The sequence below is a fragment of the Mercenaria mercenaria genome, chromosome 6 (assembly GCF_021730395.1).
Source record: "Mercenaria mercenaria strain notata chromosome 6, MADL_Memer_1, whole genome shotgun sequence".
In the NCBI taxonomy this organism is placed as follows: Eukaryota; Metazoa; Mollusca; class Bivalvia; order Venerida; family Veneridae; genus Mercenaria; species Mercenaria mercenaria.
The window spans coordinates 46,733,651-46,855,546 of record NC_069366.1 but is presented as its reverse complement, the minus strand read 5'-3'; the positions used below and the strand labels follow the sequence as shown (position 1 = coordinate 46,855,546).

Genomic DNA, 121,896 nt, shown 5'->3' with positions numbered 1-121,896 from the left:
GTTAACCTGGACAAACCGATATTCCCATATGAAGTACATTGTATACAGCTGCCTTGCAGTTATTTCTAAATAACAACGTACTTTAACGTACGCTCTGGTTTCAGATTTTTATTCGCTTTTCATAGCTACATGTATTATGCTTAGTGTATATGACTACACCTGATACAAAACTATATATCTCTGAAACGGTACGATAGTTTTCAATAAATCTTGGAGTCATTCGTGTATCATGTGTAAAACACGAGTTTCTTGTACAGAAGCGTCCGATTGTCATTATTTTTAGAATGGCCCTCGTAGCTGTCGCAACATAATTTTCAACTAGTTGCCTGGAGCTTAGTTTTTCCCCTCTTTTATTATAAAAAAGTACACACTTAAACTGTTAAATATGTTCAATCTCACCTTTGACTGCTAAAAAGTAGCAATATCTATACTATAAGTATTTGTTTAAAAATATCAATCCAAAACTGTGAAAACATGGTGTTTACATCAACAAAAAAGAAAAAATATTATAAGGTAGACAGTAGAACGTTAAGGCAGTATGTAAAAAAAATGAGAATTAATATGACTATTTGTTACTTAAAATCTTCCAACTGCAGTCTAATACTCAAAATGTCTAGCTGATCTACCTGTTCCTCTTTCTATGGCAAAGCATATTTTGGCAAAAACAATAACCTACAAAACTACGAAAATGATCGACACAACCTACATAATATTATACACAACATACATAATATTATACCTCTGAAACTACCGCTGCCGCTGGTATGTACCTATATGTATACAGATGCAAAAAGTGTGTAGTAAATCAATCAACCTTGTATACGCTCCTGCCTTGGAAAAGACGGTTTGGTTTACACAACAAATTTAATAATAAAGGTAGAATTGACCTAATGTTTTTTAAAATCAAGTGTTTAATTTTTGGATTTTCCAAAGCGAATGTTCACTAGACAGATGTGGACGTAAGAAAATGCAGGGATCTACACAGGAGACTGTCGAGGAAAATACACACTATGAACACGGTAATAACTGTTTAGATACTATAAATAGATAATAACTGTTTATATACTATAAATAGATATTTATGTCTGCGTTCTTCTTTCATTTTATTTTTTTCAGTATCGAAAATGTTTCATTAAAAATCAGATGAAGGAAGCTATAGATTATGGAATGTCAAACGTTGCTAAATTATATAATGTATGTTATTGTATGTTTGTTATTGTTATTCAATGTAAAATTTGTTATTGTTACTGTAGATCTATATGCAGTTATTCTTATTCTTTAATATGATAAAAGTCAGTATTGTTATTCTAATAATTATTTCGTTATTGTTGTTGTATCTTTGATATTGTTATTCAATGTCATGTCATTCATATTCTAAGTCTTGCCATTAATAATAATTGTTATAGATGTCGTTATTCTTATTGTATGTTCGATATTCTTATGGTACTCTTTCTCGTTTAAATTGTTGTACTTATAAAATAGACTGGCTCGGTTTATAGGTTGTTCAGGGCTACGAATATGTTATATGTATTTTATTTTGTCATTATTTTTTTAGCATGGATCCCCTTCAGTTTGGAACCGTCCATGTTTACAAACACGTTTGTTTATTTTATGAGGAGTAAAAGTCATTATTGTTATTCTATATTTCGTTATTGTTATTGTATCTTTGATATTGTTAATCAATGTCGTGTCATTCATATTCTAAGTCTTACCATTGTTATTTTATATGTCGTTATTCTTATTGTATGTTCGATATTCTTGTGGTAAAATTCATTATTGTTATTCTATATTTCGTTATTGTTATTGTATCTTTGATATTGTTATTCAGTGTCCGTTCCTTCTTGAATGACACCATGTAAAATTGTATAGTGTAGTTTTACTATTTCTTGATATCATCTTTTTGTGTTTTTTTGTTAACACCCCCCCCCCCCGCTCGCCACACATTACCCGCCCGAATTTAGTGGAAGCGTTAAAGAATCTTTTTATACCTAATATAGCCAGCTGCTGTATTTATTATTGTTATGTTTTCGGTCAGTTGCAACACTGCCACCATTTAAAATGATAAGTATTCTGTTTTAGAAAAAGCAAGATCGAGGGGACGATATATGACACTATTCGTTGTCAAATGCTTGCTGGGTATTCTACTACTTATACTTGGCGGTGTAGCCGTAAAAAATACCCAGGGACAGAAGAACACATTTGGTCCTCCGTACTTCCTCGGAGCCTTTCTCGTTGGATGCGCAGTACGTTTTGATATTATCTTTACACTTCAAAAATTAGAATAAAACAAGAGCTGTTTGTAAAACACGCATGCCTTTATGACGGCATATCCCATTTTCAGTCCAGAGATCATCATGACTTTGACCTTTGATCTATACTGATTCCTAGCACAGTATGAAGTTTGTAGACTTTAGGCCAAAGCGATCTATAGATAGTGAGTGAAAACTGTTTCAGTCTTGATGTTACTGTGACATTACCCTTTGACCTCCTGGTCCCTAAATGAGTAGAGTTCATCTGCTGACCAAAACAGTCATCATAATATGGAGTTTGAGGATTGTGGGTCAATTTTAAGCGTTCTTGAGTTTTTCATTCTCGAGGTCTCTACGACCTTAACCTACTGACCTTCATCATGATAGGGGTCATCCACTGACCACAGGCATTCTTCATATGAATGTTGACGACTGTAGGCCAAAGCATTATTTACTTTTTGAGCTGAAACCGTTTTCAGTCTCGTGATCACTGTGACCTTACTCTTTGACCTGCCTGCCGATCCCCAAAACATTGAACAATATCTACTGACATCAGACAATCATCATGTAAAGTCTGACCTTTGTGAGATCAATCATTCGGTCGTAATTGAGCGGACTGAGTCACTGCGACTTTGACCTTTGATTTAATGACCTCAAAACAATAGAGTTCATCTGCTGACCAAAGGCAGTCTTTCTATGAAGTTTGACCGTCGTCAGATAGGTATATATTGAACGGAAATCAAATGGTGTACCTGCACCCAGTCAGACCGACTTTTGTGTATGTGATATTAAATAAATGTTATCAAGAAAATGAAGATGTATTCTACGCAAAGTTAATAATGAGTTGATCTAGAATTACAAAAACTTAATCAAAACTTAATCAAAACTTAATCAAAATTACATATTTAATATAACAATGACTTAAGAAAATAATTGTATTCTACTAAAATTGTCATTAACAAACCTGTTTAAATGATCAAACTTGATTTTGCGTAAACTTTGAGCTCTTAGTATTTCAGATCGACTATTCTAATGCTTCAACAAACATTAAAGTGATAGAAACAGCTTAAATATCATAAATCACAATTGATTTTGTAGGAATATAACTACTCCCTTTCGCATGATACTTCAATTGCGTTACCATTGCAACACTTTTGAGAACGACAAAGTACAGGAGCGTTTAATCAATGAATCATGCCTAGAATATGCAGAACCATATTGTTTTTTTTTCCTTTATATATATAACTACTGCTTACTATAAATCACAAATGTAAATCACCATTAAAATCTCAAATATTTTAACTTTTATCTACTAATTAGCCATGTATATAAATGACAGTTTTATTACTATTTTGTTCTTACTTTTTTTCTATATAAGTGTTTACCAATTAAACCACCATCAATAATTTATCACAATTTATTGTAACATTTATCAACTAATTATCTATCTATATGCCAGTTTCATAGGTCTTTTAATAGATTTTTCTTAATATTCACCTTTACTTGTTATTTCTGCAGCAATTATATAAATGTGCATGTATCACTTTTTTATGCAATATCGAAATATGCTATGATAACACATTATTTTTCCAACTGTCAGATGATCCTAGCAAGCCCGATGGACATATTCATGTTCCGAAATTCCAAATCCAGCGACCCGGCAACACTACAAAAATTATCAAAATATGTAAGTAATTGTATTCTTATGAATTATATGAGCTTTTCCATGAGAAAACCTGTATTAGTAACATGATATAATTACTTCATAATAAATAGTTTAAAATACATGTACTTGAAAATCATTGTTTTTCTTATGTTCATGCAGAAATTAGGAACTGGTGTATTGTAATTGAAGTATCTAAAGCAATTCAAATTCCACCGCATTTTACAAATAAATGTTATGTGTGTTGCCATGGCAACCGAAGTTCCAAAGCACCCATGCATCATGAAAATAGAGGTGTATATTTAAAAAGCTCGTGATGAAACCGAAAATACATGGTTAAGTATTTTTTTAGAAAAATCTTTTTTTTTCAAGATATTCAAATGTATGATGTTTGGATATTATTAACAATGCAAGTCTTTAGAAAGTGAAGATGAATTCTTCAAATTTGCAGACTGAAAAGGTGAGAGAATGTTTTTCGTAAATATTTTGTTACCTCAGTTTTGATATTTGTCACTAATGCAGGTTTTGTTTTGGAATATTGATTAAGTTCACTTGAGCACGAAAAGCTTTTTGTATCGTTGGCTCGTCCGTCTACCGAACTAGGACACAGTGTTCATGTGATCCAAATGTAATTCAAGGTTTTGGGAAATTACCATATTCAGATATATTTAAAGTTCTTAACCGTTAGTTAATCAAAACATTGTGTGTTTTGCAATTTAACATTCCTTTACAAATTGCTATAATATTAGCTAGATGCCTATCAGCTCTTAGTGCAAGTCAGATTACACCAATATTTCAAATACCATATACATATTGCATGTATCAGTCAAGTCATGTCGCATACAAGGCCCAGGTCTTAGCCTAACGGCCTTGGTTGCACGTTGAGGGCATAATGTCATGTCTATTCTTATCTTCGCACAAGTTTTGACATGAATGGATCCATCTATTTCAATTTAGCAAAACTGTTTGCCTCATTGAGACGGCCTGTCACACTTGTGGAAATTCAGTGACAAAGGCCATGTTTGATCTTTTGCTAACTGTATCTTTGACATGCACGAATCAGCCTTTTTAGATTGGCAGAAGTGAAATTCAGGTCTTTATCTGAAAGTTGAAACTCGTACATGTGGATATATGTGTCATGTCAAATCACGGTTAGCCAAGCCCCTTCCATAGAGATTTGTTGAACAGGGCCTCACATGCACTGGTTATAACCCATTTAATCAGTATATCCGCCAGTTTCTTGATGTATGTAATTTGTTGAGATACAATTTCAATTTGTAAATATACGAGATGTTTTAAAACAATCAATACTGTTGTAAACCCGCTGTCTCAACAGGGAGAGCGTCGATCTACGGATCGCGGGGTCGTGAGTTCGATCCTCGGGCGGGCCGTATGTTCTACGTGACGATTTGATAAAAGACATAATTGTGTCTGAAATCATTCGTCCTCCACCTCTGATGCATGTGTTACTTGCGGAGATCAGGTACACTAGTTAGGTTAACTGCCCGCCGTTACATAACTGAAATACTGTTGAAAAACGGCGTTAAACCCAAAACAAACAAACACAACTATTGTCAGAAATTGAAACAAAATGATCAAAAGCCAAGACAGGAAATAGGAAACAGTTTCATATAGCTTTAAAGATAACTGATAAGGGCTGTCAACCAAAACGATGTAGTAGAAGATCACACATATCGCATATACCATGGAGTTACACGTGTTGTATAGGAATTCTTCCGAAATTGAGTAGGAACTAACCCAGTTTGTGTAACAATTTTATTGTTTTCAAAGCGGTGCCCTGCTATGTTGGTCCTTCGTGTATGTTTGTGCCTGTTATATATTTTTAATTTATCTTTTGTTTGTTTATATTTACACACAACCTGGCTGTGTGTATAGTGATGTGCAGTTGGCTGTGTTATTTAAAAGTTTTCCATTCAAATTTTACTTAGCAGTCCTGACATTTCATAAACTTTTTTTCTCTCTTAAAAACCATTTCCGGTGTAAATAGATATACTAGGATTCATCTTTGCCTGATAAATGCAGACTTATAATTTTGTGTATTTTCAGCATTGCATCGAAATTTTACTTACAAATATTTTAATTATTGGCGGATTTGTTGGCATCTTCTTCGTAGCCATATTTGGTATTCCAGAGTGTGATCCTTCAGATTTCCGTAGCCGCTGTAACTATACAGATAACCTGTCAACAAATCGCAACCTAGCAATAGCCATCCTGATATCTCTTCTTGTGAGTGAAATAATAGCAATTGGAAGTATCGTGATGCACTGTCATACTTGTAAAGGCCGTGGTCCGTACAATATGCTGAAAGCTAGGAAGCGGAGATTTACCCCTTATCGGAATATATATATAGACAGAGGTGCTGGCATTGTTGTCATGACAACGGCTCCTGTTGAACCGAGACCTGTTGCTGGTGGTTTTGGTGCTAATCATAACTATGATAGTTATAACGCAGACACACAAATTATGATTGATGGTAATGTTATAGGTAAAAATAGTGCTGATTTTGCTGGAGCCGTCAGACACCCACCACAGAATACTACTGTTAATCACCCTCCAATGGGGTATTCTCAATATCCGAGTGCGGCCAACCAAAACAGGCAGTATAGTCATGAATGTCAAGGCAATGTTTCAGTTGAATCTGTACATCATTTACAAGAACAGAACAGATTACTAAGGGAGCAGATTGTGCTACAACAACAACAACTTCGGTTAATGCAACAGCAGCAGCAACAGCAACAAAGTGAATCGTCGTCATCACTCCCACCGCCTCCAAGTTATGAGTCCTGCATGCAAGATCCAGTGCAGGTAACGTTGAATTATTTAAATGAACCGGCATACTGTACTTGCTCATTTCTCGTTCGTGTTAAGAAACTATATATTTCATGAATGGTATTTCATTCGATGAACGTGGAGTATAACTTTTGACATTAACTTTTGTTTGTTTCATCTTCACTATAAATAACATTTTAAAAATGTTTTAAGTGTACTAAAAGGTTTTGGAGATCTTATGTCAGATTGAACATCAAAATGTTATATCGCTGTTAAATAGGAAATTTAATTTGAAATGGTGTACTGGACAAATTTGTTTCCCATAGTAGTAACTTTGTCAAGTATTTTTGCCATACATTGCATGTAAATCAATACAGCACATCACAAAACAACGCAATGCAATGCAATACAGCACTAAGTCAAAATAAGTAATACTACGTGCAAACTTTTTTTCAGCTGAAGTTTCTTCAACAGCAGAATGAAGAATTACAAAATAGATATCACAGTCAGCAAAAACAACTAACGGAAAAGATACCGTTTTCTAAAGACAGACACATCGCACCTTCAGCTCCGCCTATATGATACATCAGACATTCAGCTCCGCCTATATGATACATCAGACATTCAGCTCCGCCTATATGATACATCAGGCATTCAGCGCCGACTTTATGGATCTGAGTATACTGACATTTACTAGGTTTTTGACTTCAATATAGCTGTCATATTTAAATTATTGAAACTAGAACAAAGACTAGAACCAAAACCAACTAAATGTCGGGTTTTGATTCAGTGAGAAGGAAACAGAGGTAATAATATCAGCGCAAATACAACGGCTTGAAAACAGACCTTATTTCAGATCCTTCTTAGAATCTGGATAGTGACAATGTGAAGTGGCGAAACAGAAAGTCTTTACATAGAAAATGAACATTAGTTCATGTTAATTTCTCAAGATACACTACAGAGTGAAATAGAAAACATTAAACACCTAAAACGTGTATAAATATCTAGTATGTTGACAATTATCTTACTGAACAGTCTCAATACTAAAGCATAATATCACTATATGAGCCGCTCCATGAGAAAACCAACTTAGTGCGTTTGCGACCAGCATGGATCCAGACCAGCCTGCGCATCCACACAGTCTGGTCAGGATCCATGCTGTTCGCTTTCAAAGCCTATTGCAATTAGGGAAACTGCGAAAGTTTATATGAATGTACCTGGGGTTTTATTTGAGTTTGAACTCCCGCCCTACGTATCCGATCCCCTAGATCTACTAAGTTTCTTTTTTTTACTATTTAAAATTTCTTTTATTTGTGTTGCTTGATGATCCTCACATCACATTCCCCTTTTCACTCTAACCCCAACACAATGCAATACATGTATATAGAGGACATTTCATGAATGTCACATTGAATTTATTAAACAAATTGAATAAAATGATAAAGCCGAGCATTTTATCAATTTTATTCAACTCGTTTCAGATTTTATAGTTCTATAACAATATTTTAATGTTTCTTTACTGTAGTTCAAATACTTTTTGAGATAGGTGGACACAAATTTTAAGACCCTTTATGCATATTTTGGCTGAGCAAAATCCCTCAAAAATCAGGTGCACACTAATATTCATAGAAGGGTCGTATTCTATTTGAGATACAGGCCACACAAACTTTTATTTTTATGCCCTTAAGTTATATTTTTGACTAAATCAAGGGCCATAACTCTGGTCTGGCTGAGTGAAATTTCGCATGCTAAATAACAATCCTATTAGGTTTGATGACTCTAGATCAAATACTTCATGGGAAATGCACGGCGCAAGCTCGGGGGCTGATAGACGTACGCACATAGACGCCCTCACAAAAATGGGGTACACAAAACGATCAACAGAAGGGTAACATATCTACTCAACTAATACCGTGTTCACACTAGCAGTTAGGTTTTATTTTTATCAGGCACTAATTGGCTATAATTGGTATCTGACATTTAAAACTTATAAAAATATAATCTAGTTTGTGTCCACACTATGCAAAGAAATGTGGTTTAAATATATACATGCAATGTTGGAAGTTAACAAATATTTTGCAATAAGCAAAAAAGGTTACAAAGAAGGAGGCTAACAGAAACAAGGAGTCATCAATGTTTAAACTTCTGTGTTCATCTAAGAATTTCTTTTCATTCCATCTATAGTCCATTTTGAGCATCAGCATGACTCCTATCGTAATTTAATGTTTTTGTTTCATCGACACTCCAATTACTTTTGCCAGCCATAGCATCAATTGTTTGTTTCAAAAGAGAAACACATGGTATTCTTCTGCCAAAAGGTAAGATCTGTGGGATTGTAAAACCAGTTATAACTCACATTTGCGTTCACACTTGTAAAATAATGTAGTATTACTTTTCAATATAGTATTAAAACCACCTCCCGAGGTAGTTTTAATGCTACATTACAGAAATCACTTGACCTTTACATAATTCACGGTTTACACCACATATAGTGTGGACGCAGAGTTTAAAAAATAAACCCAAGTTAATATAGGATTAAAAACGTAGTCTGAACACGGTATTACAGTCAGAGGTGGGTGAGTGGGATGGGGACCAGTCTACATACGCTCCTGCGTTATATTTGCGATATACACAGTTAGCAAAAATTACGTTTTACACGCAAATTAATTATTTATGCAGGTAGATCTGATAAACATTTTAAATCAAGGAGGTAGACCCGAAAAGCTTTTTAATTATAAATCAAGTGTTTTGTTTTGAAAACTGATAGCTTTTATACACTTGGTGTAAAGAAGAAAATGCAGGGATCTACACAGCAGATTACACAACACGGTAATCACTTTTGAGATACTATAAATAGATTATAATTTATGTCTGCGTTCTACTTTTCACTTTTTTGTTTGTTTATCAAATGCGTTTACTTCTACTTTATGGGATATAGTAGTCGCAACTTGACCGCGATGGTTGACCTTGGGCTGATTATTCATATCGATTATTTTATTAGTATGAATAAGGGGTGCATAGGGCTAGAACTTGGTGTAAGACCACACCAAATTTAAGCTTACCCTATATATGTTTCATCCCCATCCCCAACTTAGTTTTGATGTTCATATATTTCAATGTATGTAAATATCTATAGTTAGTACATGATGCACCTTTTTCAGATATCCTAATCACTGTTATAAATAGATCCACTTACGGAGTATTTCTATATACCTTGCAATATAGGGTCCCCATGTCCCCAGGTCCCCAGATCTGATCATCTAAGTTTACTTTTAATTTCTATTTATTTAGTATCTATAGTTAGTATATAATTTACTTTTTGATATATTAGGTACCTTTTAATTCACTCTATTACAAATACTTCTAGAACAAATTTTCTGTATACCTTGCAAATCTGGGTCCCCAGGTCCCCAGAAGCATGCTATTTATAACTCTCTCTCTTTCTGACAGTTTTTCCTGTATTGCATGTAAATGGGGTCCCCATGTCCCCAGGTCCCCAGCAGCAGAAAACTATGAAGAACTGCAAGACTTTCAATTTTTCTTTAGTTCTCTGTGAAATAGCATGCAATATATTCCTGATTTTTACAGTTTAGAATTTGTCAGATATATATATTCAATAAAGTGTATTAAATTTCATTGAAAGCATAATATAACTTCAATAATAAACTATACTGACTGCATATTAATGTCCTGTCATTATTTTATCAACAATTATTTAATTAGAATCTTTGAAAGTTTTGTCTACATAATTATGCAATAATACAAATATAATGCACCAATATATTCTCCGCAAGTATTGACCTAGCACTCATAAATATTCTGTATGTTTCGGTAAGTTAATTTTCGGTGCCTGAATCTATTAAATAGAGATATATCTATCGAAAAACAATGCAAGATATACATTTGTTAATTATGCCGAGTCCTAAATGTAAATTACTTATTTTTTGAAGCTGTACAAAAATTTATCAAACTGACAAAACGTTTTAACACAGAATGATTGTTCTTATCTCAATACAACACAATTTAATTGTTCCGAGTACTTATAACAACAAACCCTGTAGCTCTCAATTAATACTAGGTGGAATTTAGTAACTTCGGCGGATGGTGACCGGTAGGGCGAATAGGATCTCAGTACCTTGCTTCAGTATACCAGTAATTTTACTTAATAAATTTTACTTTTTACAGTTTACATTCTCAAATATGTACCTTTCAAACTAAGATTAAATGACAAATAACATTCAAATTATTAACTGCATATACATGTAAATAATTCTGTGTCGCCATTCTTGTATTTTTCTGTAATTTTCACTACTTGGAAGGGTTTAATGTAATGTTGTTAGAACTTGTTGCCCAACCCATTTGCTTTTGTATTGTTGTAATTCTTTGTATCTACTAGCATGTATAAAATATGGTTAAATCAAATAAATCAATGTAAATGAATAAAAATCATCACCCAGTCGCATGTGCATAGGCAAAAACGTTCATCTACCTGTCTCTGGGTTGTTAGTTCGAGACCTTTATCTGACAGTGTACTCAAACCTCATCTTATATGTTCTGAATAATTGTATACTTCTTTTATCTCTAGAATACAGTCTCGGTATTTAATATGACAATAAAGGGATTTAATGTAAGTATGCAATCATTATAATATATATATAGTCTATTAGAGTTTGATTCGTCTAGAAACCATCATATTTCCTTTCTCCAGTACAACTGTGACAAAACACGGAAAAAATAGAAACGGCGGTGAGTGTTTAACAGGCCAAAATGTGTTATATAAATGTCCAAAAAAAATGGCAGAACAGAGGACAGAGCAGAACAGAACGTATCTTTTTTAAGCTTTCAAGTTCCTGGTTTGTACATATAAAATTGCCAACGGATAACAATTTCAAAGCAGCAAATAACTGAAAATTTTTCTATGATCAAATGATAAAACTATGGTATGATAAGATTGTGTAATACATATATGTAAAATGTTTATAACATTCATTACAACACGACTCCTTATATAAATCACTGGTCAATATTTTTTTATATTAAAGTTTGACCGTCACAATATAAAACAAACTGTATGCATCAGATTAGTTCGACTGCTAACATGTTGATAGTGGCAACAGTTTAATTGCCATTGTTTTCAAAATACGGGTAATAATTTTCGAGTGATTGATCAGGGTAATGCTTCAAAAACGGGGGAAATTAAACTACATAGGATATATTTCCCACTCCCGTCTCAATAGATCACCTGCCTGCTTAGATCAATAGGGAAAACACGAGTTGCAGGGACATAAATTCAATCCTCAGGCGCGACGTATGTTCTCCGTGATGAAAAAAAAACAACATTGTGTCTCATTCATCCTCCACCTCTAATTCATGTGGGGAAGTTGACAGTTTAATACTTCCGGAGAACAGGTTTGTACTGGTACATAATCTAAAAACACTGGTTAGATTAACTGTCCGCCGTTACAAATCTGAAATACTGTTAAAAACAGTGTTAAAATCCAAAACAACAACAAGAATGTCTCAACGGGACAGCATTAGTATAAACATTCTGTATTGAAAATTGCATATCTTGGTTAGGCATCTGGCTTTCCAGTTCTTTTTCGAAAACACGGGTCGCTCAAGTTTTTCTCATAAATATTGTCAATCTTTTACACAAAAAACATTATCGTTTGTTTTTCTTGAAGATATTGTCAGACCTATTTCACAAAACGGAACCGTTCTGTTTTCTAGTAAATGTATATATATTCTTTTTTGTTTTAGTGATAATAAAGTTTTTTGTTTTTTGTTTTTTTTAAACTAATTAATCAATGAGTGATATGATATGAATATCATTTAGAAGCTACAGTATGGTCCAATTATTATTAGTTAAAGTTTATTAAAATAAGACAAGATGAGTCTCATTTTTACTCTTGCGTTATTTTCTTATAGAACTGATACTAGACCAGTCACTACAGACTGATCAATAATAAACATATTTTTTGTCAAATTCAATTTCACAGAGACAAAAGCCAGTCTATTTTAGATATTTTCGCAGAGAACTGATTGTAATATTATCAGACAATGATATTGGACATTGGATCTAGACTGGCTCAGTTCACTACATTCAATCATAAAAATGTAAAAGGATATATCATAGCCTTGGAGCTAGTCTATACTGATACTTGCATGCCCAAACGCATTTTTTTATAATTATAAATTATTGACATAAAACAGTTGTTGTTCTTTTATTGAGTATGTATTCTAGATTTATTTGTAACAAAAGTAACCTTGAACATACATTTTTGTATGTTTAGAGTGCATGGATGTTAGCATGCATTTTCTCTACCTGAACACTCAATCAAACCTGCAAAGCCTGCAACATTTTCATTTTTGTTGTGTTGAGGGACCTTTGGAGTTTCCACTTGTAATAAGCAAAGCTGTTGTTTATTTTTATTAGTTCCGTCAATAGTGGAAGTTGTTTCCTGTTAGGAAATATCTTTTTACCACAGCTTTAGAAAAATATAACTTATATCTTCCATAAAATTTCTATAAATCATCAAAATAAATTAATGATCAAAAGATCAACTTACGAAAAAATCATTTTGCCTACACTATCATGATTATAGATATTTTTAACTGAAAAATACAAAACATCTCTAAATTATCTTCTTTCTGCATGTGACCTAGGTTGATTCAGTATACATTTTCCATTACTATTGATGAATAATGATTATTGATTACAGTCTTACAGATCTGATACAAATATTGTACATATTTAGACATAATTTCGTATTACAACTATAACACTAAAATTTGTATATCTCAAACTCTATTCGGCTTGCTACTGATTTGATATTTTGCACACTAACCCCGCCTAGACTTTTCACTGCATTTTTTTTTAAAGATTTTTTTTCACTTCTGAAAAATAAGCATGCGTTAGTGCGTAGGCCCAGCTATGCGCCTTTTTGTAACCGTTATTTATAAAAGAGAGAAAAAATGACATTATTCTTACAAAAAAGTGCTGTTTTGTTTCTTATTCCTGGTATCATACCACAATTAAGATCCAGACCCTGTTGCCTGTTTACAGGTTCTTTGAAATAACATAAATTTTTAATTCAGAATGTACAAGACTATCAATGATAAAGTTCTTGCATCTTCTACCTATTTCTTATAAATGCGAGAATAAAAATGAACAGTATCAAAAGATAGCATTTGACGTTACGCTCATTGTTGGCGTACATTAGCGTAACTGACGTTATCGTCGTTTTTTAACCACTTTGACGTTACAGGGATTACTTGGGGTGTTTGGGCTACAGTTTTCATAAATCATATCGTTCCGATATTTAAAAGAAATATTTTGATATAGATGTCGAATGATACTTATTCAATCAAATTATTTATCAGACAGTGAATTATATTGCAATGTTCGGATACAATTTTAATGGGTATACGTTATTTAGTTTTCAATCATAACGTCGACGTTACATTAATTTCACGGTTGTGACATTTCGGCTAGATTTTGCAATTTTCATGTGATAAATTTGATTTATATTCAACGTTAGACTTATGCATATCAATTTGCAGACAATTGTATGTACTTTCAGACTGTAGTCGCAGATTTGTAAACAAATACATATTTCTGTACATATTTCGGCACGTAACAACTTCGTAATTTTATTTTTTGCATTTTTTGACACGTGTGACATCGCGGCTAGATTAAAGTATACATATATAATACGCCATTATCCAAGTTAAAACAGGACAACAACTTACTAATTCAAAAGTAGAATTTATGTACTTTTTGTCAAAATAAATATTATAGAAAGCATACGATAGTTAAAGAAACTACAGAAGTTTTAATAAATCCGGTCGAGGAAAGACATAAAATTTACGTTTTCAGTTGGAACTGTCTTTCGCTTCCTATTTGTTACAGAAAGTATTGAAAAGCAAATAATTGAAATGACGTCAAATATAGTTGACGTCACGTCACCGAGTCTTAATATTTGACGGAAAAAAATATTTTTATGAATTAACTAAGCCGTTATGTAATGCGCATTGGTAAATTTTGTTACATCTTACATGACGTTTTTGTGTTCTTTTCTATTATACTATGGCGAATTAAATTTTTACTAATTATTTAACGCAGATGCGATCACATTTACTAACAGGGCGATTGTTTTGCCTTTCTTGTGATATAAGCATATAAACAATCGTATTTCTAAAACGAATTCCATGAAACATTGAAGTGTAAGAAACTTACAAATTCCCGATGTTCGCCAACAACGTACGCAACGTCATTTACATTTGTAATGTCATATTGATTATTGATTGGTCTAAGTTTTGATCGGTGTTTTAGATTTTGCTTTAACACACTCATTAAAACTGCAGCCCTGAACAAAAGCTAAAATTTTGATGAAAATGAAAAAAAAAAAAAAAAGAAAAACAACCAAACTTCCTTAGAAGAAAATGGCAGTGTACAAGTAGTAATTTGGCAGCGCCGTAGCCACACTGAGGCAAACCGAGGCAGCTGCCTCGGTTAAAATTTGAGGAGCCAAAAAAAAAGTAAAAAGTATAGGCCTATCACACTGATGAAAAATTCAGTTACAAAACTTCAAAAAAGTATATTAATATGAATAGAATATATCAGAATATCATTTGCCCCATTAATTCCTTGAGGCAAGGTGAGGTAGAAATCCTAGAAGATATATTGATAGCCATGCCAGGCCCTTGCCCCATCCCCAGTTTGCTTTTAAGTGACCTATACTCATCAAAGTTAAATCCAATTGTTTATTATCATTATCAAATTTAAAACCCAATACGCACCAGTGGCCACTATTTCATACCGATATTTCACAATTTTCCAGGGGAAGAGTCCCCTGACCCCACTAAAATGAGGGTACTCCTATACCTTAAACTTAAGACTATAAAATGCACAAGAAGCCACCACTTTATATCTGTATTTCATTTTTTTTTAAGTGAGAGAGCCCACTAACCCCTCTAACACGACAGGGTTTCCCATTCAGTACCTAAACATTATTTTTCTCATATTTGAATATGAATACGTATAATGTTGTTTAGAAAAGTGTGCTGCAAACTTTTGGTCGAGCAAATTTGAACTGATTTTCTCTGAACAGTTCTAAACATTTTGATAAATGTTTAAAGTGTATTATATGAATCATCTGTAAACATTTCCGTTTGAACTAGACAGTAGAAAATCACGAAAATATTTTGTTGCTGTTTTTTTCTAGATTTAGCACCGAATAGCATTTTCTGTTGTATAACCTAACCAGTGTTCATGGATTTGTTATAGTACTAATCTATTCTCCGCAAGTAACTGCTTACTTCTCCACATGAATCACAGGGTGAAGGGCGAATGATTTCAGACACAATGTTATTAAGAAAATCGTCAAGGAGAAACTTTCGTCTGTGTATCGAACTCACGACCCTGCGCGCTATCCCCATTGAGCCAAGCGGGTGGGCCTTAATATGACAAGAATCTTAGTTCAGACTGTGAAATATAAACATTTATTTCAAACTTAGTGAAATTGCCATGATTATTCTCAGTCAATTAGTAAAGTAAAAAAAAAAAAAGCATTGAATTAATTAAACAATACCGTAATTGCTTTGACGTAAAGCGAATCCTTGCATATAATTTTCGATCACATTGATTTACTGTTTCATTCGAATAATCAGGAACAGCGGTTTTCGCGAATTGCCTAATCCACCTATAAAATATACATCTATAATCAGGAACAGCGGTTTTCGCGAATTGCATAATCCACATATAAAATATACATCTATAATCAGGAACAGCGGTTTTCACGAATCGCATAATCCACATTTAAAATATACATCTATAATCAGGAACAGCGGTTTTCACGAATTGCATAATCCACCTACAAAATATACATTTATAATCAGGAACAGCGGATTCGCGAATTGCATAATCCATCTATAATATTTACATCTATAATCAGGAACAGCGGTTTTCGCGAATTGCATAATCCACCTATAAAATATACATTTATAATCAGGAACAGCGGTTTTCGCGAACTGCATAATCCATCTACAAAATATACATCTATATTCAGGAAGAGCGGTTTTCGCGAATTGCATAATCCACCTATAAAATATACATCTATAATCAGGAACATCAGTTTTCGCGAATTGCATAATCCACATATGAACTCAGGAACAGCGGTTTTCGCGAATTGCAAAATCCACATATGAAATCAGGAACAGCAGTTTTCGCGAATTGCATAATCCACATATGAAATCAGGAACAGCGGTTTTCGCGAATTGCATAATCCACATATAAAATCAGGAACAGCGGTTTTCGTGAATTGCATAATCCACATATTAAATATACATCTATAATCAGGAACCTCCGTTTTTGCGAATTGCATAATCCACATGTAAAATATACATCATCATAAAGTCTCCAACGGTGATAGTAGAATCCTTTAGGATTTTTAAAACATATTCAATAATGTCATTTTTGTGGCTAAAAGTGTACATTTGGGCTTTTTTAAAAGTCAAGCAAAATCGCAATTTGCAAAGATAGATATTTTACAAAATATTCATATTATGCTAACTAAGATAATCTGACCAACTCAGTTGCAGATAACATCAAAACTGAAAATTTAAATTCTTGGAACCAGATGGACATCAAAATGTGTTTAGACGATAAATTAAAAAAAATATTTTAATAAAGTTGAAAAGATTCTAATACCACCCTCGGATGTCTTTGGAATGATGCATCTTAGCAATGATATTGTTTTTTGTTTAAAGAGAAATAAGGTAAAAGTCTTGTTACGGAAAATGTGGTTCCAACAGTAGGTCATGATATAACAGTTATCGCAATACAAATACAATAATCCTCTCTAAGTCGATTGTTGATAAACAATTGAAAATTATAAATTGACTATTACCATAAATTGGTAGCACATTGGCAACACAGCACAATGGAAGAACAATTATACAGAAATATTGACTATTACAACAATTTGGAAAGAAAACCTTATGTCGGAGCAATTGTTTTAGTGGTGACTTTTATGGTCTTAGGAATTGTTGGAAACGTGCATGTTCTTTACGTATACAGTTTTCGAATGAAACCTACGAGTCACAGAATTTTTATCATAGTTTTGGCCATGCTTGATTTGTTGTCATGCGCCGTGAGCATGCCTTTTATAACGGTGGATATGTTCCAACGGCTAACATTTACAGCTGCAACAGCCTGTAAGATATTGAGATTCTTTCTGTATTTCTTTGCAGGATCGTCAGGATTACTTCTCCTACCAATTGCAATAGACAGGTAAGAAAATTCGTTATTTATGATGATAGAAATAGCTTTGAAACTCTAAGATTTATCAGTATAGTCATAAATATTACTTTCCGATAAGTCGTTTCAGTAATAGGAGACTGCATGAGGTCTGTATAAAGCAAACGATTAAACTTTGAAAAATAATTTAATACTGGTACTAGTACCATTCTCCGTGCACTTCCACTATTGAATCTTATACTTCAAATACATGCTGTGTCGAGCTTTCTTTTACTATCTAACCTTAAGACTGATTCAGATTTGGTATTGGAACACAGTGATATTCGATACAAATGTTTAAAGGTTAAAGAACTGAGCTTTTGGCAAACGGGTTTGCTTGCATATTTATAGAATTTTCGTAATTTACAGATACCTTAAGACATGCAGGCCTTTTGGAGAACAAATAACTCCTTCCAGAGCAAAGGCATTATGTACAGTCATTTTATTACTTGGTGTAGCTTCATTCTGGCCAGCGCCACTCCTCTATGGCCACAGCAGTGTTGTAACACCAAAATCAAATATTACCGGAATTAGTTGTTACCTTGACGACAAATTTGAAGGAAGTTTATATCTAGCATATTGGAATGGCGCCATGATGATCATGATCTCCGCCGTGTTTTTCGGCCTGATTATACTTTACTATATGATTGGAAAAAGTATTAGTACACACGTTGCATTAAAGGACAAGCTCGTACACCATTGTCATACAAACAAGGACCCCGGCAAGTCCCCGATTCGCACAAGTAATCAACAATCAATGAACACAATTAGTAAAGAGAAAAGGAATAAAAGAAATGTTAAAAACGAACATTATAGATTGAATATATACAGTGTTTCCGGCGATCAATTAGAACCAAAAAATGTTTTTACCGAAACCAGCTTTGGAAGTGATAATAAAACAATTATTGTTGCAACAGGAACAGGTACAAACCAAGATGGTACAATAAACACAACCGACATTAACATTAGTATACCCATCAAAATGAACAAAATTGAGCGAAAGGGTAGTTATAAAAACAGAGAAGAGAATGCAACAGAAAATAGCCATTTCAAACCTGAAGCTAAAGTTGAAAAGCTCGTATATGAATTTAACACTGAAATAAAAGATTCCCAGAGGAAGAAAATTAATTACAATCAATGTAATATCAAAACTAACGACGAAGAGAATGTTATTAATGAAACCAATTCTGATATTGATGAACATGATAGAAGTGGTCAAGAGAATTCCCACAAACACAAAGATGCTTTGCGACATGTACGGTGGTCTAAAAGAACAACTCAAATGTTTTTTGCTATTACTGTCTTGTATTTTATAACTTTCATACCCCATCTCATTTTACAACTAATTACAGTTACCCAAGATAACTTCGTTGCCGGTTTATCATTTATGGGACAGGTCATATACCATATTGTATTTTATTGTTCTTTTCTGAATAGCATGGTCAATTGTTATGTCTATGGGTTCTTTGATACATTGTTTAGAAATGAGCTGAAGAGACTTTACTCCGGTAATTGTCGTTAATTTTTATTTCATGCGGGCTAATGAATTATCAATACACGAGTTTACTTTATAATAATAATGGTTAATGTGATATCGGAAACTGAATAAATGTTTTACCGCTACATGAATAGAATTTATACTCGTAAATGTGATATCGCTATATGAATGGGTGTTACCGGCGCCTGAAGAGACTCTATACTTGTAAATGACGTTGCCCTTACCTGAAAAGGCTATATACTTGTAAATTACATCATCTGCCATCTGTACCTGAAGAGACTATTTTATTCTGGTTTTCGAAGTCCCCAGGTAAAAGTTAAAATTCTGTGAAAATGGCGTAAAACATTGCAAACGGGTGTTACCAGTACTTTACGTTGCATGTAGTTTTCATAATGGTATTATGACGTGACGAACAGTCACCAGCCAGTCATCACCTTGCTTTGTAAAGAAGCAGACCATACAGAAGGTCAGACTGCTTGCCGGATGGATGTTTGCAGGCATGTTTTCATTGAAATACGTGTACTTAGAAGAGTATATGCTTTTGTATTTTTTCATTCGTTACTTGAACATTCACTATTTTTCTACAAGTTACGTCTATACATTATAAATTGTTGTTTTGACTGTTGTATTTATTCAAATTACAATATTTATATTAAAACATACCAGTCTTTTTTATCAATGTTGGTGTACATTACGGTTGTCTCCGAAGTTTGGAATGTTGTATAAGTGCAGTACACACACCGGACGGCTAAATAGATATTGTTTCTGGACCGTATGTTGCATTATTTTGAATTACACACCTACACTTTTGTTTGTCTAAGGTCTATATATTTCGGAAAGACCTGTAGTGATAAAGATCTGGCGGGAAGGTCGGGGCACATGAATATGTATGCTATTAAATATGTGTGATGGAGAACGGAGTATGAACGCGGACATTGAAGAACGGACTACACATTGGGATTTCCTAAATGTAATATTGATATATTATTATGAGGTAAATGTCACTACAAAATAGTTGTTTTTGTTGAAAAATGGAAAAATCCAATGGATTATTACGCATAATGTAAATCTGTTAAAGCCACAGAAAACTGAATACATGGAATTTAGAAAGTAAATGTTATCTAAAGATTGTACTCGCTACAACTGTTCAAAATCTCTCTACCAATACAAATACACTGCATTTTGATTGGTCAAAATATGACATGATGACTAGACACTTTTTCTCATCAGTCACCTCTGTACTAAACAATTAACAACTCTCGGGAGAAAATCGACGGTATCTCAAAGATAATCTATGAAACGCTGATGGGTGGGTTTAGTATCGGCGACGACTTTTAGAACTGTTGCTTTCGGCATATCAGCCTATAGCAATGTTCTAACGTAGTTCTGACTGACCTGAGAAAATAGTTAAATACTCACGAGTCATGAATATTTCCAAAAGCAGATGACACGTTTTTATGTGTCAATAGTTAGCATGAAGCCCTTCCACAATCTCGAGTCGCATTCACTTAGACTCGCATTTAGTTTCAAATTTCCTGTCTTATTTAACCGATTTCGGTGGCTTTGAATACTAACCAAAGACTAGACTTGCACTTTAAAGTGTTCTTATTTTGATCCTTTCACGCTGTAATGTATCAGCAAGCTCTCCACAGAACGCACGTCCTCCCGTGAAGCACGGATACCTGTCATCCACGCAGTAAGTGTGCCAATGTTCCTGTCTTGTAACAGACATGGCATACTAGTATTGGATGTAAAAATGACCTTCGAGGTTAAGGTCTCTGTTTAAATTCGAGTGAATTTCCTTTTACTGCAGTGAGTTAGAAGTAAATGCGAACACACCCCTCACGTTAGACACCTTGCTTTGGGTGTAGAATTCTTACATGTAAGGCCGCCATCCACCTCTGCACTTTTAATAAACCGGAAGTAATTATCCAGATAACATAGAATAAAGCCTGGACTCGGCATACGAAATTGAAAATTTGATTTAAGTATGAATTAATGGTTACACGTGTAGTGGGTAAATTTATCTAAACGTCAACGTTACTATCATTTTCAATACAAAATATGACATTAAAACGTTTGAAGTGTTAAATAATTCCAATTCATGTCATAAAATCAGCTTGAAATGTGCGAATCTCTTTAATCATAGACAAATGTCTCAAAAACAAGCACATGAGCCTCTACTTTTTATTTCACAAATTTATATATCATTTGTTTATTTACGACTTTGAGAAGTTTAATTAAAATCTACATAGAAGAACATTTTCTATTCGCGAATATTGTATTTCCATAGACTCCCATTATGAAAACTTATAAGAGTTCCAACTTTTTCAAATCAGTCTAACAAAAATCAAGCATACGACCCTATCATTTTAAGTATATTCTGAAGTTTTGTAAAATCATGGTTTAATCAATCTCTACATTGTAGAAAATTTCTTATCCGAACGTGCAGAACTACCTTAAGGAAGGTCGGTGGTTCTACCTATGTATGTCGATGGTCACTTTACAACCAAAAGAAACAAATAGTGAAAATTATAATACATCACAGACTTAAAAATAAAATAATTATGAATTTGTAAAAAGAAAAGAGACGTTTCAAATAGAAATTGTATTGAAGTACAATTTTTCAACTGTTTTATCAATGAAAAATCAAAATTAAGTGTAATTATATTGATAGGAATGGCGCACTGTTTGATGCCTGTCTGTTTTACGGGTGATAATTTTGTTTACATTGCATTCTCTTGGGAAATTATTTTGATTGTCCGCATGGAACTAACCCATTAAATTAATTCAGCAATACCGTAAATGCTTTGACGTAAATCAAAATATCATATATAATTTATAATCACATTGATTTACTGTTTGATTCGCTTAGTCCGAAACAGGATTTTCATAAAGTGCATCATTATTCTGTCCGGTTTGCTAAAAAATGAACTCTACATCATTCTAACGGTCATCAGAGGTGAAAACAGAATCCTTTCGGATTTTTAAAATATCTTCAATAACGTCGGTTTTGTGGCCAAAAATGTATATTTTTCCAATTTTAAAAATCAGGCAAAATCACACTTTAAAAATAAAGTATTTATAAGAGAATATTTTAGGCTAACTTAGATATTCTGAACGTATTATACCAATCCACTAATAAATAATGTCAGATCTGAAAGTTACAATTCTTGGAGCCGTTTTTATGACAAATTCAAAACTAAGCAATACTTTTAGAAAAAAAATGAAAAGATTCTATTTAATACAACCCTCGGAGTTCCTCAGAATTATGCATATTATCAATGATATTGTTTTATATTTAAAGCGAAATCAAGGAAAAACTTTGTTACGGGAAATGAGGACCAAATAATAGGCTTAAATACATAAAATGATATTGTTATCGCAATGCAATAAACAAATCCCTAAAAAATGATTGTTGATTGCAAAATACGGACTATCACCATTAATTGGTAACACATCAACAACATAGCAAAATGGAAGAACAATACAGAGATGAATTTCACAATGAATTGGACAGAAAACCTTATGTCGGAGCTAAAGTTTTAGTACTGACTTTTATGGTGTTAGGAATTGTTGGAAATGCGCATGTTCTTTATGTGTATGGTTTTCGAATGAAAGCTACGAGTCACAGAATTTTTATCATAGTTTTGGCAATGCTCGACTTGTTGTCATGCACCGTGAGCATGCCTTTCACAACGGTGGATATGTTCCAACAGCTTACATTTACAGCTGCAACAGCCTGTAAGATATTGCGATTCTTTCTGTATTTCTTCGTAGGATCGTCTGGATTTCTTCTCGTACCAATTGCTGTGGACAGGTAAGAAAAATCCGTCATCTTTAATGACCGAAACATAATTTCCAATAATGGGAGACTTAGGTCTGCATGGAGCAGACTTTAAAAAAAAGTAATTAAATGCTGGTGATGGTACCGTTTCCATACACTTTTGCAGTTGAATCTAATATTAAGAAATGATGTATAAAATCGTGTTTTAACGTTATTTATACACGAAGAGGTCATACGTCTGTGGAATGATTTCAGGAGAGTGTAGCCCGCGTGAATTATTCTGGCGACGTTTAACCGATTTTGAGTGTATTTATATAAAAAAAAAACACGATTTTGCTATACATATTTCGATTCTAATATACATGTACCGTTTATCTAAAAAAGAAGATAAAATATAGAAGCGCACTTTCTTGGTCGCAACAAAAACATTGACGTCATAGCCCATTAACGTGACGTCATTTTAGCTTTAGCCTGTTTCAACAGAAAAAAGCGTATAAGAATGTTCGATAATATATAATTTTGTTTCAAATAATTCTAATACATTTAAGTCAAGTTTTCTTGTACTTTCGAATTTTACACTGTGTCAAATTTGCTGTTTTACAAGAAACAATGTGGAACAGGGGCATATTCGAAACAATTGTTTAACTCAAATGTTAGAGATGGGATATTTTCAGATACCTTAAGACATGCAGACCTTTTGGAGAACAGATTACTCCTGCCAGAGCAAAGGTATTATGTATAGTCGTTTTATTCATTGGTGTAGCGTCAGGCTGGCCAGCGACGATCCTCTATGGTCACAGGAACGTTGTAACACCAGACTCAAACATTACCAGAATTAGTTGTTACCTTGATGACAAATATAAAGGAAATTTATATTTAGTGTACTGGAATGGCGCCATGATATTCATGACCTCCGCTGTGTTTTTCAGTCTTATTATCTTTTACTATTTGATTGGAAAAAGTATTAAGGCACATGCTGCATTAAGGAACAAGCTCCTAGACCATTGTCATACAAGCAAGGTAACCGTAAAATCCCGAATTCGCACAAGTAATCACCAATTAATGGACATAAATTGTAAAGAGAAAAACAAAGACAGACATGTTAAAAAGAAACATCATAAAATGAATATATACAGTGTTTACCAAGATCCATTAGTGTCAAAGCACTCGTTTACTGAAACCAGATTCGGAACTGATAAAGAAACAAATATTGATGCAACCGGAAATGAAAAGACCGGAGGTGGCACAGACCAAGATGGCACAATAGACACAAGTGATATGAACATTACTATACCCATCCAAAAGAACAAAGATGGACAAAAAGGTTGTTATGAAAATAAAGACGAGAATGTAACTGCAACTGGCCATTTCAGTCCTAATGTTAATGCTGAATGTAACAATGAAATGAAAGATTTTCAGAGAAACAAGATTCATTCCAGTCATTGTAATGATATCAAGACTAACAATGAAGAGAACGTAAAGAACGTAAGGACAGAAACCAATTCTGACATTGATGTACATAACAGAATGGATCAGGAGAATGCTTGTAAACGTAAAGAGGCTTTGCGACATACACAGCGAAGTAAAAGAACAACTCAAATGTTTTTTACTATTACTATCTTGTATTTTATAACATTCATACCCCATCTCATTTTACAGCTGATTACTGTTACCCAAGACAACTTTGTTGCCAGTTTATCTTTCACTGAGCAGGTCGTATACCATATTGTAGTTTTTTGTTCTTTTCTTAATAGCATGGTTAATTGTTATGTTTATGGGTGCTTTGATACATTGTTCAGAAATGAGCTGAAGGGACTTTATACCGGTAAATGTATAATCGGTAGCTGAAGAAACTGGTAAATGCGTTACTGTTACCTTACGTTTAATTTATATTTTACTCATGTTAATAATTATCAATACATGAGTTTTATTAGTGTTATCGGTATATAATTAAAACCTATTCTGAGAAATGTGTTATCGCTACAAGAATAGAATTTATACTAGTAAATGCTTTATCGCTACAGGAATAGAATTTATATTGATAAATTTGTTATCAGTACCTGAATAGAAATTTATACTGGTGACAGTTTTATCACTATATGAATAGAATTTATACTGGTAAATACTTTATCGCTATATATATATTGATAAATTTTTTATCGGTACCTGAATAGAAACTTATACTGGTGACAGTGTTATCGCTATATGAATAGAATTTATACTGGTAAATGTGTTATAGGTGACTAAAGAGCCTTTATACTTGTAAATTGCATCATTTTTACCTGAAAGAGGCTCTTTATAATAGTTCAAAGACCCTAATAACTGAGATGTTTGAAAATGGCATAAAAAACATTGCAAAGATAAACACAAGAATGATTTGACCGATACCTAACGTTGCAAATTGTTTACACACTGGTAACGTGAAATGACAAACAGTCATCAGCCAGTGACACTGGCTTTGTAAAGAAGCAGATAATAATAATGAAAAAAACTCGCGAAAGGTCAAACTGATTACAAGATGAATATATTCTGGCTCATCTTCATTGTAATACATGTATTTAGAAGGGTATATGTTTCGTTACTTGAACTGTCGATGTATTTTTACACCACTTGCCCCTCACCGATGTGGGTTTGAGCCTCGCTTGGGGCGTAGAGTTCTTCATAAGAGGAAGCCATCATGCTGGCTAACGGAAGGTCAGCGGTTCTACCCATGCAGGTGCGCGCCCGAGATAAGTAATGTCCGAAGGGGTACCTGGGGACTTCCTCCACCAAAAGCTACAAGTTACGTATTTGCGTTATAAAAAAATTGTTTCGATTGCTGTGTTTATTTAAATACAATTTTTAAATTAAAATTTACTAGTCTTTTATCAATGATGGTTTATATTACAATTGTCCGCGACGTTTGAAATGTTATTTAAGCGCTGTTACAAGCACTAGTCGGCTAAACTACATGTTATTTCTGGACCATACACATCTAGCTGATGTTGCATATTTGGAAATACACACCTATATTTTTTTTTTGCCTACGGTCTATACAGACTGACCTGTATTAATAAAATATCAAAGGAAGGTAGGTTTGCTATAAAGTATATGTGATGGAGAACGGAGTACGGACGCGGACATTTGAGAACGGATTAGTTTTTGAGTATTTTCTTAAAATAATATTGACACATTATTCAGAAGTTAATGACACTACTGCAACATTGTTAATTTCATTGGAAAATCCAACTAATTATGACGCAGCTAATTCTCAAAAGCCACAGAAAAACAATTGCAAATTTGTTACGTTCATTCGCAGCACCTGACAAAGGCTTTTTACATTCCTTTACAGTTGCTGTTTTGTTTGTTTGTTTTGGGCCGTTTTTCAACAGTATTTCTGACATGTAGCGGCGGGCAGTTAACCTAACCAGTGTTCCTGGATTCTGTACCAGTACAAATCTGTTCTCTGCAAGTAACTGCCAACTTCCCCACATGAATCAGAGGTGGAGGACTAATGATTTCAGACACAATGTCGTTTATCAAATAGTCACAGAGAACATACGCCCCGCCCGAGGATCGAACTCGCGACCCCGCGATCCGTAGACCGACGCTCTACCTACTGAGCTAAGCGGGCGGGTTTTACAGCTGCTGTGCGTCTCATTGTATTTCTATGGCTTCATACAATATTAAACTACGGTGACATATTTAGTTTATACTAATTCATTGTAGCTCGATTGTGATGAAAGCTCCAAGCTTATTTGAACCACTCTCGAGTCCGCTTCCTGGAAAAACCAGTACTGGTGTCATATGAGAAGTCATGATGACATATTTCTGCTTACGGATAACAAAATAGTTATTACAAATCATTTAAACGTGTTCATGAAATATTTCAAGTCGCTACAAGTGCTGAAGTGCTCAATTACTACATAAGATAATTAACATAGATAGACGTGAAGTTTTTATCAACCAAATGTGTTCGTTTGCGAGAAAATAACGGTTCTCATGAAATAAACAAAACACATATATCGGGATTGTTCTGTTACTTCGCATTTCTTAACGGGAAGAATTTGACATTACTATTGATAAAGAAAAAAGAAATTTACACTACTTAAACTTTGAGAAACATTGCAATAAGATGATCATAGGGTCTGAATCTAGGTGGCATTAACTCAATGTCTTTATCTTTGTTAAAACTTGGCATTTCTTAGTGAAACGTGGTAAAAATTTTGCGTTATGAAAATAAAGCTGAAATATTTGATAAAAATATTTCTAAATAAAAAAAATCAAATGTCATGTCGACTGGAAGAAAATTCATGATATATTTCTTCTTGCGAGTTAAGTATCCGTGACTAATTATAAAGTGGAGTTATTTCAAGATGAAAGATTAACATAAATGTCAAGCATACACTGGTTATTTGATTTCAGGAAAGAAATAGCTAGGCATTTTGTAAACATGGTCTACAGAGCAAAACTCTTAGAACTATTTATATCCTCTATTATGTGATGCCATTTCCATGTATAATGTCTGTTGAATTATAAGAAATAAAGTTAGTTACAGTATTATTTTATTTTTACAAACAAATGTACAAGCAGCGTAAATGCATAAAAAAAATACCAGGCCTAAATTCATGCCTACAGTTTTCAAGGTTGAATAAACTACATAGGTATGTTTCCATAGTTATTATACTGATCTAATTCGTTTCCGGCGACGTTTCTGCGGGTATGTGTTTTAGTTATGTGGTAAGGATGTAATAATATTCAACTGGTATATTATTTATTCAAGTTAAATGAACATTGTCGTTTGTTTTTTTTTCAATTGACTTAATGAAATACATGTATTTAAATAAAAAATCATTGAAAATATGAGAAATGGAAACTTGTAAGACAAAGTCCTGCCTCCTGATTTATCCGACGAAGGTTTTGTTATATACGAATGTCATAAAACAAGAAGGACATTCTGTATATGAAACAAAAAACACTAAATATGCAAGGAGATATAGAAGCAAAGATGTTTTTTAAAAGTTATTATTTCATCAAGTATGTGAAATAACTCGCTAAATTACTATAAATCCAAAAAAAAAGTAAAACTGTTTCTATGTTGCTATGGTAACGCATATGAAATGAAAGTCTCGGATTTTAGTTTTAGAAATTTTCTTGATACGAATTCAAACAAAACAGACATAATAGTTAGAGAATAAGCCTATGTAGATATATAAAATGAAAAAAACCTTATTTCTTAAAAGAGCTTTCGGCCGTCCTTACATGAAAGAGTTATCTCCCTTGTTTTTAAACGATAATTCTGTCTTAGAATACAAAATAAAAATTCGTTTTAAGAAGTCGGATCACTCTGTATTGTGACGACATACAATTTGTAGGGTTCAGCAATATAAACTAAAATATATTGCAAAATAGTTTTCTATACTCCCATTCTAAATGATCAAATATTTTTCAGCGTAAGTCTTAGATAGATGTAATAATCAATTATTTTTGGTTCATTACCGGCGTCTGGTCACTATATCTTGGTGGATTTTGAAAAATATAGTTAATTACCAATGAAACGGTGTTGTTGTACATGCATATTTAGTGGGGGCCATTTTTGGTTCTTATCATATCCCGTCCGAGAACTTTTACAAGGGTTTTTTAGCACATTTGACCTTATTGGCCTTTCGCTCTGAGGTAAACTTGTTAGGCACTCATCGGGCACAAATTTTTCTTAAACCCAAGTTCTCACGAGTTCTCCCCATTTACATGCCAAGAAAAGACACCATCTTGGACACGGTGTTTCTTGTGTCTTCATCAAGCAGCAGCAATGTTCTTTGACTTCACTGCTGTTTTGTATGCATAATATACTTTATTACTACCTGTGGTACCTGAAAACTTTCGACCCAAATGGTACGCCATATTTCATAGCTACATGTATTATGCTTAGTGTACATGACTACACCTGATACAAAACTATATATCTCTGAAACAATACGATAGTTTTCAATAAATCTTGGAGTCATTCGTGTATCATGTGTAAAACACGAGTTTCTTGTACAGAAGCGCGCGATTGTCATTATTTTTAGAATGGACCTCGTAGCTGCCGCATCATAATTTTCAACCAGTTGCCTGGAGCTTAGTTTTCCCCTCTTTTATTATAAAAAATACACACTTAAACTGTTAAATATGTTCAACCTCACCTTTGACTGCTAAAAAGTAGCAATATCTATACTATAAATATTTGTTTAAAACTGTGGAAACATGGTATTTACACCAAAAAAGAAAAAAAAAACAATTATTTTTATAAGGTAGAAGGTAGAATGTTAAAGCAGTATGTTAATATGACTTTTTGCTACTTAAAATCTTCCAACTGCAGTCTAATACTCAAAATGTCTAGTTGATCTACCTGTTCCCCTTTCTACGGCAAAGCATAATATATTATTTTGGCAAAAACAATAACCTACAAAACTACGAAAATGTTATAAACAACATACATAATATTATACACAACATACATAATCAGGGTGGCGAATCACGTGATCGTTGTACGTCATATCGCTATTCCGCAAAGAAGAAATTATCAACAAAAATCGTCGATTCAAATCTTCAAATCAATGCAAGTTTTTTATTTCTCAACCAATTTCTATGAAATATGTTGCATGCGAAGGAGAAAACAGTATTCTATTACCCATGTTAATGGTTTCCTTCTAGACCGTCGCTAAATATACAAACACCCTGGAAAACCTTTTCTACTCCGCCCGATCGCATTGGCTTATCCACCAAGAAAATGTTATTTTTGGCATGTATTTTATACAAATTCTATTCCAGTGGTCATGTATTCGCACAGAAAACTTCCAAAGTTTTCTAATTACTCGAAACAAACGTATTTAATACGTAATCAGAGTATCAGTGAAAGGAAAAACGTGTATTTTGTGAATATGCTAATCCACCAAGAAAAAAAATTTACGCTAATCCACCAAGTCAGCTACCATAATCGTTCAGTTTGACTTGCAAAGCGATCTTGCTATTTAAATGAGTTTTTAAAATGGAGAGATACAAAATGTAAAAGCAGGGATAAATATTTTAAGGATATATTGATATATATTCGTTTAAAACATACGTCGTATAAAACATTACTTACATGTACTAACAGCTACTCGAGACTATGTTTATATAAATTTTGTTAGTATACGTCACTTGTGTCTCTTGTTTCTCATTGAATATGTAAAACATGCATTACACACAGGGCATCTTTTCTGTTTTTCTTCTTGATGTGTTGCCATATGAGACTTCAGCCCAGAGTACTTGCCTGCCTTCAGTCCACAAATGTCACATGAATATTTCTGGTCTTTTTTCTCATTTCTTTCGTGTTCATTTAGGCCTGATTGTGTAGAAAATTCTTTGTGACATGTGGTACAAACAGTTCTCCGTGAACGCTGCACCTGTAATAGAATATGTGAGACACTCAGTAAAAGAATCATAGGCGCTGAATTACCTGGATTAATTATTTCCTGATACTACTCTCTATAAAATACATAAAGAAGGCTACACGAGCGCAATCATTTTCAGGAACGGAAGTAGCTGGTTCATATCTCAGTGTGACAGTTGTATGTGTAACTGCGCCCACTTATTCATTTGGGCTCGGTTACGCATAAAACTGACGTTATTGGGATAGAAACCAGCCATCCATTTCCATTCCCGTAATTCATGGCGTCCGTCTAACTGTCTATATATTATTATATAATATATAAAATAATCTGTCCTTGGCAATCGAGTACCTATGTTCTATACGAGAGATACTGAAAACAAGAGGGCCATGGTGGCCCTGTATCGCTCACCTGAGTACCATTGCTCAAAATATTATGATCAAGTTTTGACATAAAGATCACAGGCATACACATTAAATATCATCAGGATAAACATTTTCTTGTAACAGTCCCTTTTGACCTAGTCAGGGCCAATTTCCATACCACGTTTGAGGGTCCTAGGCTCAAATGCTGCGTTTTTGAACTAACATGACTATTCTTTACCCTGGAAGACTTAAATAACATTTAAAACCAATCTCATTAGATGTTGCTGATATATATTCGTTTACATAAAATAAAGGGAGGTAATTCGTCATAAATTCAGTCAAAAGTTATCTACCCTGATTGTCCGAGTCCATCTGATGGCACAAATGACATTTCAAATCAGTATCTTCATTGGTTACTGAGATACACCCATTTTAATTTGAAACAAAGGGAGGTAATTTGACATAAAATCAGTCCATAGCTATCTACATTGATTGCCTCAGTCCAACTTAAGACAATAATGAAATTTCAAATGAGTTCTATAAATATTTACCGAGATAAATCCATTTTTATTAAAATCAGGGGAGGTAATCATGCATGGTATATGTAGAAGATACAAAGTACAAGCCTATAAAACAATATATTAGTAAAGTATTCATATCGATAAATGTTCAATCAAGAGTTATCTAATATGACTATTTCTTACCATGGAAGAAATAAATAACGTTTGAAACCAGTCTCATTAGAATCTGCTAAGGTGTATTCATTTTGATAAAAAATAAAGGGAGGTAATTTGTCATAAATTCAGTCAATATGTATCTTCACTGATTGTCCAAGTCCATCTGTTGACATAAATGAAATTTCAGATCAGTATCTGCATTAGTTACGGAGATATAGGTTACATTCTACCAATTCAATTTCTTTATTGCATATTTACAATAAAATATTCAGACCTCATTTTCAGCATTTTAGAGCATTTCAATGATATGAAAACCATATATGGTCATTTAGTATGACATGTCTTCTTATCAAAAATAGAGTCGAAATAATAAACATGTTTCTATATTTTATCGACGATTAATATATGGGCGGTCGTTTGGATGCGAATAATTAAATCACTCGTGCTACGCACTCGTTATTCAATTAATACGCATCCGAAGTCCCGCCCATATATTATTCACCTGATAAAATATATAGACATATTTTTATTTCCTAAGTATATTTCATTCCTATCAAGGTCCGAGGTCCATCCTGCATGCTGGATGGTGTGGTATTTTTCAACACTAGCGGACATGTACATGTATGAAAAATTGATACATTTATGTGTAAGCTATATATCGGACACGAAATATTGTTATTTAACTCTATATAATAGGTCTGAATCCCCCGTGAGACTTGACATTTGATTTAGTCAGCGCGGTGCTGTACATCGTATGCTCTCAGGCAAGTTATATAAAATTCGATTTATAAGTGTATAAGATATAGCCCGGATTCGTAGTTTACAAACTGAAGGAAAGTAGCAACAAAGCTTACCAATAGTTGCCAAACAGATCGATCACTAATTATGTCTGCGAATTGTACTAGTGTAAACATGCTTATTACCTGTGTCGTCGTAGACTTTGGCGAGAAGCGAATGACTTTCCACAACAATGGAACGGCAAAGTACCAGCATGCTCTTTCTCATGGGTATATAGATTTCTTTTGTACTTAAAACTTCTTCCACAAGTTCCACAGAGGTTAGCTAAATCACCCGTTTCTGGATCGGCCATGCTCCTGAAAAAATGACTTGGTGGATTAGCGTAAAATTGTTTTCTTTGTGGATTAGCATATTCACAAAATACACGTTTTCCCTTTCACTGATACTCTGATTTCGTATTAAATATGTTTCATTCGAGTAAATAGAAAACATTGGAAGTTTTCTTTGCGAATACATGACCACTGGAACATGATTTGTATAAAATACATGTCAAAAATAACATTTTCTTGGTGGATAAGCCAATGCGATCGGGCGGAGTAGAAAAGGTTTTCCAGGGTGTTTGTATATTTAGCGACGGTCTAGAATGAAACCATTAACATTGGAAATAGAATGCTTTTTTCTCCTTCGCATGCAACATATTTCATAGAAATTGGTTGAGAAATAAAAAAAACTTACATTGATTTGAAGATTTGAATCGACGATTTTTGTTGATAATTTCTTCTTTGCGGAATAGCGATATGACGTACAACGATCACGTGATTCGCCACCCTGATAATATTATACGTCTGAAACTACCGCTGCCGCTGGTATGTACCTATATGTATACAAATGCAAAAAGTGTGTAGTAAATCAATCAACCTTGTATACGCTCCTGCCTTGGAAAAGACGGTTTAAACAACAAATTTAATAATAAAGGTAGAATTGACCTAATGTTTTTTAAAACCAAGTGTTTAATTTTTGGATTTTCCAAAGCGAATGTACACTAGACAGATGTGGACGTAAGAAAATGCAGGGATCTATACAGGAAAATGTCGAGAAAAATACACAACACTATGAACACGGTAATAACTGTTTAGATACTATAAATAGATAATAACTGTTTATATACTATAAATAGATATTTATGTCTGCGTTCTACTTTCATTTTATTTTTTCAGTATCGAAATTGTTTCATTAAAAATCAAATGAAGGAAGCTGTAGATTATGGAATGTCAAACGTTTCTAAATTATATAAATGTATGTTATTATTATTGTATGTTTGTTATTGTTATTCAATGTCTTGTTATTCAATGTCGTGTCATTCTTATTCTAAAATTTGCTATTGTTATTGTAGATCTATATGTCGTTATTCTTATTCTTTAATATGGTAAAAGTCATTATAGTTATTCTAATAATTATTTCGTTATTGTTGTTGTATCTTTGATATTGTTATTCAATGTCATGTCATTCATATTCTAAGTCTTGCCATTAAGGACTATGCTATTTCGACAATGCAAAATTCGTATGTAAAACTGAGATTGTCGTAACAACACGAGAAATGCACGGGGATCAAAAAGAAACTAATAATTATAAGAAAATGTATCTCCGAATAAATTATAAAGTATCAATGACACTCAAACACATGTCCCAACAGTGCACTAGAAGAAAATGCATAGAAATTTTCGGGGTAAGTATTTGGTACCGTAAGTCTCTCATATATATACAATATATATATTCTTCAATCAAGGATATGTCAGTGTAAATGAGCTGAGCGTTAGCTTTCTAAGAAAATGCCGTTAAACTATGTTACACGAATCACACGTGCACCGCTCTTTTACAAAACTCTGTCCGCCATGTTTTCTTCAGTGAACGAAATAAAAGGAGTATTTTACCTTAGATTTCCTTATTGTAGAGTACGATTGACTTTCTAATCTAAATAAAACATCACTTTTTTATAACATCCCACTGTCCGATCTTTCTGATCACTTAACGATCACTCACAATACCAAAATAAAACCAACGTGTCATCAAAATTATCACTTTACACGGCTCCATGGACATCACGGCCTACTAACGTTAAATTTGTAATCATGCGCCAACCAAACAAATGATGAAAGATCGGTACTTTTTCAAAGACATGTTTGATTTCCTGTAATTTTCTGATATTCTAACCTTCAAACAACCGAATTGTATGCACAGAAATAACGAAACATTTATGCAATATAGCTTTTAGTATAAATTTTGGATCTATCTTTTTCCAGCCCAACAACAGACATGTATATGTCACAAACCCGGTCTGTCCTCGAAATCAGTGTCAAAGGTTACTAGAACATAAATACAATAAATAAACAACCGCTTACTATGTTAAGATGAAACGGCTCGTGTTTATACATTCATATATATTCCGTATCGGGAACATTGACAATCACAAGTCGATCCTTACCACGAACATGAAAACAGTTACTTTTATGCCTTTGTTTACATTTCAAAAGTAACTATTCACATATACGTTCAAGAACGTAAATTTCGTGCTTTCCGACCCACATGGTGTGTAAACTTCTGTATTTAAAAGTATGGTGTATTCGGCAAACCATTTGTAACTTCCGACGTGGTAAATGTCATTGTCAGTTATGTTTACGAAATTTAATTGAATATTTATGTTTTATACTTGCAAAAGAAAAACTTGATGGTCATGGTCGCTGGCTTCGAATTCCTCGCCCATCACCGACGTGGGATCAAAAACCCACTTGAGGTGTGAAGCTTTTCATGTAAGGAAGCCATCCAACTGAGGTTAGTGTCTCGATCTAGGTACTAGTCTGAACCTCAAAAAATGTCCGGAGGGACCCCTGGAGCCTTTCACCACCAACAAAACCTGGGGAAAGTTCATTGTGTCGTTTCGGTGTTACTCACAGTCAAACAAAATAAACATTGTTCCCGTTTTTTGTTTGTTTGTTTTATATAAATGAATATGCAAAGGGTTTGTTTGTTTCAGTGTAACGTCAAAATATAATATTACAATTATATATCAACAGTGAACGCCACATGCATTATTTGTTCACGAGGGGTTATGCTTTAATCTTACAGGTAAAACAAACATATTCCTATTGTATAAAGGGTAAAGGTAAATATATATGTATATGTGTGTGTACTCGTGGAATTAAATGTTAAGTGTAAAAAGTATATATTCACAGTTCAAATCATCCATGCTAAATAATACGTACGATATGTTTGCTTTCTCACTGTCTAACATGTTCGAAATGATTTATTCGATTTTTATCATAGAGTTCTAGTTTATTTTTCACCTTAAATTAAAGCAAACGTGTTCAATATAATTTTAAACAAACTCTGAAGTTTTGTAGGTTGTAGCATTCTCTAGGTCAATAGTATTTTTATTACCTTCTGTAGTCAGTCATTATCTATTGTAAAAAAACTCTTTTTAACCAGTGGAAAAATTCAGGTACTTGAAAATGCAGCTTTCTAAAGTTAGAATTCTCGATGTCATTTGTCAGACATACCTTGTAAATAAATAATATTATTACAAAATTAATACTGCTATTTCTTTTGTTGCACTTTGCGGACTTATGATAAAGTTATTTATGTGCATCTGTTCACAACGAAGCACTGACCCTGAGGACTATGTATGGGAAAATATAAGTTTGAACTAAGTGTTGACTGAAAAAGAGCAATATTTATTTTGCCGAACAATACCTTAACAAATATATATTTTCACATATCTGGGCGAAAAATACCGCTTAACAAATATAATTTTTCACATATCTGGGCGAAAAATACCGCCATTGCAAAACAATACATTAAAAAAATATATATATTTTCACATGTCTGGGCAGAAAATACCGCCGAAAAATACCTTAACAAATTTATATTTTCACATATCTGGGCGAAACATACCGTCCTTAACAAATAGATATGTTCTCATATCTGAATGGAGTTACAGTCCAATACCATAACAAATATATATATTCACATATTAGGGCGGATATAACCGCCGAAAGCATATCAAGCAATGTAGATGAATTTGCATATTAAGAGAAATCTTTCAAAATTAGAAAATTGTCACTTGAAAGAGGAGGCGGAATGGCATGTGGTGGTAAGATACAACCAGAAATTAGCCAAAATAAAATTAAAGAAAGAAGCGTGCTATTCACTCTTGAATGCTGACGAAGAAGGAAGATGCCGTTTCACCATTGGTTCAACGGTATAAAAGGAATTCATTGATTGACTTTTACCGTAGTATATAAATCAACATATTTCAGAATAGGACCGATTTGCTCCAAATGTACAACAATGACATAAATAATTTTATCTACCTATAAAATTCATATATATATGAGCAGTACAATTCTTGTAAATGAGCACTACGTAAGCGCTCAGGCCCCTCTCGCACACCATACCTATAGTTCGGACTTCTTTAATGTGTAAAGGCATGTGCACAAAAATGACAAATTTTGCCAACACCTGGTAAATTGTAATGTGTTTTTTAGAAAAGTAATAAACGAAAATAGAAAAATAGCTCTCAGCTCATTTACACGGATAGTTTAGCTTTATTATGTATGTTATAGTTTTTCGCAGTTATGCACGATGACATAGAATACTTACCCCGAAAATTGTGACACGAACATACTGATAACTTTTCCCACTTTACTTTTTAAATTAAAGTAAGAGTTCAGCACTTCATGATTTTGATGTATTGTCACATTGGAATAACGTTTGTTTTACAGTAACTTCGAAATTAATCAGAAATAATATCATGTGCCCCACCCACCTAATTCATAATTTCAAAATAGCATAGGCCTTAAGGGGAGGCATATTGCTACATTCACAGTTCATACAGAAATGAGGAAGGGGTGCATATTCAAGAAATCGATGGTGGGAAGATAAAAAACATATTCCTAAACTGATATAATACTGATGGACACCTGTAATATTCAGTACTTTGTGCATAAGGATGTGGTACTATGAATGTAATAGGAAAACATAGGTCTTTGCGAAGGTACATTCAACACAAAATATTAAGCTTTTGTATAAGGAAAAAACAGGTTTTTTTACAATAACAGTGTTACAAATAATGTAGAAGGGATGAAATTTTCTTTCTAACACACCAGGTTTGCTTAAACATGTAAAAATTTAACGCCACGTCATTTCAGCTCGGGATTGACGCCATATTTCTCATTGATAAAAAATGTAAACAAAAAAAATCAGAGTGGGATTAGCATTGCAAGGGCATAACATGACATTCTACACAATGAATACCTTAGAACAGATATCTAAGATGCTACACAGGTCAGGCGGGTTAAATGCATAATGTCGATCACTTGAAATTCATCTTGAAAAGGTGGTTAATTTTAGTTTATTTACATGGTTTTTAAGTTTCCCACGCCTTCTCGGCGATTCACTGCAAAAAGTATTACTGCGCCGGACGAAAGGTAACTCTAATAAACAACGGGAGACAACTTAGGTGTCAGCACGTGTATGATTTTTAAAAAAACATGTCGATGATTATAATTTCTTATCAAATAATGAATCCTATTCAGATATTCGTCTTTAATATTAGAAAATTATTAATTTCTGTGGACATTTATCAAAAAATATTACTTACAGTGGACTACTTTGCGCATCAAACTGGTTTCCGCTTCAGTTGTGAGGCACTTCCGTTATACTTTTTGACAACAATAACAAAACACAAAATGAATCAATAAAGTCACTTATAAACCGACTGCTACTTACATCAGTGTAAGTATAGTTGTTGTTACAACATTATACTTGTTCATTACGTTATGAGATAAAGTTTATCTTGAACTGCATAATCCATTAATTACGTTTAGATGATATTGCATTTACAATTTATCTGATCCCGTTTTTACGTGAATGACAGCATTCTCGTGCAACTCGTGCAAACAGAGTTATGAAAAGTATGGTGGAGAATTCAAGGACAAATTATAAATGACATTAAAGTGAGGATAACTGTATATTCGTCCAGTTTTGATCATTGACATTCCTGCTGTGTATTAGTAAGTTTTGTGAACAAGATTAGAATGTTACTTTTGTACAAATACACATTGATTGGACCTCTCAACCAAATTTCATACCTTATTTTAGGGATTTTTAAGACAATACATTTTCAAAAGTTTGTTGAATGTGTTTTGATATTTAAGTGCATTGTAGTTCATGAATACCAAGTTGAAAATTAATAATGGCAACATTTCTAGGCCCTTATTGTAAGCCACTCAACTTCTGTAACGATAAATGTTTAATGTATTAAGGGGAATATACCCTTTTAGTTTTGGAATGTGGCATTCCTTGACCACCGTATCTTTTCTTATGCACTACTTTGTAAACGAACTAAATAATGTGTTTTAGATTACATATGCAAAATGAAAAGCAAGACAGTGAACTTATTTCACTTTTTTTCTTTAAATCAGAATCTGTAGGAGATTGATAAATGTTTGGACAAAGTGAAGCACTATTAGTTTCGCACAAAACAGTTTTAATTGTTGACTTTGAATGTACACAATAAGTCTTATGTAATTCAACAATAACTTTCTTGTTTCAGTTTTTTCTCATTTTTATTTTAGTGAGCAATCCTTTGTGTACTTATAACAGTTGAAACAGTATCCATTTCATGTACCAAAACCTTGTACTTTTTTGCAGGTAAATTTTATCATACCCCACCCACTTTTTTCTAATTTCAGAATATGCGTCCCCTTAATAATAATTGTTATTGTATAGATGTCGTTATTCTTATTGTATGTTCGATATTCTTATGGTACTCTTTCTCGTTTAAATTGTTGTACTTATAAAATAGACTGGCCCGGTTTATAGGTTGGTCAGGGCTACGGATATGCTATATGTATTTTATTTTGTCATTATTTTTTTTAGCATGGATCCCTTTCAGTTTGGAACCGTCCATGTTTACAAACACGTTTGTTTATTTTATGAGGAGTAAAAGTCATTATTGTTATTCTATATTTCGTTATTGTTATTATATCTTTGATATTGTTAATCAATGTCGTGTCATTCATATTCTAAGTCTTACCATTGTTATTGTATATGTCGTTATTCTTATTGTATGTTCGATATTCTTATGGTAAAAGTCATTATTGTTATTCTATATTTCGTTATTGTTATTGTATCTTTGATATTGTTATTCAATGTCCGCTCCTTGTTGAATGACACCATGTAAAATTGTATGGGTGTGGTTTTACTATTTCTTGATATCATCTTTTTGTGTTTTTTGTTAACACCCACCACCCGCCACACATTACCCGCCCGAATTTAGTGGAAACGTTGAATCTTTTTATACCTAATATAGCCAGCTGCTGTGTTTATTATTCTTGTGTTCTCAGTCAGTTGCAACACTGTCACCATTTAAAATGATAAGTATTCTGTTTTAGAAAAAGCAAGATCGAGGGGGCGATATATGACACTATTCGTTGTCAAATGCCTGCTGGGCATTCTACTACTTATACTTGGCGGTGTAGCCGTAAACAGTACCCAGGGACAGAAGAACACATCTGGTCCTCCGTATTACCTGGGAGCCTTTCTCGTTGGATGCGCAGTACGTTTTGATATTATCTTAAAATTTACACTTCAAAAATTAGAATAAAACAAGAGCTGTTTGTAAAACACGCATGCCTTTATGACGGCATGTCCCATTTTCAGTCCAGAGATCATCGTGACTTTGACCTTTGATCTATACTGATTCCTAGCACAGTATGAAATTTGTGGACTTTAGGCCAAATCGATCTATAGTTAGTGAGTGAAAACTGTTTCAGTCTTAATGGTAATGACATTACCCTATGACCTTCTGGCCCCTAAATGAGTAGAGGTCATCTGCTGACCAAAACAGTCATCATAATACGGAGTTCGAGGACTGTGGGTCAAAAGCGTTCTTGAGTTTTTCATTCTCGAGGTCACTACGACCGTAACCTACTGACCTTCATCATGATAGGGGTCATCTACTGACCACAGGCATTCATCATATGAATGTTGACGACTGTAGGCCAAATCATTATTTACTTTTTGAGCTGAAACCGTTTTCAGTCTCGAGATCACTGTGACCTTACTCTTTGACCTGCCTGCCGATCCCCAAAACATTGAACAATATCTACTGACATCAGACAATCATCATGTAAAGTCTGATCTTTGTGAGATCAACCATTCGGTCGTAATTGAGCGGACTGAGTCACTGCGACTTTGACCTTTGATTTAATGACCTCAAAACAATAGAGTTCATCTGCTCACCAAAGGCAGTCTTTCTATGAAGTCAGATAAATATATATTGAACGGAAATCAAATGGTGTACCTGCACCCAGTCAGACCGACTTTTGTGTATGTGGTAATAAATAAGTGTTATCAAGAAAATGAAGATGTATTCTACGCAAAGTTAATAATAAGTTGATCTAGAATTACAAAAACTTAATCAAAACTTAATCAAAATTACATAAATTATTTAATATAACAATGACTTAACAAAATAATTGTATTCTACTAAAATTGTCATTAACAAACCTGTTTAATGGATCAAACTTGATTCTGCGTAAATTTTGAGCTTTTAGTATTTCAGATCGACTATTCTAATGCTTCAACAAACATTAAAGTGATAGAAACAGCTTAAATATCATAAATCAGCAATTGATGTTGTAGGAATATAACTACTCCCTTCTGCATGATACTTCAATTGCGTTACCATTGCAACACTTTTGAGAACTACAAAGTACAGGAGTGTTTAATCAATGAATCATGCCTAGAATATGCAGAACCATATTGTTTTTTTCCCTTATATATAACTACTGCTTACTATAAATCACAATGTAAATCACCATCAAAATTTCAAATATTTTAACTTTTATCTACTAATTAGCCATATATATAAATGACAGCTCTATTACTATTTTGTTCTTACCTTTTTTCTATATAAGTGTTTACCAATTAAACCACCATCAATATCACAGTTTATTGTAACATTTATCAACTAATTATCTATCTATATGCCAGTTTCATAGGTCTTTTTATAGATTTTTCTTAATATTCACATTTACTTGTTATTTCTGCAGCAATTATATAAATGTGCATGTATCACTTTTTTATTATGCAATATCGAAATATGCTATGATAACACATTATTTTTCCAACTGTCAGATGATCCTAGCAAGCCCGATGGACATATTCATGTTCCGAAATTCCAAATCCAGCGACCCGGCAACACTACAAAAATTATCAAAATATGTAAGTAATTGTATTCTTATGAATTATATGAGCTGTTCCATGAGAAAACCTGTATTAGTAACATGATAAATTATAATTACTTCATAATAAATAGTTTAAAATACATGTACTTGAAAATCATTGTTTTACTTATGTTCATGCAGAAATTAGGAACTGGTGTATTGTAATTGAAGTATCTAAAGCAATTCAAATTCTACCACATTTTACAAATAAATGTTATGTGTGTTGTCATGGCAACCGAAGTTCCAAAGCACCCATGCATCATGAAAATATAGAGGTGTATATTCAAAAAGCTCGTGATGAAACCGAAAATACATGGTTAAGTATTTTTGTTAGAAAAATCATATTTTTTTCAAGATATTCAAATGTATGATGTTTGGATATTAAGAGCAATGCAAGTCTTTAGAAAGTGAAGATGAATTCTTCAAATTTGCAGACTGAAAAGGTGAGAGAATGTTCTTCGAAAATATTTTGTTACCTCAGTTTTGATATTTGTCACTAATTCAGGTTTTGTTTTGGAATATTGATTAAGTTCACTTGAGCACGAAAAGCTTTTTGTATCGTTGGCTCGTCCGTCTACCGAACTAGGACACAGTGATCATGTGATCCAAATGTAATTCAAGGTTTTGGGAAATTACCATATTCAGATATATTTAAAGTTCTTAACCGTTGGTTAATCAAAACATTGTGTGTTTTGCAATTTAACATTCCTTTACAGATTGCTATAATATTAGCTAGATGCCTATCAGCTCTTAGTGCAAGTCAGATTACACAAATATTTCAAATACCATATACATATTGCATGTATCAGTCAAGTCATGTCGCATACAAGACCCAGGTCTTAGCCTAACGGTCTTGGTTGCACGTTGAGGGCATAATGTCATGTCTATTCTTATCTTCGCACAAGTTTTGACATGAATGGATCCATCTATTTCAATTTAGCAAAATTGTTTGCCTCATTGAGACGGCCTGTCACACTTGCGGAAATTCAGTGACAAAGGCCATGTCTGATCTTTCGCTAACTGTATCTTTGACATGCACGAATCAGCCTTTTTTGATTGGCAGAAGTGAAATTCAGGTCTTTATCTGAAAGTTGAAACTCGTACATGTGGATATAAGTGTCATGTCAAATCACGGTAAGCCAAGCCCCTTCCATAAAGAGATTTGTTGAAACTGTTTATCAGTTTTCTACCAATATCGGGCGCGTCATTGTTGTCCATAATGTATCGGCATTCTAGCATTTTGTAACTTTTAATATAAAATTGTTTAACTCATATGGTTTAAAGCCTTAAAGTTAGCAATTGTTTTGTTTAAGATATCTATCCAGCACACTTCAGTAATTCTAAGGCGTCATAGAAATACATATTTGTCACCATAAACAATTGTAAGTTAGATATACAGTTACAATAACAGGGCCTCACATGCACTGGTTATAACCCATTTAATCAGTATATCCGCCAGTTTCTTGATGTATGTAATTTGTTGGTAAATATACGAGATGTTTTAAAACAATCAATACTGTTGTAAACCCGCTGTCTCAACAGGGAGAGCGTCGATCTACGGATCGCGGAGTCGTGAGTTCGATCCTCGGGCGGGCCGTATGTTCTACGTGACGATTTGATAAAAGACATAATTGTGTCTGAAATCATTCGTCCTCCACCTCTGATGCATGTGTTACTTGCGGAGATCAGGTACACTAGTTAGGTTAACTGCCCGCCGTTACATAACTGAAATACTGTTGAAAAAAAACGGCGTTAAACCCAAAACAAACAAACACAACTATTGTCAGAAATTGAAACAAAATGATCAAGAGCCAAGACAGGAAATAGGAAAAAGTTTCAGTGTTGTCAATCAAAACGATGTAGTAGAAGACCACACATATCGCATATACCATGGAGTTACATTTGTTGTATAGGAATTCTTCTGAAATTGAGTAGGAACTAACCCAGTTTGTGTAACAATTTTATTGTTTTCAAAGCGGTGCCCTGCTATGTTGGTCCTTCATGTATGTTTGTGCCTGTTATATATTTTTAATTTATCTTTTATTTGTTTATATTTACACACAACCTGGCTGTGTGTGTAGTGATGTGCAGTTGGCTGTGTTATTTAAAAGTTTTCCATTCAAATTTTGCTTAGCAGTCCTGACATTTCATAAACTTCTCTCTTAAAAACCATTTCCGGTGTTAATAGATATACTAGGATTTATCTTTGCCTGATAAATTGCAGACTTGTAATTTTGTGTATTTTCAGGATTGCATCGAAATTTTACTTACAAATATTTTAATTATTGGCGGATTTGTTGGCATCTTCTTCGTAGCCATATTTGGTATTCCAGAGTGTGATCCTTCAGATTTCCGTAGCCGCTGTAACTATACAGATAACTTGTCAACAAATCGTAATCTTGCAATAGCCATTCTGGTATCTCTTCTTGTGAGTGAAATTATAGCAATTGGAAGTATCGTGATGCACTGTCATACTTGTAAAGGCCGTGGTCCGTACAATATGCTGAAAGCTAGGAAGCGGAGATTTACCCCTTATCGGAATATATATATAGACAGAGGTGCTGGCATTGTTGTCATGACAACGGCTCCTGTTGAACCGAGACCTGTTGCTGGTGGTTTTGGTGCTAATCATAACTATGATAGTTATAACGCAGACACACAAATTATGATTGATGGTAATGTTATAGGTAAAAATAGTGCTGATTTTGCTGGAGCCGTCAGACACCCACCACAGAATACTAATGTTAATCACCCTCCAATGGGGTATTCTCAATATCCGAGTGCGCCCAACCAAAACAGGCAGTATAGTCATGAATGTCAAGGCAATGTTTCAATTGAATCTGTACATCATTTACAAGAACAGAACAGATTACTAAGGGAGCAGATTGCGCTACAACAACAACAACTTCGGTTAATGCAACAGCAGCAGCAACAGCAACAAAGTGAATCGTCATCATCACTCCCACCGCCTCCAAGTTATGAGTCCTGCATGCAAGATCCAGTGCAGGTAACGTTGAATTATTTAAATGAACCGGCATACTGTACTTGCTCATTTCTCGTTCATGTTTAGAAACTATATATTTCATGAATGGTATTTCATTCGAAGAACGTGGAGTATAACCATTAAAGGTACGTCGCAAAACGCCACAACAGTTCTTGCTTAATTGCATGCAGTTGTTCTATTTTGCCCACTAAAACAATTTTTTTCTTGGGAGAAATACTGTACCTTTTGACTTTAAGTTTTGTTTGTTTCATCTTCACTATAAATAACACTTTAAAAATGTTTTAAGTGTACTAAAAGTTTTTTAGATCTTATGTCAGATTGAACATCAAAATGTTTTATCGCTGTTAAATAGGAAATTTTTATTTTGAAATGGTGTACTGGACAAATTTGTTTCCCATAGTAGTAACTTTGTCAAGTATTTTTGCCATATATTGCACGTACATCAATACAGCACAGCACACCACAACACAACGCAACGCAACACAACGCAATGCAATACAATGCAAAACAGCAATAAGTCAAAATATGTAATAATACGTGCACACTATTTTTTCAGTTGAAGTTTCTTCAACAACAGAATGAAGAACTACAAAATAGATATCACAGTCAGCAAAAACAACTAACGGAAAAGATACCGCTTTCTAAAGACAGACACATCGCACCTTCAGCTCCGCCTATATGATACATCAGACATTCAGCTCCGCCTATATGATACATCAGACATTCAGCTCCGCCTATATGATACATCAGGCATTCAGTGCCGACTATATGGATCTGAGAATACTGACATTTACTAGGTTTTTGACTTCAATATATCTGTCAGATTTAAATTATTGAAACTAGAACAAAGACTAGAACCAAAACCAACTAAATGTCGGGTTTTGATTCAGTGAGAAGGAAACAGAGGTAATAATATCAGCGCACGCAGATATCTGTAAATACAACGACTTGAAAACAGTCCTTATTTCAGATCCTTCTTAGAATCTGGATAGGGACAATGTGAAGTGGCGAAACACTGGCGCCAGACCAGAAAGAAAATGCCTCTGTACATGTTATATCCTACCCCTAGGTATTCTATAAGAACCATGGTCATGAAGGGGAAAATATACTAACCCGTTTCAATCGCGCATTTCATACCTAAAGCACGCAGTTCGGTAAATGTGTACTATGGATATCAAACAAGTGGTAATTTTTCTTCCATTGTGTACCGGTCACATTTCTTCAATACTTCTTATCTTACAAAAACAACGTTACACAAAAAAACTTGCTTGACCTTCCCTGGTGAAGTTCCGTTCTAGATTACAAAACCATTCTGATTGGCTGTTGTGAAAATGTATGTCAATCGTCATTTTACTGCACGTGTTCGCTGATATGTGAAAATGCAGCATACATGTGCAAAATGAATAAAATAAACAGAACAGATGTAGACCAATGTACGAGTTCAAATTAAAAATCATAATATACAAGATGAATTTCATTCATCATTTCGAGTTTTAGTGTAAAATTGTGATTTTTTTAAATTCTGTTTTTGTTTGTTTACGTTTCGCCTAACATGTGCACACTGCCGTGACCTCTAGACCGGATGTTCATTAGGGAAGGTCACGCAAGTTTTTTCTGTAACGTTGACGAAAGCATAAAATATGTTGATAATCTCAGCTATATGGAATATTGAGACAATGTGGCTGGTGCACGTTGGAAGATAAATTATCGCTTGTTCAATATACTGGGTACCCATTCACCGAACTGCGCGTTTAAGTTGAGAAATGTACGATTGAAACGGGTTAGTATATTTTCCCGTTCATGACAATTATGGTTCTTATAGAATACCTAGGGGTAGGGTATAACATGTACAGAGGCATTTTCTTTCTGGTCTGGCGCCAGTGTGGCGAAACAGAAACTCTTGACATAGAAAATGAACATCAGTTCATGTTAATTTCTGAAGATACAATACAGAGTAAAATAGAAAATATTACACACCTAAAACGTGTATAAATATCTAGTATGTTGACGATTATCGAACTATTTCTGATAACATTTAGCAGATGGAATTTTTTTTTAACAATTTAGCATCGTTTATTAATGAACTTTTATCGATACGAATTATAAATATAATATATGTAATGTTTAATCGTTATAACGCTATTATAGATAATGGTATGTCAAAATTGAATTTTTTACTGAACAATACTAAAGCATAATATCACTATATGAGCCGCGCCATGAGAAAACCAACTTAGTGCGTTTGCGACCAGCATGGATCCAGACCAGCCTGCTCATCCACGCAGTCTGGTCAGGATCCATGCTGTTTGCTTTCAAAGCCTATTGCAATTAGGGAAACTGCGAAAGTTTATATGAATGTACCTGGGGTTTTATTTGAGTTTGAACTCCCGCCCTACGTATCCGATCCCCTAGATCTACTAAGTTTCTTTTTTTTTACTATTTTATTTGTGTTGCTTGATGATCCTCACATCCCATTCCCCTTTTCACTCTAACCCCAACACAATGTAATACATGTATATAGAGGACATTACATGAGTGTTTTTTTCACATTGAATTTATTAAACAAATTGAATAAAATGATAGAATGCGAGGCTCTGCCGAGCATTTTATCAATTTTATTCAGCTCGTTTCAGATGTTATAATTATAACAATATTTTAATGTTTCTTGACTGTAGTTCAAATACTTTTTGAGATAGGTGGACACAAATTTTAAGACCCTTTATGCATATTTTGGCTGAGCAAAATCCCTCAAAAATCAGGTGCACACTAATATTCCTATAAGGGCCGTATTCTATTTGAGATACAGGCCACACAAACTTTTATGCCCTTAATTTATATTTTTGACTAAATCAAGGGCTTTAACTCTGGTCTGGCTGAGTGAAATCCCGGGTGCACAACTTCGCATGCTAAATAACAATCCTATTAGGTTTGATGACTATAGATCAAATACTTCATGGAAAATGCATGGCGCAAGCTCGATTGGAAAGACGGACGGGCGGATAGACGCACGCACATATAGACTCCCTCACAAAAATGGGGTACACAAAACGATCTACAGAAGGGTAACTTATCTACTCAACTAACAGTCAGAGGTGGGTGAGTGGGATGGGGACCAGTCTATATACGCTCCTGCGTTATATTTGCGATATACACAGTTAGCAAAAATTACGGTTTACACCGCAAATTAATTATTTATGCAGGTAAATCTGATAAACATTTTAAATCAAGCTTTTTTATACAGGTAGACCCGATAAGCTTTTTAATTATAAATCAAGTGTTTTATTTTGAAAATTGATAGCTTTTTTACACTTTGGTTGTAAAGAAGAAAATGCAGGGATCTACGCAGCAGATTACACAACACGGTAATCACTTTTGAGATACTATAAATAGATTATAATTTATGTCTGCGTTCTACTTTCACTTTTTGTTTTGTTTATCAAATGCGTTTACTTCTACTTCTATGGGATACTCGTCTGCAAATTCACTAAGTATAGACATTATCGACGAGGTTTAATTAAAAATAAAGATATTTATGTCACAATAAATAGATATAATTTATGTATGTGCGTTCTACTTTCACTTTGTTTTTGTTTATGAATTCACTAAGTAGGCCTAGACATTATCGACGAGGTTTAATTAAAATCTTATTGCAGTTATCATCGGTCTTCTGTATTTTGAATATACCATGGAGGTTTATATAACCTCAATGAATATACACTGACCATGCTGACGAGATATGAAAACGCAACAAACGTACTGTAGGCCTACATCACCTTGAAATGTTCAACACATATAGATCTAGTTACACATCTCGATACTCTATACCCATTGTGTTCATTTTACGGCCTGTTTTGCTGATTAAATTTGAAAACAATGTGTAGACCTAGGTACAGAGTATTGAGGTGTGTAGCCTAGGTGTTAAACATTTCAAGGCGATGCTTTTTGTAGTAAAAATATATTCAGGCATATGTTTATTGCGTTTTCATACTCGTCAGTGTAGTCATATTTATGTGTAATCGCGGCTATAAATTTATTTTTTTATGCAAAATGGCATCCTCGAGGACATAAAATAATGATTAGTAGAATCATAATGGTAATCATGATAATAATTTCATTTGAAAATTGTATTCAACAGTTCACAATTATATTTCAATGTTCATTAAATCTGATCCTGTATGTTATTTTCAATCATCAACTGTGTGTTGTAACTCACGTCGCATAAATTTACAAAATTTTAACATTACTTTATCTTTACATCGATTTCAAACTCCTTAATACACCCCCACCCACCACACCCCTTTAGAAATATTTATTTTTTCTCAAAAATTTCTCAAGTTAAAGCATAGCAAAAGTTCCTTCTAGAGCACGTCTATATAAATATATAATGATCATCTTGTAAAATTTTGGTTGCAAAGTCTGTTTTATACTGCCAAAAATGTCAAGTAAGTATTTACGCTAGTTATTTAACATAAATTGTTAAATCCAACAACAAATTAAATCTGTTACCACTTTCACTTGAGTAAATACGGCAATAAGACATTGACCCGGTCAATCCAAATGTTACGATTCGATGCGTGAATTTGTTGCGCATAATAGAGGGTCGCAATGGGGTTTGTTTTCACATACTTACCATGCATTTGAAGGTAACGAATATATTTAGTTGTTTGCATGTAAATTTGCTGATACTAATAAACTTAGATAATGTGGCAGTAATGTTGACCTAAATACAATCGACACTGTTTATTTTCCAATACAGGTAATTCCAATATTTGATTTACAATGGATCTATGACGGATTACCATTGAATACCCCTGGACTTATTGGACTCAACTGCCACATTATCAACTTATTAGTATATGTCTATCTGTTTGTACAATATATATGTTATGTTCTTCAAGAATGGAGGAAATAAAAGAATCAATCAACCATCCTCGGGTTTAGTAATATGTTCAGTCGGAGAGTCGCCTCAATTAGGAAAGAATAGATTTAACGTTAGAGGTTATTTCTAAGGTCACGGAGTTTGATTGGCCAGCTTGTAATGACAACAGCTTTCGATATCATTATATAACTCAGTCAAGTGTGACTTACCGAATCATAGTGTTCCTTCTCAAGAGAAGGAACAATAAAAGCCACAATATGAAAAACCATCTTTTTTCAGTAGGCCTATGGGAGAGGCATCGAAAATATACTGGATAGGCTGTGGTTATAGTTTTTCATGTATGACACCTATGCGAGAAAGTATTAAGGTCACAATAGCCTAAATAGTTTTCCCTATATATTCTATATAAAACTGACCTTTTTCAAAGAGCTACCAAACATAGCTAGACCCATTTCAGAGAACAAATCCTTACCTCATTTTAAAGAGTTATAATAAAACTGATATAAAATGAAGAGAAAAGTAGGGGTCATGTATCTTCTAAGAGAGATTTCTCTGGTCACATTTACTTACTGTAAACTGACATCAAAATCACACTGCTGTGACCTGGAAGTACTACTCATACTAAAATTGAGCTTTACTTCACCAAATACAACCTGCTCTCCCATTTGCCCTACCAAAATGTCAACAATACATCCACAATGAAATTTAAACAGAAACTAGCCTCAATTTAGACCTCTGTTGCCATGCCAAGTGAAAAATTAGTGTTCAAATACCTGGTAGCCATTACGCAAACTAGACCAGATGGCTCCCATGCTGGTTCCTTTAGTTTAGTTAGGCCTTAAATTACGTCTCAAGGTCATTTGGCATTTTGCAACGTAACTTTATCACTGGAGAACGTGTTGATTCAGTTATCTTTCAACGGTGTTACAACCGCCCTTAGATGCTTATCATAAGTTATGTAACCGAGTTCCGCTTAAGCCGGTACTTGGAGCGTGAGTGGTGTTGCGTATTTCTTTGCTCGTGAACAGACTCAGTCAAACCGTGTCTGCAATTATTTTATTTGGAAAGGATCTTCTTACAGATTGTATTAAATGGATATTTCATATCCTTTTCGACGACGACGACCATATGACGACCGAACAAAAATTGTGCATATTCATGCAGAGCCAAAATCTTCCAAATGCATAGATTGGGCGTTTTTAAAGTGCTTGATTGTATAACAAGAATTGGTTTAAAAGAATATGCACATTATGCCTATCGTTCTTATGCACTCGGTCAGTTCTTTAAAACAATATTTTTTTTCTGTTTCAGAAATAGCAAGAGTGAGGAAGCGATATATGATACTGTTCGTTGTCAAGTGCCTGCTGGGTATTATACTACTTATACTTGGCGGGTTGGCCGTAAAAAATACTAAGGGACAGAAGGGCACCTTTGGTCCTCCGTACTTTCTGGGAGCCTTTATCGTTGGATGCGCAGTAGGTTTTAATACTATTTTTATAATTAGAAAATTAGAATACGTTTTAATATTATAATTATAATTTGAAAATAAGAATATAAGCATTTCCTTGTCGTTGGTGTGATTTTTAGCTCCACTATTCGGAGAATAGAGTGGGTATTCTACTCGCCCAGGCGTCGGCGTGACCTTTCTTGGTTAAAAGTTTTTCGGCAACCTTTGTTTTTCTGTCATATCTTTGTTACTATTGCTTATATCTTACTGTAACTTCACATAAACATTGTCCAGTATACAAACAAAGCATGTAAAATGGCTTAGCCCATTATACCCAAGGTCAAGGTCACCAAGGTGTTATACTTTGGTTATTTTTAAGGTTAAAGTTTTTTGGTAACCTTTGTTTTTCTGTCATAGCTTTGTTACTATTGCTTATATCTTACTGTTACTTTACATAAACATTGTCCAGCATACAAACAAGGTGTGTACAGGGGCTTGGCCCATTATACCGAAGGTCAAGGTCACCAAGGTGTTATACTTAGGTTATTTTTAAGGTTAAAGTTTTTCGGCAACCTTTGTTTTTCTGTCATATCTTTGTTACTATTGCTTATATCTTACTGTAAGTTCTCATAAATATTGTTCAGCATACAAACAAAGTATGTGCAAGGGCTGGGCCCATTACACCCAAGGTCAAGGTCACAAAGTTGTTTTACTTGGAATTATTTTCATGTTAATTTTTTGCGAAAGCTTCGTTTATACACATATCTTTGGTACTTTAAAAGATAATTTAAAAATATTTCTTTATAATCATCATCTGCATGTGTGGTTACAAACCCCATAACTCTAATTGTATTTTTGACAGAATTATGCCCCTTTTGTATTTAAAGTTTTTTTTTTGCACTCTTCGCTTTCTGGATATAACTTTAATGCAGTATAAGATAAGGACTTGAAACTTAAAATATATCTTTATCATCATCATCTGCATGTGTGGTAACAATCCCCATTACTCTGATTTGTATTTTTAATCCCCCGCCGTGGCGGAGGGATTATAGGAATGGGTCTGCGTCCGTCCTTCCGTCCGTCCGTCCTTCCGTCCGTCCTTCCGTCCGTAACAAATTCGTGTCCGATCCATATCTCCTAAACCCCTTGAAGGATTTTCATGAAACTTGGGTCAAATGATCACCTCATCAAGACGATGTGCAGAACCCATGAGTCAGCCTTGTCGGTTCAAGGTCAAGGTCACAACTCAAGGTCAAAGGTTTGAGCCTGCCATTTTGTGTCCGCTCTGTATCTCCTAAACCCCTTGAAGGAATTTTATAAAACTTGGGTCAAATGATCACCTCATCAAGACGATGTGCAGAACCCATGAGTCAGCCATGCCGGCTCAAGGTCAAGGTCACAACTCAAGGTCAAAGGTTTGAGCCTTCCATTTTGTGTCTGCTCTATATCTCTTAAACCCCTTGAAGGAATTTTATAAAACTTGGGTCAAATGATCACCTCATCAAGACGATGTGCAGAACCCATGAGTCAGTCATGCCGGCTCAAGGTCAAGGTCACAACTTAGGGTCAAAGGTTTGAACCTTCCATTTTGTGTCCACTCTATATCTCCTAAACCCCTTGAAGGATTTTCATCAAACTTGGGTCAAACGATCACCTCATCAAGGCGATGTGCAGAACTTATGAGTCAGCCATGTCAGCTCAAGGTCACAACTGAAGGTCAAAGGTTTGAGCCTTCCATTTCGTGTCCACTCTATATCTCCTAAACCCCTTGAAGGAATTTTATAAAACCTGGATCAAATGATTACCTCATCAAGACGATGTGCAGAAATTATGAGTCAACCATGCCAACTCAAGGTCAAGGTCACAACTAAGGGTCGAAGGTTTGAGCCTTCCATTTGGTGTCCACTCTGTATCTCCTTAACCCCTTGAAGGATTTTCATCAAACTTTGGTCAAATGATCACCTCATCAAGAACTCATGAGTCAGCCATGTCAACTCAAGGTCAAGGTCACAACTGAAGGTCAAAGGTTTCAGCTCTGTATCTCCTAAACCCCTTGAAGGATTTTCATGAAACTTTGGTCAAATGATCACCTCATCAAGACGTTGTGCAGAATTCATGAGTCAGCCGTGTCAGTTCAAGGTCAAGGTCACAGCTAAAATCAAAGGTTTTACCCTTTCACTATCCATAGCAGTGGCGGGGGATTTAGCTGTCTTTCAGACTGCCTTGTTAACCAAATTATGCCCCTTTCATACCTAAATGTTTTAACAAACCTCGTTTTCTGGACATAACTTTGGTACTACATAAGATAATGACTTGAAACTCAAAATATATCTTTACCCTCATCATCTGCGTGTGTGGTAACAATCCCTAATTTGTGTTATTGACAGAGTTATGCCCCTCGGTGTATCTTCCTTTTAAAGTAGAGGTCTCTTATTGAGATATATATTCATTTTACTGTCAAATCGCCGAAAAGTGGAGCGCGCTGTCTTACGGACAGCTCTTGTTTTAATTGCGTTACTTTTTAGAAATACAATGTGCGCGAGTGTTTATGGAATAATCCACAAACATTCGAAAACATATTGTTTATAACTTCTGACTTGAAAATCACAATTATTTTAACATTTTATCTATTTATTGGCTATGTCCATATCACACTTTTATTAATGTTTGTGTGTTTGATTTTTGTTAATATTCACCTTTACTTGTTTTTTTTTCTGTAGCAATTGTTTTACTTATGCAAAAGGTGTATATGAATGTAACACTTATGCATTATATGCAATGTTGAAATGAACCGCGCTACGAGAAAACCAACAAAGTGGCTTTGCGACCAGCATGAAAGATCCATGCTGTTCGCTTTCAAAGCCTATTGCAATTAGAGAAACCGTTAGCGGACAGCATGGATCCTGACCAGACTGCGCGGATGCGCGGGTTGATCTGGATCCATGCTGGTCGCAAAGCCATTATGTTGGTTTTCTCATGGCGCGGCTCAAATATGCTACAATAACAATTACTACTTTTCCAACTGTTAGATGATCTTAGCAAGCTTCATGGACGTTCTCATGTACCGAAGTTTCACCTCCAACGACTCGGCTACACTGCAAAGTATATCACAATATGTAAGTAATTGTATTTTTAGCTCGACTATTCGAAGAATAGTCTAGCTATTCTACTCACCCTGGCGTCGGCGTCGGCGTCGGCGTCGGCGTCGGCGTCGGCGTCACACCTTGGTTAAGTTTTTGCATGCAAGTACATACAGCTATCATTTAAAGGCATATAGCTTTGAAACTTATTTATTCTTTTTCTAGGTCAATTACCAACCTCACTGGGTCAAGTTCCATAACTCTAACATGTATTTTGAGCAAATTATGCCCCCTTTTGGACTTAGAAAATTTTGGTTAAAGTTTTACATGCAAGTTACTATCTCCAAAACTAATGCAGATATTGAATTGAAACTTCACATGTGTCTTCGGGGTTATAAAACTAGTTGATAGCACCAAGTCCCATAACTCTGACCTTCATTTTGGCCAAATTATGCCCCCTTTTGGACTTAGAAAATTCTGGTTAAAGTTTTGCGTGCAAGTACATACAGCTATTACTAAAAGGCATATAGATTTGAAACTTATTTTTTCTTTTTCTAGATCAATTACCTACCTCACTGGGTCAAGTCCCATAACTCTGACATGTATTTTGGGCAAATTATGTCCCCTTTTGGACTTAGAAAATCCTGGTTAAAGTTTTACATGCAAGTTACTATCTCCAAAACTAATGCAGATATTGAATTGAAACTTTACATGTGTCTTCGGGGTTATAAAACTAGTTTATAGCACCAAGTCCCATAACTCTGACCTTCATTTTGGCCAAATTATGCCCCCTTTTGGACTTAGAAAATTCTGGTTAAAGTTTTGCGTGCAAGTACATACAGCTATTACTAAAAGACATATAGATTTGAAACTTATTTTTTCTTTTTCTAGATCAATTACCTACCTCACTGGGTCAAGTCCCATAACTCTGACATGTATTTTGGGCAAATTATGCCCCCTTTTGGACTTAGAAAATCCTGGTTAAAGTTTTACATGCAAGTTACTATCTCCAAAACTAATACAGATATTAAATTGAAACTTCACATGTGTCCTCGGGGTTATAAAACTAGTTGATAGAATCAAGTCCCATAACTCTGGCATGTATTTTGGGCAAATTATGCCCCCTTTTGGACTTAGAAAATTCTGGTTAAAGTTTTGCGTGCAAGTACATACAGCTATTACCAAAAGGCATATAGCTTTGAATCTTATTTATTCCTTTTCTAGGTCAATTACCAGCCTCACTAGGTCAAGTTCCATAACTCTTAACATGTATTTTGAACAAATTATGCCCCCTTTTGGACTTAAAAATTCTGGTTAAAGTTTACATGCAAGTTACTATCTCCAAAACTAATGCAGATATTGAATTGAAACCTAACATGTTTCTTCGGGGTTATAAAACTAGTTGATAGCATCAAGTCCCATAACTCTGATATGTATTTTGGTCAAATTATGTCCCCTTTCGAACTTAAAACTCTTTTGATATTTAACATTTTGGGTAATAATTTCCTGCTTCTGTGACAATATTTCGAATAGTCGAGCTTGGCTGTCTTACGGACAGCTCTTGTTATACATTATGTTTAAGCTCCGACTTTTTTAGCTCACCTGTCACAAAGTGACAAGGTGAGCTTTTGTGATCGCGTGGCGTCCGTCGTCCGTGCGTTCGTAAACTTTTGCTTGTGACCACTCTAGAGGCCACATTTTTCATGGGATCTTTATGAAAGTTGGTCAGAATGTTCATCTTGATGATATCTAGGTCAAGTTTGAAACTGGGTCACGTGCTGCCGAAAACTAGGTCAGTAGGTCTAAAAATAGAAAAACCTTGTGACCTCTCTAGAGGCCATACTTTTCAACGGATCTTCATGAAAATTGGTCAGAATGTTTACCTTGATGATATCTAGGTCAAGTTCGAAACTGGGTCACTTGCCTCAAAAACTAGGTCAGTAGGTCAAATAATAGAAAAACCTTGTAACCTCTCTAGAGGCCATATTTTTCATGGGATCTGTATGAAAGTTGGTCTGAATGTTCATCTTGATGATATCTAGGCCAGATTCGAAGCTGGGTCAACTGCGGTCAAAAACTAGGTTAGTAGGTCTAAAAATAGAAAAACCTTGTGACCTCTCTAGAGGCCATACTTTTCAATGGATCTTCATGAAAATTGGTGAGAATGTTCACCTTGATAATATCTAGGTCAGGTTTAAAACTGGGTCAAGTGCCTTCAAAAACTAGGTCATTAGGTCAAATAATAGAAAAACCTTGTGACCTCTCTAGAAGCCATATTTTTCAATGGATCTTCATGAAAATTGGGTCATGTGGAGACAGGTGAGCGATTCAGGACCATCATGGTCCTCTTGTTTATCGTTGGTTCAGCCGCCGTCTACAATTTTTTGTTGACATTCTAGTATGCAAGATTAACCAAGCTAGGACATGCTGTTAATTGATGCAACACCTTGGTTAGATACGATTTTGATTCAGTTAGGATTTATGGCCATTAATTTATAACAAACATATCATATTTAACCTTTATCGTTGATTAATCAAAACATTGCTAGGTACAGACACTATGGCACCGTTAAATGTCGCACCACCGCTAATATCGCCATCACCGTTGGTATGAAAGAAATAAGTTCATATGATTAAAAGCAAAGAAATGATATTTCTGGTATTTAAAATAAGTTTGAATGGTTTTAAGCAAAGATGTTGTAAACTTAAGGAACTTATTTAAAACACGTATCCACTACGCATCAATAATTTTGTTACGTCACTAGAAAAGCATGGCAATGTGTAGTAAGACAAAGTTATTTTAAACTGTAAATGACCCAGGTGACAAACTTTAGGCCTGCATTAAAATACATGTACATGTCTAAGCCATGAAAAACTCTAGGCTAGAAAAAATTGTTTCAGCATCAATGTAAAGTAAAATTTAATTATTACTTAAACTGAATAAGGCTGGGCTAGTCTTTACTAAATTTCGGTATAATTCTAATGCAACAGATGAAATACGATGACATATCAGGCATAAAACCACAGTTGTCTTACTATATGTTCTATATAGACGCTGGACACTATTGCAATTTTGCATGCATCCGCCCCCCCCCCCCCCCCCCCCAAAAAAAAAACAAAAAAAACAACAACAACAACCTGAACTCAATAGAACTATTCAAGAAGAAAACTTCTAGCCACAATAACAATGGGGTTGACCGGCTCCTTTTTTCCACCATTTTGAACCAAATCACGCGCGTATGAAGAATACACTCTAGATGGCCGCAAACAGGCAAAACTGGCCCTATCAAATAGTCATGTTATGCATATTCTGACATTCTCATTCTGTCAAATTGTATATGTACCTACTACTTCATATCTCCTCTATTCAATTATGCCAGTTATTGCAGGCCTTTCACTCGAAAATTCCCCAATATTCACCATCAAACACAGGAACTATTTTCCGCGTAACCGCTCCCTTATTGTAAGGGCAAATAACTGTGATCTTGTGCCATATGCGATATATATAGTGTCGTACTACTTCGTTTTGGTTGACAACCCTTATCAATCGTCCTGAATCGATGTACATGGTATCCAAAAGACACCTGGGTTGGCAACCCTGTGATGTAATGCTAGGATTTCACTCTTGCTAATAAATGCCTGAAAAATGCATACTTTGTAATTTATATTTTTTCTATTTTCAGGCTTGCTTTGAAGTTTTACTTACTGGTATTTCAGTTATTGGCGGATTTATTGGCATATTCTTCGTATCAATATTTGGTGTTCCGGAGTGTGAGCCTTCAGATTTCTTTAGTCACTGTAATTATACAAAAAACTTGTCAACAAATCGTAGCCTTGCAATAGGCATCTTAATATCACTTCTTGTTAGTGAAATTATAGCAATTGGAAGCATTGTGATACACTGTCGTAGTTGTCAAGGTCTTGGTCCGTACAATATGCTGAAACCTAGGCAGCGAAGATTTGCTCCACATCATAATGTTTATGTTGCTGGAGGGGCTGGAAATGTTGTCATGACAACAGCTCCTGAACCAAGACCTTTTGCTGGTGGTTTTGGCGCTAATCGTAACTATAATAGTTACAGCGCAGACACACAAATTGTAATTGATGGTAACGTTATAGATAAAAACAGGGGCGGATTTTCTGGAGCCATCATACACCCACCAGAGAATACAACTGTTATACATCCTCCAGTGGGGTATTCTCAGTACCCGAGTATGACCAACCAAAATACGCAGTATAGTCATGAAGGTCAAGGCAGTACCTCAGGAGCATCTGTACATCAATTACAAGAACAGAACAGATTACTAAGGGAGCAGATTGCGCTACAACAACAACTTCAGTTAATGCAGCAGCAGCAGCAACAACAAGAAAGTGCACCATCATCATCACTCCCGCCAATGCCTCCAAGTTATGAATCCTGCATGCAAGACCCAGAACAGGTAAAGTTAAATCGTCAAAATATACAGCAGATTATAGAATCTTTACAGATACATCAGTTATGTGCACTTTTTTGCGCATCTGAAGGAGTATTTTCGTCACGAGTCTTGATCAATTTCATGCATTTGTTCATTTGCGCATCCGAAGGATTTTTTTCGTCACGACTCTTGGTCAGTTACATGCATTTGTTCATTTGCGCATCCGAAGGAGTATTTTCGTCACGAGTCTTGATCAGTTACATGCATTTGTTATTTTTGCGCTTCTGAAGGAGTATTTTCGTCACGAGTCTTGATCAGTTACAAGCATTTGTCCATTTGCGCATCTAAAGCAGTATTTTCGTCACGACTCTTGATAAGTTTCATGCATTTGTTCATTTACGCATCCGAAGGAGTATTTTCGTCACGCGTCTTGATCATTTACATGCATTTGTTATTTTTGCGCTTCCAAAGGACTATTTTCCTCATGAGTGTTGATCAGTTACAAGCATTTGTCCATTTGCGCATCAAAAGGAGTATTTTCGTCACGAGTCTTGATCAGTTACATACATTTGTCAGGATTGCGCGTTCAAATGAGTATTTTCGTCACAAGTCTTGTTCCACTGTGGGGAATCATATGATCAAAATAATCTCTAAACAAAAGTTATATGTTGAAGAACATGAAGATATTTTCTACCATGGTAAGATATGAAATTTAAAAATAGCTTAACATAATACTAATGAAAATTGTTAAATTATTATATAGTTGACAATAATGATAGATATCCTGTGATTACAAACACTAAGGAAATTAAGAAGTCTCAGTTTCTTGAAGTGTTCCAGATAATAGAAGGTGATTGTAATTGAAATCTAAGTAGTTTTAGGAAACATCTGTGTCGCCATATAATAGGCTATATTTGAGATTTACAGCAAAAGTTGCTTCAATATGATCCCATATAATTTATAAATTTATTTTGGTGTAGAGATTATTTTGGTCATGTGACTCTCCACAGTGTATTCAGTTACATGCATTTGTAATTGTGCGCATCTTAAAAGAGTATTTTCATCACGAATCTAGATCAGTTACATGCATTTGTTCTTTTAGCGCATCTGAAGGAGTATTTTCGTCACAAGTCTTTATTAGTTACGTTTGCGAATCTAAACAAGTATTTTCGTCACGTGTCTTGGTCAGTTACATGCATTTGTTCATTTGCCCATTTAAAGGATTATTTTCGTTACGAGTCTTGGTCAGTTACATGCGTTTGTTCTTTTGCGCATCTAAACGAGTATTTTTGTCACGTTTCTTGGTCAGTTACATGCGTTTGTTCATTTGCGCATCTAAAGGAGTGTTTTCGTCACGAGTCTTGGCCAGTTACTAGCATTAGTTCTTTTTGCGCATCTAAAGGAGTATTTTCGTCACAAGTCTTGATCAGTTACATGCATTTGTTCATAAGCGCATCTAAAGCAATATTTTCGTCACGAGTCTTGGTCAGTTGTATGTATTTGTTCATTTGCGCATCTAAAGAAATATTTCCGCCACGACTTTTGGTTAGTAACAGGCTTTTGTTCATTTGCGCATCTGAAGGAGTGTTTTCGTCACAAGTCTTGGTCATTTACATATGTTTGTTCATTTCCGTATCTAAACGAGTATTTTCGTCACAAGTCTTGATCAGTTACATGCATTTGTTCATAAGCGCATCTAAAGCAATATTTTCGTCCCGAGTCTTGGTCAGTTGCATGTATTTGTTCATTTGCGCATCTAAAGAAATATTTCCGCCGCGACTTTTGGTCAGTTACATGCATTTGTTCATTTGCGCATCTAAAGGAGTATTTTCGTCACGAATCTTGATCAGTTACAAGCATTTGTCCATTTGCACATCTAAAAGAGTATTTTCGTCACGAGTCTTGATCAGTCACATACATTTGTCAGGATTGCGCGTTCAAATGAGTATTTTCGTCACGAGTCTTGTTCCACTGTGGGGAATCACATGATCAAAATAATTTCTAAACAAAAGTTATATGTTGAAGATGTTTCCTACCATGGTAAGATATGAAATTTAAAAACAGCTTAACATATAACTAATGAAAATTGTTTAATTATTATATAGTTGACAATAATGATAGATATTCTGTGATTACAAACACTAAGGAAATTAAGAAGTCTCAGTTACTTGAAGTGTTCCAGATAATAGAAGGTGATTGTAATTGAAATCTAAGTAGTTTTAGGAAACATCTGTGTCGCCATATGATAGGCTATATTTGAGATTTACAGCAAAAGTTGCTTCAATATGATCCCATATAATTTATAAATTTATTTTGGTGTAGAGATTATTTTGGTCATGTGATTCTCCACAGTGTGTTCAGTTACATGCATTTGTAATTGTGCGCATCTTAAAGAGTATTTTCGTCACGAGTCTTGATCAGTAACATGCATTTGTTCTTTTAGCGCATCTGAAGGAGTATTTTCGTCAGAGTCTTTATTAGTTACATATGTTTGTTCTTTTGCGAATCTAAAGGAGTTTTTTTCGTTACGAGTCTTGGTCAGTTACATGCGTTTGTTCTTTTGCGCATCTAAACGAGTATTTTTGTCACGTTTCTTGGTCAGTTACGTGTGTTTGTTCATTTGCGCATCTAAAGGAGTGTTTTCGTCACGAGTCTTGGCCAGTTACTAGCATTTGTTCTTTTTGCGCATCTAAAGGAGTATTTTCGTCACAAGGCTTGATCAGTTACATGCATTTGTTCATAAGCGCATTTAAAGTCACGAGTCTTGGTCAGTTGCATGTATTTGTTCATTTGCGCATCTAAAGAAATATTTCCGCCACGACTTTTGGTTAGTAACATGCTTTTGTTCATTTGCGCATCTGAAGGAGTGTTTTCGTCATAAGTCTAGGTCATTTACATATGTTTGTTTATTTCCGTATCTAAACGAGTATTTTCGTCACAAGTCTTGATCAGTTACATGCATTTGTTCATAAGCGCATTTAAAGCAATATTTTCGCCGCGGGTCTTGGTCAGTTGCATGTATTTGTTCATTTGCGCATCTAAAGAAATATTTCCGCCACGACTTTTGGTCAGTTACATGCGTTTGTTCATTTGCGCATCTAAAGGAGTATTTTCGTCACGATTCTTGATCAGTTACAAGCATTTGTCCATTTGCGCATCTAAAGGAGTATTTTCGTCACGAGTCTTGATCAGTTACATGCATTTGTCAGGATTGCGCGTTCAAATGAGTATTTTCGTCACGAGTCTTGTTCCACTGTGGGGAATCACATGATCAAAATAATTTCTAAACAAAAGTTATATATTTACATGACGATATTTCCTACTATGGTAAGATATGAAATTTAAAAAAAGCTTAACATATAACTAATGAAAATTGTTAAATTATTATATAGTTGACAATAATGATAGATATTCTGTGATTACAAACACTAAGGAAATTAAGAAGTCTCAGTTTCTTGAAGTGTTCCAGATAATAGAAGGTGATTGTAATTGAAATCTAAGTAGTTTTAGGAAACATCTGTGTCGCCATATGATAGGCTGTGTTTGAGATTTACAGCAAAAGTTGCTTCAATATGATCCCATATAATTTATAAATTTATTTTGGTGTAGAGATTATTTTGGTCATGTGATTCTCCACAGTGTGTTCAGTTACATGCATTTGTAATTGTGCGCATCTTAAAGAGTATTTTCGTCACGAGTCTTGATCAGTTACATGCATTTGTTCTTTTAGCGCATTTGAAGGAGTATTTTCGTCACGAGTCTTTATTAGTTACATACGTTTGTTCTTTTGCGAATCTAAAGGAGTGTTTTCGTTACGAGTCTTGGTCAGTTACATGCGTTTGTTCTTTTGCGCATCTAAACGGGTATTTTTGTCACGTTTCTTGGTCAGTTATATGCGTTTGTTCATTTGCGCATCTAAGGGAGTGTTTTCATCACGAGTCTTGGCCAGTTACTAGCATTTGTTCTTTTTGCGCATCTAAAGGAGTATTTTCGTCACAAGTCTTGATCAGTTACTGGCATTTGTTCATAAGCGCATCTAAAGCAATATTTTCGTCACGGGTCTTGGTCAGTTGCATGTATTTGTTCATGTGCGCATCTAAAGAAATATTTCCGCCACAACTTCTGGTTAGTAACATGCTTTTGTTCATTAGCGCATCTGAAGGAGTGTTTTCGTCACAAGTCTTGGTCATTTACATATGTTTGTTCTTTTCCGTATCTAAACGAGTATTTTCGTCACAAGTCTTGATCAGTTACGTGCATTTGTTCATAAGCGCATCTAAAGCAATATTTTCGTCACGAGTCATGGTCAGTTGCGTGTATTTGTTCATTTGCGCATCTAAAGAAATATTTCCGCCACGACTTTTGGTCAGTTACATGCGTTTGTTCATTTGCGCATCTAAAGGAGTATTTTCGTCACGAGTCTTGGTCAGTTACATGCATTTGGTCTTTTGCGCACCTAAACAAGTATTTTCGTCACGGCTATTGGTCAGTTACATACGTTTGTTCATTTGAGCATCTTAAGGGTTGTTTTTATCACGAGTCTTGGTCAGTTATTTGCGTTTGTTCTTTTGCGCATCTAAACGAGTATTTTTGTCACGTTTCTTGGTCAGTTACATGCGTTTGTTCATTTGCGCATCTAAAGGAGTGTTTTCGTCACGAGTCTTGGCCAGTTACTAGCATTTGTTCTTTTTGCGCATCTAAAGGAGTATTTTCGTCACAAGTCTTGATCAGTTACATGCATTTGTTCATAAGCGCATCTGAAGCAATAGTTTCGTCACGAGTCTTGGTCAATTGCATGTATTTGTTCATTAGCGCATCTAAAGAAATATTTCCGCCACGACTTTTGGTTAGTAACATGCTTTTGTTCATTTGCGCATCTGAAGGAGTGTTTTCGTCACAAGTCTTGGTCATTTACATATGTTTGTTCTTTTCCGTATCTAAACGTGTATTTTCGTCACAAGTCTTGATCAGTTACATGCATTTGTTCATAAGCGCATCTAAAGCAATATTTTCGTCACGAGTCATGGTCAGTTGCATGTAATTGTTCATTTGCGCATCTAAAGAAATATTTCCGCCACGACTTTTGGTCAGTTACATGCGTTTGTTCATTTGCGCATCTAAAGGAGTATTTTCGTCACGAATCTTGGTCAGTTACATGCGTTTGGTCTTTTGCGCATCTAAACAAGTATTTTCGTCACGGCTCTTGGTCAGTTACATGCGTTTGTTCTTTAGCGCATGTAAAGGAGTATTTTCGTGACGAGTCTTGGTCAGTTATATGCATTTTTACATTTGCGTATCTAAAGGAGTATTTTCGTCACGAGACTTGGTCAGTTACATGCATTTGTTTTTCTGCGCATCTAAAGCAATATTTTCTTCAAGATTCTTGATCAGTTACATGCATTTCTTCATTGGCACATCTAAAGAATTATGTTCGTAACAAGTCTGTGTCAGTTACATGCATTTGTTCTTTTGCTGATGTAAAGGATTATTTTCGTCACAAGTCTTTGTCATTTACATGCATTTGTTCTTTTGGCATCTAAAGAGTATTTTCGTCAAGATTCATGATCAGTTACAAGTTTTGTTCATTTGCGCATCTGAAGGAGTTTTCGTCTCGAGTCTTGATCCACTTACATGCATTTGTTGTTTTTGCGTTTCTAAAGGAGTATTTTCGTCACAAGTCTTGGTCAGTTACATGCATTTGTTCTTGCCGCATCTAAACAAGTATTTTCGTCACGAGGCTTGGTCATTTACTGCATTTGTTCATTTGCGCATCTAAACGACATTTTCGCTCGATTCTTGGTCAGTTACATGCATTTGTTCATTTGCGCATCTAAGCGTGTATTTTCGTTACAAGTCTTGATCAGTTTACATCATTTGTTTTTTGCGTTCTAAAGGAGTATTTTCGTCACGAGTCTTGTCAGTTACATGCATTTGTTCATTCCGCATCTAACAAGTATTTTCGTCACGAGTCATGGTCAGTTACATGCTATTGTTCATTTGCGCATCTAAAGGAAGTATTTTCGTCACGAGTTCTTGGTCAGTTACATGCCTTTGTCTTTTGCGCATCTTAAGGAGTATTTTCGTCACGATCTTGGTCAGTTACATGCGTTTGTCATTTGCGCATCTAAAATGTATTTTGTCACGGTCTTGGTCAGTTACATGCGTTTGTTCTTTAGCGCATTAAAGGAGTATTTTCGTGACGAGTCTTGGTCAGTTATATGCATTTTTACATTTGCGTATCTAAAGGAGTATTTTCGTCACGAGACTTGGTCAGTTACATGCATTTGTTCTTCTGTGCATCTAAAGCAATATTTTCTTCAAGATTCTTGATCAGTTACATGCATTTCTTCATTTGCGCATCTAAAGAATTATGTTCGTCACAAGTCTTCGTCAGTTACATGCATTTGTTCTTTTGCTGATGTAAAGGATTATTTTCGTCACAAGTCTTTGTCATTTACATGCATTTGTTCTTTTGTGCATCTAAAGGAGTATTTTCGTCAAGAATCATGATCAGTTACAAGTATTTGTTCATTTGCGCATCTGAAGGAGTTTTCGTCTCGAGTCTTGATCACTTACATGCATTTGTTGTTTTTGCGTTTCTAAAGGAGTATTTTCGTCACAAGTCTTGGTCAGTTACATGCATTTGTTCTTTGCCGCATCTAAACAAGTATTTTCGTCACGAGGCTTGGTCATTTACTTGCATTTGTTCATTTGCGCATCTAAACGACTATTTTCGTCTCGATTCTTGGTCAGTTACATGCATTTGTTCATTTGCGCATCTAAGCGTGTATTTTCGTTACAAGTCTTGATCAGTTACATGCATTTGTTATTTTTGCGTTTCTAAAGGAGTATTTTCGTCATGAGTCTTGGTCAGTTACATGCATTTGTTCTTTTCCGCATCTTAACAAGTATTTTGGTCACGAGTCTTGATCAGTTACATGCGTTTGTTCATTTGCGCATCTAAGGGAGTATTTTCGTCTCGAGTCTTGGTCAGTTACATGCCTTTGGTCTTTTGCGCATCTTAAGGAGTATTTTCGTCACGGCTCTTGGTCAGTTACATGCGTTTGTTCATTTGAGCATCTAAAGGGTTGTTTTTGTCACGAGTCTTGGTCAGTTACATGTGTTTGTTCTTTAGCGCATCTAAAGGAGTATTTTCGAGACGAGTCTTGGTCAGTTATATGCATTTTTACATTTGCGTATCAAAAGGAGTACTTTCGTCACGAGACTTGGTCAGTTACATGTATTTGTTCTTCTGCGCATTTCAAGCAATTTTTTCATCAAGAGTCTTGATCACTAACATGCATTTCTTTATTTGCGTTTGTAAACGAGTATTTTCGTCACAAGTCTTTGTCAGTTACATGCATTTGTTCATTAGAGCATCTAAAGGACAATTTTCATCTCAATTCTTGGTCAGTTACATGCGTTTGGTCATTTGCGCATCTAAAGGAGTGTTTTCGTCACAAGTCTTGATCAGTTAGATGCATTTGTTCATTTGCGCATCTGAAGGAGTATTTTCGTCACGAGTCTTGATCATTTACATGCATTTGTTATTTTTGCGTTTCTAAAGGAGTATTTTCGTCAGTCTTGGTCAGTTACATGCATTTGTTCATTTGCGCATCTAAACGAGTATTTTCGTCACGAGTCTTTATCAGTTACATGCATTTGTTATTTTTGCACATATAAAGGAGTATTTTCGTTACGAGTCTTGGTCAGTTACATGCATTCGTTCTTTTTCGCCTCTTAACGAGTTTTTCGTCACGCGGCTTGAACAGGAATACATACATTTGTCATTTTTGCGCATCGTCACTTGTGTTGGTCAGTTACAAGCATTTGTTCATTTGTGCATCTGAAGGAGTATTTTCGTCACGAGTCTTGATCAGTTACATGCATTTGTTCATTTGTGCTTCTAAAGGGGTATTTTCGTCACGACTCTTGGTCAGTTACATGCGTTTCTTCATTTACGCATGAATAAAATCTTGGTCGAGTTTGATATTGGGTCATCTGGGGTCAAAAACTAGGTCACCTGGTCAAATCAAAGGAAAAGCTTTTTAACACTCTAGACGCCACATTTGTGACTGTATCTTCATGAAACTTGCTCAGAACGTTAATCTTGATGATCTTTAGGTCAAGTTTGAATCTGGGTCATGTGAGGTCAAAAACTAGGTCACCAGGTCAAATTAAAGGAAAGCTAAGTTAACACTATAGAGGCCACATTTATGATCATATCTTAATGAAACTTGGTCAGAATGTTAATCTTGAAGATCTTTAGGTTAAATTTCAATCTGGGTCAGGTGGGTTCATAAACTAGGTCACCAAGTCAAATCAAAGGTAAAGCTTGTTAACACTCTAGAGACCTAATTTTGAGTTTGAAACTAATGTGAATTAATCAGAATCTTTGCCTTGATGACCTCTAGGTCAGGTTCGAATCTGGGTCATGTAGGGTCAAAAACTTGGTTACCAGGTCAAATCAAAGGTAAAGCTTGTGAACAATCTATAGGTCACATTTATGATCATATCTTTATAAAACTTGGTCAGAAAATTAGTCTTAATGATCTTAAGATTAAGATCCAATCTGGGTCAAGTTGGGTCAAAAACTACGTCACCAGGTCAAATCAAAAGTAAAGCTTTTTAGCAGTCTAGAAGCCACATTTATAACTGTATCTTCATGAAACTTGGTCAGACTGTTAATCTTGATGATCTTTAGGTCAGATTCGAATCTGGGTCATGTGGGGTCAAAAACTAGGTCACTATGTCAAATTAAAGGAAAAAGTAGTTAACACTCTAGAGGCCACATGTATGACCATATCTTAATGAAACTTGGTCAGAATGTTAAACTTGATGATCTTTAGGTCAATAGGTCAGGTGAGCGATACAGGGCTTTCATGGCCCTCTTGTTTACAAAATTATGCCCCTTTTTCGACTTAGAAATTTTTGGTTAAGGTTTGGTATGTAAGCTGGTATCTCAGTACCCACTGATGGGAATGGATTGAAACTTCACACACTTGTTCACTGTCATGATCTGACATGCGCTGAGTAGGTCCCATAACTCTACTTTGCATTTTTTCAAAAATATGCCCCTTTTTCCACTTAGCAGTTTTTGGTTAAGTTTTTGTATGTAATCTGGTATCTCAGTACGCTTGTTCACTGTCATGATATGACATGCAGTGCAAAGGTTCAATAACTCTATTATGCATTTTTTCAAAATTATGCCCCTTTTTCGACTTTTGTATTCAGTCATTGACAAAGGCTGTTGAATAGTCGAGCGTTGCTGTCCTCCGACAGCTCTTGTTTTTTTTTCTAAAATGTTTTGAAGTATACTAAGAACTTTGCATTGGAGTTCTTCATTTCAGTTTGAAACTCAAATTGTATTGGAAATTTTCTTGGCGGTGTTATTTCTATTTTATAAGGTTTGCCACGAATTGCATTTAGTACAATACAATACAACACGATACGATACGATACGATACGATACGGTACGGTACGATATGAAAATATGTAATATTATGTGCTAACATGTATTGATAAAATACAACATTCTTTTCAGATGAAGTTCCTACAAGAGCAAAATGAAGAATTACAAAATAGATATCTGAGACGACAACAAATAACGAAAGATATACCGTTTTCTAGTGACAGAAACACCATACCTTCAGCTCCGCCTATGTGACACTTCAAGCATTCAGCACGACCTGTATGAAAGAGACACATTACGCGACATGTATGAAAGTGACATATTACGCGACCTGTGTGAAGCTAACTGTTGACGTTAAAGAGAATCAGGACTTTATCAGAAAGATTTAAACACTCTCAGAGTAGAAACAGGCAGATATTGTAGATATAATGACTTGTAGAAGAGTCTCTGTTACGGGTCTATCATAGAACCTGGAAAGGGACCATGTAAAGTTGTAAAACAAGAAAGACTGGCAAAGATGATGAACATCGGTCCATAATTACGTCTAAAGATACACTACAGTGCATGTCGAAAACATAACATTCTTATGACATATACCCACACTCTAGTATGTTGGCGTTTATTGCACTATTACATTTAATAGATAGAAAAAACTTTGAAAAATTCAACGTTCTTTATGAATGAAGTTCTTTAACAATACGATCAAAACATATATAATGATTATATGCTCATTGTCATACAAACTGTGGTATATCAAAAACGCATTTCTTTTACTGTACTTATACTCGCATTTATATTGTAAAATATATTTGACCGTACTGTTGTGTTATGCAATAATTTTTGTAAGCAATTCGTTTGTTTGTTTGCTTGTTTTGTTGTCATACCGACACATATCAGGTAATCTAACAACTGTTCATAAAACGTACATTATTTACTGCTTTATGGCCGAAAAGTTGGATTCAAACTGAAGAGGCGAAAATTGTCAGCTTTTTCCTGGGTTGTGACACTCTCGTGTAATCCATATCGATGTATTTAATTGACACATATGTTAATCTCTGCCATGCTTATGTTATGACCAACAAACACATGTTGCTGGCTATAAGTGGACTGTACTAAAAGTGTTAAAAATGTTCCTGCTTTTTAAACTGTACATAATTGAGCCGCGCCATGAGAAAATCAACATAGTGGGTTTGCGACCAACATTGATCCAGACTGTTCGCTTTCAAAGACTATTGCAATTAGAGAAACTGTTAGCGAACAGCATGGATCCTGACCAGACTGCGCGGATGCACAGGCTGGTCTGGATCCATGCTGGTCGCAAAGCCACTATGTTGGTTTTCTCATGACACGGCTCATATTATGATTATAATAATAGCCGCTATGCTAGAAATCATAAAGAACACAAATTCTATTTTATCTGTTTCATTCCCATGGCTTTATGCTACCTGAGCTATGTTCATTCACAACATTGTATTATTTAAAAGAAAACACTTGTGGCTGCCTTCGAAGATTTTCTAGGTTAAACACTTTTTCAAAAAAAAAATTGAAGCAAGTGAAAGGAACTAGCAAAATGATATGACATCATTCGATTCTCAGCTTTTTGTTAAAGAAGTATTAAATGATTGTGTTAAAATTAAAGAAATAAAATATTGCTATAAACATATTTCCGTCAAAACTTCTTTGAAAGCTTAAATTCTGAGACGGGGCAACGATAAATATGTTCTTTCCATATATTTTTGTCACTTCTTAAAAATTTTCCACAATATTGGAAGGATGCCCTTTCCAGTTTCATCCACGCCGTTTCTGCCTTTCATGTCATGGCGCGCCTACTTTTTGTTGGAAACATCTGATCGATAAAGATCTGGATTTTCTTATTTCGCTAAAAAAATATTATCTTTTATATTGACTTTCGGAGCTTTTACCATATGCGTCAGGACATTACTGCACATTTAAGTGTAAATAGAAAAACTTCAGGTCTTGATTGATTATCTGTTTAGGTGTACAAAGACTTTCATCTGATTATAGATCTGGATCATCTAATTACATATCTGGATCTGGATAACATTATTTGGGTCGCGGGTTCTGATTTTTACATCTGGAAAATATATTTTTATTGTTTAACAGAAAAAAAATGAAAAAAGGAAATAAAGATTTATAGTATTATTATTGCCTTTTTTTATAGAGTAGATAAATAAATGATTCATATAACATTATTATCAACAGTTTCTGACAGCTATGTCCATTATTTTCCCCAGAAAATATGACAAAATGTTTAAAAGACATCCACCTAATGTATCTGCTCCTGAAACATTTTGGTGAAAAAATGCTTTTGGGGCCGAAGCATATGTTGGTAAAATCAGTAACCAGAATGTATTGACATACAAAACCACGTGAATAATATAAACACTATACATATCCCGGAAAATTCAGCTGATATTTACCAACCTGTACATTACTTAAAGCAATATGTAAATAACATAAACATTGTGCAGTAAATCAATAAACTGCATACGCTGTAGTCTGTTTGAGATCAAGTACATGTAACATGTTATAATGTTTATTCATTTCTTCATAATGACGCTAAAACTTTCTAGAAAAGCCTTTTCTCTCTAGTGTCAGAGATAAGAGATATTGTAAATTTTGTTTAACAATGCTATCAAAGAGGATTTTATTGCAGAGATATTTATTTAAAACGACTGTTCCCATTTTACATACACTCCTGCGTTGTATTTTGCAACAGTTGTTTACACAACAAATTCATTGATACGGTAGACTTTATAAGCGTTTTATTGTGGAACAGTTAGCTTGATTTTTATACTGGGAGTGTAAAAAAGAAAATGCAGGGATCTACACAGGAGAATGACGAAAACGGTAAATAATTTTTGAGATACTATAAATAGATAAATATGTCTCTGCGTTCTACTTTCACTTTGTTCTTTTTTTTTTCATCAGGTATATTTAACTAAAAATCAAATGGAGGAATCTGACAGCAGTTATCAACAGCTCTTTATCTTCCGTATTTGAATAAATTCATATTAACGTGGCTATAAATTAACGTTTTTGTTAAAGATGGCGTATCTAAACTCCAGCCAGAATCGAGGGCTTTAAAAATTGCTTCATCCCTTAGGGTAATTATTTCACTGCTGCAAGTTTGTATTCAAATATTTTAATATTCATTAAATCTTATTCTAATATGTTGTTTTCTTATGTGAAATTTCAATCGTGACCGATGTCACCTATGTACGTGTAGAACGTGTTATAAGTCACGTCGCATGAATTTACAAAATTACTTTAACGTTACTTCATCTTTACGTCGTCAATAACAAGCTCAATAACACTCCCATCCCCCCGCCTCCCCCCCGCCTCCCCCGTGTTGACTATCATTTTTCTCAAAATTAAGCGTTTCTCGAAATTTGTATTGAAGTGCTATAAATCCATGAAGTTGTTTCGGTATAGAAGAGACATCCCCTTTATTCTTGAAATGCTGCGACTATAGTTTTTCAATTTTCAGTTATGGCATCGCCACGTGAAAGTTTTAAATTACATCAACGTATGCGTAAAAAATAACATAACCTTACGGGTTGATTCGGTTATTCAAATCACTCTGCGTCCGTGGTCCGTCAGTCCGTCCGTTAACAATTTCTCATTATCGCATCTCCTCAGAAACTACTGGGGGATTTTGACCAAACTTTGTCAGAATGATGTATTGGTACCCTAGTTGTGTCCCCCTGAAAATCAGACTGGTTCAGCAATTTTTAGTGAGTTATGGCCCTTTATTTATTTCTATAATTTACATAGATTTATATAGGGAAAAACTTTGAAAATCTTCTTGTCCAAAATCACAGAGCCTAGGGCTTTGATATTTGGTATGAAGCATCATCTAGTGGTCCTCTACCAAGATAATTCAAATTATTTCCCTGGGGTCTAATATGGCCCCGCCCCGGGGGTCACATGGTTTATATAGACTTATATAGGGAAAAACTTTGAAAAACCTCGTGTCCAAAACCAAAGGGCCTAGGGCTTTGATATTTTGTATGTGACATCATCTAGTGGTCTTCTACTAAGATTGTTCAAATTATTCTCCTAGGGTCAAATATGGCCCCGCCCCGGGTCTCACATGGTTTACATAGACTTATATATAGGGTAAACTTTGAAAATCTTCTTGTCCAAACCACAAAGCCTAGGGCTTTGATATTTGTAATGTAGCGTCATCTAGTGGTTCTCTACCAAGTTTGTTCAAATTATCCCCCTAGGGTCAAATATGGCCCCGCCCTGGGGGTCGCGTGGTTCATATGGACTTATAGAGGGAAAAGCTTTTAAAATCTTCTTGTCAATAACCTACAACATTCAAATTTGGACCACCTGTATGGTTTTGAGTGGCAAGATGGACCTTGACATGAGTTGACCTTGATTTTGACCTAGTGACCTACTTTCACATTTCTGTAGCTACAGCCTTCAAATTTGGACCACGTGCATAGTTTTGTGAACCGAAAAAAACTTTGACCTTGACATTGACCTAGTGACCTACTTTCACATTTTTGAAGGTACAGGCTTCAAATTTGGACCACATGCATAGTTTCGTGTTCCGAAATGAAATTTGACATTGACCTAGTGACCTACTTTCACATTTTTGAAGGTACAGGCTTCAAATTTGGACCACATGCGAAGTTCTGTGTTTCGAAATATAATTTGACCTTGATTTTGACCTAGTGACCTACTTTCACATTTCTCAAGCTACAGCCTTCAAATTTGGACCACTTGCATAATTTTGTGTACCGAAATGAACTTTGACCTTAAGATTGACCTAGTGACCTACTTTCACATTTTTGTAGCTACAGGCTTCAAATTTAGACCACATGCATAGGATTGTGTACCGAAACAAACTTTGACCTTGACATTGACCTAGTGACCTACTTTCACATTTTTGAAGGTACAGGCTTCAAATTTGGATCACATGCATAGATTTGTGTTCTGAAGTGAAATTTGACCTTGATTTTGACCTAGTGACCTACTTTCACATTTCTCAAGCTACAGCCTTCAAATTTGGACCACTTGCATTGTTTTGTGTACCGAAATAAACTTTGACCTTAAGATTCACCTAGTGACCTATTTTCAAATTTCTGAAACTACAGCCTTCAAACTTGATGCACATGCATAGTTTTGTGTACAAAGAACTTTGTCCTTGAAATTGATCTAGTGACCTACTTCCACATTTCTCAAGCTACAGCTTTCAAATTTGGACCACATGCATGGACCACATGCACAGTGTTGTGTACTGAAATGAAATTTGACCTTGAGCTAGTCAATAAGTCTTGAAATTTGGAACACTCAAAAATGGCACATTGGTGGGCGCCAAGATCACTCTGTGATCCCTTGTTCAATGATGTTACAATCTCCCTTCGATGCCTATGTTAACAGAGTGGCGTTTAAGTCGTTGCTAGGGGGTGTGAATGTTGTTGCATATTTCACTACCTCTCACGGACAGATTTAGTGAAACCAAGTCTCAAGTCTAAAATGTTTTTTGTTTTTGTTTTTTTTTTTTTTGTTTTTTGGTTGAGTTATATACTTTCAAAGGATTTTCTTATAGATGTTATGAAATTGATATTTCATATTCTTTTCCGACAGCGACAACAGAATCTCTATTTATCCGAATAAACCTAACGCGAGCGCTTCAGGAGCGGTAGTCACGTTTCGTTGAGAACTGAGAAATACCACCTTAATACACTTATTTATTGTGCATATTTCATAAATACTTGCAGAACTAAAATCTTGCTGAATCATTGTGTCCAAATGCATAGATTGGGCTTTAAACAGGATATGGTTTAAAAATGTATGCACGTTATGCCTATCCGTCTAATGCACTCGATCGGTGGCAACACTGTCACCATTTTTAGCCAACCGTCATCAGATGGTGGGCTATTCAAATCACTGCGTCCGTGGTGCGTCGTCCGTCCGTTAACAATTTCTCGATATCGCATCTCCTCAGAAACTACTTGGGGGGTTTTGACCAAACTTTGTCAGAATGATGTATTATTACCCTAGGTTTGTCCCCCTGAAAATCAGACTGGTTCAACAATTTTTGAGTGAGTTATTGCCCTTTGTTTATTTTTATATTTTACATAGATTTATATAGGGAAAATTTTGAAAGTCTTCTTGTTCAAAACCGCAGGGCCTAGGGCTTTGATATTTGGTGTGTAGCATCATCTAGTGGTCCTCTACCAAGATCTTTCAAATTATTTCCCTAGGGTCAAATATGGCCCCGCCCCGGGGATCACATGGTTTATATAGACTTATATAGGGAAAAACTTCGAAAACCTTTTTGTCCAAACCACAAAGCCTAGGGCTTTGATATTTGTAATGTAGCATCATCTAGTGGTTCTCTACCAAGTTTGTTCTAGGTTCAAATATGGCATCCCCGGGGGTCACATGGTTTATATAGACTTATATAGGGAAATTTTGTCTATGACCTACAAAATTCAAATTTGGACCACATGTATAGTTTTGAGTGGCTAGATGAACCTTGACATGAGTTGACCTTGATCTTGACCTAGTGACCTACTTTCACATTTCTATAGCTACAGCCTTCAAATTTGGACCACATGCATAGGTTTGTGTATCGAAATAAACTTTGACCTTGACATTGACCTAGTTACCTACTTTCACATTTTTTAAGGTACAGGCTTCGAATTTCGGCCACTTGCAAAGTTTTGTGTTCTGAAATAAAATTTGACATTGATTTTGACCTAGTGACCTACTTTCACATTTCTCAAACTACAGCCTTCAAATTTGGACCACATGCATAGTTTTGTGTGCCGAAATGAACCTTGACCTTGAGATTGACCTAGTGACCTACTTTCACATTTCTGTAGCTGGAGCCTTCAAAGTTTGGACGACATGCGTAGGTTTGTGTACCGAAATAAACTTTGACCTTGACATTGACCTAGTGACCTACTTCCACATTTTTGAAAGTACAGGCTTCAAATTTGGACCACATGCATATAGTTTTGTGTTCCGAAATGACATTTTACCTTGATTTGACCTAGTGACCTACTTTCACATTTCTCAAGCTACAGCCTTCAAATTTGGACCACATGCATAGTTTTGTGTACTGAAATGAACTTTGACCTTGGTCTTGACCTAGTGACCTACTTTCATATTTCTGTAGCTACAGCCTTTAAATATAAAGCACATGCATAGGTTTGTGTACCGAAATAAACTTTGACCTTGACATTGACCTAGTGACCTACTTTCACGTTTTTGAAGGTACAGGCTTCAAATTTGGACCGCATGCACAGTTTTGTGTTCCGAAATGCACTTTGATCTTGAGATTGACCTAGTGACCTACTTTCACATTTCTCAAGCTGCAGACTTTAAATTTGAACCACGTGCATAGTTTTGTGTTTTGAATTGAAATTTTACCTTGTGTTTTACCTAGTACCTATATTCACATTTCTTAAGCTACAGCCTTCAGATTTAAAGCACATGCATAGTTTTGTGTACCGAAATGAACTTTGACCTTGAAATTGATCTGGTGACCTACTTACACATTTATCAAGCTACAGCTTTCAAATTTGGACCACATGCATGGACCACATGCTCCGTTTTGTGTACCTAAATGAACGTTGACCTTGATTTGAGCTAGTCTTGAAATTTGGAACATTAAAAAAATGGCTCAGTGGTGGTCGCCAAGATCACACTGTGATCTCTTGTTAAAAATAATTATTATGTTTCAGAAATAGCAAGAGTGAGGAGGCGATATATGATACTGTTCGTTGTCAAATGCCTGCTGGGTATTATACTACTTATACTTGGCGGTGTAGCCGTAAAATATACTATGGGACAGAAGGACACCTTTGGTCCTCCGTATTTTGTTGGAGCTTTTATCGTTGGATGCGCAGTAGGTTTTAATACTATTTTTATAATTAGAAAAATAGAATTCGACAAGAGCATTTTATGATGGCCTTTCTGGTCGTAAGTAGAGATGGTACCTGCCCAAATAAATCAAAGGGGGACAACTCTGAATTGACCAATAAACTGAAGCCAACATTAAACATTGATCAAAAGTGAAAGGAAAATCAGATAGGTCCTTTTTCAAACAACTTATCAGACAGACAAAATATGACCTACATTTGTTTAAATCCCTTTGTATTCAATATACAATATGCATGCTTTTCTCATGACTTACACTGACAGCTATTTTGTAAGTTGTAGTGAGGCCCTGATAGAAAGTTTAGTAATGCATGAAGATTATATAGAATAATGCATACATTCCTTTGAAGAAAATTAACGACATTAAGAAACGTTATTAAGTTTTGATCTTTTAGCCAAAGTTATTTATTTATTGTTCTCAATAGTGATACATTGGTTTACACAACATTTATATTAAAATGTAAAATGTGTATATCCAACAATGAGAAATAACAAAAAAAGTTAAATTGGTAACACAAAAATTCATTGTTGTCAAATATAATTACAATGTTTTAAGGTAGTGGTTGTAATTACTACATGTTAAGGTAGCTGACAGGTAAAGACTCTATGTAATGTATTTTAAGCAATTCTCAATTTAAACATTCTCTGGAGGGAACTAGCACGATCATTTGCTTTCCTTGAAAAACGAATAAATGCTGAAAAAGCATATGGAGATCACTCTATTTGATGATTTTCATTACAGGTCAACTACCCTAAACAAACTAAAAGGTGTTTTATTTATTGTTGAAAACAAAGTAATCGGATAATTTCAGATATCAACATTAATTTAAAACTTATACTGTTTACACAACTTGAAATAAGGTTTTTGTTGGGGCCTCTCATTTACAAATATATCAACAATTATCACCTGAATTGAGTGCATTCATGAGCGGAAAATATTGATGGTAAAATGGTGTAGGGGTTTGTTTACAATATAAAATCTTTAATAACTTCTTTAAGGTACATTTTTGGTATGGTTTTGGTAAGCTTATAATAAAGAGCATGTCATTCTCTTTCACTCAGAATTTTTTCAAGTGTTTTAGACGCTTGGCTAGTCTTGGAATTTGACTTTATTAAAAGACAAAAGGAAGTTCAGTATAGGCTCTTTCAAAATGTTGAAAGTAGAGTAAACTTACATTATACTCTATTGAATTTATTTAGCTGTGGGAGCTTTTGATATAGACTATAATTGGGGAAGTCCTAAAATCTTTGAAAAACGGTCAATACAAGAGTTGTCCATTTTGCTTCAGATATTTTGAGGAAGTCATTTTTTAGATATCAAATATTTCTATTTTTGACATGGAGAAGGGGAAAACTATAAATATATTTAGAAAATTGGTGCACTTAGCTATCATTTCACTCTGAAAAAAACCTGTAAAGATGAATTTGAATTTTTTAGGTACCATCTCTATCGTAAGTTTTTAGAAAACCCTTTCATTCTCAATGTCACTTTGACCTTGACTTTTGACTTGAGGCTAGAGGTCACCTACTAACCACAACGACAATCCTATGAATATTGACGACTGTAGGCCAAAGTATTCTTTAGTTGATTGGTGGAAACCGTTTTCAGTTCCATGGTCACTGTGACTTTAACCTTGGACGCACTGACCTAAAAAACAATAAAGATTATCTTCTGACCATAGGCAATCATTCTGTGAAGTATTGACCTTGCGAGACCAAGAATGAACGGACACCGTTTCTCAGCTGTGACGTCACAAAGACCTTGCCCTTAGACCTACTGATTCAGAAACAACAAACTTCATCTACTGACGGAATTAAGGCAGACATCATTTGAATTTTGATCGTCAGATTAATTATTAACTTCATGTAGCTTTAGTGTACGTGATAACAGATAATATGTATGTCGACAAAAAAGTAAAACATTATGCAAAATTGGCAACAGATTGATGTCCAGTTATAAGAATTTAACCGAAATTATATTTTAATAAAACAACAATTTAAAAAATAATTGCTTTCTATGGTAGTTTTCATTTACAGCCTTTTTAAAGGATCAAACTTGATTCTGGCTTTAGTATTCTATATATTTTGAAAAAAAAAAAAACTGTTTGTTATGTTCTTCATGAAACATAGATCTATTTTCATTACCAAAAGAAACATATATCTATTTTAATTACCAAATATTTTTATTTTGATATTGAAAGGACAATTCCTTGCCGTTGGTCACTTGGTGTGATTTTATGATTGCGTTACTCATTAGCGTTTTAGAACTACAATGTACGCGAGTGACTGTTTTTATCGAGGAATAATCCGCAAAACTGTCGGAAACATATTTTTCACAATTTCTAACTTAGAAAATCACTTTTTAAATCACAGTTATTTGAACTTTTATCTATTTATCGGCTATATCCGTATCACAGAATAATTACTGTTTGTATGTTAGATATTTGTTCATATACACCTTTACTTGTTTTTTTCTGCAGCAATGTTTTACTTATGGAAAAGATGTATATGAATGTAACACTTTTGCATTAAAATGATTATTTCTTATCGAAATATGCTACAATAACACTCACTACTTTTCCAACTGTTAGATGATCCTAGCAAGCCTGATGGACGTTTTTATGTACCGAAAGTTCACCTCCAACGACTCGGCCATACTGCAAAGTTTATCACAATATGTAAGTAATTGTATTTTTAGCTCAATTGAGCATGTTGAGTTATTGTGATCTCTCACCGTCGTCCGTCTGTCGTCTGGCGTCCTTCGTCCATTCACACTTTCCTTTTAAACAACATCTACTCCTAAACAAACCACTGTGCCAATTTTGATGAAACTTCACAGGGATGTTCCTTGGATGGTCTTCTTTAAAAATTGTCCAAAGAATTAAATTCCTTACAGAACTCTGGTTGTCATGGCAACCGAAAGGAAAAATGTCTTGTACAAAACCACAGGTCCTAGGGTTTTGATATTTGGTATGTAGCACCATCTAGTGGTCCTCTACCAAGATTGTTCAAATTATCCCCCTAGGGTCAAATATGGCTTCGCCCTGGGGTTCACGTAGACTCATATAGGGAAAATCTTCTTGTCCAAACCCACACGGCCAAAGGCTTTGATATTTGGTATGTTGCATTGCCTAGTGGTCCTCTACCAATATTATTCAAATTATGTCCCTGAGGTGAAAATACGCCCCATCCAGAGGTCCCAAGTTTTACTTAGACTTATATAGGAAACATCTTTAAAAAATTTCTTGCCTGAAACCACAAGACATAGGTTCTTGATATTTTGTATGTTGCATTGCCTAGTGGTCCTCTACCAAAAGTGTTCAAATTATGCCCCTTGGCCCTGCCATGGGGGTGCCACGTTTTACATAGATTTATATAGGATAACACTTCTTTTTTTATCAAATATCTTCGGCCGAGACATCATTTTTTCATCAATTTTAGTCATATTTTAAATGTGCGTATCTTTAAAAATCTTCTTGTCTGAAACTGCAAGGCCTAGGCTTTTGATATTTGGTATGTTGTATAGCCTAGTGGTCCTCTACCAAAACTGTTCAAATTATGCCCTTGAGGTGAAGAGGCCCCACCCAGGGGGTGCCAAATTTTACTTAGACTTATAAAGGGAATAAAACTTTAAAAATCTTACTGCAAGGCCTAGGCTTTTGATATTTAGTATGTTGTATTGTCTATGGTCCTCTACCAAATTTGTTCAAATTATTCCCCTAGGGTGAAAAAGGCCCTGCACTGGGGTCCCAAGTTTTAAATAGACTTATATAGGAAAAATCTTCGTTTTTATCAAATATCTTCTGCCGAGACATCATTTCTTCATCAATTTTAGACATATTTTAAATATGCATAATTATTTGATCTAGTGTGAAATCCTCTGATTTCGTAGGAATGAAATTCGGTGGTTTGAGCAAATCGAACAAGATCAAGGTCACAAAGGTGTTATACTTATAATAGGTTATTTTCAAGGTTAGAGTTTTCCGGCAACCTTTGTTTTTCTGTCATATCTTTATTACTATTGCTTATATCTTACCGTAACTTCACATAAACATTGTCCAGCATACAAACAAAGTATTGCAGGGACTGGGTCTATTATACCCAAGGCCAAGATAACCAAGTTGTTATACTTGGAATTATTTTCATGTAATTTTTTTTTCGAAAGCTTCGTTTACAGACATATCTTTGGTACTTTATAAAAGATAATGACTTGAAGTTAAAAATATTCCTTTATAATCATCATCTGCATGTGTGGTTACAATCCCCATAACTGTAATTGTATTTTTCACAGAATTATGCCCCTTTCATATTTATAGTTTTTGGCAATCTTCGCTTTCTGGATATTATTTTAGTACAGTATAAGATTATCATCATCATCTGCTATAATAATAATGTATAAAATAAATAAAATAAAATAAACTAAAATAAATAGAAATATAATTTGAGTTTAGAAAAGTCTTTATACTTTATACATTTAGAGTGATTTTCCTGATATAATTTAATTCCATCAAAATAAAGAAAAATGTCAGTACCCCTTCCATACTTGACCTTTAACCCCTCTGAATAGTCGGGTCTTTTTATATCTCGGTGTATCTTCCTTTTTTTAAGTAGAGGTCTCAAATTCATTTTACTGTCAAATCCACGAAAGGCGAAGTGCGCTGTCTTACGGACAGATATTGTATTTCATGGATTGACGCAGCTATGACATATATGAAAAATAGTCCCACACAAACGTTAATAATTTCACTGCATGTTGAAGCTTCAAGATAACGTGAATATAGCGTCAGACGTTCGTGCTCTTTTGACTTGATTTGTTTTAATGATTTTTACACTGAAGCATTAAATTAGCTGGCAATTTACTGCATGATCCGTTGTAGAGCTCCCCACGACTAAGGCAATTGCCTTTGGTAAATTGGTCTATACTTCAGCGGCTTTTTGTTGGCGGCTGTATCAGTCGAGAACCACGCATGAGCTGGCATGTCGCGCATAAGACTGAGGTTTGTCATTTTCTTGACTTGGGACCGTCAACGAAGACATGTCTGTTCTTATCTTCACCCGATTTTAAGCCAGACGTCTACCTCTGTGGAATGCCTGTTGCACGCACGATTATGAATCTAATCTATATAGTCAAGATCACACGCGGTAGTTCGGTGTCCAGAGTCATATCTGATACTTTCTGGGCTGTTACTTTTACATTTATCTCTAAGGCTAAACTCGCATTTTTGGTCAAAGTGTCGTGTCTTATGAGTTTTTGAGTCTTTAAATTTAACATGGTAAGCCGAGCCCACTTCCATAATAAATATTTATAAATTCTGTTTCTTTGCAGTCTTCTAAAATATCGGGCGCGACAGTGTTCCCCATAAGTCATCAGCATTTTAGTATTTTTCATAAAACTGGTAATTTATACTATTTTTAAAACAAAGAAATGAAAAACTTAAGTGAAAACTTGTTTTAGTTGAAAACATCAGCTTTCGTGTATTTTGACAAATTTTATTTTTAAGAAATAAGTTCGAATGGTTAAAAGCAAAGAACTGGTACACTAAAGTGAATTTGTTTAACTTAGTTGCCGACTATTTTATATTCTGGAGGGTGACTCTGAAGGCCATATTCTTTACTTTTGAACCGCTTTTAGATTTTATATTTTATAATTACATAATATTAATAATATTTTTTTTTTAAATTACATAATGGCTGATTTCCCATGACAAAGCGAAAAGGCGGGATTTTAGGATCTCTTTGTCGCGGGCGCTAGGGCGAAAAGGTGAGATTTCTGGTTTTGGCGTGTTGATGTCTTTTCACTATGTCGGGGGCGACAGAGTGAAAAGTCGAGATTAAGAACTCGACGAACAAAAAACAACAGCGCGGCAGGGCGAAATATCAAGATTTTTAATGCACCGTAAGCGGCACGTTAAAAACTAACTATTTCACTTTGTCGCCTTGTAGCTTTGGACAAAGCTTAAAGATGACAACGAACCAAAAGAAATTTTTTTGCTTTCTCTTTGTCGCCTTCCTGTAGTGCATGCGCACACCATTGTTATGAGATATGACAGTTGCAGGAACCAAAGCCGGCGACAAAGCGAAAGGGCCATATTTATTTTTGGCGCGTTGTCGCATTTTCAAAACTAATGTATATTTTGTACAGCGTATGCGCTACAGAAAGGTGGCGTAGTGAAAAGGCGAGATTTCTGGTATTGGCGGGTTGTTGCCTTTTGCTTTGTCCCGGGCACCAAAGCAACAAGGCGAAAAGGCCACAACGGGCCTTAACCTCCTAACATCTGCCCCGAAGTTTGCAGAAATCAGCTACAATCCATAACACTCTTTCATCATTTAGGAAGAACAATATTTCTATCAAGGTTTAAATATTAAATACTGCTGACGAAGAGTCCAAAATTGATTGGAAAGTATTAAAGCTACTGTAATGTGTAATTTTGACTGCTCTATGTCATACTGATAAAATCAGTGTATGAATAATAACCTGTACTGTATACATAGGCATGAAAGCAGGGAGGTGGGGATAGGGAGCACTATCTTTTGAGAGTATATATGTTTCCTTCTTATTGATAAGAATATAGAGATAATTTTAACCCAAACACTCACTAGAATTCTACATTTGACTTTTAAAATAATCATAGATGATACAACTTCCTAAAAGGGTCTAGCACCCTAATAAAATCTCCTGCTAAAATTATTTTTAGCTCAACTATACCAAAAAAGGTACATATATTAGACACATATGGTGGCTGATTTCTGCCAACTTCGCCAGTAACAAAGCGAAAATGTGAGTTTTTTTTTTATTTTGGCGCCTTGTCGTCTGTTTGCACTGGCGCCCGTCAGGGCGAAAAGGTAAGATTACTGGTTTTGGCGCGTTAATGTCTCTTCACTTTGTCCGGGCCGACAGAGTGAAAAGGTGAGATTGAGAACACGACAAGTGGAAAACCACAACGCGGAAATGCGAAAATGGGAGATCTTTAAATATCTAGCCTTTTCACCTTTTCGCTTTGCCGCCTGGGACAAAGCGAAAAGGCGACAGCCGGCCTGTACCAGAAAATTTCGCATTTTCGCTATGTTGCCTTCCTGTAGCGCATGAGCTGTATATAATATATAATCAACTGTAACCGTCACTTCTCACAACAATGGTGTGCGCATGTGCTACAGGTAGGAGACAAAGTAAATAGGCGAGATTTTTCTTTTGGCTCATTGTCTTGGGACAAAGCGAAATAGCAGTGTTAAAAATATCGTTCGTCGAGTTCTTAATCTTGCCTTTTCGCTCTGGCGACAAAATGAAAAGACGACGACAAAGCGCCAAAACCAGAAATCTCGCCTTTTCGGCCTGGCGTCCACGACAACTTGAAAAGGCTGCAACGCGCCAAAACCAAAAATATTGCTTCCCGCGACAAATGGAAAAGGCGAAGTTGGCAGAAATCAGCCATCTTAGACTCACCCGTGCGTCGTCGCCCCGATTTGGTTAAGTTTATGTAGATAAGCTGATATCCCAGTAACCACTTGTGGGAATGGATTGAAACTTCACACACTTATTCACTGTGATATACTGACTTTCACTGCACAGGTTGCCTAACTCTATTTGCTTCATTAAAAATTTATGAATTTATGCCCCATTTTTGACTTAGCAGCTTTTTATTAAGTTTTGTATGTAAGCTGTTATCTCGATCAGTACCCAATTATGGGAATGTATTGAAACTACACACACTTTTTTACTGTGATGATCTGACATGCGTTGCACATAGTTAATAACTCTACTTTGTATTATTACAAAATTATATCCATTTCAAATTTCGAAAGTTTTGCATTTTTTTTTGTATAATTTTGTATGTAAGCTGGTAGCTCAGTACCCACTGACGGAAATGGATTGAACACACTTGTCCACTGTGATAAGCTGACATGTACTGTACAGGTTCCCATAACTCTGTTTTGCATTTTTACAAAATCATTTCCCTTTTCCACAGTTCTATTCATTTTAGTCAAGTGTTGCTGTCATCCAACAGCTCTGGTTTTCAAGGTTAATCTGACATGACATCTCTTAAGTTAAACCTAGAATACAGATCGTCATATTTTCCTTGTCGAAATCTTAAAATTCAGTATTGACATGTACAAGTATTAACATTTTTCGGGACAGGACCCTCATACCCCCCCCCCCCCCCCCCCACCCGCCACACACACACCCTCATCCTTATGCAGAAAGCTTGCAACACTTTTTAAAATAAAAATAAAATGATCATTTTATTCAAAGTGAAATAACAATAAAATATGTTTACTCTTTATGATAAAAAATCAGTTAAAATACAAACTTTTCTCCTCGTAAAAAGAAAACGCAGACACTAAGTCTTGATGACAGAAATTTCTTTCTCTTAAAACTCCTCAGAATGTAGGATTTAGCATTTAAAATACCAGGTTCCCCCTGCCGAAATCTCTCACACCCTGACCCCAAACTCCTACACCCTGGTATATAATCAGTTCCGGTTTCAGAACGTATTTCTTTTGTTGTTACTCAGAAAAATATATACCCGACCTTCATAGAGAGCGAAAAAGTATATACATACCTTGTAATTTGTATTTTCTGTATTTTCAGGCTTGCATTGAAGTTTTCCTTACTGTAATTACAATTATTGGCGGAGTTATCGGCACCTTCTTCGTGTCAATATTTGGTGTTCCGAAGTGTGACCCTTCAGATTTCTTTAGCCGCTGTAATTATACAGCCAACCGGTATACAAATCAATGCCTTGCAGTAGGCATCCTAACATCTCTTCTAGTTAGTGAAATAATAGCAATTGGAAGCATCGTGATGCACTGTCGTAGTTGTAAAGGTCTCGCTCCGTACAATATGCTGAAAGCTAGGCAGCGAAGATTTGCTGGAGGGGTTGGAAATGTTGTCATGACAACAGTTCCTGAACCAAGACCTTTAGCTGGTGGTTTTGGTGCTAATCGTAACTATGATAGTTATAGTGCAGACACACAGATCATAATTGATGGTAACGTTATAGATAAAAATAGGAGCGGTTTTGCTGGAGCCATCATACACCCACTAGAGAATACAACTGTTATACATCCTCCAGTGGGGTATTTTCAGTACCCGAGTATGACCAACCAAAATACGCAGTATAGTTATGAACATCAAGGCAGTACCTCAGGAGCATCTGTACATCAATTACAAGAACAGAACAGATTACTAAGGGAGCAGATTGCGCTACAACAACAACTTCATTTAATGCAGCAAGAGCAACAGCAGCAGCCACAACAACAAAGTGCATTGTCAACATCACTCCCGCCGCCGCCTCCAAGTTATGAATCCTGCATGCAAGATCCAGGCCAGGTAACGCTAAATCGTTAAAATATCCAACAGATTATAGAATCTTTCACTTGTTGAAGGTGAGTAACTGTTTAGGCGTTAACGCTGCCGAGTTACCGCGAAACAGGGTACCCGAGGGCAAGATATTGACATCCGCACCTTCAGCTAGTGATAGATTCTTTTTCTTGCATGCCATATTTTTCAGTTTGTTGAAGACAAAGAGTAAAACAGAGGCTTTTCTTTTAAGCACTATTTTATTCTAGTAACATATTAATTTACGCATTCAGTCATAATTTACAGCACGTGAGTCATCTTACACCCCTGGGTGCAAGATCATTTTTTCTTTGAGATTGTCAAATGTTGTTTTTCATTTCATGGTCATTATTAGAACTTATAGTTTGTGTTTCGATGAACGTGGAGTGTAACCCTTTAAACGTATTTTGAGCAAATACATCGCATTCTTGATCAATTACATGTTTTTGTTCTGTTTCGCGCACCTGCATTTGTACTTTATCGAATGTTTCATGGATTTGTTTTGTTTTGTGCACCTATTCGACGATTTGAATTAAAAACTTTGCTCAGTTATATCAATTGATTTTGTGACACGCATTTGTTCTATTTTGCGCACATTAGCGTGTATTTTCATCAGGAGCCTTGATCAGTTACATGCATTTGTTCTGTTTTGCGCACCTACATGAGTATTTTTGACACGCATTTTTTCTATTTTGTACACCTTAGCGTTTATTTTGTGACATGCATTTTTCTGTTTTGCACACCTAAGCGAGTATTTTGTGACAGCATTTCTTCTGTTTGCCGTGAATTGCATTTAATACAATACAGTGCAACATAATATGATACGATACGTTACGATACGATATCAAAATATGAAATGCAGTGTGCGAACATGTATTGATAAAATACAACATTCATTTCAGATGAAGTTCCTTCAAGAGCAAAACGAAGAATTACAAAATAGATACCAGAGTCAACAACAACAATTAACGAAAGAGATACCGTTTTCTAGTGACAGAAACACCACACCTTCAGCTCCGCCTATGTGACACTTCCTGCATAGAGCAGAAACAAGCAGATATGGTAGATGCATTGACTTGTAAAAGAGTCTCTATTTTGGATCCATCTTAAAACCCGGAAAGGAACAATGTAAAGTTGCAAAACAAGAAAGGCCGACAAAGAAGATCAGTCGTGATAATGTCTAAAATACACTACAGTGCATGTCGAAAACATTACATCCCTATGACTTATATAAAATTTTAGTATGTTGGTGTTTATCGCACTATTACATCTAATAGATAGAAAAACTTTGAATAATTCAACGTTCTTTAGGAATGAAGTTCCTTAACAATACGATTAATACAGATAATGATTATGTGTTCATTGTCATACAAACTGTGGTCTATCAAAATGCATTTCTTTTACTATACTTATACTCGCATTTAAATTGTTTAATATGTCTGACCGTACTTTTGTGTTCTGCGATATTTTTTGTAGGCAACTTGTTTGCTTGTTTGTTTTGTTGTCATACCGACACATATCAGGTAATAACAACTGATCATAAAAGTCGTACATTATTTGCTGTTTTTTTTCCCGAAAGGTTGGATGTAAAATCAAGCGGCAAAAATTTTAAATAAAGGCAAGCTGTTCCCTTGGCTGTGTCCATCTCGTATAATCCATATAGAAAAGTTTAAAATTAATTGTTTCGATGTATCTAGTTGACACATATGTTAATCTCTGCGATACTTATGTTGTGACCAACAAAGTTAGTGGCTATATAATTTGAAGTGGACTGTAATGAAATCGTTCAAAAATATTGCTGTTTTTTAAACGGTACATTATAATAATAGCCGCTATTTTAGAAATCATAAAGAACACAAATTCTATTTTATCTGCTTCATTCCCATGGCTTTACGCCACCTGAGCTATGTTCATCCACAACATTGTATTATTTAAAAGAAAACACTTGTGGGCTGCCTTCAAAGATTTTCTAGGTTAAACGCTTTTTATTAAAAAAAAATTGAAGCAAGTGAAAGGGACTAGCAAAATGATAATATGACATCCATGGAAAGGAACTATCAAAATGATAATATGACATCTTTGAAAAGGAACTAGCAAAATGATAATATGACATCTTTGGAAAGGAACTAGCAAAATGATAATATGACATCTTGGGACTAGCAAAATAATAATATGACATATTTGGAAAGGAACTAGCAAAATGATAATATGACATCGTTGGAAAGGAACTAGCAAAATGATAATATGACATCTTTGGAAAGGAACTAGCAAAATGATAATATGAAATCTTTGGAAAGGAGCTAGCAAAATGATAATATGACATCTTTGGAAAGGAACTAGCAAAATGATAATATGACATCTTTGGAAAGGAACTAGCAAAATGATAATATGACATCTTTGGAAAGGAACAAGCAAAATGATAATATGACATCTTTGGAAAGGAACTAGCAAAATGATAATATGACATCTTTGGAAAGGAGCTAGCAAAATGATAATATGACATCTTTGGAAAGGAACTAGCAAAATGATAATATGAATCTTTGGAAAGGAACTAGCAAAATGATAATATGACATCTTTGGAAAGGAACTAGCAAAATGATAATATGAATCTTTGGAAAGGGACTAGCAAAATGATAATATGACATCTTTGGAAAGGAACTAGCAAATGATAATATGACATCTTTGGAAAGGAACTAGCAAAATGATAATATGACATCTTTCGATTCTCAGCTTTTTGTTAAAGAAGTATTAAATGATTGTGTTAAAATTAAAGAAATAAAATATTGCTATAAACAGAATAAAGATCTGGATTTTCTTATTTTTCTATGAAAATATTATCTTCTATATTGACTTTCGGAGCTTTTACCATACACTTCAGGACATTACTGCACATTTAATTATGTTTTAGTAGAAAAACTTCAGGTCTTGATTGATTATCTGTTTAGGTGTACAAAGACGTCTGTCTGATTACATATCTGGATCATCTGATTACATATCTGGATCATCTGATTACATATCTGGATCTGGATAACATTATTTAGGGTCGCGGGTTCTGATTTTTACATCTGGAAAATATATTTTTATTGTTTAACAGAGAAAAAAGAATAAAATTTAGGAAATAGCTCTATAGAATTATAGTATTATTAATGCCCTCTTTACAGAGTAGAAAAATGATTCATATAACATTGTTATCAAACAGTTTCTGATAGCTGTGTCCATTTTTTTCCAAATATGACAAAAAGTTTAAGACATCCTTACTCATTTACATTTACCTAATGTATCTGCTCCTGAAACATTTTGGTGAAAAAACGCTTTTGGGCAAAAAGTAAGAAGCCCGAAGCATATGTTGGCAAAATCAGTAACCAAAATGTATTGACATACAAAACCACGTGAATAATATAAACAATATACATGTCCCGGAAAATTTAGCTTGTACTTACCAACCTGTATAGTACTTGAAGCAATATGTAAATAACATAAACATTGTGCAGTAAATCAATAAACTGCATACGCTCTAGTCTGTTTGAGATCAAGTACATGTAACATGTTATAATGTTTATTTATTTCTTCATAATGACGCTAAAACTTTCTAGAAAAGCCTTTTTTCTCTAGAGTCAGAGATAAGAGATATTGTAAATTTTGTTTAACAATGCTATCAAAGAGGATTTTATTGCAGAGATATTTATTTAAAACGACTGTTCCCATTTTACATACACTCCTGCGTTGTATTTTGCAACAGTTGTTTACACAACAAATTCATTGATACGGTAGACTTTATAAGCGTTTTATTGTGGAACAGTTAGCTTGATTTTTATACTGAGAGTGTAAAAAAGAAAATGCAGGGATCTACACAGGAGAATGACGAAAACGGTAAATAATTTTTGAGATACTATAAGTAGATAAATATGTCTCTGCGTTCTACTTTCACTTTGTTCTTCTTTCATCAAATATATTTAACTTAAAATCAAATTGAGGAATCTGACAGCAGTTGTCAACAGCTCTTTATCTTCGGTATTTGAATAAATTCATATTAACGTGGCTATAAATTAACGTTTTTGTTAAACATGGCGTATTTAAACTCAAGCCTCGAATCGAGGGCTTTAAAAATTGCTTCATCCCTTATGGTAGATCTAGTTAGGGTAATTATTTCACTGCTGTAATTTGTATTCAAATATTTTAATATTCATTAAACCTTATTCTAATATGTTGTTTTCTTATGTGAATTTCAGTCGTGACCGATGTCACCTATGTACATGTAGAACGTGTTATAAGTCACGTCGCATGAATTTACAAAATTACTTAACATTACTTCATCTTTACGTCGTCAATAACAAGCTCAATAACACTCCCATCCCCCGCCTCACCCCCGCCTCCCCCGTGTTGACTATCATTTATCTCAAAATTAAGCGTTTCTCAAAATTTGTATTGAAGTGCTATAAAGCCGCTATTAAAAATCCATGAAGTTGTTTCGGTACAGAAGAGGCATCCACATTATTCTTGAAATGCTGCGACTATAGTTTTTCAATTTTCAGTTGTGGCATCGCCACGTGAAAGTTTAAAATTACATCAACGTCTACGTAAAAATTAACATAACCTTACGGGTTGATTCAGTTATCTTTCAATGATGTTACAATCTCCCTTCGATGCCTATGTTAACAGAGTTCCGTTTAAGTCGTTGCTAGGGGGCGTGAATGTTGTTGCATATTTCATTACCTCTCAAGAACAGATTTAGTGAAACCAAGTCTGGAATGTTTTTGTTTTTTGGTTGAGTTATATACTTTCAAAGGATTTTCTTATAGATTTTATGAAATGGATATTTCATATTCTTTTCCGACAACGACAACATAATCTCTATTTATCCGAATAAAACTAATGCGAGCGCTTCGAGAGCGGTAGTCACGCTTCGTTGAGCACTGAGAAATACCTTAATACACTTATTTATTGTATATATTTCATAAATACTTGCAGGACTAAAATCTTGCTGAATCATTGTGTCCAAATGCATAGACTGGGCTTTAAACAGGATATGGTTTAAAAATATATGCACGTTATGCATATCCGTCTGATGCACTCGATCAGTTGTAACACTACCACCATTTTTAGCCAACCATCATCAGATGATTGGCTATTCAAATCACTCTGCGTCCGTGGTCCGTCGTCCTTCCGTCCGTCCGTCCGTCGGTCCGTTAACAATTTCTCGATATCGCATCTCCTCAGAAACTAATTGGGGGATTTTTACCAAACTTTGTCAGAATGATGTATTATTACCCTAGTTGTGTCCCCCTGAAAATCAGACTGGTTCACAATTTTTGAGTTAGTTATGGCCCTTTGTTTATTTTTATATTTTACATAGATTTATATATGGAAAAACTTTGAAAGTCTTCTTGTTCAAAACCACAGGGCCTAGGGCTTTGATATTTGGTGTGTAGCATCATCTAGTGGTCCTCTACCAAGATCTTTCAAATTATTTCCCAAGGGTCAAATATGGTCCCGCCCCGGGGATCACATGGTTTATATAGGGAAAAACTTTGAAAATATTCTTGTCCAAACCACAATTCCTAGGGCTTTGATATTTGTAATGTAGCATCGTCTAGTTGTTCTCTACCAAGTTTGTTCCAATTATCCTTCTAGGTTCAAATATGGCACCGCCCAGGGGGTCACATGGTTTATATAGACTTATATAGGGAATTTTTGTCTATAACCTACAACATTCAAATTTGGACCACATGTATAGTTTTGAGTGGCTAGATATGAACCTTGACATGAGTTGACCTTGATCTTGACCTAGTGACCTACTTTCACATTTCTGTAGCTACAGCCTTCAAATTTGGACCACATGCATAGGTTTGTGTACCGAAATAAACTTTGCCCTTGACATTGACCTAGTTACTTACTTTCACATTTTTTAAGGTACAGGCTTCAAATTTGGGCCACTTGCATAGTTTTGTGTTCTGAAATAAAATTTAACCTTGATTTAGACCTATTGACCTACTTTCATATTTCTCAAGCTACAGCCTTCAGATTTGGACCACATGCATAGTTTTGTGTGCAGAAATGAACCTTGACCTTGAGATTGACCTAGTGACCTTTCACATTTCTGTAGCTAGAACCTTCAAATATGGACCACATGCATAGGTTTGTGTACCGAAATAAACTTTGACCTTGACATTGACCTAGTGACCTACTTTCATATTTTTGAAGTTACAGGCTTCAAATTTGGACCACATGCATATAGTTTTGTGTTCCGAAATGAAACTTTACCTTGATTTGACCTAGTGACCTACTTTCACATTTCTCAAGCTACAGCCTTCAAATTTGGACCACATGCGTAGTTTTGTGTACTGAAATGAACTTTGACCTTGATCTTGACCTAGTGACCTACTTTCATATTTCTGTAGCTATAGCCTTCAAGCAGATGCATAGGTTTGTGTACCGAAATAAACTTTGACATTGACCTAGTGACCTACTTTCACATTTTTGAAGGTACAGGCTTCAAATTTGGACCGCATGCATAGTTTTGTGTACCGAAATGAACTTTGATCTTGAGATTGACCTAGTGACCTACTTTCACATTTCTCAAGCTGCAGACTTTAAATTTGAACCACCTGTATAGTTTTGTGTTCTGAATTGAAATTTGACCTTGTGTTTTACCTAGTAGCTATATTCACATTTCTTAAGCTACAGCCTTCAAATTTAAAGCACATGCATAGTTTTGTGTACCGAAATGAACTTTGACCTTGAAATTGGTCTAGTGACCTACTTACACATTTATCAAGCTACAGCTTTCAAATTTGGACCACATGCATGGACCACATGCTCAGTTTTGTGTACCTAAATGAACTTTGACCTTGATTTGAGCTAGTCTTGAAATTTGGAACATTCAAAAAATGGCTCAATGGTGGGCGCCAAGATCACTCTGTGATCTCTTGTTAAATATAATTATTATGTTTCAGAAATAGCAAGAGTGAGGAGGCGATATATGATACTGTTCGTTGTCAAATGCCTGCTGGGTATTCTACTACTTATACTTGGCGGTGTAGCCGTAAAATATACTAAGGGACAGAAGGACACATTTGGTCCTCCGTATTTTGTTGGAGCCTTTATCGTTGGATGCGCAGTAGGTTTTAATACTATTTTTATAATTAGAAAATTAGAATACGACAAGAGCTTTTTATGATGGCCTTTCCGATCGTAAGTTTTTAGAAAACCCTTTCATTCTCAATGTCACTTTGACCTTGACTTTTGACTTGAGGCTAGAGGTCACCTACTTACCAAAACAACAATCCTATGAATGTTGACTACTGTAGGCCCAAGTATTCTTTAGTTGACTGGTGGAAACCGTTTTCAGTTCCATGGTCACTGTGACTTTAACCTTGCACGTACTGACCTAAAAAACAAAAAAGATTATCTTCTGACCATAGGCAATCATTCTATGAAGTATTGGCCTTGCGAGACCAAGAATGAACGGAAACCGTTTTTCAGCTGTGACGTCACAAAGACCTTGCCCTTAGACCTACTGACTCAAAAACAACAAATTTCATCTACTGACGGAATTAAGGCAGACATCATATGAATTTTGGTCGTCAGATTAATTATTAACTTCATGTAGCTTTAGTGTACCTGATAACAGATAATATGTATGTCGACAAAAAAGTAGAACATTATGCAAAATTGGCAACAGATTGATGTCCAGTTATAAGAATTTAACCGAAATTATATTTTAATAAAACAACAATTTAAAACATAATTGCTTTCTATGGTAGTTTTCATTTTCATCCTTTTTAAAGGATCAGACTTGATTCTGGTTTTAGTATTCTATATATTTTGCAATAAAAAAGCTGTTTGTTATGTTCTTCATGAAACATAAATCTATTTTAATTACCAAAAGAAACATATATCTATTTTAATTACCAGATATTTTTATTTTGATATTGAAAGGACAATTCCTTGTCGTTGGTCACTTGGTGTGATTTTATGATTGCGTTACTCATTAGCGTTTTAGAACTACAATGTACGCGAGCGACTGTTTTTATCGAGGAATAATCCGCAGAACTGTCGGAAACATATTTTTCACAATTTCTAACTTAGGAAATCACTTTTTAAATCACAATTTTTTGAACTTTTATCTATTTATTGGCTATATCCGTATCACAGTTTTTTACTGTTTGTATGTTAGATATATGTTCATATTCACCTTTAATTGTTTTGTCTGAAGCAATGTTTTACTTACATAAGATGTATATGAATGTAACACTTTCGCATTAAAATGATTATGCTATATCGAAATATGCTACAATAACACTCACTACTTTTCCAACTGTTAGATGATCCTAGCAAGCCTGATGGATTTTTTCATGTACCGAAAGTTCACCTCCAACGACTCGGCCATACTGCAAAGTTTATCACAATATGTAAGTAATTGTATTTTCAGCTCACTTGAGCAGGTTGAGCTATTGTGATCTCTCACCGTCTTCCGTCCGTCGTCTGGCGTCCTTCATCCGTCCATACTTTCTTTTAAACAACATCTACTCCTAAACAAACCACCGTGCCAATTTTGATGAAACTTCATAGGGATGTTCCTTGGATGGTCTTCTTTAAAAATTGTTCAAAGAATTAAATTCCATACAGAACTCTGGTTGCCATGGCAACCGAAAGGAAAAATGTCTTGTCCAAAACCACAGGTCCTAGGGTTTTGATATTTGGTATGTAGCACCATCTAGTTGACCTCTACCAAGATTGTTCAAATTATCCCCCTAGGGTCAAATATGGCTCCGCCCTGGGGTTCACGTAGACTCATATAGGGAACAAATTTGAAAATCTTCTTGTCCAAACCCACACGGCCAAAGGCTTTGATATTTGGTATGTTGCAGTGCCTAGTGGTCCCCTACCAATATTATTCAAATTATGCCCCTGAGGTGAAAATACGCCCCACCCAGGGGGTCCCAAGTTTTACTTAGGCTTATATAGGAAAAACCTTTAAAAAAAATTCTTGCCTGAAACCACAAGACATAGGCTATTGATATTTTGTATGTTGCATTGCCTAGTGGTCCTCTACCAAAAGTGTTCAAATTATGCCCCTTGGTTGAAAAGGCCCTGCCATGGGGGTGCCAAGTTTTACATAGACTTATATAGAATAAAACTTCTTTTTTTTTATCAAATATCTTCTGCCGAGACATCATTTCTTCATCAATTTTAGTCATATTTTAAATGTGCATATCTTTAAAAATCTTCTTGTCTGTAATAGTCCACGGCCATTCGTAATCCCGCTCGAAAGTAGTTGAGAAATATAGCCACATATACCAAATTATTCCTTGGTCCAAGACAAAAATAATATTCAATTCAATTCAATTCAATTTATTTTCGATCATGGCATATTACATGCATGTGATCATGACAACACAAGTAACAAAATATAACAGTCAAGAAACAGTTACATAAACATATGAACAGTATGCTCTTACATAATAAGATAATGTAGTTAATTGTTACAAGTATCAGATTTGAAAATATTTTGCCTAACATTACAGTTACTAAATTATCTAAATCAAAAGAAATTTTACATGGAGGATGAATCTATCGAAAAGCAGCCAAAATAATTTTGCAAAATGAAGCTAGTTTAGTAAGTTTTGGTCTATTATTATTGTTCATGTGTTCCTCAAATTTGTAAACATTAGGGTGAATTCTGTAATAAGCTGCAATGTATTTCTTTCTGTCATCATTAAAAAATTACATTCAAATAAGTAATGAAACTCATCCCCTAGAGAATTGGAATTACACAAATGACAGAGTCTCTGATTTTGTTCAATATCCATATATCGCCCTTTTTCAACTGGCAATTTGTGATTAGTAGTTCGAAATTTGCACAAAATAAAAGCTAAACTACTGGGAAGTAAATAAAGGTATTCTTCAAAACAATGGTTTGTCTTAAAAATCTGTATTTCAAACATTAGAAGAGTTTAAAAACATTGCTATTCCAATTCTGCAAAAACTGATCATACAACCTTGACTTCACTAAAGATTTGAAGTGAATAGTGTCATTTACAGATTGATTTATAAAATACTCAGATAATCCTATTCATCTAGACATTTTTCAATAGAAGATATCCATGGTGACTTGATAATATTATTAGAATGTAAACTATAAACAGTGTTATATAAAACCTTACATATCTTTTCCTCCCTTGCATTAATAACTTTACTCCAATAACATAATAATCTGGATTTAACCAGTAAGCTAATGGGTTTTATACCCAATTCACCAAAAACCATACAATTTGGTGTGGAAGGTTTAAGTTTAAGTATAAACTTACAGTATTTTAATTGGAACTGTTCAATGATTCGAATATTCTCAAAGCCCCATACTTCCGACCCAAATATCAAAATAGGAGTAATCATAGAATCGAATAAATGAATCTGAATAGAAATTGGAAGGTTAAGTTTGCGAGATTTTGTAATTAAAGCGAACATAGCTTTTCTAGCCTGGTCAACCAGTCTTTTCTTTGTTTTTGAGAAGTTACCATTATAATTAAACTGTACCCCAAGATAAGAGAAGTCTTCTACAAGATCAAGTTTTATATTATCATAGAAAAATTCAAAATTTCTACTACCAACTTTAGATTTTGTAAACACAACAACTTTTGTTTTAGCAGCATTAACTTGTAAATTCCATAAGGCACAGTAATCTTGCATAGCATATAATGCATTTTGTAACTCAGTTTGACTTTCAGCCAAGATCACAGATATGTATGTATCTCTTCTGGGGACCGCGACTGGATCCGGAAATGACGTCATCAATATGGCGACCGTTTACGAAAATAATACTGCTGAATAATGATTGAAAATATTAGTAAAATTGCTTATAATATCGAATATGATGTTATTAAACAAGGCAATTGGACATATCAAATATATTATTTTTGCACTTTCTCAGTAGAAAGTATATTTAAGTTATTTTAGTTGTTTATTTTGTACCCACCCACCTAATTTACAATGCATTTTTACATATCGCTTCTACCTCTTGAAATAAAATATTTTCGACTAATCTTATGGCGTTGAATCTGAAATAAGATTATTTCCAAACGTTACAAGAAATAACATACAATAAGGGAAAATACGTTATTAATATCTGGTTTTAATCAGTACCTAGAAGGAAAGGATTTTGTCGAAAATGCAATACAAATCAATGTCGGCACAAGTAATTGTCTATGCTGTTATTATTAGAACATGTGCATATTACATGCATTGTTTGCAATTTTATTTAAACAAGATTTAAGTACGATCAAGACGACTATGCCGGTGGAAATTTAACAAATATTTTCTTGAAGTTAGATTCATAATAGTCGACTTAATTACTCAGAATTACTGGTTAATCATATGCATTCAAACTTGACATCAACACTGAAAGCGTTTTACTTAATTCGTCTTCAGCTCCGCGATAACAAAAGTATCTATAAACAATATTATTTATCAAACCTGCATTTTAAACGTTTATTATGGGCTTTCCGTAATTATGTTTAGCTAATTGTAGGAGGAGGGGCATCAGGGCATGGGATAATCATTTCATTTTCTTCTTTCATCATTCTTTCTCTGAAACTGAAAATATTTCTCAACAGATCCGATTTGTGATAAACTCTGATTCATGTTAATGCAACGCATCTTTGAACCGTAAAACTCTGCAGCAATGCATGTATAGGTAAGAACATGATAAATACATGAACTAAGTAAAGCCAATAGACAGAAAGCTTAAAACGTAAAATAAAGGAATGTAGTGCGGCAAAGCCTTGGAACGGTCAGTTGCAAAACAATGCTGGTGTGCTTAAACAGTAGTTTGGCAATAATGCTCACACTCTATATCTCCACCATATTCCAGTGTTATAGAACATTATACGTAAACTTAATCCCCGAACTGCTGAGTGTCTTATTCACGCAAGGGAAACTGAGGGCACACTATTAATTGAAACACAAAAAAATGATCGAGTAAATATTTACATTAAATACGTAAATAGCCTCTGGTCCTTTAGTATTATGAAGTTCGTTAAATATCATTATAATATAATTCAGCTTTTTTTTTTCACCTTTCTAAACCTCTCAGGAACAAACTTAGTCAAACCAAGTCTTCTATTATCTTGATTATTTGCGTTCTATACATTCAAGGAATCTTTTTAAAGCTTTTAACAAATTATTTGCGCATGTTCTCCATGCCGTTACAGAAAGCAGAATACCAGCAGAACATTATTAAGGATCCGACAAATCAGGAAAGTAGAAAAATATCAAAGCAACTCAGTCCCAATGGCCTTTAAGAACCACGAGTCATGGCGTGGTCCACCTCTTTCGTTGGTCACGATCAAAGAGGAAAGTGTAGCATCAAGCTGACAAAAGAATGAACACCGAATATGCAACATATCTCCAAATAAGAGGGTCAGAACCGCATATGATAAAACATTTCATCATTTGTGAAAATTTTCATTAAAATTGATAAATAACTACTGTTTTGATGCACTTAGTAATCGAAGTGTTTTTAAATTGCTATTAAACTTTAAAAAAAATAACCCACATAAGTCTGAATTACAATCGTGAAATTTAGTAGAATATTCTTGCACTTGATAATAGGAGTATATCTGCAAAAGGACATGTTGATAACGTTCATTGAATTCTTGAAAGTCGCTCTTGCAAATATATGAAGATTATATAAAAGTTAAGGAAAGTGTATTTATTAAACGTCGCATATAACCGACAAACAACATGACCTACAGCTGATTGTGACAAACTACGTATCTAGTAACAGATAGTTATCTAAGCTGATATACTTGCAGAAGATTGTATGGGGAACATCCCCATCTGAATAGAGAAAAACTCCAGTAAATAAACTTGAAAGTGTAAATCAATTTAAGATATGGAGATATATCAATCCCAAGCGATGCAGTATTGTAGTCTTTGAATTGTTAGTTTCATTTAATAACTACACCTCCCTGACATAAAAAAAATGTCAATTATTCGAGCAACAACTGACTGTTTGTATTTGAAAACTTCATCAAGAATGCGTGAATTATTTTTCATATAGTAGCCACATATAACTATGTTTAACGTTTTTTTAAATCATACGACAAGCTAGGTAGAAGTAGTTCTCATGGATTACTTATTATCTCTCGAAAAACTGCATTCCCTTACCGGACATCGTTTAATACGGAGATGCTTTGACAATCTGCCTCACACGTTCACATGGAACTTATTTTTAGCAATGTTACAAGCAGAAAAAGGCTTAACTGAAACTAAATACACAAGAAAAGGCGTTTAATGAAAGCAGTAATTTTGTAATTCATTGGATTATTTGGTAAATAGGTATAAAGAGTAAAGGAATCATATGAAACGACGGAAAGCACACCCTGTAATTGCTGGATTTTAATTTTTCTGGGAAGGTTTTTTTTTCAGAATCTGCATATACTTTGTCGCAATATTTTTTTTATTTATATTCAGCAGCCTACGTTTTTTCATTTTTTCTTAAGCCGCCATATTTATGACGTCATAATTTTTTCCAGTCGCGTGTCTGGAAAGAGATACATGGGATATTACGATAACTCACTTCAATCTACAATGTGGGATAGGTCTCTATATTTCTCAATATTTTTCTCACGGCGGCCCATATTCCCACAAATTGACATGCACTATAACTGCAAGGCCTAGGCTTTTGATATTTGGTATGTTGTATAGCCTAGCGGTCCTCTACCAAAACTGTTCAAATTATGCCCTTGAGGCGAAAAGAGGCCCCACCCAGGGGTTCCCAAATTTTACTTAGACTTATAAAGGGAGGAAAAACCTTAAAAATCTTATTGTCTGAAACTGCAAGGCCTAGGCTTTTGATATTTGTTTTGTTGCATTGCCTAGTAGTCCTCTACCAAATTTGTTCAAATTATGCCCCTAGGGTGAAAAAGGCCCTAACTGGGGTCCCAAGTTTTAAATAGACTTATATAGGAAAAATCTTCGTTTTTATCAAATATTTTCTGCCGATACATCATTTCTTCATCAGTTTTAGACATATTTTAAATATGCATAATTATTTGATCTAGTGTGAAATCCTCTGATTTCGTAGGAATGAAATTCGGTGGTTTGAGCAAATCGAACAAGATCAAGGTCACCAAGGTGTTATACTTATATTAGGTTATTTTCAAGGTTAGAGTTTTCCGGCAACCTGTGTTTTTCTGTCATATCTTTATTACTATTGCTTATATCAACTGTAACTTCACATAAACATTGTTTAGCATACAAACAAAGTATTGCAGGGACTGGGTCTATTATACCCAAGGTCAAAATAACCAAGTTGTTATACTTGGAATTATTTTCATGTTAATTTTTTTTCGAAAGCTTCGTTTATAGACATATCTTTGGTACTTTATAAAAGAGAATGACTTGAAATTAAAAATATTCCTTTATAATCATCATCTGCATGTGTGGTTACAATCCCCATAACTGTAATTGTATTTTTGACAGAATTATGCCCCTTTCATATTTATAGTTTTTGACAATGTTCGCTTTCTGGATATTGTTTTAGTACAGTATAAGATTATCATCATCATCTGCTATAATAATAATAGATAAAATAAATAAAATAAAATAAATAAAAATAAATAGATTATAATTTGAGTTTAGCAAAGTCTTTATACTTAATATATTTAGACTTATTTTCCTGATATAATTTAATTCCATCAAAATAAAGAAAAATGTCAGTACCCCTTCCGTACTTGACCTTTAACCCCTCTGAATAGTAGGGTCTTTATGTATCTTCCTTTTTAAAGTAGAGGTCAAATCTACGAAAAGCGGAGAGCGCTGTCTTACGGACAGCGCTTGTTATTTCATGGATTGACGCAGCTATGACATCTATGAAAAATAGTCCCACACGAATGTTAATGATTTCACTGCATGTTGAAGCTTCAAGATAACGTGAATATAGGGTCAGACTTTCGTACTCGAATTGAATATAGGGTATTTATTTACAAAATACCGGAAAACAAAATTACATTAAAGTGTAGGAAAAAGTATGAGTTATCTATATCCAGGCGATAAGAAACCGCCGACAAAACAATTAGAAGCTAATTAACGCTAAAAATACATATATATATACAGACATATTTGTATAATACAAGCGACAAGAAACTAGAGCCAAAGAAAAACCGACAATAAAATTTGAACGTCTACAGACCTAAAATATGGAGGAGGTAGGGGAAAGTGGAGGTTGTTACGAGCAAATATATAATGAACTTATCCTTTCCGCATCCAAAACAAGAATGATTTACAAGACGGCGATTGGTTTAACCGCATCACGTGACTAGGGATCTCGATTCTCATTGGCTCTACTTAGTTATCTTATCCACGATGCTACCTTCTATTGTATGCGTCATAAACTTAATTGAATCATAAAACATAGAACTTTAATAGAAAATACAAATGGTAAACAAATACCTAAATCCTTTTATATAAGTTTATATAAAATTTATTTACACTGAAGCATTAAATTCTCTTGCAATTTACTGCATGATCCGTTGTAGAGCTCCCCCCCCCTCCCCCCTTCCCCGAAAAAGGCAATTGCCTTTGGTAAATTGGTCTATACTTCAGCGACTTTTTGTTGGCGGCTGTATCAGTCGAGAACCACGAATGAGTTGGCATGTCGCGCATAAGACTGAGGTTTGTCATGGTCTTGACTTGGGACCGTCATCGAAGACATGTCTGTTCTTATCTTCACCCGATTTTAAGCCAGACGTCAACCTCTGTGGAATGCCTGCTGCACGCAAAGATTATGAATCTAATCTGTATAGTCAAGATCACACGCGGTAGTTTGGTGTCCAGAGTCATGTCCGATACTTTCTGGGCTGTTACTTTTACATTTATCTCTAAGGCTAAACTCGCATTTTTGGTCAAAGTGTCGTGTCTTATGAGTTTTTGAGTCTTTAAATTTAACATGGTAAGCCGAGCTAACTTCCATAATAAATATTTATAAATTCTGTTTCTTTGCAGTCTTCTAAAATATCGGGCGCGACAGTGTTCCCCATAAGTCATCAGCATTTTAGTATTTTTCATAAAACTGGTAATTTATACTATTTTTAAAACAAAGAAATGAAAAACTTAAGTGAAAACTTGTTTTAGTTGAAAACATCAGCTTTCGTGTATTTTGACAAATTTTATGTTTAAAAAATAAATTCGAATGGTTAAAAGCAAAGAACTGGTAAACTAAAGTGAATTTGTTTAACTTAGTTGCCGACTATCTTATATTCTGGAGGGTGACTCTGAAGGCCATATTCTTTACCTTTGAACCGCTTTTAGATTTTATATTTTATAATTGCATAATGGCTGATTTCCCATGACAAAGCGAAGAGGCGAGATTTTTGGTTTTAGCGCATTGTCGCCTTATCTCTTTGTCGCGGGCGCTAGGGCGAAAAGGTGAGATTTCTGGTTTTGGCGTGTTGATGTCTTTTCACTATGTCGGGGGCGACAGAGTGAAAAGTCGAGATTTAGAACTCGACAAGCGAAAAACAACAGCGCGGCAGGGCGAAATATCAAGATTTCTAATGCACCGTAAGCGGCACGTTAAAAACTAACTATTTCACTTTGTCGCCTTGTAGCTTTGGACAAAGCTTAAAGATGACAACGAACCAAAAGAAAATTTTTGTGCTTTCGTTTTGTCGCCTTCCTGTAGTGCATGCGCACACCATTGTTATGAGATGTGACAGTTGCAGGAACCAAAGCCGGCGACAAAGCGAAAAGGCCAGATTTTTTTTGGCGCGTTGTCGCATTTTCGATCCATTTTAGGCGGGAAACGTTCTTGGTTATCCCAATTATCCCAAACTAATGTATATTTTATACAGCGTATGCGCTACAGGAAGGTGGCGTAGTGAAAAGGCGAGATTTCTGGTATTGGCGGGTTGTTGCCTTTTTGCTTTGTCCCGGGCAACAAAGCAACAAGGCGAAAAGGCCACCACGGGCCAAAACCTAACACCTGCCCCGAAGTTTGCAGAAATCAGCTACAATCCATAACACTCTTTCATCATTTAGGAAGAACAATATTTCTATCAAGGTTTAAATATTAATTAATACTGCTGACGAAGAGTCCAAAATTGATTGGAAAGTATTAAAGCTACTGTAAGGTGTAATTTTGACTGCTCTATGTTATACTGATAAAATCAGTGTATGAATAATAACCTGCACTGTATACATAGGCATGAAAGCAGGGAGGTGGGGAAGGGGAGCACTATCTTTTGAGAGTATATATGTTTCCTTCTTATTGGTAAGAATATAGAGATAATTTTAACCCAAACACTCACTAGAATTCTACATTTTACTTTTAAAATAATCATAGATGATACAACGTCCTAAAAGGGTCTAGCACCCTAATAAAATCTCCTGCTAAAATTATTTTTAGCTCAACTATACCAAAAAAGGTACATATATTAGACACATATGGTGGCTGATTTCTGCCAACTTCGCCTGTAACAAAGCGAAAATGTGAGTTTTTTTTTATTTTGGCGCCTTGTCGTCTGTTTGCACTGGCGCCCGTCAGGGCGAAAAGGTAAATTTTCTGGTTTTGGCACGTTGATGTCTCTTCACTTTTTTGGGGCCGACAGAGTTAAAAGGTGAGATTGAGAACACAAGTGGAAAACCACTACGCGAAAGTGGGAAATCTAGCCTTTTCACCTTTTCGCTTTGTCACCTGGGACAAAGCGAAAAGGCGACAGCCCACCTATACCAGAAAATTTCGCCTTTTCGCTATGTTGCCTTCCTGTAGCGCATGAGCTGTATAAAATATATGATCAACTGTAACAGTTACTCCTCAAAACAATCGTGTGCGCATGTGCTACAGGTAGGAGACAAAGCAAATAGGCGAGATTTTTCTTTTGGCTCATTGTCTTGGGACAAAGCGAAATAGCAGTGTTAAAAATATCGCTATTTCGCCTTGTCGCATTGTGTTTTTTCGCTCGTCGAGTTCTTAATCTTGCCTTTTCGCTCTGGCGACAAAGTGAAAAGACGACAAAGCGCCAAAACCAGAAATCTCGCCTTTTCGGCCTGGCGTCCACGACAACGTGAAAAGGCTGCAACGCGCCAAAACCAAAAATATCGCTTCCCGCGACAAATGGAAAAGGCGAAGTTGGCAGAAATCAGCCATCTTAGACTCACCCGTGCGTCGTCGCCCCGATTTGGTTAAGTTTTTGTAGGTAAGCTGATATCCCAGTAACTACTTGTGGGAATGGATTGAAACTTCACACACTTATTCACTGTGATATACTGACTTTCATTGCACAGGTTGCAAAACTATATTTGCTTCATTACAAATTAATGAATTTATGCCCCATTTTTGACTTAGCAGCTTTTTATTAAGTTTTTTTATGTAAGCTGTTATCTCAGTACCCAATTATGGGAATGTACTGAAACTACACACACGTTTTTACTGTGATGATCTGACATGCATTGCACATAGTTAATAACTCTACTTTGCATAATTACAAAACTATATCCCTTTTAAATTTCGAATTTGCAATTTTTTGGTATTGTTTTGTATGTAAGCTGGTAGCTCAGTACCCACTGACGGAAATGGATTGAACACACTTGTCCACTGTGATAAGCTGACATGTACTGTACAGGTTCCCATAACTCTGTTTTGCATTTCTACAAAATCATTTCCCTTTTCCACAGTTCTATTCATTTTAGTCAAGTGTTACTGTCATCCAACAGCTCTCGTTTTCAAGGCTAATTTGACATAACATCTCTTAAGTTAAACCTAGAGTACCGATCGCCATATTTTCCTTGTCGAAATCTTAGAATTCAGTATTGGCAGAAAGCTTGCAACACTTTTTAAAATAAAAATAAAATGATCATTTTACTGAAAACATACCACAAAACAGGTTGACTAGAAAAAGTGAAATAACAATAAAATATTTTTACTCTTTATGATAAAAAATCAGTTAAAATATAAACTTTTCTCCTCGTAAAAAGAAAACGCAGAACACTAAGTCTTGATGACAAAAATTTCTTTCTCTTAAAACTCCCCAGAATGCAGGATTTAGCATTTAAAATACCAGGTTCCCCCTGTCGAAATCTCCCCCACCCTGACCCTCAACTCCTACATCCTGGTATATAATCAGTTCCGGTCTCAGAACGTATTTCTTTATCGTGCATAATAGTTTGTGAATGACAAAAATATTTTGAAAAGAAAAAGAAATTATCTTTTGTTGTTACTCAGAAAAATATATAATCCGACCTTCATAGAGAGCGAAAACGTATATGCATACTTTGTAATTTGTATTTTCTGTATTTTCAGGCTTGCATTGAAGTTATCCTTACTGTTATTACAATTATTGGCGGAGTTATTGGCATCTTCTTCGTATCAATATTTGGTGTTCCGAAGTGTGACCCTTCAGATTTCTTCAGCCACTGTAATTATACAGCCAACCGGTATACAAATCAATGCCTTGCAATAGGCATCCTAACATCTCTTCTAGTTAGTGAAATAATAGCAGTTGGAAGCATCGTGATACACTATCGTAGTTGTAAAGGTCTCGCTCCGTACAATATGCTGAAAGCTAGGCAGCGAAGACTTGATCCTCCTTATAATTTTTATGTTGCGGGAGGGGTTGGAAATGTTGTCATGACAACAGCTCCTGAACCGAGACCTTTAGCTGGTGGTTTTGGTGCTAATCGTAACTACGATAGTTATAGTGCAGACACACAAATTACAATTGATGGTAACGTTATAGATAAAAATAGGGGCGGGTTTTCTGGAGCCATCATACACCCACCAGAGAATGCTAGTGTTGTACATCCACCAGTGGGGTATTCTCAGTACCCGAGTGTGACCAACCAAAATACGCTGTATTATCATGAAGGTCAAGGCAGTACCTCAGGAGCATCTGTACATCAATTACAAGAACAGAATAGATTACTAAGGGAGCAGATTGCGCTACAACAACAACTTCATTTAATGCAGCAACAGCAACAGCAGCAGCCACAACAACAAAGTGCATTGTCAACATCACTGCCGCCGCCGCCTCCGAGTTATGAATCTTGCATGCAAGATCCAGGCCAGGTAACGATAAATCGTTAAAATATCAAGCAGATTATAGAATATTTTACTTGTTGATAGTGAGTAACTGTTAAGGCGTTAACGCTGCCGAGTTACCGCAAAACAGGGTACCCGAAGGCCAGATATTGACATCCGCACCTTCAGCTAGTGATAGATTCTTTTTCTTGCATACCATATTTTTCAGTTTGTAGAAGACATAGCGTAAAACAGAGGCTTTTCTTTTAAGCACTATTTTATTCTAGTAACATATTATTTACGCATTCAGTCATAATTTACAGCACGTGAGTCATCTTACACCCCTGGGTGCAAGATCATTTTTTCTATGAGATCGTCAAATGATGTTTTTCATTTCATGGTCATTATTAGAACTGATAGTTTGTGTTTCGATGAACGTTGAGTGTAACCCTTTAAACGTATTTTGAGCAAATACATCGCATTCTTGATCAATAACATGTTTTTGTTCTGTTTCGCGCACCTGCATGAGTAGATTATCGAATGTTTACTTCAGTTTGTGTATCTGTTTTATCGACTAAGAGCCTAGGCCGGTTAAGTGCATTTGTTCTGTTTTGTGCACCCGAACGATTGATTTTATTACAAGTTTTGGTCAGTATTTTCATCAAACGTCATGGTCAGTTGCATGTTAATAATTTGTTCCTTTTTGAGTATCTAATGAAATATGTTCATCATGAGCCTTGGTCAGTTCATGGATTTGTTGTTTTGTGCACCTATTCGAGGATTTAAATTAAAAGCTTAGCTCAGTTATATCAATTGATTATGTGACACGCATTTTTCTGTTTTGCGCACATTAGCGTGTATTTTCATCAGTAACCTTAGTCAGTGACATGGATAGAACAAGTGTTCTGTTTGGCGCTTCTACTCGAGTATTTTGATCAGGAGCCTTGGTCAGTGACATGCATTTATTCTGTTTTGAGCACCTTAGAGAGTAATTTTATCAAGAGAATTAAAATGGACTTTTTTGACTGAAACTGTTCTTGTTCCATATTCACTGTAAACAACAACTTCGTTTGATATTTTTTCTAAAATGTTTTGAAGTATACTAAGAGCTTTGCATTAGAGTTCTTTATTTCAGTTTGAAAATCAAATTGTATTGGAAATTTTCTTCGAAAAACATTACTGGCTGTAGTTATTTCTATGTTATTTAATAAGGTTTATCATGAATTGCATTTAATACAATACAATGCAACATAATATGATACGATACGATATATCAAAATATGTAATACTATGTGCAGACATGTATTGATAAAATACAACATTCATTTCAGATGAAGTTCCTTCAAGAGCAAAATGAAGAATTACAAAATAGATACCAGAGTCAACAACAACAATTAACGAAAGAGGTACCGTTTTCTAGTGACAGAAACACCACACCTTCAGCTCCGCCTATGTGACACTTCCTGCATTCAGCACGACTGTATGAATGTGACATATTAAGCGACCTGTATGAAAGTGACACATTACGCGACATGTATGAAAGTGACATATTACGCGACCTGTGTGAAAGCTAACTGTGGACGTTAGAGTCAGGACTTCAGTTTATCAGAAAGATTTAAACATACTCTCAGAGTAGAAACAGGTAGCTATGGTAGATGCAGTGACTTGTAAAAGAGTCTCTATTTCGGATCCATCTTAAAACCCGGAAAGGAACAATGTAAAGTTGCAAAACAAGAAAGGCCGACAAAGAAGATGAACATCAGTTGTGATAATGTCTAAAATACTCTATAGTGCATGTCGATAACATTACATCCCTATGACTTATATAAAATTCTAGTATGTTGGCGTTTATTGCACTATTACATTTAATAGATAGAAAAACTTTGAACAATTCAACGTTCTTTAGGAATGAAGTTCCTTAACAATGCGATCAATACATATAATGAGTATGTGTTCATTGTCATACGAACCGTGGTATATCAAAAATGCATTTCTTTTACTATACTTCTACTCTCATATAAATTGATCAATATGTCTGACCGTATTGATGTGTTCTGCAATATTTTTTGTAGGCAATTGGTTTATTTGTTTGTTTTGTTGTCATACCGACACATATCAGGTGATAACAACTGTTCATAAAAATCGTACTTTATTTGCTGTTTTATTCCCGAAAGGTTGGATGTAAAATGAAGCGGCAAAATTTTTAAATAAAGGCAAGCTGTTTCCTTGGCTGTGCCACTCTCGTGTAATCCATATAGAAAAGTTTAAAATTAATTGTTTCGATGTATTTAATTGACACATATGTTAATCTCTGCGATACTTATGTTGTGACCAATAAAGTTGGTGGCTATATAATTTGAAGTGGACTGTACTGAAATCGTTCAAAAATGTTGCTGTTTTTTAAACGGTACATTATAATAATAGCCGCTATTTTAGAAATCATAAAGAACACAAATTCTATTTTATCTGCTTCATTCCCATGGCTTTACGCCACTTGAGCTACGTTCATTCACAACATTGTATTATTTAAAAGAAAACACTTGTGGCTGCCTTCGAAGATTTTCTAGGTTAAACACTTTTTTTTAAAAAAAAAGAAGCAAGTGAAAGGGCCTAGCAAAATGATAATATGACACCTTTGGAAAAGAGCTAGCAAAATGATAATATGACATCTTTGGAAAGGAACTAGCAAAATGATGATATGACATCTTTGGAAAGGAACTAGCAAAATGATAATATGACATCTTTGGAAAGGAGCTAGCAAAATGATAATATATGACATCGTTGGAAAGGAACTAGCAAATGATAATATGACATCTTTGGAAAGGAACTAGCAAAATGTTGATATGACATCTTTGGAAAGGAGCTAGCAAAGTGATCATATGACATCGTTGGAAAGGAGCTAGAAAAATGATAATATGACATCTTTGGAAAGGAACTAGCAAAATGATAATATGACATCTTTGGAAAGGAACTAGCAAAATGATAATATAACATCTTTCGATTCTCAGTTTTTTGTTAAAGACGTATTAAATGATTGTGTTAAAATTAAAGAAATAAAATATTGCTATAAACATATTTCCGTCAAAACTTCTTTGAAAGCTTGATTACTGAGACGGGGCAACGATAAATATTTTTGTCACTTCTTAAAAAAATTCACAATATTGGAAGGATGCCCTTTCCAGTTTCATCCACGCTGTTTCTAAAACATCTGATTGATAAAGATCTGGATTTTCTTATTTTTCTATGAAAATATTGTCTTCTGTATTGACTTTCGGAGCTTTTACCATACACTTCAGGAATAACTGCACATTTAATTAAGTGTAAGTAGAAAAACTTCAGGTCTTGATTGATTATCTGTTTAGGTGTACAAAGACTTCCATCTGATTACATATCTGGATCATCTGATTACATATCATATCTGGATCATCTGATTACATATCTGGATCTGGATAACATTATTTGGTGTCGCGGGTTCTGATTTTTACATCTGGAAAATATATTTTTATTGTTTAACAGAGAAAAGATAATAAAATTTAGGAAATAGCTCTATAGAAATATAGTATTATTAATGACCTCTTTACAGAGTAGAAAAATGATTTATATAACATTATTATCAATAGTTTCTGATAGCTGTGTCCATTTTTTTCCAAATATGACAAAAAGTTTAAGACATCTTTACTCATTTACATTTACCTAATGTATCTGCCCCTGAAACATTTTGGTGAAAAAAATGCTTTTGGGCCAAAAGTAAGAAGCCCGAAGCATATGTTGGCAAAATCAGTAACCAATATGTATTGACATTCAAAACCACGTGAATAATATGAGCAATATACATGTCCCGGAAAATTTAGCTTGTACTTACCAACCTGTACAGTACTTGAAGCAATATGTAAACAACATAAACATTGTGCAGTAAATCAATAAACTGCATACGCTCTAGTCTGTTTGAGATCAAGTACATGTAACATGTTATAATGTTTATTTATTTCTTCATAATGACGCTTAAACTTTCTAGAAAAGCCTTTTCTCTGTGGAGTCAGAGATCAGAGATATTGTAAACTTGTTTAACAATGTTATCAAAGAAGATCATTTATTGCAGAGATATTTATTTAAAAGAACACTAGCGACTGTTCTCAGTCTACATACGCTCTTGCATTTTATTTTGCAACAGTTGTTTACACAACAAATTCATTGATAGGTAGACTTTATAAGCGTTTCATTGTGGAACAGTTCCTGGGAGTTTAAAAGAGAAAATGCAGGGATCTACACAGGAGGATGACGAGAGGTTTTCACAAAACGGTAAATAATTTTTGAGATACTATAAATAGATAAATATGTATCTGCGTTCTACTTTCACTTTGTTCTTCTTTCATTAAATATATTTAACTTAAAATCAAATTGAAGAATCTGACAGCAGTTGTCAACAGCTCTTTATCTTCGGTATTTGAATAAATTCATATTAACGTGGCTATATATTAACGTTTTTGTTAAACATGACGTGTTTGAACTCGAGCCTCTAGTCGAGGGCTTTAAATTGTGCTTCATCTAGTTAGGGTAATTATTTTACTGTTGCAATTTGTATTAAAATATTTTAATATTCAGTTAATGATATCATTATTCAATAAACCTTATTCTAATATGTTGTTTTCTTATGTGAATTTCAATCGTGACGATGTCACTATGTACATGCAGAAACGAGTGTATAAGCCCACCCCCCCCCCACCACGTTCGCATGAATTTACAAAAATACTTAACATTACTTCATCTTTACGTCATCAATAACGAGCTCAAGAACCCCCCCCCCCCCCCCCCCCCATTTCCCCCGCCTCACCCCCGTCTCCTCCCTCCCCGTGTTGACTATCATTATATATTAAAATAAGCGATCTCAAAATTTTGGATTGAAGGGCTATAAAAGCCGCTATTAAAAAATGTATGAAGTTGTTTCGGTATAGATAGGCATCCGCATTATTCTGAAATGCTGCGACTATAGTTTTTCAATTTTTCAATTGTGTCACCGCCACGTGAATGTTTAAAATTACATCAACGTCTGCGGTAAAAATTAACATAACCTTACGGGTGATTCAGTTATCTTTCATGATGTTACAATCTCTCTTCGATGCCTATGTTAAAGAGTTCCGTATAAGTCGTGCCAGGGGGAGTGAATGTTTGTTGCTATATTCATTACCTTCGGGTAACAGATTTAGAGAAACCGAGTCTGGAATGATTTTATTTGGTTGAGTTATATATATTCAAAAGATTTTCTTATAGATTTTATGAAATGGATATTTCATATTCTTTTCCGACAACGACAACAGAATCCCTGTTTATCCGATTGAACCTACTGCAGCTAGGTATGTGCTTCAAGAGCGGTAGTCACGCGTCGTTAAGCACTGAAAAATACCACCCTAATACACTTATTTTTTGTGCATATTTCATAAATACTTGCAGAACTAAAATCTTGCTGAATCATTGTGTCCAAATGCATGAATTGGCTTTTTAAAATCAGGATATGGTTTAAAAGTGTATGCACATTATGCCTATCCTGCTGATGCACTCGATCAGTGGCAACACAACCACATTGTAAAAATATATTATTATGTTTCGAATTAGCAAGAGTGAGGAGGCAAATATGATTACAGTTCGTTGTCAAAATGGCCTGCGGGTATTATACTACTTATACTTGGCGGTTAGCGTAAAATATACTAAGGGACAGATGGGCACATTTGGTCCTCCGTATTTTGATGGAGCCTTTATCGTTGGATGCGCAGTAGGTTTTAGTACTATTTTTATAATGAGAAAAATAGAATTCGACAAGAGCTTTTTATGATGGCCTTTCCGATCATAAGTTTTTAGAAAACCCTTTCTTTCTCAATGCCACTTTGACCTTGACTTTTGACTTGAGGCTAGAGGTCAGCTTCTAACTAAAACAACAATCCTTGGACATGGTCTCCAGTCTTGAGGTAACTGCGACCTTGAACTTCAACGTAAGAGATGTCATTAACTGTCAACTGGCAATCATCCTATGAATGTTGACGACTGTAGCCTACTAGGCCAAAGTATTCTTTAGTTGATAGGTGTAAACCATTTTCAGTTCCATGGTCACTGTAACTTTAACCTTGGACGCACTGACCTAATATATAACAATAAAAATTATTTTCTGACCACAGGCGATCATTCTATAGACCAAGAATGAACGGAAACCGTTTTTAGCTGTGACGTCACAAAGACCTTAAACATAGACCTACTGACTCAAAAAACGATATATTTCATATACTGACGGAATTAAGATAGACATCATATTATGAATTTTGATCGTCAGATTAAGCATTCTAGTGTTATTAACTGAAAATAAAATGGTCAACATGCACCGAGACTGACCGACTGACAGTGAGTAAAAATAATATTGCCTCCTTTCTTCGAGGGAGCGGACATAAATATGAGAGAAAAAATAAATATAGTTTAAGAGTACGTGATAATAGATAATATGTATGTCGACAAAAAGTAGCATTATTATGCAAAATTGGCAATAGATTTATGTCCAGTTATAAGAGTTTAACCGAAATAATATTTTTATAAAACAAGAATTTAAATAGCAATTGCTCTCTATGAAGTTGTCATTTACAGCCTTTTTAAAGGGCCAAACTTGATTCTGGTTTTAGTATTCTATATATTCTGCATGAAACATAGAATTATTTTAATTACTTTTTTTTATTTGATATTGAAAGAGCAATTCCTTGTCGTTGGTCGCTTGATGTGATTTTACGATTGCTTTTACTCAATAGCGTTTTAGAACTACAATGTGCGCGACTGTTTTTGTCGAGGAATAATCCGCAGAACAGTCGTACACATATTTTTCATAATTTTTAACTTAGGTAATCACTTTCAAAATCACAATTATTTGAATTTTTATCTATTTATAGGCTATATCCATATCACAGTTTTATTACTGTTTGTGTGTTGGATTTTTGTTCATTTTCACCTTTACTTGTTTTTCTGCAGCAATGTTTTACTTATGGAAAAGATGTATATGCATGTAAAACTTTTGCATTATATTGAATATGCTATATCGAAATATGTTTCAATAGCACTTACTACTTTTCCAACTATTAGATGATCCTAACAAGCCTGATGGACGTTTTCATGTACCGAAAGTTCAATTCCAACGACTCGGCCATACTGGACAGTTTATTAAAATATGTAAGTAATTGTATTTTTAGCTCAATTGAGCATGTTGAGTTATTGTGATCTCTCACCGTCGTCCGTCTGTCGTCTGGCGTCCTCCGTCCATTCACACTTTCCTTTTAAACAACATCTACTCCTAACCACCAGGCCAATTTTAATGAAACTGCACAGAGATATTCCTTGGATGGTCTATCTTTAAAAATTGTCAAAGAATTAAATTCATACAGAACTTGGTTGCCATGGCAACGAAAAGGAAAAACTTCTGTTTAAAACCATCATACCCTAGGGCTTTGATATTGGTTGTAGCACCATCTAGTGGTCCTCTTCCAATGTTTGTTAAAATTTCCCCCATGGAATCATTTTGGTTCGGTGGGGGTCCGGGGGGGGATCACATAGGTTCACATTTGACTCATGTATAGAATAAAAAAATGAAAATTTTCTTGTCCTAAACCACAGGGCCTAGAGCTTTGATATTTGGTTTGTAGCATTGCCTTATGGACCTCTACCAAGATTGCTCCTATTATTACCCTTGGGTGAAAAGAGTCCACGCCCCAGGGTCCCAAGTTTTACATCGGCTTATATAGGAAAAAAATGAAAATCTTCTTGCCTGAAACCACAAAACATAGGCTTTCGATAGTTTTTATATGTTGCATTGCCTATTGGTCCTTTACCAACAGTGTTCAAATTATTCCCTTAGGGTGAAAAGGCCCTGTCATTGGGGTTCAAAGTTTTACATAGGCTTGTATAGAAAAAGATATTCTTGCCTGCCTAGGCCTTTAATATCTGGTGTATGTATAGCACTGCCTGGTGGTTCTCTTACAAGATTGCTCAAAGTATGTCCCTGGGGTGGAAAGAGACTCCGCCCTGGGGTTCGCTTGTTATATGAGTTATATAAGAATAACTACTTAAAAAATTATCTGATCATATTTCCAAGTAATTGGGGGTCACTTGACTGTGACCTTGGCCTCAGACTTACTTTTTTGCTTTTTAAGATACAGTCTTCAAATTTGGATGACATATACAGTTTTGCATCCCGATTTTAAAACTGACTAATTTAGTGACTATTAGTGAGACCTACTTACAACCTATCTTAATATTTTAGCATCAGCTTGACATTTGAAACATGTTCATGCAACTGGGAAAGGATTTCAATGCTTACTTATATGACTTTTGATCTGGTCGCTTTCACATGTCTATTAAGTTCATATTACTCAAGTTAGCGATCCAGGGTCATTATGACCCTCTTCTAATACATTATGATTAATCTGCGAGATTTATGGATCTTTGGTACAGTTCTACCTTATTTCCTTTGCATTTTTTGCTGAAATCACGTGACGGATACATGCTTGTCATGTAGGTAGCATTTTTATAATGGAATAATTGCATGACTGTTCCGGAAACTCGGGCTATATACCACTAAAGGTGCCACTGATTTACCAATATTTCGCTATTTAAAAACTCGGACAATTTAATTTCGTCCCCAGACTTAACCTTATTTTTACGTGACAAGTTTGTATAATAGGCCTGACAGGACCAATTTATCCAGATTTGCATAAATAATCATTTTGCTCATCAAATATCTGCTGCCAATGCATCATTTCTTCAATTTTAGTCATATTTTCAATGTGCATACTTATTTGATCTAATGTGAACTCCTCTGATTTCATAAGAATGAAATTCGGTGGTTTATGTAAATCGAACATTTCGTGGGGACTTAAGTTGGTGGATTTCAACTTTTGAAGATAAATGAAAAAGAGGTTTGTGTATTCGTTTTGGATTTTATTCCATAGATTGACACAGCTATAACATCCAGGACAAATAGTCATATTTGTCCAACACGAATGTTAATGATTTCACAGTATGTTAAAATTTTAAGATAACGTGAATGTAGGGTCAGCCTGTTTATTGCCGACTTTAGGGCTCTTTTGACTTGATTTAGTTTATTTAGATTTACACTGAAGCATTAAATTAACTGGCAATTTACTGCATGAAAACCTTTATAGAGCTGCCTTAGGCAAAGACCATTACATTTGGTAAGTTGTCTACACTTCAGCGACTCTCTGTTGGCGGCTGTATCAGTCAAGAACCCCGAGTGTGTTGGCGTGTCGCGCACAAAACTGAGGTTTGTCATGGTCTTGCCTTGGGACCGTCATTGAAGACTTCTGTTCTTATCTTCACCCGATTTTAAGCCAGAATTCTACCTCTGTGGGATGCCTGTTGCACGCAAAGATTATGATTCTACTCTATATGGTTAAGATGGTGGCGATGGTTGGGTGTCAAGGGGTCCTTATCGGATGTTTTCAGCGGCTGTTAACATTTACTTGTAGGTTTACAACTATATTTGAATCGGAAAAAAAGTGTTTTACTTAAAACTCAAACTTCTATCCTAAGGGCCTCTAAACTTACATATTTGGTCAAAGGTCGTGTCTATCAGTTTTATTTTGTGTCCTTTCTAAATTTTAAACATGTAAGGCCGAGCCCCTTCCATAAGGGAATTGTTGAAAACTTTGTTGCTTTGCTGTCTTCTAAAATATCGGGCACGACAGTGTTGCCCATAAGTCATCAGCATTTTAGTATCTTGTCATTTTTCATAAAAATGGTAATTCATACTATTTTTAAAGCAAAGAAATGAAAAACTTAAGTGAAAACCTGTTTCAGTTAAATACATCAGCTTTAGTGTATTTTTGTAAATTTTTTGTTTCAGAAATAAGTTCGAATGGTTAAAAGCAAAAAAATGATAAACTTAAGTTATTTTGTTTAACTTCGTTGCAGACCATTTTATATTCTGGAGGAGGGTGAAGGGGCTGGGATTTTTTTATTTGAAAATAAATCCGACTGGATTTGCGTGAGAAAGAATCTGGCTTCAACATAATGAAAAGACCTGACTACCAAATCACTGATAAAACATTGTGGCTCCAGGTTAGGTTTTTAGAAACAAATATTTCAATTACTCTGAATGCCATATTCTTTACTTTTAAGCCTCTTTTAGATTTAATATTTTATACTTACATAATAAGGATAGCATATATATCATTACACAACTATGGTGGCTGATTTCTGTCAACTTCGCCTTTTTGCTTTTGTAGCTCGCGACAAAACGAAATGGCGAAAAATATTTCCATTACCCTGAAAGCCATATTCTTTAGTTTTGAGCCGCTTTTAGATTTAATATTTTATGATTAAATAATCAGTTAACCATATTTATCATTACACAACTAAGATGGCTGAGTTTTGCCAACTTCGCCTATTTTCTGTGTCATTCGTGATAAAACGAAAAGACGAGATTTTTGGTTTTAGCGCATTGTCGCCTTATCTCCTTGTCGCGGGGTCAAGGGTGAAAAGATTAGATATCTGGTTTTTGGCGCGCTGCTGTCTTTTCACTTTGCCAGGGGCTACAGAGCGAAAAGGCGAGATTTAGAACTCGACAAGCGAAAAACAAAAACGCGACAGGGAGAAATAATAAGATTTTAATGCATCCCAAGCGGCATGTTAAAAACTCACTATTTCGCTATGTCGCCTTGTAGCTTTGGACAAAGCAAAAAAGTGACAACTGTAATTTTTACCGTCATTGTAATATGTATGTATTGATCTACAGAGAAGGCTTATTGAGACATAAATAGAACAAGACCCGAAGGATGGTTTATATATTTAATATGTGCGTTGCATCCAAATTATAAACGCACGCTCTATATAGAAATATGTATATCTTACATACAGCAGCAATAATGAAATATGATATTATAGGCGTAGCTTAATCTATCTATTATAGGCGTAGCTTAATCTATCTTGTAGACTTGCTTACTACAACAACGGACCAAAGAAAATTTTTGTCGCTTTGTCGCCTTCCTGTAGCGAATGCGCACACCATTGTTAAGAGATATGCCAGTTGCATGAACCAAAGCCGGCGACAGAGCAAAAAGGCAAGATTTTTCTTTTGGCGCGCCTTGTCGCTTTTTCGGGGAACGTGCCTGGTTTTAATACATGGGTACTCCGCTTAAAATAATGTATATTTTATACAGCGCATACACTAAGACAGTATAGTGAAAAGGCGAGATTTCTGTTGCATTTTGCTTTGTCCCAGGTAGCAAAGCAATAAGGCGAAAATGCCTCAACGTGCCAAACCTAATATCTGCCCCGAAGTTGGCAGAAATCAGCCCCATTCCATAACACTCTTTCATCATTAAGGAAGAAAAATATTTCCACCAACGTTTAAATATAAAATACTGCTGAAGAAGAGTCCAATATTGATTGGAAAGTATTAAAGCTACTGCAAGGTGTAATTTTGACTGCTCTATGTAATACTGATAAAAGCAGTGTATGATCTGAATAATAACCTAAACTGTATGCATAGGCATGAAAGCAGGGAGTTTGGAAGGGAGTGGAGTGGGGGGGGGGGGCGGAGGGTAGCACCATCGTTTGAGATTATATATGTTTCCTTCTTATTGATAAGAATATAATTCTACATTTGACTTTTGAAATAATCATCGATGATACCACTTCCTAAAGGGTCCAGCATCCTAATAAAAGCTCCTTCTAAAATTATTTTTAGCTCAACTATAACCAAAAAAATTTAAAAAATCCGGTACAGTTCTGTTTTGCATTTCTACAAAATCATTTCCCTTTTAAACTTATTATTGATTCTAGTCAAGTATTGCTGTAATCCAACAGTTCTCGTTTTCAAGGGTAATTTGACATGACATCACCATTTTTTCCTTGTCGAAATCTTAGACTTCCGGATTGGCATGTACAACTATTAAAATTTTCCGGGACAGGACCTCCGTATCCTCCCCCGCCCCTTCCTCCTCATACAGAAAGCTTGCTACACTTTTTAGAATAAAAATAAAATGATCATTTTACTGAAACATATCTCAAAACAGGTTGACCAATATTTTTACTCTTTATGATAAAAAGATCAGTTAAAATACAAATTTTCTTCTCGTAAAAAGAAAACGGAGAACACTAAGTCTTGATGACAGAATATTTTTTTCTCTTAAAAGTCCCAAGAATTCAGGATTTAGCATTTAAAATGCTAGGTTCCTGGTGCCGAGATCTCCCACATCCTGACCTCCAATTCCTACACCCTGGTATATATACAGCTCCGGTCTCAGAACGTATTTCTTCATCGTGCTTCCTAGTTTGTGCATAACAAACATATTTTGAAAAGAAAAAGAAATGATCTTTTACTAGTATTTACTCAGAAAAATTATAACCCAACCTTCATAGAAAAAGCGAAAAAGTATATGTATATTTGTAATTGGTAATTTCTATATTTTCAGGCTTGCATTGAAGTTTTCCTTACTTTAATTACAATTATTGGTGGCGTTATTGGCATCTTCTTCGTATCTATATATGGTGTTCCGAAGTGTGACCCTTCAGGTTTCTTCAGCCACTGTAATTATACAGCCACCGGTGTTATTACAATCAATGCCTTGCAATAGGCATCCTACATCTCTATTAGTTAGTGAAATAATAGCAGTTGGAAGCATCGTGATAAACTATCGTAGTTGTAAAGGTCATGGTCTGTCCAATATGCTGAAAGCTAGGCAGCGAGGATTTAATCGTCGTCTTAGTGTACTTTTTGCTCCTGAACCAAGACCATTTACTGGTGTTTTTGGTGCTAATCGTAACTATGATAGTTATATTGCAGACACACAAATTACAAACGTTATAGATAAAAATATGGGCGGGTTTTCAAGAGCCATCATACCACCACCAGAGAATTACTACTGTTATACATCCTCCAGTGGAGGTATCTCCAGTACCGTAGTGTAACCAAACCAAAATATAGCAGTACAGTCAGGAAGGTCAAGGCAGTACCTCAGGAGCATCTGTACATCAATTACAAGAACAAAACAGATTACTAAGGGTGCAGATTGCGCTACAGCAACAACAACTTCAGTTAATGCAACAGCAGCAGCAACAGCCATACCAAGAACAAAGTGAATTGATATCATCACTCCCGCCGCCTCCAAGTTATGAATCCTGCATGCAGGACCCATTCCAGGTAAAGTTAAATTGTTAAAACATCCAGCAGATTATAGAATCTTTCACTTGTCGAAGATGAGAACTGCAAAAAGGGTACCCGAGGACCAGATATTGGCATCCGCACCTACAGCTAATGATAGATTCTTTTTTCTTACATGCCATATTTTTCATAAGAACATACAGTAAAACAGAGGCTTTTCTTTTAAGCATTTTTTTCTAGTAACATATCAATTTACGCATTCAGTCATAATTTACAGCACGTAAGTAATCTTACATCCCTGGGTGCAAAATCATTTTTTTTCTATGAGATTATCAAATGTTGTTTCTCATTTGAACATAGTTATTATTAGAACTGATAGTATGTGTTTCGATGACAGTGGAGTGTAACCCTTTAAACATATTTTGAGCAAATACATCGCATTCTCGATCAATTACATGTATTTGTTCTATTTCACGCACCTGAATGAGTATTTTATGGAATGTTTTCCCGCGAGTCTGTGTATCTGTTCTATTTTGCGCATTTAAACGACTAAGAGTGTTGGTCAGTTATGTGCATTCGTTCTGTTTTGCGCAACTGGACGATTGCTATCATTATAAGTCTTGGTCAGTAGTTTCATCAAATGTCATATTCAGTTTCATGTTACTAATTTGTTCCTTTTTGATCTAAACAATTGTGCTCATCAAGAGCCTTGGTTAGTTCATGCAATTGTTTTGTTTTGTGCACCTTAAATTAAGACCTTTACTCAGTTATATCAATTGATTATGTTTCTTAGTCAGTTAAATGCATTTGTTCTTTTAGCCCGCCTGAACGAGTAATTTGTGACATGCATTTGTTCTGTTTTGCGCACCTAAAGGAGTATTTTGTGACACGCATTTATTCTGTTTTGCACACTTAAACAAGTATTTTGTGACATGCATTTGTTCTGTTTTGCGCACCTACATGAATATTTTGTGACATGCTTTTGTTTGTTCTGTTTTGCACACCTAAGCGAGTATTTTGATCGGGAGCCTAGGTCAGTGACATGAACTTGTTCTGTTTGGCGCACATAAGCGAGTATTTTCATCAGTAACCGTAGTCAGTGACATGGATAGAACAATTGTTTTGTTTTGCGCTTCTACTCGGGTATTTTGTTTAGGAGCCTTTGTCAGTGACATGCATTTATTCTGTTTTGCGCACTTTAGCGTGTTATTTTTATCTTGTTTCATGTCCAATGTAAACAACTTTCGTTTGTTGTTTTTATTTTACTAAAATGTTTTTAAGTATACTAAGAGGTTTGCCTTGGAGTTCTTTATTTCAGTTTGAAACTCAAATTGTATTGGAAATTTTCTTCGAAAAACTGTACTGGCTGTAGTTATTTCAATGTCATTTAATAAGGTTTGCCGTGAATTGCATTTAATACAATACAATACAATGCAACATAATATGATACGATACGATACGATACGATATGAAAATATGAAATCATGACTGTGTGCGAACATGTATTGATAAAATACAACATTCCATTTCAGATGAAGTTCCTACAACGAGCAAAATGAAGAATGACAAAATAGATATCAGAGTCAACACAACAACTAACGAAAGAGACTACCGTTTTTCTAGTGACAGGAACACCAACACCTTCAGCTTCCGACTATGTGACCAAATCAGAAAGCCATTTATAATTTCAAGAAAACGAAACTGTTCTCAATTCCACTCTTCAGAATGTTTACCAGGATATTCCCGAGGTACTTGAACATAAACATCTTGTGGTTTTCCTGTCAGATGATTGGGGCTAGCATTCCACATATCAATTACATTGTAGAAAAGGCATGGAAAAGGGATTTATTACTAACGCGGAAATTGAAATTCTGTCTGACCGCGCTCCCTTGAAACCCCCATATATATTCGTTTATAAGGCAATACTCGGATATGCAGGACGTGTGTGGGGCAATTGTACCAAGTATGAGTTGGATCAACTTGACAAAATTCAAAATGAATGTTCTCGCATTGTCTCGGAGCTTACCAAACTTGTGTCCTTGGAAAACCTTAAAGAGAGAAGTACTCTGGAGTCACTTCCGACAGACGTTACAAACATCGACTTATCAGTTTTTCAAAATTAAAACTAATCAGACCCCAGGAATATCTATCCTCTCTAGTTCCAGATTCTGGTGATAACAGCTACAAACTTAAGAAAGTCTGAAAATATACATGGTTGTACCCGCTAGAACAATTCTTTCTTGTTTCTGTTGTACGTGATTGGAACATACTAGAGACCAAGATGTATCCGTTAAATCTGAAACACTTTCATCCATTTTAAAGTAACTTAATATAAAAACAACAGTGCACTCCGGCCGATTATTACTCCGGAAGCAGGAAACTACAGGTGCTCCATACACGAACTATGAACAAAATGCAGTGCACTGAATTCAAACATCTTTCCTAAGAAAGATTTTCCCACACCATTGTTGCCAGTGTGGCAGATTGAAAACTAATTCTAATTCCTGTTTGAGTGCTACAGTTTTTTTCGTGTCGATACGATCTTCTGTATCTGAGGAATTTTGTAATTGACTTGGATACTGTTCTATTGGAATCCAGGACCTTTATGGTCAGGATAACATGATATATTACTTCATGTACAGACATAATATCCAGAAAGTATAAGTTCTTTAGCAACCCTGAGACATGTCCATACTTCGCTCTTTTCTCGGTTTCTCTTCTTACGCTTGAACTTATTCTTTCATTCAAATTTCACTTCCACTTTTATGTAAATATATCTCTTCACCATACATTGCCACCACTTTTTTTCTTTTCATCAGTTAAATGATCATAATTTTTTTCCTTACATATTGAAGACTATATTCCTTGCCCGTTACAGAATTTTAGTTCGATTTGCTCATACAGTTATATTTTGTCGCCTAAGGAGAAGAATTCTATAAGATTGTCTTTCATTCTTATGCTTTCATGTTTTGCTTTTCATCACAGTTTGCATTTGTATCGATATAATGATGCACCTCATTTTGGGAATAAATATGTTTAAACTAAGTTTGTTATTGATACGGTTGGTGTATGCATATACATGTGGATGATTTTAGAGCTATCTGACTGATATATAGTTTTGGTTGTGTATGAAAATAAATGAGATACGGATATGGTCCATGTAAAATCTTACACGAGTATGGATATGGTTCGTTGTCAACGTCTTGGTGGAGTATGGGTATTGGTTCATGTGAAATCTTGGTGGACGTATGTGTATGGTTCTTGTGAATCTTAGTAGTGTATGGGTTATGGTTCATTGAGGAAGTCTTGGTGGAGGAGGGGTATGGTTCATGTGATGTATTGGGGAGTATGGGTATGTTCATGTGAAGTCTTGGTTGAGTATGGGTATTGTTCAGATCGGAATGTCACAGTAACACAACTTTTCTATCAAAGTTTAATACATCGTAATGTATACTAATTTTATTTTATATTTACAGAGATACCGATTT

The 121,896-nt window shown here is 34.9% G+C and overlaps 5 protein-coding genes and 1 long non-coding RNA gene across 11 annotated transcripts; all 6 read left to right on the top strand.

Moving 5' to 3' along the window:
• Positions 1-799: 799 nt before the first annotated feature.
• LOC123549000 (uncharacterized) lies at positions 800-8,151 on the top strand. Its single transcript, XM_045336733.2, has 5 exons — positions 800-1,019; positions 2,080-2,243; positions 3,850-3,936; positions 5,980-6,738; positions 7,159-8,151. Exons 1-5 carry the CDS (start codon positions 968-970, stop codon positions 7,282-7,284), a joined length of 1,188 nt encoding a protein of 395 aa, XP_045192668.2. The 5' UTR covers positions 800-967; the 3' UTR covers positions 7,285-8,151.
• Positions 8,152-8,289: 138 nt separating this feature from the next.
• On the top strand, positions 8,290-69,639 carry LOC128545846 (uncharacterized). Of its 2 annotated transcripts, none has more exons than XM_045336739.2 (5): positions 8,290-9,531; positions 50,936-51,099; positions 54,101-54,187; positions 57,835-58,590; positions 68,111-69,639. In XM_045336739.2, the coding sequence occupies exons 1-5, from the start codon at positions 9,498-9,500 to the stop codon at positions 68,231-68,233; spliced, it is 1,164 nt and encodes a 387-aa protein (XP_045192674.2). In that variant the 5' UTR covers positions 8,290-9,497; the 3' UTR covers positions 68,234-69,639. The 2 variants fall into 2 exon arrangements, with proteins under 2 accessions (XP_045192674.2, XP_053401729.1); XM_053545754.1 differs by lacking the exon at positions 8,290-9,531 and adding an exon at positions 47,891-48,107.
• LOC128557720 (uncharacterized) lies at positions 33,352-45,830 on the top strand. 2 transcript variants are annotated; one of them, XM_053545750.1, is made up of 5 exons: positions 33,352-33,575; positions 39,906-40,069; positions 41,653-41,739; positions 43,990-44,748; positions 45,302-45,822. In XM_053545750.1, exons 1-5 carry the CDS (start codon positions 33,521-33,523, stop codon positions 45,425-45,427), a joined length of 1,191 nt encoding a protein of 396 aa, XP_053401725.1. In that variant the 5' UTR covers positions 33,352-33,520; the 3' UTR covers positions 45,428-45,822. The 2 variants fall into 2 exon arrangements, with proteins under 2 accessions (XP_053401725.1, XP_053401726.1); XM_053545751.1 differs by lacking the exon at positions 39,906-40,069 and having other exon boundaries at positions 45,302-45,830.
• Positions 69,640-70,474: 835 nt separating the features above from the next.
• Positions 70,475-86,795, top strand: LOC123549003 (uncharacterized). Of its 3 annotated transcripts, XM_053545755.1 has the most exons (5): positions 70,480-70,849; positions 75,712-75,875; positions 78,499-78,585; positions 84,495-85,235; positions 86,147-86,795. In XM_053545755.1, exons 1-5 carry the CDS (start codon positions 70,816-70,818, stop codon positions 86,270-86,272), a joined length of 1,152 nt encoding a protein of 383 aa, XP_053401730.1. In that variant the 5' UTR covers positions 70,480-70,815; the 3' UTR covers positions 86,273-86,795. The 3 variants fall into 3 exon arrangements, with proteins under 3 accessions (XP_053401732.1, XP_053401731.1, XP_053401730.1); XM_053545757.1 differs by lacking the exon at positions 75,712-75,875 and having other exon boundaries at positions 70,475-70,849; XM_053545756.1 differs by lacking the exon at positions 78,499-78,585 and having other exon boundaries at positions 70,475-70,849.
• Positions 86,796-88,954: 2,159 nt separating this feature from the next.
• LOC123549001 (uncharacterized) lies at positions 88,955-107,125 on the top strand. 2 transcript variants are annotated; one of them, XM_045336740.2, is made up of 5 exons: positions 88,955-89,114; positions 92,198-92,361; positions 93,569-93,655; positions 104,545-105,309; positions 106,593-107,125. In XM_045336740.2, the coding sequence occupies exons 1-5, from the start codon at positions 89,081-89,083 to the stop codon at positions 106,716-106,718; spliced, it is 1,176 nt and encodes a 391-aa protein (XP_045192675.2). In that variant the 5' UTR covers positions 88,955-89,080; the 3' UTR covers positions 106,719-107,125. The 2 variants fall into 2 exon arrangements, with proteins under 2 accessions (XP_045192675.2, XP_053401728.1); XM_053545753.1 differs by lacking the exon at positions 93,569-93,655.
• A 3,796-nt stretch (positions 107,126-110,921) lies between these two features.
• Positions 110,922-117,843, top strand: LOC128557722 (uncharacterized). Its single transcript, XR_008371345.1, has 3 exons — positions 110,922-111,028; positions 112,372-112,458; positions 117,720-117,843. It is a non-coding gene; the product is annotated as an uncharacterized LOC128557722 (long non-coding RNA).
• Positions 117,844-121,896: the final 4,053 nt, after the last annotated feature.

What these genes read in the sequence shown, in the direction of transcription:
- LOC123549000 (XM_045336733.2), top strand. Translation starts at nt 968, where the DNA reads ATGCAGGGATCTACACAGGAGACTGTCGAGGAAAATACACACTATGAA. An exon ending in CCTTTCTCGTTGGATGCGCA is followed by an intron (nt 2,244 to 3,849) that starts GTACGTTTTGAT and finishes TCCAACTGTCAG; the next exon opens with ATGATCCTAGCAAGCCCGAT. An exon ending in TACAAAAATTATCAAAATAT is followed by an intron (nt 3,937 to 5,979) that starts GTAAGTAATTGT and finishes GTGTATTTTCAG; the next exon opens with CATTGCATCGAAATTTTACT.
- LOC128545846 (XM_045336739.2), top strand. Translation starts at nt 9,498, where the DNA reads ATGCAGGGATCTACACAGCAGATTACACAACACG. An exon ending in ACAGCAGATTACACAACACG is followed by an intron (nt 9,532 to 50,935) that starts GTAATCACTTTT and finishes TTTCTGTTTCAG; the next exon opens with AAATAGCAAGAGTGAGGAAG. An exon ending in GCATGCAAGACCCAGAACAG is followed by an intron (nt 58,591 to 68,110) that starts GTAAAGTTAAAT and finishes CATTCTTTTCAG; the next exon opens with ATGAAGTTCCTACAAGAGCA.
- LOC128557720 (XM_053545750.1), top strand. Translation starts at nt 33,521, where the DNA reads ATGCAGGGATCTATACAGGAAAATGTCGAGAAAAATACACAACACTAT. An exon ending in CCTTTCTCGTTGGATGCGCA is followed by an intron (nt 40,070 to 41,652) that starts GTACGTTTTGAT and finishes TCCAACTGTCAG; the next exon opens with ATGATCCTAGCAAGCCCGAT. An exon ending in GCATGCAAGATCCAGTGCAG is followed by an intron (nt 44,749 to 45,301) that starts GTAACGTTGAAT and finishes CTATTTTTTCAG; the next exon opens with TTGAAGTTTCTTCAACAACA.
- LOC123549003 (XM_053545755.1), top strand. Translation starts at nt 70,816, where the DNA reads ATGCAGGGATCTACACAGGAGAATGACGAAAACG. An exon ending in CTTTTATCGTTGGATGCGCA is followed by an intron (nt 75,876 to 78,498) that starts GTAGGTTTTAAT and finishes TCCAACTGTTAG; the next exon opens with ATGATCCTAGCAAGCCTGAT. An exon ending in TGCAAAGTTTATCACAATAT is followed by an intron (nt 78,586 to 84,494) that starts GTAAGTAATTGT and finishes CTGTATTTTCAG; the next exon opens with GCTTGCATTGAAGTTTTCCT.
- LOC123549001 (XM_045336740.2), top strand. Translation starts at nt 89,081, where the DNA reads ATGCAGGGATCTACACAGGAGAATGACGAAAACG. An exon ending in CCTTTATCGTTGGATGCGCA is followed by an intron (nt 92,362 to 93,568) that starts GTAGGTTTTAAT and finishes TCCAACTGTTAG; the next exon opens with ATGATCCTAGCAAGCCTGAT. An exon ending in GCATGCAAGATCCAGGCCAG is followed by an intron (nt 105,310 to 106,592) that starts GTAACGATAAAT and finishes CATTCATTTCAG; the next exon opens with ATGAAGTTCCTTCAAGAGCA.